The 144,179-nt window shown below is 42.8% G+C and overlaps 7 protein-coding genes across 8 annotated transcripts in view; 4 read left to right on the top strand and 3 right to left on the bottom strand.

The window, feature by feature from the left end:
• LOC308112649 (leucine-rich repeat transmembrane neuronal protein 4-like) overlaps positions 1-2,886 on the bottom strand; it is a 54,381-nt gene extending 51,495 nt beyond the window's left edge. The window contains exons 1-2 of the mRNA XM_080468332.1: positions 2,302-2,886; positions 214-1,806 (exon numbers count right to left, since the gene is read on the bottom strand). Of these exons, the coding sequence (XP_080324458.1) occupies positions 257-1,806; positions 2,302-2,353 (1,602 nt within the window). The 5' untranslated portion in view covers positions 2,354-2,886 and the 3' untranslated portion in view covers positions 214-256. The remainder of the gene's footprint in view (positions 1-213; positions 1,807-2,301) is intronic.
• Positions 2,887-13,126: 10,240 nt separating this feature from the next.
• LOC308112521 (leucine-rich repeat transmembrane neuronal protein 4-like) lies at positions 13,127-16,578 on the top strand. The gene is made up of 2 exons (XM_080468104.1): positions 13,127-13,409; positions 13,827-16,578. Exons 1-2 carry the CDS (start codon positions 13,406-13,408, stop codon positions 15,419-15,421), a joined length of 1,599 nt encoding a protein of 532 aa, XP_080324230.1. The 5' UTR covers positions 13,127-13,405; the 3' UTR covers positions 15,422-16,578.
• A 16,267-nt stretch (positions 16,579-32,845) lies between these two features.
• Positions 32,846-40,028, top strand: vsig8b (V-set and immunoglobulin domain containing 8b). Of its 2 annotated transcripts, none has more exons than XM_080466716.1 (9): positions 32,846-33,099; positions 35,584-35,730; positions 36,049-36,128; positions 37,796-37,956; positions 38,130-38,328; positions 38,549-38,701; positions 38,799-38,921; positions 39,117-39,255; positions 39,352-40,028. In XM_080466716.1, exons 3-9 carry the CDS (start codon positions 36,056-36,058, stop codon positions 39,578-39,580), a joined length of 1,077 nt encoding a protein of 358 aa, XP_080322842.1. In that variant the 5' UTR covers positions 32,846-33,099; positions 35,584-35,730; positions 36,049-36,055; the 3' UTR covers positions 39,581-40,028. The 2 variants fall into 2 exon arrangements, with proteins under 2 accessions (XP_080322842.1, XP_080322843.1); XM_080466717.1 differs by lacking the exon at positions 32,846-33,099 and adding an exon at positions 35,198-35,356.
• A 4,258-nt stretch (positions 40,029-44,286) lies between these two features.
• On the top strand, positions 44,287-45,177 carry tas2r202 (taste receptor, type 2, member 202; the record flags this gene model as incomplete). The annotated part of the gene is made up of 1 exon (XM_080466585.1): positions 44,287-45,177. One exon carries the CDS (start codon positions 44,287-44,289, stop codon positions 45,175-45,177), a length of 891 nt encoding a protein of 296 aa, XP_080322711.1.
• A 6,988-nt stretch (positions 45,178-52,165) lies between these two features.
• Positions 52,166-90,302, bottom strand: dock5 (dedicator of cytokinesis 5). Its single transcript, XM_080467155.1, has 51 exons — positions 90,119-90,302; positions 81,943-82,026; positions 81,684-81,724; positions 81,545-81,600; positions 81,191-81,287; positions 80,865-81,013; positions 80,620-80,755; positions 80,361-80,518; positions 78,542-78,623; positions 77,800-77,929; positions 77,054-77,126; positions 74,664-74,806; positions 74,376-74,501; positions 74,115-74,239; positions 73,114-73,212; positions 72,798-72,870; positions 72,578-72,681; positions 72,143-72,323; positions 71,674-71,771; positions 71,002-71,091; positions 69,051-69,151; positions 68,786-68,920; positions 68,580-68,691; positions 68,181-68,251; positions 67,837-67,943; positions 67,519-67,655; positions 66,037-66,132; positions 65,745-65,843; positions 64,603-64,773; positions 64,371-64,471; positions 64,228-64,286; positions 63,822-63,976; positions 63,585-63,670; positions 63,085-63,241; positions 62,913-62,953; positions 62,733-62,823; positions 62,479-62,598; positions 61,777-61,866; positions 61,206-61,310; positions 60,789-60,930; positions 57,830-57,911; positions 57,631-57,715; positions 57,391-57,477; positions 57,114-57,290; positions 56,386-56,469; positions 56,159-56,296; positions 55,755-55,927; positions 55,426-55,570; positions 52,849-53,017; positions 52,540-52,658; positions 52,166-52,409 (listed from the first exon to the last, which is right to left on the bottom strand). Exons 1-51 carry the CDS (start codon positions 90,159-90,161, stop codon positions 52,308-52,310), a joined length of 5,625 nt encoding a protein of 1,874 aa, XP_080323281.1. The 5' UTR covers positions 90,162-90,302; the 3' UTR covers positions 52,166-52,307.
• An 8,031-nt stretch (positions 90,303-98,333) lies between these two features.
• On the bottom strand, positions 98,334-101,058 carry neflb (neurofilament light chain b; the record flags this gene model as incomplete). Its single annotated transcript, XM_080466635.1, has 4 exons — positions 98,334-98,950; positions 99,046-99,482; positions 99,597-99,721; positions 99,922-101,058. 4 exons carry the CDS (start codon positions 101,056-101,058, stop codon positions 98,736-98,738), a joined length of 1,914 nt encoding a protein of 637 aa, XP_080322761.1. The 3' UTR covers positions 98,334-98,735.
• Positions 101,059-102,909: 1,851 nt separating this feature from the next.
• Positions 102,910-141,333, top strand: cabin1 (calcineurin binding protein 1). Its single transcript, XM_080466904.1, has 39 exons — positions 102,910-103,083; positions 103,478-103,535; positions 103,920-104,012; positions 104,127-104,240; positions 104,430-104,564; positions 104,690-104,870; positions 104,960-105,089; positions 105,805-105,954; positions 106,226-106,545; positions 106,635-106,812; positions 106,899-107,029; positions 107,111-107,328; positions 108,156-108,228; positions 108,452-108,639; positions 108,744-108,881; positions 109,090-109,278; positions 109,389-109,631; positions 109,755-109,908; positions 110,004-110,119; positions 110,233-110,394; positions 110,967-111,173; positions 111,353-111,498; positions 111,664-111,925; positions 112,165-112,335; positions 112,943-113,032; positions 113,924-114,084; positions 114,175-114,386; positions 116,909-116,974; positions 117,598-117,777; positions 118,146-118,537; positions 120,104-120,217; positions 127,617-127,780; positions 127,867-127,963; positions 128,077-128,739; positions 131,632-131,706; positions 135,974-136,232; positions 139,152-139,310; positions 139,457-139,656; positions 139,768-141,333. The coding sequence occupies exons 2-39, from the start codon at positions 103,533-103,535 to the stop codon at positions 139,912-139,914; spliced, it is 6,681 nt and encodes a 2,226-aa protein (XP_080323030.1). The 5' UTR covers positions 102,910-103,083; positions 103,478-103,532; the 3' UTR covers positions 139,915-141,333.
• Positions 141,334-144,179: the final 2,846 nt, after the last annotated feature.

Here is a 144,179-nt window from a genome sequence, read left to right as displayed (position 1 = left end):
AAAGAGGAGCTGCCACGGCAGTTTTGTCAAATACAAATCATCAGTTTGCAGCAAAATTGCGTGATTCGGAACAGCGGCCGGGTAATTGTACGGAACCGAATAAACCCAGCACATTACAAAACAAGTCACCATGCACTGACCTTTGCTTCCTTATCCCACCACGGACAAGAGGAGAAAACAAGTATTTTCCCCGCAGATTGTTAGAAAATTTACCTCTCATGCCTCGCAGTGGAAATGGATTTTTGGAGGGCAACAGTCATACCTCGCATTCCCTGGAGCCTGAGATGGTGTATGTGTAAGGTCCTGTCCCATTAACCAGCACATCCATAGTCTCTGAGTGTGAAGGCTTGTAGTCCACATAGTACTCTTGCAGTGGTGAATTAAGGGAGCGCTCAGTCTCCCGGGCTTTTTTCTGGCGCTTTTTAACAGCTGAGCGCTGCTGGAGCTGCTTGATGCTGCTGGGATAGCGCTTCCATGAGACATAGATAACCAGCAGAATTATAGCCAGTGATAAGAAGAGGGCCACACTGCCAGCTATGATCTTGTGGAAGGACACATACTCAGTGTCTGGCAGGGGGATGGTAGGGGAGGCCTCGGAAGGAGTCGGGGAGGCTGTCCTGTTCCAGGTCTGCGTTTTATCCACTGTGGGCTGCGTGGGCAGAGGGACCAGCTCAGGCTGGAGAGTGGACGTGAGGGGCGATGTGGTTGAGGGGATGGGGGCGGGCGTTGCTGTACAGATATTGTAAGTGTCCAACACATCAGTGACTTTCTCACCTTGAGCCTCCTTTGGACTGGCACAGATCATCGTCGACTCCTTGTTACCCTTGAAGGCTTTGAGCCAGGACACCAGAGGACATATATTTAGGTTACAGTACCACAAATTGCCAGCCAGACTGATGGTGGTGAGCGAGATCCAAGTCTCCACTGTCTGCTGAGAGACATTGCTGAGTTTGTTGGAGTCCAGGTTGAGAGTCTGAAGATTGGGCAGGCATTGAAATGTGTCAGGATCCAACACTTGCAGATCATTCCCTGAAAGGTCCAGCTTTTGCAAAGAAGTCCACATCCACGGCAGGCCCTGGGTTAGCGCTTTAATACGGTTCCACTGGAGATAGAGCGCCCTCAAGTTCGTCAGGCGCGGGAAATGAGCAAAATTTATCTTTGAAAACTGATTGTGCTCCAAGTGAAGCTCAATGAGCTTCAGGAGTCCGGCGAAGGCGTTACGTGTGAGGCTCCTCAGCCTGTTGTAGCCAATGTCAAGAAACTCCAGGTTGCGACAGTCGAGGAAAACTCGCATTGGGACTGTTTTCAAGGAGTTTGACCTCAGGTGTAAACTGAGTAATTTGCGTAGACCCACAAACTGATTAGGCTGGAGAACCTGTAGCTTATTGTAGGAAAGATCGAGATTGCGTAAATTTGGGACGTCGTGGAAGGTGTTGTTTTTCAGCAGTGTGATCTTATTGGAGCTGAGAATCAGTTCTTTCAGTCTTCGTATCCCGTGGAAAGCCTGTCCATCAACGGCGTTGATGTAATTATGGTCAAGGTAGAGCCAAACGAGTTGACTCAGGCCTGCAAACTGGTGAGATCTGAGGTTCGCCAGGCTGTTGTAACGCAGAGACAGGCCTTGTGTGCCCACAGAGACATTGTTTGGCACGTCACGGAAGGCATTGGATTCGCAGTATATTATTTTCCCATCACATCTACAGCTCAGGGGGCAGGGACGCTCGCGAATGCTGCTTGGAGCAGCAGCAAGCAGCCAGGCGGGCACCGCCACTGTGAATACAAGCCATGTGAAAAGCACAGAAAGTCCTGCAGACACACAGAAAAGTGACAGATTTAAAAGCATAAACAAGTCCCCACGCAAAACCAGCATGCACAGATCATATTAGAATAAAATGGTCAGAATGTGAATTTGCACCAATTGAGTTAAAAAAAAAAAAAAAATCATTAGTGGTCTGAATCATTAGTTAACTGAGGAGGTTATTTACAGTCCACTTAATTCACCTAACTGCATTCAAGGCAAATCAACACATGCACTTACTCATTAACAGAGTCAAAGTCGTGCTCTTGAGACACAGGAAAGGCGATTGATAGTCTCGTGCATCATTTGTCAAATAGTTGTTGAGAGAAAAGCCTCTTTCAGATCCCCCCAGCCTGCAGTCATCATTCACACACCCCAGGGGGCAAATACACCAACAGCAGCAGCAGCAGAAGCAGCTTTAAGTGAATTGTAATTAAGCACAAGACTAAACACTTCGCGCAGGGATTGAGGCTCTCTGTGCCTGGCGGAGGGGGTGTACGTACCCATATTTGCGCGGTGGCGGCTCTTCCTCATGTTCAGGTCTCTCGGCTGCATGAGTCCCGGGTCCACATGTTAGACGCACTCGGCGTTTTGCCCAAATAGTTGGGACACTCCAGCCGGACGCCCGTCTGCACGGGAGATCGACGCGCTTTGCGCCGGAGCCCGATCCGCTCTGCGCACAGCCGCACACCTGTCGGAGGATGAGAGTGGCTTCAGAAGGTGTGCATCCACCTCTGCCTGTAGTTTCACCGCACAGCAGCTTGATGATGCATAGTGGTCCCTGCCACCTTTTACAAAAGCCCCCCCCCCCCCCCCCTTAGATTGACACAGTCAAGCCTGCAACCACATGAGCACGGCACTGACCGGCGCGTCTTCTTCGTCTTCTTTTTTTTCTTTTTTTTTGGAGAGGGTAGAAAATACAGTCTCAACACACTCGCCAATTGTTGAATCTGGGTTAAGTGGCTGAAAAGACACTGGAAGCCGACCAAGTGAAGAAATTAGAGAGGAATAAACTGTCATCCAGCCCCGACAAGTTGGCTGTATCCTGCTCCAGGCGCGGACAGCGGAGAGAAAAGGCGCAGTCTGTCGTGGATCAGACCCGTTGACCGTGGCATCAAGAATAAATCAGTTGTATAGCAACAGGAATGATGTTGGTGTAGGATTATACTGAGCTCACTGGTGCTCGGTTTCAGGACTTAAGATGCCCTCTCCTGGTCACTCAGTGGCACTCCTCAGCCCACACCAAAGTAGACTTCATTGTTCCCATGAACACAGCCTGCATATCAATTATAGCCAGGGAATGGGAACACTGTTTGCTCTGCATTTACATATTTGTGAAGATGTTCTGCCAGTCAAACGCCTCTCCACAGCCACCCATGTAGCGTCTTTCCATGAAGCTGAAACCGCTCTCCTTTTCTAGATTCAAATGCCACAAAATTAGACATTTCAGGGAGCTCAGGAGTTATGTAAGTGGTTTGCCCCACATTTTGATAAAAGGTACATGACAAGTGTCAGAGTAGTGGCTGTCATGAATTCATATCATGAGAAATGATTTTGAATATATACATTTTGTTTAATTATTATTCCAACATATGTAATCTGTTCCTGGAGGATATCGGCTCACAAGGGAGTGTGGTGGTACTAAAACAATTCCCGGTTCAAGGTGGTCTTCCTCTCTGCTTTATGCATCTGTTTATTTCTATTTCCTCAGGTTTCCTCCCACAGTCCAAAGACATTCATTTAAGCACTTCGAGCACCATTTCATCTTTGACAGGGCTAGAAAATTACAGCTTTATCATTTCTAAGTACAATCTTTTGATCAACTCCTCTTTGTTTTTAACGCATTCAAACGTGAATGTAATACAAATACATTTAATATGATAGAATTTTACAAAAGCTCAACATATTGATATTAACCAAGTAATATCAGCATTATGCCATCGGTAACGATTTCTTCTTTTGCACAAAACAGTAAAATGTCACAGACAGCATGTCCTTGACTTTTAGCATGCACGTTTTTACCAACTCACCCTCACAGCATGTCTAATTGTACCTTTCTACCAACTGACTTTCAATGCTCCTGCAACAATCTGTCAGCTGGAGCCTCAGTGTCCACTACTCTTACTAAAACACTGAAGTCCCCAGAACCTAAACTAACATGAGTATTATATTCTATGTAATATTTCCACTTGACAAAGTCATCCATTGGACCCAGTGACGGGGTGTTTTTGGCCCCTGGGCTGCATGTTTGACACTCCTGCTCTAAAGTGACCTGAAGTTGTAAATGTGAGTGTGATCGTCTCTTTGTTTGTGATGGACTGTTGGCCAGTCCAACGTGTGCCCTGCCTCCACCCAGTCAGCACTTTGGCACTTTAAATGGAATAAAGTAGTATAGAACAAAGATGGAAGGACAGAAAAAATGTTAGCAATATTTAAGGCGATATATAAGGAATTTGTGCAGATTGAACATGTTTTGATATCTTCTCCAACGTTTGTTGTTGTGCAGCAGATGTTTATCTGACGAAGGCTACAACTGTTTCATTACATTTTAATGAGTAAACAAACATTTTTAAAAGAAAAATCTGAAATGCAGTTTAACCGAAGAATTCTTGTAAAATCATCACATTTTGTTACTTTAAAAGTATCTCTGGGTTAATTTTAGTTTTATTGGTGAAATAAATACACTCATTCTCCCTTGTTGTTTATTAGACGCAAGTATGTGGAAAATTCTACTCTGGATAGAGATAGATAGATAGATAGATAGATAGATAGATAGATAGATAGATAGATAGATAGATAGATAGATAGATAGATAGATAGATAGATAGATAGATAGATAGATAGATAGATAGATAGATAGATAGATAGATAGATAGATAGATAGATAGATAGATAGATAGATAGATAGATAGATAGAAGGCTACACAAGGATGCAAAATAGAAATGTAGAGTACAGAGGAGTGACTTGAGCTTCACGCTGAGAGTAAAATGTGCAATAAAGGAGGATTGTGAAGTATAAACATGAACGTCAGTGCGATGATGTCTGAAAAGCAAGGTAACCGAACAGCTGTGTTGCAATAAAACTAACACTGTGCTGGCTTCTACAGATGACTGCAGGAAAAGGATTTGAGTCTTTTTAATTGAAGAGGGATTTCTTGATCTAAATATGCTTTAATTACATTTCTTGATCTGTTGTAAAATGAGGATATTGAATAACATTTACCCGGTGTGATGGAGAGACTTGTGATGAGCTGTTATTGTGCATACTGTGTGTATTGTGTTTGCTTTTGAATAGACGATATAAATATGGAGGGGAAAAAACGGCTCATCAGGTGTTGGTTTATTTCTATTACTTGTTGTTGTGTATTGTAACCGATGTGCATCCAGCAAAAACAGAGGGTCCTCTCACTGCCAAATAATGGGACTTTGAGTCAGGGTCAATGTAATCCTTTCTAATGGGTCCCTCGGCTCCTGTACCTGATGAGAAGCATAATCACGGTTAATGGCATTAATAAACATTTCCACTCAAATCAGAGATAGTTTAGGACAAAGAAGCAAAAAGTAAGAATCAACCAGCACCTCAGCGACATTCACTGATTTAATTTACATTGTTTGATCAATCAGCTAACTGGAGTTGAAGGGCAGAATGAAAGTCTAGACACACACACACACACACACACACACGCACGCACGCACGCACGCACGCACGCACGCACACACACACACACACACACACCAGACACTTCAAGGTGACTGCAAGCAAGGCAAAGACAATGACACAGCTTTGACTGTAGCCTCTTCTTCAGTGAGCCTCACGTACACCAGCCCCATCCAAAGGTTCAGCACGTTGAACTGAAGTAATAAAAGTTGACAAAAATACACAACCAAACACAAGAAGTACAAAAGAATGCAATATCCATACATCAAATGATTACTTTACTTGGTTTTTGTCACTTGTGGCAGAATATGTGGAAAGTCATCGTGTTTCTTTGAATAATGAAGCAAAGTTACTGTAATTTTAATGCAATATACAGTAAATAATCAAATTGCACTTCAGTCACTGAGTTTGAATTTCCATGAACTCCCTGACAACGTTTCACGTTTTCTTTGTTATTGGTTCGGTTTCATTAATCTTCTTTCTCCAAACTTTCTAACCTAAAGCATCAGCAGCTTTACTGCAACCTTTGAATAATGCAAGTTGAGTTTTTTTTCCTTCTTCAATAAATATGGAAAACATTCATTTGTATGGGTTGCCACTCTCGCCTCACAGGGAGAAGACCACAGTCCAGTTCGACTTCTACGCTTGGAGCCTTTCTGTGTGAAGTTTGCATGGTGTCCCTGTGCATGCGTCTGACTTCCTCCAACTGAAGACATGTCGTCAGGTTAGTTCGTGAGTCAGTGTGAGTGATTGCCCACTGCTCTGCTGAGCCAATGGCCAGGATGGGACCTCATTGTTGCCCTCGGTCAGCCGACGTCAGCCGCCTGTGACCTTTGACCTCACGAAAGAAGACATGCATCTAGTTTATAAACAGTGGAGTTGGCCTTTTGTATGCTTCAAACATACAGTTGGCGCATACCAATATTTAAGGACCTCGAGTCGAAAGTTCATCCTGAAGGTCAACAGGTAACACAGATGTGATAATTAAACTTTTCAGATTAACTAAGAAGATCAATTCTGCTATGAGGAAAAAAAATAATATTAAAAAACTGTATTATGACAATGAATCCCTGTCATCTACTGAGTGCCGAATGCAAAAAGAAATTCAAAAGAGCTTTAAATCAATTTCGCATACAGTTGCAAGAATAATGTCATCACATGTAACTCTTTCTTAATCCAGCAGAGACACATAATCCCTGAAGATCCTTCTCTGGTGCTGCTGGCAGTCCGCTGGGGATGTGACAGTTTGTCTCACCAATATTGTGGCGAACTGCCGTCACAGTTGAATAGAAAATATCAATGTGTTGGAATGTAATGAAGTTGTTAATGAGTTTTGTGTCTTTAAAATCAGTATATGCAATTCCTCTCTGTCCTTTTTCTGATCACATCTTAAACGGGTCAATGCATTCTGCTCAATCTGATGTAAGCATGTATGTAAAACAAATTGTCAGGATGTCTCATGGAGGTAAAAACCTACTTCTCTTCTGTTGTATTAACACACTTTAAAAGCTCAACACGTCGCTGCAGTGCAATCATCCCAAGCTTAGTTCCTCTAAATTCCCTGTAGTCTGTGCATCAAGTCTTATTTATGTTCTTGAACAAATCTGACATGACCCAATTACACATTCAGATTTTTTCTTTCTTTTCTTTGCGATGAACGTTTAATACAAATACAAAGCAGAAACGCAATAAATTGTACACTACATAAAATACTTTTTAACTTCCGCAGGAATTTCTTTCAGCTCTGCCGACTTGAGTGCTCTTTTTTGTGATATTCCATCTTACTTAGTGTTCGAACCTGCTTTCCTTGTCAAACAAATGAAATGACTTGTGTGTTAGATTTTGTGACCCAGTGGCTCGGCGAGGCTGTGCGGCTCACTAATGTCTCCCTCAGGTGTCATCAGGAACAACCCCAGGGAGGAGCCCAGCGGCTTTCCCTTCAAGTGAAAAGGCCTGGAAACTCAGGCAATAAACAACAAAGGTATAGTACCACCGTGCACTCACCTCACTTTGCAAATAACCCAGCCACCAAATAGCTTACTATGAAACTTTAATGACTGTCTGTGACTGACTGGGTCCTGAATAATAGAGCAAGGAAAGGACCTGCTTTTTTTCGCAGCATAATGAATCCCACTGAAAGTGAGTTCAGAAATAAATAAATAGTGAAATAATTAAGTAAAGAGACAGATGCGTACTGGCTTTAAATAAGATTTAATTTACACTGACCTTCACACCTAAATCTGTAGCGTTAATTACCTTGTGAGCGTACAAAAAATCCCAGCGGCAGGTAAATATTTCTGCGAGGGATGGTCTCTTAACATCTGGCACTTTATCCCCTGCTGTTGCTTTGTCTTAAATAGTGTCTCAACTCTTCCACCCAATGAAGAGCTCTGCTTTAATCGCTGTATAAAACTGATTCTTTTAAAAACTGATAGTTCAGTGACTGAGCCAGGATGTGGCTCTTGTTGCAGTGGAAGTTCTCTCTGTGAAAAGTTGCTCATCTGACCTGGATTCATATTCTTTTTTATTATCACCCTCCTCTTAAAACGTGCAACACACATCTTGTCTCTTCGGGCCGGCCGGCACACTGAAACACCAGCAGCAGTCGAGGTGCTTCAACACTGAAGACGCTTAATCCGCCATTTTTTCCCCCCACGAATTGCACTAAAGGTTAAACTTGTATCTCGACATGTTTTTCTCAGAAACATTCGGCACTAGCAGATGATATCGCGGTATTCGAGTGTTGCTACCTTTTTAAATATTGCTGTCATGCATTAGCAAGCACGATTCTTCGGGGAAGCCTTTGAGGATCAGTTGGTAATGCATTATGGAGGTGACGATAATGGGCTTCTGCATTTCAATCCTGAGTCAGACAACCACAATATCTGATACTTTCCTCCTAATGAGGAGCAAACATAAAGGGCTTCTTTTGCAACACTTAAAAGTTCCATATTTCCTCATATATAATCCAAAAGAAATCGTAACACATTGCACATTGCTGTGCAAAAACGTATCTTCATCATCAAGAGGAAAGTTGCTAATTTGGGTCCTCCACTATCATGAAAGCAAAGCCAGTTAATTAGAAGACACCTGAGGCACAAGGCGCCACCCTGTTCAGTAAATCATCTTGTTAGTAATCAGGGAGTTGACAGACATTTTCCCATAACGCACACAGATTTTAGTACTTAAGTGCATTTATAGCCTCAGAGAAGTTTTAATCCTGCATCGTGCTATTTAAACATCCGTCTGGCTGGAAGCAAAAATGAGAAACAAAAATGACAACAGAAAGAAAAGAAAGAAAAAAGATTTTAGAGAAGGCAACATGACTCTGTACATTTCTTGTCATTAAAGGTCATCGGCGGGGTCACGACTGGACCTGCTTTAAGTTTTGAGGTCAACTTAAGTGCCGTGTTGAGAATCCTGATCAGGACAAAGTTTTTTCCAAAGAGAAGTGAAACATTTTTTCAACTTTGACCAAGTCCAGTTGTCTCGTTAGAACGTAAATTAGAGAATAAAATTTAGTTTGAAAAAAAATCTAATCAGGAGGTCAGCTTGTAGAAATATGTCATTGAGGTTAATTGGTGACCCTAAAAATCCATGAGGTGTAAATGTGAGTGTGTGTGAGATGGTCTGTCTCGCTGTGTTTGCTCTGTGATGGTGTCCAGGGGTGAATGAATGAATCCGGCCTTCGCTCCCAGTTAACTGGGATTATCTCCGTCTCCGCCTAAACCCTGAGCCGGATGAAGCAGCAAAGACCACAACTACATGCCTTTTATGTGCATCATATATATATACTTAATACATTCAGAATTTCACCCAACAGTTCCAATATAGTCAATGATATAGTAGTTTGACCTGGGTTTCAGTTTCCCATGTGGAGTTTGTACATTTTACCCGAGCATTTCTGGCTTCCTTTCACAATGCAAACGTCGGTTTGCAAGATTAGGTCTTTATAAAGTACTAATCAAAATACTTGGAAATGGATCATTTCAACCCAAGTGGGTGAGAAAAGGATATGACAAGACATATGGGCCCACTGAGCAAGCAACGTTCATAGACGTCCAAAACACGTCCGTCCGTCCAGGTCATAACCTGGACGTCTATCTGACAGCCAGAACTAGTTGACAAATGACATAAAACGATGGACATTATAAAAATTATTTACATCTAAGACACCCAGAATCAGTTGGAAGAGACAGGTCACAAGCTGTTAAGTCTAACTGCCTGTAGGATTATTGATTTGTCATTAAAATAATGAGGGAAGTAGATCATGACAGGCCAGAGGAGACAGCATGTGAAGTTTAATGACCAATGTATGAGTTATGACCATTTATTGTTTTGGTCACGAGGAATTGAACTTTTCAAGTCTCCACGGAGAAACTCGTCACTTTCATCTTGTTAATACAACTATGTACACTAGTAAATGTTTTATCAGCACTGTCAGTTGTTCTAGTGAAGTCAATTGTCAGTTGTCTCAGTGGTGCACTGGTTAGAGCTCCTACTTTGTGGTCAAAGGATTGTGGGTTCAAATCCTAATGAAGGTGTTTGTGGAATTAACTTGTGTGTTCATGTAATTCCTTCCATAATCCTGAAATATCCATGTGATGGTAAATAGTAATGTTGAATTATTCCTGTGACAATTTTCATGATGTGAAATTTGTTTAACTACATTAAACTGAGCAAAATCACACAAACTGCACCATTTACAACCGAGGAAATATCAAAGTTATTTGTAGAAAGACACATTAATGATTGACAAGTCAGTATTGAGTACCACCACTATATATATGTTCCATAATGTAATATTTTTAAATAAATAAATAAATAAATAAATAAATAAATAAATAAATAAATAAATAAATAAATAAAAATACCTTCTTAGAGTGTATATTTTAAAATAGAACAATTTTTATGTATGTTTTTAAATTAAATACATCAACTATACTCTCCAGGATGAAGAGATTCTCTTCACGTCTCAATGTTTTATTTCCAATCATCTATTTTATGATTTTTTCTAAAGTAGAAGAGAAAAAAAAAACACTCACTAATAATGAATTTATCAAATATGGGCTTAATATGTAAATTGAATGAGTGTGTTTGCATGGACTCTCTGTCTTTTTCTATCTATATAGATAAACACACAAAATATGCAGTTTTAGTGAGTCGTACTACTGAAGGTGAATTTTGAAAATCTTTATAACACCATACTGAAATATCTGTAATTCTAAGAAGAACAATATTTGGTTTGATCTGTGAAGCATGTCAGGTTTGTTTTCCCCATTCGTTACCGCTTGTCCTCTCATTTTAATGCTGATGAAAATCAAAGTGCTGTACTTTTGTTCCCACCTTGTTTGTGTTTTTTACGAGCAAATAAAATTTTAATGAAACCCCCGAGTTTAACAGACTGAGAGTCATGTGTTTGCGTGAGAGATGAGATGCACTGAAAGCCCTCCTCACCCTGCAAATCACAGGGAGGATACTTAAGGGCTCTGATTCAATTCAGTTAATCTCTTCTTATAGAAGTAAAAAGTTGTCAAACACCCAAAAAATTCCATGCAAATAAGCAAAGCTGGCAGAGCAGTGCAGCAGAGGCTCAGGGTCTCTCTGCATCAGTTGTAGATTTGCATTTGTTTCCCTCCTTTTGGTTTTCAACATCGACAACACAGTATATTTCCCCGCTTAGATTACAGGTCGTGTGGATTTAAATTGATGCATGTTCCACAAGGTATTACAAGAAAAATCGGTTTTACTGGATTAATGCTATCAATCTATCTCAAGGTAAACTCTACTGAGTATCATGAAGAGATTATCTTTCAACTTAGGTATTTCAGATATCCCAAAATACTTTTTAGGGCATGTAAACCTCAGCGGTAATCCACTGTTTGCATACAAATGTAGTATTGCTTTGTTGACCAATCTGAAGTCTACATCTCTGGTAGTTCATATACAAGGTCAAATGCATCTGATACCATGTTAAAATAGCTCTCCGATCAATGGCAGCCGGTGCAGCAAACCCCCCTTCACTGGAAACAGGTTTTTATTTCCTGTTCGAAACCTTCAAAAACAGCCGTCTCCTGCCGAAACATTTTGCAAAGCATCCTTTTTATAGAGCGTTATTGTCAAGCAGCACGTTTTCAGGTGCACATTACTTGAATGACATGGCATGTGATCTCCTCAGACACGTGTGACGCAGCTTCTGCTTTGAAGAGCAGATTTTGTTTGATATTCAATTTTAGAGTGTGCTGCCATGTGTCTGAGAGGAATTATCTTAACAGAAAGGGTCGTTTTCACACCTGATAGATCCTCCCCTGCTGAAGTGTTCATAGGGCTGACTTCATAAATACATTTTTCCCCCGCTTTAATGCAATCCATGGGTGTCAGAGGAAATCTTGTTTGACCAAGAGTATTAGCACACCCCCAGCCAAATATCGACATGAATGTATTAGCGTGTTTCCTGAGTGATGTGGAAGCTGATTCCTCTGCTGTCTTTGCACTGGAGTCATGCATTAGTGGATCAGCGTCACCAGCTCTTCAAACAAACCATTCCTCCCTGCGTGCACAAGGGGCTGCTGTTACCACATGTTAAACTTCAATGCTGTGCAGTCGAAATATCACCAGACTGTTGCCCAGTGAACACCTGTTTAAAGGAGTGCGAGGAAACTATGAAAGCATGAGCATGAAAGAAGCACTTCTGACTCTGCTTTAGTTTTGCCTTCCTTCCTCAGATGGGTGTTGCCTGCCTCTCTTCACTCAAGCCATTCAATTACTAATAATCCCACTGTCACTGTTACTTCAGCAGCACAACCGGGAGCTTTTAATTGTTTATGTACGTCTCATTTAATCTGTTATTACAGTGTGATTGCTGTGACTGAGCCAAACCTGATAAAACATCTATCTGTAGTATAGATGGGGTGCATCCCTAATAGGATAGACTACTGTATAGATTCTATACAGTAGTCTATCCAATTAGGGACATACACTCACTGGACAGGTCAACACAAAGAAGTAGATAATCTCACACACGCTCACGTTCACATCAATTTAGAATCACCAGTCTCCTTAAATGCATGTTGTTTTTTTGGACGGCAGAGAGAACATGTGAGTGCACAGGGAGAGCATGCAAACTCCAGACTCAAACCCGGGATCCGCTTGCTTTCAGGTGATGGTGCCAACCACTACACCCCCAGAGGAAACAACCTTATTTCCTTTAGTTTTCATGAAAGGATTTTGAGTCATGCTCTCTCTCTCTCTCTCTCTCTCTCTCTCTCTCTCTCTCTCTCTCTCTCTCTCTCTCTCTCTCTCTCTCCATCAGCAATACTGTGATGATCACAGGCAGCAGTACTTATGTCTAAACTGTTTAACAATGCAACTCCGACCCAGTTGAGCTATATGACATTAAAAATGACCATTTAAATCATTTACATGAGCAGTAATCAGAGTAGCAACAACATCAAATGGAATTATTTAATTAGCCACTGGCTGAACGGACATGGCTGGTTTACATATATGTAAGCTTATTTACTGTGAGCAGGCAGACGCCTCCGCTTCTGGGAGATGAGAGAGGGAGAGAGAGAGAGAGAGTGAGAGAGAGAGAGAGAGAGAGAGAGAGAGAGAGAGAGAGAGAGAGAGAGAGAGAGAGAGAGAGAGAGAGCATCAGTGTATTGGCGCTCAAATGGGTAATTGCGCACACAGCGGGCTGAACTACAGCCGCGTCTCCAACTATACGACCCAAGTGTGAGCGCGTCCTATTTCTGCGCGTCAGTCAGACATCGGGAGGTTTGGACTGCTGCGGAAAACTTGGGTTTTGATGTACAAGTGAAGCTCCCAAAAAAAAAGAAAAAAAGAAAAAAAAAATGCGGACTGACTCAGGAGCTTCGTCAACTGAAACAGTTTAAAAGGCGTTCTTTATCCATCTTCCCTCCAGAGGATTAATCTCTCTCTTCGTAAGGATGGGTAAGTCAGACGCTTATCACCTTCGTGACACAGTTGGGGCTTTTTGTACCCAAGAGGATAGATCAGATCATCTCAGATTAGCTTTTTTTGGGGGGGGGAATTCCTCAATAATTATATATTTTCTGATAAAGATAAGTACATCTGTTATTTTTTTCTGTATGTACTCATAAAAAATTACACTGACTCTTTCTGAATATAATCACTGTCATACCTTAAAAGTAGGTAACGTCAGACTGTCATCTATTCTTCATGAGGCAGGTCTGGTGTCTCAGACATGAGACCTCAAGCTGCTCCTCTCAACATGGTCTCCAGCTTAAAGAATTCATTTCTGACTTCTAATTAACCATGTTGGAGCACAAATTTTCCTCAGCCCAAGTCATCCCTTTGATTACTTGTGCCCTACTCTACCCCCAACAGGTTCTGTGATGTTGGACTGGAGGTTATCCTGTCTTCTTCTGCAGGCAGCTGTTTTGCTGCTGCTCAGCGAGGGGGAGAGGATGTGCCCCGCCAGTTGTCGCTGCGAAGGAAAGATTGTTTACTGTGAATCTGGTATCTTCCAAGACATTCCAGAAAATATCACCACGGGATGCCAGGGTCTGTCTCTGCGCTACAACAACCTGCTGGTTCTGTTGCCGTACCAGTTTGCTCACCTCAACCAGCTCATCTGGCTTTACTTGGACCACAACTCCATCAACTCTATCGATGCCCTGGCTTTCCATGGCGTGCGCCGCCTCAAGGAGCTGATACTCAGCTCCAACAAAATAGCCTTTCTGCACAATAAGACGTTCAGCGCCATCCCAAACCTGAGGAGTCTGGACCTATCCTACAATCAGCTGCAGTCGCTGCAGCCGGGTCATTTCTACGGCCTGCGCAAGTTGCAGAATCTCCACCTCCGCTCCAATGGACTGAAACAGATCCTCATTCGCACGTTTCTGGAATGCCGCAGTCTGGAGTTTCTAGATCTGGGTTATAATCGCCTGCGGAGCCTCACCCGCACAACGTTCTTAGGGCTGTTCAAGCTGAAAGAGCTTCATTTAGAGCACAATCAGTTCTCCAGGATTAATTTTTTCATTTTCCCACGTCTAACGAACCTGCAGGCTCTTTATTTGCAGTGGAACCGCATACGGTCCATCAACCAAGGTGTGCCGTGGACCTGGCAGAAACTTCAGAGACTGGACCTTTCGGGGAATGAAATCCAAATCTTGGATCCGGCTGTTTTTCAGTGTATGCCAAATTTACAAACACTGAACCTGGAATCAAACAAGCTGAGCAGTGTGCCCGTGGAAGCGGTGGCGGCGTGGACTTCCCTGACCACCATCAGCCTGGCGGGTAACGCCTGGGACTGCAGCCCCAGCATCTGCCCCCTGATGGGGTGGCTCCGAACCATCAGGGACCCCAAAGACATCAGCATGATATGCAGCAGTCCGAAGTCCGTGCAGGGCGAAAGAGTGGTGGACGTGGTCAGGAACCACTCGACATGTGCGGACATGTCAAACGCCTTCTCCACAACAGCGTTCATCATTATGACTTCAGTCCAAAGTGTGAGCGTCGCATCGTACCCGTTCCCCACGGATTTCACAGACCTGACTCCAACTGAGTGGCCTGAAGAGGAAGTGACCGCCTCAACGACAGCGGAGTCCCCACCAGCGAGCCCCACATCCCACATCCCCCCAGAAACCCCCACCTCATTTATTCCAGAGCAACAATTTCAACACATGTCTTTCCATAAAATCATTGCAGGCAGCGTAGCCCTGTTCCTGTCCGTGTCATTGATCCTGCTGGTTATTTATGTCTCGTGGAGGCGCTACCCCAACACCATGAGGCAGCTGCAGCAGCACTCCGTCAACCACAAGCGAAGGAAAAAGGCCCGCAAGCAGGAGCAGGATCTGAACTCACAGTTGCAAGAGTACTATCTGAGCTACCATTCGAACTCTGAGGCGATGGACTCCTTGGTGAACGAGACGCGGCCGTGCACATGCACGATATCAGGATCCATAGAATGTGAGGTCTGAACTGCCCACTCCACCTTAAGAGACATCAAGTGCAATTGCGAGGCAGAGGTAAAACGTTTTCCTCGAGATTAACTGGGTTTTATCTCTAATATGAGGTGATAGATTCTGCAGCACTGGAAAAAAAAAAATCCTGGGGGGCATAGTACAATGTAATTATGTGCAGAGAGACGGAGATTAAGATGGGAAGATGTATGTGGAGAGAGGTACAGTAATTATCACTCTGACTGACATGAGAACAGTGGCAGGGTCAGCCCCGCTCGCTGTGTTTGCTCGAACGTAACAACTGGACCTCTGCTACAGTAGAAGTCAGCTCTGTTTACAGACCGACCGGATTCCTGAGGCAGAGCGTATCGCCATAGAACACTTCAGCCAACAATGCCACTTTTCTTACATGCCATATTTCTATTGTTTTCTTTCTCTCTTTTGTTTTTTTTTTGTAGCTTGTGAAGCGTGTGTATGTGGCGTGTGTTTGTGCATCTTGGACTGAGTGTGTGCGTGTGAGTGTGTAATGGGGATGAGACGCTAATCCCCAGGTTTACCCACATCTGGCTGGAAGAGTTACAGTGTCGCACCTTATTCTCACAGATAATTCTTGTCCACTCCAATTACTTCGCATTTGGCATTCAAGTGCAGCTACTGGCAGGAGCACGACCACAAAAAAGAGAGGGAACAATTGCAGAGAGAGAGAAAGACAGAGAGAGAGAGAGAGAGAGAGAGAGAGAGAGAGAGAGAGAGAGAGAGAGAGAGAGAGAGAGAGAGAGAGCGTCTTTGTCCTGAGATCATTTGCATGAATACGTTCTCCTTACTCGAGCTGCTTCTCTCTCCCACAAAATCATCAGACAAAAGAAAAAAATAAATGTGCCGTTTGGTTTGTAAATGAAGAAAGACAGATTAAGAATCATTAAAAACCCATGAGCCTAATCTCAGGACTGATATCTTCCGGGGTTCACAAATCTGTCGGGGTCCACTGAAAGGCCCCGTGTGCAAATTCAAAAGTGACAAAGTTGATTTTCAGAACAAATTTTGTATTTATTATTCTTGTCAATATATTTATGCATTGTTTGTGTAAAGGCATTATGATATGGGTACTAGGCATTCTGTGTGATGAAGACAACATAATTAAAAGAAACCTTGACAGATAATAAAGAAAACGTGTGTATATGTGTGTGTGTGTGTGTGTGTTGAAAACACTGAAGCCTCCTTCAGTACATGGAGAAATCTCTTTAAATCCATGCATTGTGCTGCAGACACATTTCATTGGATTTGCTGCCGCTGCATGTGAGCAGAGCTGACATATTGTCACGTGCCTCGCTTTTTGGCTTCTTCTCTTTTTTTTTTTCCTTCCCTTGCCTGCTCCGCAGGATCAACAACAGTATTGATTGTATCTGGGTTGCACACCTCAAACTGAAAGCAGGGGTCTCGTATCAGTCCCTGGGACATAACTGAGCCTGTGCAGAAATGAGCTGCTTTATACACTTTTTCCTCCGGTAAACAGGTTTGCTTTTAGCAGATCCAAAGTAGGCGAAGGCATTCTCTGCATGTCCAAGACACAAAAACAAATTCCAGTCCCTGAAACCAAAAAACAGATTAAAATCTTGGCTTTATGTAACCAGGTCTTTTTTTTTCTTTTCTTTTCTTTTTAACCATGTCAGTGAAGGAACATTGCTCCTGTGCAGTGAAAGAGAGGAGAGAGTGGAGATAGTCCACTGAGGGACGGCCAGTGCAATACGTCAAGGCTGTTATGAAGATATTACCCACCTTAAGTCTGACCTCCTCTATTTCTTCTCTCCTATTACCTTTTTTTTTTTTTTTGGGCTTGATGACTGCGAGGAGAGGAAACGAAGTTGCGGGGAGGACACGTGCAAAGCCTCCACGTGTTAAACCATTAACAAATAGTCCGCGCTGGGGCTTGAATGTGAACGCTAAAAATAAGATATTGCGATTGGGCTGGAAACAACAATCCACCACTTACTCCAACCCTTTCTTTGCAGCTGTCAGTCACATTTTTCCTCGCCGCTGTGGACGCACGCTTCGCTCCTCTCTCCTCGTTATCAGCCATTACCGTGTTCCCACATCTTGTGTGGAGAACATATAAACTTTCTGACTGGTCGAAGGTGGTTCAGATAAAGATTTATGATCTCTCACAAGCCACTCTTTAAACATGACTCAGTGTTTCTTTTGTCCTGCAGGCAAGCATGGAGGCATGCTGCCAACTGAATTTATGTCCATATATTTAGTTCCGGGCTCTTGCATATATGATGAATTTGTTTTGTAGGCCAATGGGAAAACCTGTGAGGCCGTGTGAAGAAATGTAATAAAAGCAGGACAAATGATTTGTTGGTCTAATTTCGGCAGATATTGTAATTAGTGTTGGATTTGTCACATTGTGACTGATGAAAAGCAAGTCCCTGTGTTTTTGAAATCTTTTGGCGTTGGGTGAAAGAATGCTGATTAGAGAGCCGTGGTCTGCATCCCACAGATCATTACCAAGGATATTCGAATGAAGAATTGTGCGAGTGCACAGTATTGACTCAATACAGAAAGGCACAAACACAGCCACACTCCACAGGCAAAATGTGAAAAAGCGCACTATATGTTTTTCCAAGAATAGAGAAATGCGTCTTTGTTCAAGGCATCTTATATACGGTTACTTTCTCCCAGCGTTTCTCCAAAAACAGAACCAGAGAGATCGCATGTAAAAAATCCAGAAATACAGTATGTTTGCCTTCTGCTTCTTGTAAACATTCCCTGTGAGGGGTAGAACTCGCTCAGCCCTCATTGACAGGCGTGAAATTTTTGATCACTACATCTCTCTCCAGGGATCTTTTCCAAAGTAACGTGTGTGGCGCACGGCTTCCTTCTTCTTCAATACCAAGGACAACAATCTGAAAGCATCGGCGATGATGCTTCATCAAGTTCAAAAACATGTTTCCTTTTTAAGTGATGGCCTGATATCCATTTATGAGGTAAGTCATATAAAGTAATAGTTCAACTTAGAGCGAAGAAGCTCATTTGCATTCACCCAATAGTTAGGTGACACTGACACCAGTCTGACCTCTGCCTTGTGAGACTTCAGTCAGCAGCAGGTTGTCCTAACGTTGCATTTCAAGCCTGACTTTGCCCAAAGGTAATAAAAATGTACCTACCAGTACCCTTGAAGCTCTTCAATTAGCATGCCATATTTTATTTATTGATGCTGCATTCATGTGCTTCTTGCACGGTCCCAAGTTGTGAAGTAATTCTTCCGGCTTTCCATGTGTTGAAATGCTTCTAAGTCAAAACGTGGAAACAATATTTAGGTCGCAAACTAAGTCAGATTCAGCTAATCTGACATTTTCATGGTACACTGGAGTGTTCATGTGAGCACCGTTTCTCTCCAAGTCATGGGCCATTTACTGGAGGAGGCTGAGTTGTGTACGTATTATCATACTGTTTACTAGTTATAACAGAGTCTGGAGCAGGTTGTTTATATGAAACATGCTCTCTAAATAATCAGTGCTCGAGCACATGAGCCGTCTCTAAAACTAACACGAATAATAATTTTGCAACATTATAAAAGGTTTCTGCTCTGTCTCCCAAAGACATTTTAAGATTTGGTGTTAACAAGTAGGCTATAAATATTTTAGATGTTTCTGGGTTATTTGTCTTTGCTGGAAGTTTATATGAATTTTTACAGTCAGAAACTATTTTTCTTTTGTGGTTGATGGTGGTAAAACAAGAATGGTCAATAAATCCTTAAACAAACTGATGTGCTGCTCTTTTACAGGAGGACTTGTGACAAGTCCCAGATGGTTATCAAACAACTGCACATAGACTCTGGGTTTTGTGTGATTTTAAATCTGAGTGAAACTGTTGTTGCTTCTCGAAATCGGGGTGCAGCAACTCAAATGTCAACAGCCCCCAGCTGAGATAGTGGAATAGCAAACTGCATTAGGAACGATAATTATAACTTATGCACTGACAATAATTTGATGGCGGATGTTTGCAGGGTGAGCGGGTGAAGAATGACAAGCGCCACAGTCCCGTATAGTGGCAACAGCATGTTCCGTTTGGATTTCTGCCATTTTTACAATTACTCTGTGTAAAGTGATCGCTGCAGAGGCGAGAGCAACTAGTCATTTTCACAAAATCGGTCAATTTATTCATCTCATACTTGATTCTGATGCATAGGACTATAATAATAGAAGGAACTCTTCCTGAAAGTAACTTCTAAAGTTTGATAAAGTAGCAGTTGTGTTGATTCTGAAAGTGTTTTCGTCACTTTTTATTCTGCCACATTCACACACACGCCAGTGGTGATGGCCCTCATGCAAGTGGATTAACCTCGACTACTAGGAGTTTCGGAGTTCACACATGGATTCGGTGAGATGAGAAATAAAACCACCAACAGGACACTCGGATACGATCCTCTCCGCTGAGCCACAGCCCCCCTATAAAGTTACAGTAACAGACACTTGCTTTTCCTCACAAAGTGGCTCAGAATTGGCATGTGCATGATTATCTCTTAGTTTCAGACACACACCTGCCCTGAGGAAAAGAAATTTAAATACGTCATGAAAAAACAAACAAAACAAAACCTCCAGGAACAAAGACACGCGAGGCTGGAGGCCACACTCTTGCAGGTTTTCAATGCACTTCTGCGACAACACACTTTAATCTAAGAACTGAAGCTGAAAGCCTCATGATGAGCCACCAATGAAGTATCATATATTTATACCCTTTTAAGAGGACTCTTATTCGGATTTGTATTCCTCACTAAATGGCCGGAGCTTCATTTTCCACTCACAGACGTGAGACTGGGCCACACAGTGGGGGAGCTGTTAGCACTCTTAGCTCACAGTAAGAATATCCCCAATTTGAGTCCATGCTTGGATTTTGTTTGTTCTCCAACCCACAGGAAAAAAAACAAAAAAAACAAACAAACGTGTATGAGGTTAATTAGTGTCCAAAATTGCCCATGAATGTGACTGTTTGCCCTGAGATGGACTGTCCAGCGTCACCCAGCCTTCACGCAAAGTGAACTGGAAGTCGGATGAAGAGACACTGAGGTCATTTCTTTTCATTCAACTCTCGGCAAGAAATGTTAACCCTTAATATGAGGTGGAGATTTTATTTTTTATTTTTTTAATTCGTGCGACTTCTTCAGTCCAGCATGTTTCATTATTTAGTTTTCAATTGCATTTGTACCGGACCACCGTCCACTGGAATGGATTTTCAGGGATGATTGAGCCACAGAGATCCCAAATTGAACTGAATGAGTTCACCTGCAAGAAGAGTCTTCTTTCTCTCTCTCTCTCGCTCTCGCTCTCTCTCTCGCTCTCTCCATGACAGCCAGTAGCATCACATCTTTACTCAAATTAATTTAGGGTTCCAACACGTAGTACCTTTAAGCTCAGCAACTCAGAATAATGAGTTCCAGGCTGCTAAATTCAAATGATTAAAGGCAGCTGAAAATAGGGGCAGTGAAGTATGAAAGTATTCAAAGGTAGTTGTCACAGTGTGAGGGGGAAGAAAGTTGTCCTGTCTCTCGTGCGCCACAACAGGATCTCTTTTGTAACTCTGTCTTTTGTCCACTGTATGTCTCCTGTAAAAATTCATTTGAATACTAATCCTTCACAGCTTTTGTCACATGTCCCGGCAGGACCTGAAGGCAGCACAGAAAAACTTCATTGTGCAGATGAAGCAAGCTTCTTTTTTTTTTTTTTTTTTTGTAACATAATCGTTCCAACAAGAAGACATTGGTTAGAGCCGCGAAGAAGACAAATTTTTTTTTGAAGAATATTATTTTGTACAATAATATTCTCTCACTTTCATCTTTCAGACTCATTGCTTTCTAGAAACTTGAGCAAACTGGAAGCTTAATGAAAAAGGGAGAACTTAGATTTCCTTTGCATTTTGTCCTGAAGCAGTGCGAGGCAAAAACTTTTCTCATCAGATAAATTCATCCTCTCCCTTGCATTCCTTTGTGCTCTTAATCCTGCGACCCATCTTCTATATTTGCTTTGTCCTTTATCCAAACTTGAAGTCACGGCGGTGCTGCAGCCCGTCGCAGATGTCACGGGGGCAAAAGGCAGGGTACATCCCGGGCAAGTCGCCAGCTCATTATGGAGTTAACGCACTCACACGGAACATCACACACACTCACTCACACCTCGTCATCAATCACTCTAACGGCATATCTTTGGACTGTGTGCGGAAAGAAAAGACACCCAATAACAGGTAGAAACATGCAAACTGCCAGTCCAGAATCAAGCAGGGTCATTATCATGTGAGGAGCATTAACCTGGTTTTAAATCTTTGCTTAGTTTGAGCAGATTACCTCTAATAAAGAATGCGGATCCTCTCTGTTGCCTATAACCAAACACAGATATAGAAAAGCAGGAACCTTCCAGATGAACGAAGGGAACATTTCTCAATATTCTTTTAGTTCCATTATATTTTCCTTTGACGCATCATGAGCATACTATTTCAAAGAGGCAAATACCAGGATCCCCACTGTGATCTCTGGCACCCCTCCCCAGGGGGTCCCAAAGCCCAGGCTGGGAACAACAGCACTACCCCACCATGTGGTTCACTGGCAATTCAGCATCCAGGTGATTTTTCACAAGATAATTTCCCGTTTCAATAAAGTCCCTTCATTACGTTGCTTTATTACATTATAGGAGGCAGATTTAAAGAGGCTATTTCGAAAAGTGGAGATAATATAGAACATTTAACAAGTTACTTTAGCGTCTATAAAATGGATTCCCAGAGCAGCTTTAGTTTATTTAACGTCAGGAAATCATTTCAGGTGGAATCCCAGTTAACTGCGTGACCTTTGAAGCTACATTTTGACTTCCTTTTGGAGAAAGTGTCTGCCACCTTTACTTAGGGGGCACATTTTCAGAGCGTACATTGAATTATCTTGAATCAACCACACGCTGTACATGTAGACTGTGTGATGCAACAGTAATATAGTGTGCTTTTTTTTTTCCGGATGCGTCACCTCCTAGTTTTTCTGATTTATTTCCCCTGATTCTGTGATAGGTCGGCTTCCCACAACTGGGGAAATCTACCAAAAGCCAACAACAATTAAATGTATAAGATTTATAAGCAGTGGACCGAGTCATGTTGTTGTTTCCTGAGTAATAAAGCATCACCATGGTGCCTATAATAAAGACTCTGTGGCGGCATACACACAGGAGCCACTGTGCAGGGAGGAAAGTCATTCAGATCTGTGAAAAAACCTTTTGGTGGTGCACACACACGGACACACAATACCCACAATTCAAGCCGTCCTTTTCAAGACAGTTGTGATTTGACAGCGGCTTATGTGACTGGCAGACAAGCTGATTTGGCAGACCTAGAAAAGAGAAATGGCAGTGATAAATAAAATATATGAAATACGTACACTGCCTGTCCAGATTCTTTCACTTGTTTTGTTTTTTTCAACTTTACAGTTTGACTTGAAGAACACATTTAAAAGAGGGGAAAAGTCACTGTATACACTCGTCTAACTGCATCGATTCAGACCTTCAGCATTACAACAGCAGAAGCACAAACACTGCCGTTATAAAAGGCGGTAAAATATTGCTCTTGTTAATTCTTCTCTACATAGGGAGTCTTTTTGACAGAGGTCCCTCAGGCTCGATGCTGTGGGCTTCTCCGCTGCCGCGTGAATGATGGCAGCATTAGTGGAGCAGACGCATACGGTACCACGGCACTCTGAAACATCCTAATAAAGACAAAAAGTACCGAACTCATCTTTATTTCCACTGAGGCTCCACAGTGAAGGTTGTTAAAGGGCAAGGGAGGGGGAAAAAAGAGAAGAGAAAGCCCAGCAACAAAAGGGTGGTGTAGCACGAGGTTTGACTGGTTTTAACAAGTTCAACCTCGAAGCAGACGGGATATCTCTCGCAGGGTCAGCTCGAGTGTTGGGGAAATGACTGAATTACAGAATGTTATTTGATTACAAATATCATCCAATCGTTCATCTTTTATTGTGCTTTATTGATTTCGCGGCCGATCCGAGGTAATTATGGGTGAAGGCAGGGTCCACTATGGACACGTTGCCAGTTGATCACAGGAAAAAAAAACAAAAAAAACATGGTTGCTCACACACATCCACATTCACAGGCAGGAAATTGAAGGAAATTTTGTGTCACCAATTAACCTCCAATATGTCAGGGTTTGATTGTTTTCTGTCTCTTGTTTCCTGATGTCTTGTCTTGTTCCCTCTGTTTTTATCGTCTGATCTCCTTCACCTGTGTCTTATTAGTAACTCTGTGTGTGTGTGTGTGTGTGTGTGTGTGTGCGTGCGTGCGTGCGTGCGTGCGTGCGTGTGTGTGTGTGTATACAAGTCTAACTCCTCAGTGCTCAGTGATTGTCTTACATCCATGTGAGCTTTCTGGAGGTTTTTGTCACGTATTTACTTTGTGTTTTTCGCCTTCTTTGGATTTTCAGACCTGAGGCTTTACGCCTCGGCCTAATTTGACTTTCCTTTGTTGAACTGACCCTGCTTGAATTAAAAGCCTCTGAACTTTGGATGTTGCCTCAGTGCCTCAGTCTGCATTTGGGAGTTCATCCCTGTTCAAAAGCTTGTTTTCAGACTGTGGGAGGAAACCAGTGTGCCTGGGAGAACCTACACACATCTAGGTTGAACTGCATGACCTCCTGCACTTGAACTGCAGGAGGTCTTCCCTCAATTAGGATGTCTTAATTATGTGCTGATGAATGGAGGAGTGATTCACAGTGAGAGTATCCCAAGTTAGAGTCCAGGCTATCAGGCCTTTCTGTGCAGAGTTTGCATCTTCATGCTGTGCATGAAGCACTTTAAAAACATACATTTGCGGTTAATCTCTAAATTGTGTGTAGGTGTGAATGTGAGAGTGTGTGATTGTCTGTGTCATTGTGGGTGTGACCTGCCTTTGTCCATTGTCATCCGGGATCAGCTGGGAGTTGGATAAAGTGGTTTAAGAAGATGAGTGGATGATGATGTGTGCATTTTATCATTGCGGTACTGCTGTCAGTTTAATGACCGATTCACCCGTCAATGTCAGCGGAACATGATTTGGAGGTCGGCCGGTGGTAAACCACTTTATTTTGATCTGTTTGTGTTGTTCTGTCGTTATAAAAATCCATCCCAAAGTCTGAGCTTGGTTTAAGAGGCCGTGCTGAACTTCAGTGTTTTTGAAAGATTTGTTTTTAATTAAAGACAATGAAAGAAAGCAGGCCCATAAACAGCTAAGATGAACTACCAGCGTGCAAACAGCAGCAGGCTTAGGGTCAGAATTGTGGCGTTTCTCTCGTTTGACAGCAGTTTCATGGAAGCAATCAGTTACTTGTGCATTACTGCCAAAGCTTGTGGCGCTGTGGGGTACTTTATCAAGCTTCATTAACAACAACTTGTCTTTGATTTCACTGCAGCAGATTCTTCTCTCTTGTTCATGAATATGAAGGTCTATGGAGTAAAGCATCTCTCGGCCTTCATTGGTAACCACAAGGCGGTCAGCAGCAGTCCGTCATGGCCGACGTGGCATTAATAACCAAGCCACATGTGCAGCAGAGCTGGTGTGTTAATTGGCGAGGAGATCCTTCGGCAAAAGTGTGTATTATAATCTAAGGAGGCATCCTCATAATCCTGCTGTGTAAATGTTTTTTGTCTGACAATCAAATATCCCGGCCTCAGTTCCGTCAGTGTGAGTCCATCAACAATGTGTGGCTGATTTGTTACACCCGGCGCAGTAAAACTCCCACTTGTTGACAAATAATTCCAGCTGACAAACACTGCAATCTTGTTTTGGTATGATTGAGGTCCGAGGAGTTTCAAAGTCCAATCAAAGGCTTCCAGCCATTATTCATCACAGCGTTTGTTGTCACAGACCCGCCTCCCGACGTTAAATCACCCGCTTCCGTAGTTTTTTTTCGGGAAGCTGTGCAAATGTTTCAAATGCTGATCTGTGTCTAACCGGTGTGTATGAAGACGTGTCTTTTGTTAATGGCGTCTGTCATTAATTGGTGACAATGGAGGTGTTTTGTTCCCGACACCGAGCTGAGACACGCTGCTCACACTGTCGCGCATAGAATACAGTGACTTCCACACAATACAATGGCGTACGTGCATCCAAGTCAATAGCACACTAATCCTCTCAACTAACGATTGCTTTATATTTCCACCGTCTAATCTATAACTCATGGCATTTATGAATGGGGATGTGAATATAAGAATACATGTGAGCATCTCTCACAGACACGAAAGGGCATCCGCAAACCTCCTCATACGCAGTGATTAGTCCAGCTTCTCGCAGAGATTCAATTCATTAGTGGCCGGCTGATGAGAACTTCTTTTTGGTGGGTTCGGCGGCCTGATTGCTCACTAGATTATAACATTCATCACTGCTGGGTATCTATTGAATCATTTTATTTTCCACAATTAACATGATTTCCATTTTAATATCTTATGCAATATGTAAATAGTTTCCATTAGAATACTTCCTTGTAATATTCATGCACCCTGCTCTCAAAGTAGCCCTCTCTATAATGGTATGATAATTAGAGTAGCCATGTGCAGCGAGTGTTGTCGTTGCAAATTGCTCGGCCCGGCTAGAAAGACATGTTAATATCTTAATCAAATTCTGTTTATTTATTTTAGTCCCTGCATGCATAGCTGCATGAACAGCAAGTGAGGCGCCGTGTGAGACTCAGAAGTGAGTTTTGTTTTTTTTATTTGGTCTGTGTTAAAATGAGCCCACTTGACAGGTCTGACACTAACCCTCCAAAGGACAACTGCAGACTCTGGGAGGTGCCAGGAGTAGTGGAGACAAATGCATGTCTTCTGGAATATGCATTTGAATTGCAAAACCAGCACGTCCTTAAATAAAACATGCACGTCTAATAAATTCAACCTTTAGCAGTTCAGTAATCTGCACATTTACGGCAGTGTAAATTTGTTTTCATAAACAGTTAAAAATGAGACTGGTCGATCGTCAGTATTTTTGTACTCGCAATTAATATAAAAGTTTGATTTTGCAGGAATTTTGTCGTTAAAAAAAAAAGAAAAAAGAAAAGCATTGCAGGAAATTTAATTTGGACCAGATGATGGTGCGCAATGAAAAATTGTTATAATTCATCCTGAAGGCAACTCAACTGTGTGTGACCAATTTTACGACAGCCAGTGCTGAGACATTTCACTCAAAGCTGCATCTATTAAAGTAACCACAAATCAGTCAGTAGCACTTAGACAAACCAACCAACAGACAACGCTAACCCTGCAGCCATGCCACGAGCATGCCGGAGAACACTTTTCAATTATTTAAAAAAGAGACAATGCCGTGCACCGAACGTTTTCAAGTATCCTTTAGTATTTGCTGCGAGCTCCCTTGTGCTGCAGATATGAAGCTCTGCACCAGGTCAGAATGCAGGACTGTCTCAAAATAAACCACCGGGCCCCGTGTTTATCATAATGGAGGAACGTGTCAGCCAGCACAACAGTGTGACTCACTGATGTGTTCAGAGAATTAACCTTTATGAAAGTTTCTGCCACACGGCCGCATGCCAGAAGACTCTCCGTGTTCATTTTTAGCCATTTAATGTTTAATGCTTATTGAAATCTCGAAAATAAAAATCACCACTTTTTCCTTCGAACCTTGCTTTTAACATCCACAGATATTTCATCTACGTGAAGCTCACTTAACTTATATTTACAAAAATCGGATGAATTACGTGACTCTGACAAAGCACTCACAATTTAGTTTAATAAACCATTATCTTGTCATTGGCAGGAAAAATTATTTACATTCAGCAAGTGTCTCATTTTAATTATCGACAAAATAACTCTTTATTGAATGATATTACCTTTCCCAAGGCAGTGAATATAAGTTCTTGCCTATATTAATATCATCTCAGTCAGTCAGTGAAAGTTTGAGAATAAGGCACTGAACTGCAGGAGAGCTTGTGTGACACCAGGGAGTGAAACAGCAAGACATCTCTATACATCAAGAACCTTATCAAATCTTCTCGGTTCATTCGCCCAGTGAATCATTAAAATACTCATTAAACATCTTGATGAGGACTGACCCATGTAACAGCTCAAGCGTACACACATCCACAGAGGGAATATTGAATTTTGCGGCAACAATGATTCAACTGCAACATAACAAATGACACCGTGTGCTCTCACCAGAGTCTGACTCACTTATTCTCACTCTGGATCAAATCCAGGCCACAGAAAGAGACTTTGTGTTTCTTCTACATGTAAATTAAACTACCTGGTCTATATATCAAGTATATAAAAGAATTCATATGAATTCTAGTGAGGATAACCCCATAAATAACCTACAAAATAGAGATTTCCCCCCAAAAATTGAGCTCACTAAATTATTGTTTTGTTGTTTTCGTGCTATAAACAACATTTTAGCTGCTTTGTTGTTTGGAATTCACCTGAACAGAAGAGAAAAGCTGCTCAGACTAGTTGGTCCAGTCCACCTAATCCTTATCGAGCTGTGTGATGTTGGACAAGTGGAGTAAAGTAAAGCTGATGTCAAAACTCAGCCGGCTTAATTCAGTACAGGCAACGTGTGTTTTTGCACGAGGGACAAAGTACTACTGGAGCAATTCTTAAGATAAAACAATGTGATGAAGAGCCACATTATGCTACCATGCAACAAGCAAATCAAAGTTCATCCACACATTGTCAGTCGAAAAACACTTTATTTTAGGAAAGTTATATAGAATCATGTTGAGGTCACATTCTAACAGTTTTTTTGGAATATCAATTGCTTGATTGCTATGTACCATCAGATACCTTAAAAGCATTAAATGTAATCTTTTTAGTAAAAAAAACAAAACAAAAAAAAACACCTAAAGGAAACAAAGAAATCCACTGAAGTTAAACCAACCAGACCAAACTGTCCTGTAATACCACTTTGTACCACAAGATGGTGCAGTGAGTCGTTAGTGATGATTAATGATAATCTGATACACTCAAATGAAAACAAGGTCGAGTGTAGGTTGTGTCAGAAAAACGTGGCAAATAATGACTTCACTCCACTGAAGGAAGGCTCGGCAAGGAATTGTGTGTGTGTGTGTGTGTGTGTGTGTGTGTGTGTGTGTGTGTGTGTGTGTGTGTGTGTGTGTGTGTGTGTGTGTGTGTGTGTGTGTGTGTGTGTGTGTGTGTGTGTGTGTGTGTGTGTGTGTGCTCTCATTATTTGAGCCTGAATACATGGTGCAAGGACATAAAATGATGATAATCTCCAAAGAACAGTACAGAGCAAATTACCTTGAACTTCTGCAGTATTTCAAGGTACAGCTGGTGAAGATTGTCGCCTTCAAATAGCTCGTAATACACAATATTTTCAAGAGCAATTTTTAAAATGTTTTCCTTGACATTTTGCTGAACTTCGACTGTTTTCTGGGTGTCTTTTAGACTCATCTTAGAGATTTTCTTTTAATTGAAAAGGAAATTAATAGCCAGGAATCTCCCCACTCACTGCTGCCGCCCAGTGTAAGAAAGTGTCATTACATCACATCGCTAACCTTCAAGTGTAGTGTGAATGCTTGTTTCCCCTCCTGCCTTCCTCTTTCCTCTTAAAGTTAGAGTCAGGTTCACTTCACGTAAAGATTTAAGACCAGGGTCGACGATAAATTAAAGCTAATCAGTATTTTATAACAGCAATGGATCAAATGACCGTGTGATGTGAAAGGTCACTTTCTGTGTAACAAACTCCCACAGATTTATCACCCGACTCTGCAGCTCCTGACACATTACAGAGTGCTGTTAACATCTTTAAGCTCATTGTTTGTATTTTATGAAGTGGGGTTTCGCCGTTTTGGTTCATTCTCTTCACACTCACCAGCCAGGGTCCCATCTGTAACAGCTGCTTCCGGTGGGATGAAGTAAAAAAAAAAGCTCTGAAAACTGCTGCCTGGGCAAGTAGGAGAGGTTAGAGACATTTAGATCCACTGTGTAGCTCCAGGTGCACCCGTCACGTCTCTGTTACACCAGCATCTGTTGCTCAGTGAGGGGTTTTTTCATATTCTGAGACCAATCACACATCCCCTGCAGCAGTTGCTTTGAGAGATTTATTGTAGGTATTGGTTGGACATATGGCTCAGGTGCACACCACAGAGCTGAAACAACCATGGTTCGATTCCCAGCTGACGGTGCTTTTTTTTCATGTCAGATTTGTCTATCTCTGCTCCTGCTTCCCACCTCCGTTTGTCTTTGGTATCCGCTCTCAGGAGCTGGAGCCTATCACAGCTGACATCGGGGAAAGGCCATGATGCAACCGGGACATGTCATCAGTTCAACACAAAGAGACAGAAAATACGCTAATGCACTTAGAATAACTTTAAATGTCATCGTTACCATTCATCCATCTTCTAAATTGCTTTATTCAATCGAGCTGATTGTGGCCGAAAAAGAGCTGAGCTCACGCTTATGGGCAATTTAGATGGATCAGTTCACCTCGCATACATGTGTTTGAAGTATCTTGAGAAATTAAATCAAAACTCCAAACAAGGGTGTGGAACTAAATCATGGACTGCTACACCATCGAACGCCCATTGCCCAGCAGGCACATCTTTGCATTGCAGGACAACATGAAGAGGAAACGCACACAGGAGAAGATACAAGCATGCAAACTGTACACAAAACTACGCAGCGGCCTTGAATCACATCTTGGTACTCTTGTCACGACACAACTGAAAATGATAAATGGATTTTGCCTATATAGCATTTTTCAACTTGTTGAGCAGCCCCAAAGAGCTTTACATTGTTAATAATAAACATTCACCCATTCACACACGCCATACAGGGTCCTGTATGGTTTTTTAAACTATACAATAATAATGAATTAAATCACTTGTGCCAATGATATAAAACATTTGAGCCAATAATATACACAAATTGGTCCATTCCTAAAGCTATTACACCATATAGTTGAAGCTATAAGATTGTGTTTTCATCTGTTGGTTAACTCCCTAAAATTGAGTTCAGATATTTTTCGGCTTATTAGTTTTCAGTTTTGGAGTCAAGATAAATATCACCTCCATGTCTAAAGTCAAATTATGCCAGTAACCTTATAATAATACAGACTTTTACAGATGGAAGTGATATTGCTATACTGAAGTTGACCAACACTTATTATCCATGCAATTTGTGTAAAAAGTTAGATGACGGTGGCAGCTTCAGAGAAGTGAAGATTCATACTTAAGGTGTGGGCTTGTTTTAATGGTTTTGGGTCAGGAATAAAATTAGACATGCATGAAAGATGGCTGAGTTAAGCTGGAGAGCGGCGGTGTGCAAAAGGCAAAGCGGTCAGAGTGTCATCCCAAATTGTATAATTCAAGCCTGAGTGCTTGTGTAATTGCCGGGTGAGAGTGTCTTGTGATTTCAAGTGCAACGTGCTTTTATTGCTGCCCGACACCAAACTAAGTCAAGTTCACTCATTTGTGGTTCGGTGAGAGGACGGGGACGAACTGAATCGATGGGACACAAATTTATGTTACTTCCACGAACTGTTAGCGTGTGCGTGAAAACTGCTTTCCAGAATCGCATCGCATGTTCCGCATGCAGATCCCTTAATTCCCTCCCTGAATGAATTGTGTTGAACGAGAGGACAACAGATCATAAGGCATAGAATCACAATTCATTTCTTTACTCTTTAATTATTCCCCCCCCCCCCCCCCCCCCCCACAGCACAGCTGGTGGTGTGCAGCTTTTCCAGGAACATTTTGCCTAATTGAGATTTTCCTAAAGAGAAAAGTCAGCATTACCTTACATCATTATATCATAGCTCTTCATTGTGTGTGTGCGGAAAATATACGCGATGGTAGTGGGAGAGAGGGGGAGAGAGATCTGAAGTTCTTTATCAGAGAATACAGTTGCCATCCTTCTCCTGCAAGCGAGGCTTAGGGGACGGTAGTCTCCATGGACCCTCTGTGTGTGCCAGACTTCACTGGGTTTAGCACAAGAAGCACAACTTATTGGATTATGGAGTCCACCGTCTATGCTCATATTGCTGGAGGCTGTGTGTGTGTGTGTGTGTGTGTGTGTGTGTGTGTGTGTGTGTGTGTGTGTGTGTGTGTGTGTGTGTGTGTGTGTGTGTGTGTGTGTGTGTGTGTGTGTGTGTGTGTGTGTGCGTGTGTGTTTGTATACACTGTGGTATATGTGGGTGGGCAACTTGTGAACTGAGGGAGGGAAGAAGCAGTAAATACGATAAATTCACATTTACTTATCTACTTTATACGAGGAATTTCCTTATTGCGTCTGTTATCGGATGCACTTATACTGACGCTGATCCAACACAGTGAGGTTTCCATGCCTTCCCACCTTCACAGGGTTAGGATAGCGAGTTAGGCTTATGATAGACTCTGTCTCATCACCCATCACACCAATAGCAAATGGTTCATTTGTCACAGAAACATTCACCAAACCAATTCAATGCCAGCGAGATGATTAGAGCTTCACACACAGTTTTTATTTTCAAGACACTGTCCACATAACCTACTTGGCCAGAGTTCTCATGTTCGCACTCCCATTAGTTTTGACTTGTAAACCACCTGGTACCGCCATTGAGACTGTCGACCATTCTGACTACGCCCTACTCCACAACCCTTCTGACCTGTTTGTTGATGAATGGATGTCCACGGATTCTCCTCAGAATGGCTGTTCTCCTACAGACAGCCAGAGCAGCACTCACAAGACTGAATCCACACTTCCCAGTACATGGCACGTCTCCCGAGGAGCTGACACAGCATATGAAACCTTGTGGTCTTCTGTTCCTGCTGCACATCTGCTTGTGACGCATTTTGTGGGGTCGGAACAAATCGCCGCTCCTTGAATTCGGGTTCGATTCCATGTTCTACTTCCTGTGGCTCGCGCCATTTTGTGCCACGATGCACCGCTCGCTTCCCGTTCGGCACGAAATACGAGTCTTGCATCACAACCGCGACAACAAATCTCTCCCACCATTTGTGGCTCCTCGCATGACGATTCGTTCCAGAGCCTCCCGGATTCTCTTTGGGCATCACACAAATTCGATGTGGAAGAATTGCACGCCGATCCACATCACAACCAAAATCTGGGTTCCGACCCAAAGTCTCTCAGTGCTCGTTCAAACCTGAGGCCCTTCAAGGCATCAGGCCCTTTTTTGAATCCCCGCTAAAAGCGGGGAAGTTTTATACAACGTATTTAATGACAATAATCTTTGGTTTTTGCAGATTTTGTTCTACACTAATTATTTCAATAAAGTGGAGCAAAGGTATTGTAATAATATCAAAAACCAAAACCCTACCATGGCAAGGATGGCATGGACCGTACCATGTGCTTCTCTCGCCGTGAAGGTCGCTGGTCGACAAGTCCTGGCTTGTCAAGTTCAGAGGTGACAAGTTGCAGCAGGCCCAAGGAGCGGCGTCCTCCTCGCAGGACCATCAAGACTTTTGTTGTTTCACACAGGTTTAACAACACCTGTCTAATTTCAATCCGCAGAAAGTGTTACATCTGCATGCATGGAGCTTAGGCATAAGCTTTTGGCACACATTCTTGGTTAGATGGGCTTTCTGCTGATGATATAACACTGCATAATTGTGCACATGCAGACAGAGATTCACCATGGAAGTGATTTACTGGCACCCTCTCTGTGTCCTTGATGTCTATTCAGTGGAGTAACCCCGCTCACCTTTCAGAGATTTCAGCCGAGGTATGTGTGGGATGCCGTATTTTCAGGTTAATCTTTTCTCCCTCTATTTCTCGCTTCCTGTCTTCTCCTTTCCTATTTTCTATCCTCTTTCAGTAGTAGAGATGTAAAAAATAAAACCATAGGGGCACGGTGTCTGGCTGCGCTAGTTTCAATATCATTAATACAGGAGAATGAGAGCATAGCAACCAATGGGACTTTGTCCTGCTGTGTCCAGCATCATCCAGGCATGCTTTGATGGTCGGTGTGCCCTTTCCTTAGTGGGTTACTTACTGAGATAAAGAATCACAGAGGCTGGGAAGGATTTTTGCATTTCCTTCTTCATTATTTATTCTGCAGTCTGGCTCATGGAAAGCACGCAGGGCAGGAGCAGCTGAAAATGTGTTCAGTCGGGAGAGAGGGAGCAATCATGCCAGTCTCACACTGGAACAAGACAACAGATAGAACCGGAATATGACGAGAAACTCTAAAACCGAAGCTACATCTATAGACATTATTGCAGAGGAAGACTGCAGCCTACGTGTTCATGATGAGCAGGGCATCTGGAAATAAAGACTGATAAAGGAGTAAAGGAGACAAAGACAATAAAAAATCAATTTCCCTGTCAGGGTGGACATTTAATTGCAGAGATTCAGGGGGTCATGAATATGGTGTGTGGTCCAAAGTGTGCCGGCTTCATTCTACTCACGTAGCTCTTTGAGGGTCTGAGCGTCTGCCTCCCTCTGCCAGAAGCGCCATCCTTGTCCCAGTGGCGTTCCACCTTAAAAAGACGAATATATGTGCCTAACTGGCTCCCTGACATTGACACACCGTGAGTCACGCTGCTGTGCTATTTCAGTATGGCTGCTGGCAAGCCCGGGATTTCTCCAGCACTCTCCCTTCCCTGTTTTGGTCATTTGTTTGCCCTCCCCCTGCTACGCTGTTTACTTGTAATTTGGACATCTGTCAAGGTGCTTTGTTTGCTACCCTGTGGTGTGATTAGGCTACCTTGGCCAAATCTGGGAGGATATATTGTGTGTTGGCTATAAAGACGAAGCATGAAAGCTTGACTGCTTCTCATCTACCAACTTTAGTGGAATAATTAAGAAAGCACAGGGCAACAAAAAAAAACGGCTGCAGCGAAAGAGTTGCAACAAGTTCAGAGCATTCAGGTCAGCGGTCACCAATGTATTCATCACGCTTGTCCACACACACTCCCGCAGTGTTAATGGTGATCTTGTGCAGTGTCCCAATACTGTCCGTTTGGTCCCGCCTCGTCCTGTCACACAGTCTGTTCAGCTCAGTGCTCCAGTGCCAGAACTTCCGCTTACACCCGGAGGGGGGAGGAAGCGGGGCAATTAACCACCTGCTGGTAAAGCAGCCATACCGCATATAGCTCGCACAAACTGTCACACTCTCAGCATCGCTCACGAAGATGGATTTATTGGTGTGATGTCACTCACACGGGCTGCATGAAGCTCAGGTGTAAAGCTTGCAGACGCTCAGTGGGCCCCGAAAGAAGGAGGAGGGAGAATTTGCTTTCTAATCATGTTTCATACAGAGCGTTACTAACTTGTCCATCTCTTTAATGAACATTATTGGCAGGATGGCATTAACCCAGCACTTAACTTCCCTAATGGCCAACGTCATGCTCGGTGCTCATACTGTACACTTTCACACAATCAATACTGAATAATTTCACCAGCCCATCTAACCTCAATAAAAAGTGCCTTTCTTTTAATTTTCACGTCATCAAGCACAGTGAAGATCTGCGCATTAAAACAACCACATACGTCACAATGACCTCCAGGTCAAAACGCCTCAGCTGGTTAAATCATTCATGGCTGATAAGAAGTTGAAATTATTTGTGATTACAGGCTGAATCATCCCGACAGTAGTAGCAGCGTTTGCTTGGCAGTTTGCAGGCCTGTCACTATGTTGACAATCACGTGAAATCAACATATCATGATTTTAAACTGGCTGCCTAGGAGCAACAACAACAGTGAAACTGTTGTCTGGGGTGTGTCAGGAGGGTGTGTTGAGGAAATGCCAGTGGGGGAAAAAAAAGTCATTGAACAGGCTCAGTCAAAATTTTAAAATAAGAGAAAGTAACTCTGGGAAAACACTTGAGCAGGATACATTCAGTATGCAGGATCTCCATATACTGGGACACGACCGCACACAGAGGGTTGTGCTTACTTATGAATCCACAGAAATCAGGCAAAACCTGCACTCAAAAGCTGCACAGTAACATAGTTGTTGAACTACTCAACACCAAAAGGTAAACATTAACCTCTCACGTCAACTTCCACACATACACAGTTCTGTAATTATACAGCAAATTCTACTGGCCCAACTATAAATCACTGTTGCTATTTTTCCTGGCTTTCTTTGAGGCGCGAAGTTATTTGATTGTTTTACTAGAATAAGCACATATTTCTTTTAAAGCTAATCCGTGTGTGAAAAATAAACTGGTAAGAAGGAGGTCTGACTTGTTTCCTACTCAAGGAGTGGCCAGCAGATGCACTATGGACAGAAAGGGTGTGGCCTTGGTTACTGCTGCTGAGTTTCACCTGAGAACAAAATAACCAAGCCACACACAGCCTGTGACACTCGGACAGTCACGCTCAGTTTGGATTGTAACTTCACTTTAAGGTATGTATCTACCTTTTTATTTTGCACCCTATAACCTTTATGTTATTGCCAGTGTGTACTGACAGTTTGTCTGCCTTCTGCTAAATAAAAACTATTAAACATGCCGTCTGCTCAGTGAAAAGGGGAAATATAGCAGCAGTTCCTCTATTCTGAGGTGAGATAAACAACTCCATTAGAAAGGTGGATGATAACCTTAAAGGAAAAATGTTTCCACTTCAGAAGAAATTAAATTAGACACAAAAACAAGTGTTCAAAGACGACAGACGCTGGTTGAAGCTACACTTCTTTTCTTTACTTAATGTTTCCACCTGCTTTCAGGAATATAATGGAGCCTGCTTTCACAAGCGTGGTGCTTCAGGTGACAGTGCTGATTCTGATAACAATCCAGCTGAAGACAGGTGAGTCTGACTTCATATCTAACCGCTGTGTTTCAGGTTCTTGATAAAGCAAATGTCTCAATTGATCTGCCTTTGACTTCCTTTTTTTAAAAATTATTTTTCACCTGTGGATAGATTCTTGCATGGTTAGTCATGAATATTCAAGGGGTGGGGGGGTCCTGAATAAATCAGAGCAGGTGTTTTTTAAGAGGATTGAATGGGCTTGGTGTGTCATTGTCACAATTGTCCACTTTTACGTACTCCTGGCTGATGATGTGACCAGATGAAGTGCATTACAGACATTCAGTGAACCATGAGCATATAATTTGGTCAGGATGACAGGCACCCTGCATTCCATTCATACCTCTACTGTCATTGCTGTGGGTCAAGCTGCTGTGTGCGTTTCCAAGGCAGAACACTGACAGACTTTATTGTACCCGAGGGGGAAATTAGTCCTGGGCCGCTGTCCAAGCTGCCCATTTAATGTGAAAACATTATAAAAACAGAGGTAAAATTAAATCAAGAGTGTGCAGAGACTGAACGACGAACTCCTCACTGTTACATTCCACCACACCGGAGCCACAAAGCCTTCACATTACACCACTTCATTAGATCATCAGGTGCTGAAAGGATTGATTGATTTTTTTTTTTTTTAAGATCCTGTATTTCTGCAAGAGACATTCAAGCCTTTTGTCTGAGCCAATGACGAGGTGCACAGGAATGAAATACAGACAGCTTTCTGTACTGAAGTATGGCGTCTGAGTTCACTACCAATGTGGTTCAGCTTCACATAGAAAGCACATCTTCTATAGATCTGTGTTTTGCCTAAGGGGTCTTTCACAGTGTAAACATTTGAGCTTTTTTTCAGCCTCCCCTCATCACATCTATCATTTACATGCTTTCATAAATACAGTTGACAGACTTTTTGTTTGTCGTGGCATTGAATTGCTTTCAGAGGGCGACAGTGGCTTTAACAGCAAATGGTTTCAAAAGAGAGGCTGATTTGATTTATGCTCCATTTAGATATTTTCTGAAGGTTAAACATCTAAGTGTGGGAAAAAAAAATATATATATATAGCAAAACAATATCAAGATGAATGACCTGGATGTGTGGGAAAAATCTTCAGATGTTATGCTAATGAGCAGTGAGTATTGTTTGTTCATGTCAAGCTATCAGCAATAATTAAATTCGTGGCCGTAAACAGTGACTCAGCAGGGTGTGTATCAGCACGGGGGAAAGCTCTTAACTGCCACTCGTCAGCTGCGTTTTTCTTTTGGTTGATTTACTCCTTTTTTTTATCATTATGTGCTCAGACTCTTCTGGCAGGTTAGGAGCCTACAGAGTATTGAATTAACATGTAACTCATTTGTGCTCAAATATTACAATTGCATATTTTCTAAACCCTCAAATCTTTGCTTTGACTTGAGAGGCCAGTTATTGTCACATCAGCACTCCTGCTCCACCCCGAGACTGCTTCCAAGCACAGACGGGCCAAGAGCTGGAATGTCATTAAAGCGGGACAATATTCATACGTTTGCTAATGACATAAGTTTCTATTGTGTCCCTTGTTGGTCCTGTGTTGATTATTATTGTTATCATTGGTGGATGATTATTAAAATCATAGGTAGTAAGAAGTGTGAATTAAAGATGTCTGATTTGAATTTTTTGAATGCGTTTTCTTTGACAGAGGCGATGCAGGTCACCTCCTCGGGGCCGCAGACGATTCAAACAGCTCAGGGCTCCTCGGTGCTCCTCGGATGCACCTACACGCCTGACCCCCGGGACACAGGAGAGCTGGATATCGAGTGGTTCAACGTCATGCCAGATATGACACAAAAGGACAGACTGGTGCGTTTGTGTACTTTTTGAAAACGGCAACATGACAGAAAAAACCTGTCTGGGGGGTTTGTGAGACTCAGGCGTGCGGGAAGCACACATCAGTGGGGGTTTCACTGTTGGGGTATGGTAAAGAAAAACAAACCTGATTTTAAAATAATGACATCACTCTCTATGCATCTCAGCTCTTGTCCTATTCAGGCGGGCAGATACACAAACACGACTCGAGCTTCACCAGCAGGGCCACGTTCAAGGCGGAGCCCAGTCAGGGCGACGCGTCCATCATGATCTCCAACCTGAAGACAACAGACACAGCCACCTACATGTGCAAAGTCAAGAAGTTACCGGGTGTCGATACTCGAAAAGTTACCCTGGTGGTGATGGGTGAGGAGAGGAAATTCCTTTTTACCGGTTTTACTCGTTTCATTTCCTCAAGGTTCTCTTTCTTCTTTTCAATGCTGCTCTTTATCTAAACCTCTCGTCTCAACCCGTGGAGCTCGCGTTTTCTCCGCAGCCATTCCCAGACGATCACCTCTGTCTGCTCTACTTATGTAGTACAACATTGTGCTAATTGATCCTCCTGTTTTCTCCTTTCTTTTCTCAGTCCCCCCATCAACGCCAAACTGTTGGGTTGACGGCGGTGAGGAGAAAGGCAGCAGTGTCTCCCTCCGCTGCAAATCTACGAAAGGATCCATTCCTATCAAATATGTGTGGAAAAGAGGGGATGGAGGCTCGCTACCACCCACCGCAACCCAAGGTGAGCAATAATGAAAGTGCAGACCTGTACATTTAAGTAGCTATATTTATATATTGTATGAACCAACATGTGCTGACTGTGCGTTTCTTTCATGAAGACTCAGAGAGTGGGGAGCTGCTGATAAGAAACCACACAGAAAGCAATGCTGGGAATTACGTGTGCGAGGCCAAAAATCCTGTCGGCAACGGACACTGTGAATATTCGCTGCACGCATACAACCGTAAGTCCATGTTATCGTTGGCTGATTTAATTCTTCACCCAGAACACCTTGTTTCCTGTTTCCTTCAGTGTTTGTACTTGCCGGAGTCTGTAATGCTAAATCGCACTTCTTGTGGAGGCTTGATTTAATGACTGTATGTGGGGCTGAGGGGAATTGCACTCGTTTGATGTCAAAGCATTGGGTCGTCTCTTCCAGCCACCAATAGAGCCGGAGTCATTGCCGGCGCGGTGATAGGCGCTCTCTTGCTGCTGCTGCTGCTCCTGCTTCTCATCTGGCTTCTGATCTGCTGCTGCCACAAGCGCCGCTACGAGAAGGAGGTTGCAAATGAAATAAGGTATTGAATCAAATCCGGAGAAAATTTCATGTATCCATGAAATTGATCTCAGATCAAAGGAGCTGACGCCTGCACTGCCTCCTCATTATCATCCAGGGTGGACGCCGCGGCCCCGGAGAGCAGGCCCTCCAGCAGACACTCCAGCCTCCGCTCAGTGATGGGGTACCGCACTCACCACGGGGTGCTCTACAGCTCGGTGAGGAAACAGCTGCCCAGTGTCACCGAGTCGGATCAGAACTTCCCAGCTGGGAACAATGGCACAACTATTACAGAGGGCAGACCCACAAGCCTGAAATACGACCAACGATATGGATACCCTGTGTGATGGAGAGCCCACGACATGGCTCTTTTTAGTATAAAGCTACACCTTCTGATGAACACCGTCTACATTATATTTTATGTGAAGTATTTGCGTGACAAAAGGTGCAATATTATAATATAACAGAACAATGGGACCACTGGTATTTGTGCAACTGCTGCAGACTTGTCAATGTGACCTCAAAATGTATCCGGGATGAACTTAATTATACAACTGCTGACTTTCATGATGCACTGCGTAGCACATCACGGCTATTGTAAATAAATTTAAAAGAAAAAGGCAATGTCTCATAATATAAGTCAGGATTACAGGGATTTGCTTAAAAATTGTGTGTAAAATGTACATAGCAAAAACTATTTTTATTAAGGGTTTTATTTTCTATGATGTACATTTTAGTTTACTTTTATTGTTGTTTTTTAATGTGTGTAATAAAAACCTCCAACTCAAGCAACTGAATGTTGTCCAAGTCCTGCTTTGACCACGTTGCACATCAGATTTTATGGCTTCATTTTCTAATACTCAACGACATCGGGGCAGACAAAACATAATGGGATAATATTTGCACATTTCCTTTCCAAAGGATGCATAATTTAACAACAGTTATCTTTTAAAAATGAGAAGGAAAAGATAAAACCTAATTGAATGGCTTTTGCGTGGCGTATAACTAAGGGAAAATTGAGGCACTGTAAAAACAATCAGTATTTCTGCCTGGTTAGAGGCTGGACTGCATCTTAATTGTTTAATTGGAGACATTAGTAATTGCAGAACTCATTATGAACAAGGAGTAAAAAAAAAAGAAAAAAAAAAGATCCTGATGCATAAACATGGAGTAAACAATTTGTGCCAGGAGAGAGGCTATTCCCAGAGAATTGATGTAAATTCAAACTTTGCACCTAATGAGGCAGAATATCGAAGTGTCAGTCATGTTAGTTCTGCTTGTCTTCCTCTGTGTGCATGTCTCCAACCAAGAAAATCATTTGTAGAACAAAGAGCCACAAAATTGCCTTGTTTCTTCAGATGTGTGTTTTGTTTTTTGGGGGGTTTTTTTGGTGGGGGGGGGGGGGTTGCAATGTGTTGCGTGGCAGCCAGCAAACTAGTTATTAGTCTACTCTAAGCTGTAACAGCTGAGGCGGTAACCTGCAGCTGCCACCTCCAGTCGGCAGTGTCAGCGCTGTGCCTGCGGCCGCACCTCTCTTCAAAACACCCTGAATTGGCCTGATCCCAGCTTCAAAAAGTCCATGTTGAATTAATCAGTGCAGCTGGAAGTGGAGACGGGTTGTCATTCCCTTCCCACCAAACCACACAGCGACAAACACACAATGATTACTCCACATCTTCAGGAAACATTACATCCAATTATTTCAATTTTCTGAAGGTGTGCTTTCCGTTTAATTATGACTTCCGCTCGCGTGAACGATAACTTCACCCTATGTTTTCCTTAAATTACAATTATTTATCATCTTTTTGTGCTATGCAGTCTCACTTCATTACACGTTGGCCTTTTTGTGTTGATTTTGCTCATTATGTTTTCCCTGTGCGTGTGAGGGTTTCACATGCACGGACTGTTGCTAAAAACAGTTGAAAAGAGAAAAATACAAGAGCAGTCAGAGATTTGTGACCTCCGCCAAGGGTCGATATGGACCGATAGGGATCGATAGGGAAATGACACATATTCCACATCCAGATCAACCGCTTTTATTCATTTATTTAGTTTGGTGATCCCATAATTTTGAGAACACAAGACAAGACAATATTGTTACTTTCTTCCACGTGGCCGTTTATTCCTCTTTTAGCACACACTGGACCAACACCAGTCATTTCACACACACCTGTAGGGCACCAGAGGTCAACAGGACAAGGAACTACACTTCTCAAAACCAAAATGACTACATTTCCCACAATGCACTTGTCATTTAAGGTGACCTGTCACCTATATATTGTTAAACACGAAATGAGAATTTATACTAATTATTTTTGATCTGGAGCACCACCTAAATTTAATGGGTTCTGCCTTTAATCAAAATGCTGTGTACCAATCTTCATGAAGATCAGCGCAGACAGAAGGACAAATATATCTTTCTTCACGAGTGTTTTCAAGTTACTTTGTTCCGTAATGCAGTACATTTCAGGGAATCCTTCTACTTTTACTATAAAACATCTGGCAACGACCTCTAAGACTGAGACGTTACTGGAAAACCATGACAAACGCAACAAGAGCAATCAGAGATCTCTGACGTCCGCCAAAGATTGACCTGAACTCAGAAAGAAAAAGTTTCCGGGTCACCTCCAAACTTTAATGGAATTTTCTACCACCTAATATGTGTCTGTGGTGAAAATTTAGACAAAATCTGTGTAGTAGTTTTGACATGATCTTAGTAACAGACACACAGACAAACAGACAAATATACATCCTTGGCAGATGTGAAAAGCAGGAATTCTTTAACCCTCTTCAATAGTAATTAATTTTTTTTGATCGTCTCCATCGGCACCATGAGACTGTTTGATGAAGTGATCAAACTCTTACAAGCTTGTGTGTGAAGTTTGCATGTTTTCTCTGGGCATGCATCGGTTTTCTCTGGCTACTTCCTTCCAAAACACACGTTTGAGTTTAATTGGTAACTCTAGATTGCCTGTCGAAGTGAATGTGCGTGTAAGACGTGTGTTTGTCCCGCTGACCAGTGGATAATGTACCTGCTTTCACCTCCGGCCGGCTTGGATCAGCTGCAGCACTCCGGGATGGATAAATCATTACAAACACGGATGGATGGGAGTTTACTTTTTATCACTGTAATATGGCAGTGTAAATAGATTTAGGTGGTCTCCAGTGTCTGTCTCTCTCACACACACACACACACACACACACACACACACACACACACACACACACACACACACACACACACACACACCATCTCATGTCATAAAGAGCGCCTCTCCTGTGTTTGACTTTCACTTGTTTGTCTTACATGAGGACAAATTTAAAACTGTCACCATCCGTGGGTTCATGTTAATTTCTGTATCGTTCTGTTTACTCAAACCGCCATTTTAAACAAGTGCACATCCATCAAGGCTCCTTCATGTTCATACATGAGCCTGTCCTTTAAACCAGACATGAAGTGGAGGAAATAGACACACTAATTAATGATTACACACACTTTCCTGGCAACATCATCGGGACACCACATAATCTGTCTTTTAATATTAAGTTTCTTAGAAGGCAGAATTTCTAACTGAGATGGCGTTGTAATTAGCCCCCCCCTAAATAGGGGAAGGCTCAGTCTGCTGCAGTCTCCCTTCACATCTAGATTCAAAGAGCTCTTTCATGCAGTTCTGCAAAAAGGCTGATTCTGTCCTTTGAATCTGGATTGTCTTGTAGGAAACTATTTATTCAATAAAGTAATAAATTAGATTAAGTGAGGATGATATTCATAAAGAGCACTGGTTAGAGACCCTGGGAGACCAATGCTCGCTGCTTGTATAATTAGGACTTTGGTTGCATAAGTAAACCAAACAAACAAATAAATAGGAATCCAAATTGAGCAATGATTCAATTTGAGGCAGCATCTTGTTAAAACTGGACTCACAAACTCCCTGTCCTCTGCGGCACAAACCACAGTGATAAGGTGGCGCATGAGCATGGCTCCTGAAGGTGATTTAAAGGTGATTGACTTTTCTTATCGGCTAAATAGATGTGAAGGTGGTTCAGTGTTTGTAAATATGTGGCAGTGCTGCAGGAAAAGCGATTTGCATGCGGACTGTGGTGGATGGCGGTCTGCGGATTGGTTGAGCAGTCATGCTGCAGTGCGAGACGTACAGTAAAGTCACAGGATATCCATAATGAGCACGTATCCTGCCCTCCCTCTGTCAATGCAAATAAGACTGTCACCACAACCTGTGGTCAGAACACATGCAAATCATACCTAATGCTTACATATAAATCCCTCTGAAGGAACGCTTAAATCTGAGGGTTTCACCTTGCCGTGTGCATCCTGCAGACGCCACATGGCAAGGATTAATACTCAGATAAAGGAAACAAAACAAAGGATTCTTCAACGGCAGCCAAAGGTATTGAGTCAGACAAACGTATTGTGATGACGAGCAGGCAAACAACGCGCGAGCTGAGATCTTCAGTTGGAATCAGAGTGATAGAAAGCCTCTCCTGGCCCGAGGGAGCTTTGTTTGAGGTAAAAATGGAAGACATGTTTTTGCCATAATCAGTCTTTAATCACTCTTGATTTTTTACTTTTGGATCGCCGTACATACGCCCGTTTAAAATCTACACTTCACATATATCTTTTTTTTAAATATTCTGTGAGGTTTTTAATTGAGCCTATTTGTATCTATTTTATGTTTTTCAAAAGCTGAAAGTGTGAATGTTTTTCCCCAGGCCCCCGAACTGACAAACAGTGACTGATTCTGTTCTGTCACAGAAATGAAGAATCGTCTGGTTTGGAGTGTGTGTGCATAATTTTCTTTTTTTTTGCCTTCTTGTCATCTGACTCTTTGAACGCAGCGAAAAACAAAGCTCTTCAGAACGCCACACAGACTGCCGAGTAGGACACGGAGGCATAAAGTTATTCTCATAAAAGTTCACTCTGCATGCACTTTGGCTAAAGATTGTCATTATGTTGGGGCTGAATAAAATGGCAGTCTGGGTAATGACCGGTCTGCAGGCTGTCCTGACTGTCTTCTTTAATAGCTATATTTTTGTGATGAGTCTGTGGAACTACAAGCAGCAAAAGAAATGGAGTCCGAGTGAAACTATCATCGTGGCTCTGTCTGTCGCCGACGTGGCCCATCAGATTATCTGCTACTTCTGGATGACCATGGACGAGGTGGATGCCAACTGCAACATCGCACAGATGACCTACGCCGTCATGCTCGTGCTCATATTCAGCTCCAAGTTCACCATCATGTGGGACACCAGTTTCCTCACTTTCTACTACAGCACCAAGCTGGTCAACACACCCAATCGCTGCTACACACGCATCCAGGCTGTCATCCTCAAGCATGTGACCTTAGCGGTGATTCTCATCCCGCTGTGCGGCCTGGGAACCTGCATCCCGATGCTCGTCGTGTTTCACTCGGACAACTACACCGGGACCAACAGAGACTGCGGGGTTTTATTCCCCGACACCGTGTCAGGCAAGGCATACGAGGTTCTATACTTGCTCCTCTCCGACGTTCTGCCGGGGCTCCTCATGATGAAATGCTGCATCTCCATCTCCGTCCACCTGGCGGTCCATCTCCGCAAAATGAAGGCCAGCACCAACGGGACCCACGCCCCGAAGCTGGGCTCTCAGATGAGGGTGATCCAGATGGCGCTGTGCCTCGTGGCCATCTTCGTCATCTTCCTGGTGGTTGACCTGTACGTGAACTATGAGATAGTGGTGAACCACGAGAACGCCATCGTGCTCACGTTCTTCTTCACGTCAGTCTACACGACCGTCGCCGCCACGGTGCTCATCTATGGTAAAAAGACTCTTTGGAAGCGCCTGACTCATGAATTTAATGTCTTTCTCGATGGATATCCGTGTTTGTCTTGTCTGAAAGTGCCCGAACAAAAGACCAGACCCAGCAGTCCTGCGAAAGTTAAAAACTGAAAAGCCAATTTGTTCTGCGCTGGAGCTTTTTTGTGTGCCGAAATCAATTGGTCATTGTTTGAACTTATTAAAAACTTATTCTTTTATCTTTTGTGCTCGCAATTTCAGTAATGACTACTGTCCTGCTGTGGTGCCATTAATTGCAATTTCTCCCGTCAATACGGTGTTCTGACTGTAGAAAAGGTGGAACTGTTCAAGTGTTGCAGGTAAATCACAACCTCATCAGATTGCACCATTGAATATTAATATTTTAGTAGAACAAATTATATTCAGGCCTGTTGGATGGATCCCCGAGCATGGCTGCCTGGACATGATGTAACTCTGTGCCCATCTAGAAATGCTAAAAAATACATGTGACTGTTGTGAGAGTACAGAGCATATTAATAAAACAAGAAAGCATGCTCAACCTGTTTTCTTTTCTTCTTCTTCTTCTTCTTCTTCACCATCACAAAGGCTTTAAGTGTCTTCCCAGTAAGGTTGCAGATAGTTTGAGCTGCTCGTGGGGACTACAGAAGCTGCTTGTAGCTGGAAGGCGGCCAGACCAGCTCCTGCACCGTTCGAGGGAGAAAACATAAACTTGATGAGGAAAAGCACTTATAATCTCTTCTTCTCTGGTGTATCTGTTTGCAAGTCCACAAAAAGGAGGGTGTGTGCGTGCTTTTGACAGCTCCCAGGTGTGCCTGAGCGTAGCGGTGACTGTGCGTGCATGAGAATGTGATGCTGGGCGTTCCTGAAAAGTGAACTCATGCCCAGCAAACCAACTCAGAGTAAATAGAGCCCTTCAAAAAAAGAAATAAAAGATAATAATAAAAATGCAGCAGACCTCTTTGCAATGCTACATTAGTTCACACCCTCTGGCACCACCTAGTGAGGTTCAAAGCAGAGATACAATGGTGCAGCTAATCCCACTCCACTCAGACTTGGGATCCCTCCAGCAGCCAAACGGACAAAGTAAAGAAAGGGGCATATTTTCCTTTGATGCAGGGAGTTAAGTCCTACCAAGGCCTCGGCTTCCGTCTCAACGGTCTTCCTGTCTCTATGGATGGGTGGGATTCATCATGACAGGATCGGCTTAAAAAACAAAAACACTAAATACAAGGCAAATATGGTTTAAATCACTACATAGCAACTGTAATTTGATTATGTACACTTCATTGTTTAGGAAACACCCCCTGAATGACATTTAAAGCTAATTGTAAAAGCACATTTGCATCAACCTCAAACTGTGCATCGTGTGTAATTAAAAACTGGTGTTCAATCAACGGCGACTGATGCTTTACTACGTACAACCTTGTTCTATGTTAGCCGTGAGGCATCTCATCCTTGGATATAATGTGAGTTTACACTTAGTTGGATCTGTTGTTTAACCATTCTGACGCATATCCTTTCACCCTGATAAATGACTGCATCAATGGCATTTGAAACTGTATGGCCCAGAACTTTCTGCTGATCAACTTAATGGTCTTTAGTCCCGACTCATTGAACGCTGCCATTACGCAGCGCCGAGGCTCATCATCATATAATGTCAGTTAAACTGGCACAAATGTAGCCGTTCTTCTTTGAAGTACATATGTTTTCAAGTTATAGGTATGATTTTTTAAATCAGTTCAATACTGACCCATAAAAACTTAAGACCGTCATTCATGCTTTGATCACTGTTGAATAATCTTTTGCTGGAATCATCAAAACGTTCAGTTATTACAGCTCGTTTAAAATGCGACACTACAAAGAAACAAGATGATCCCATCAATATATTAGCAATATTAATGCTCCTCTTCAATTGCCACCAGTGAATTATGAGATTAACTGTTGGGATCTTATTAGTTACTTTCAAAGTCCTTTGCGGTGCATCAAGGTCGTCACCTCAACCAAGGATCGCCTCACAATCCAGCCTGAAGAACAAACTAACTGAGTAGATCAGACTCTAAAGTTCTCTGTCACAGAGTCACCATAACATTGATTGTATTTATTAAATTTTTTTTAAAGAAAACAGGAAAGACTTAGGAGCTCAAGTGGACGGTTCAATAAGATGACAGATGAATGTATAGTTAGGCAAAGTACACAGTGGAAAGGTCAGCAGTCCATCACGGGGCAAACACACAGAGACAGACAGTCACACATTCACGTCTACAGGACTGTCTCAGAAAATTAGAATATTGTGATAAAGGTCTTTATTTTCTGTAATGCAATTAAAAAAACAAAAATGTCATACATTCTGGATTCATTACACATCAAATGAAATATTGCAAGCCTTTTATTATTTTAATATTGCTGATTATGGCATACAGCTTAAGAAAACTCAAATATCCTATCTCAAAAAATTTGAATATTTCCTCAGACCAAGTAAAAAAAAAAGATTTATAACAGCAAAACAAAATCAAACATTTGAAAATGTCAATTAATGCACTCAGTACTTGGTTGGGAACCCTTTTGCACAGATTACTGCATCAATGCGGCGTGGCATGGAAGCAATCGACCTGTGGCATTGCTGAGGTGTTATGGAGGCCCAGGATGCTTCAATAGCGGCCTTTAGCTCATTTGCATTATTGGGTCTGGTGTCTTTCAGCTTCTTCTTCACAATACCCCACAAATTCTCTGTGGGGTTCAGGTCAGGGGAGTTGGCAGGCCAATCGAGGACAGTAATGCCATGGTCAGTACACCAGTTACTGGTGGTTTTGGCACTGTGGGCAGGTGCCAGATCATGCTGGAAAATGAAATCATCATCTCCATAGAGCTTTTCAACAGATGGAAGCATGTAGTGCTCTAAAATCTCTTGGTACACAGCTGCATTGACTCTGGACTTGATGAAACACAGTGGACCAACACCAGCAGCTGACATGGCTCCCCAAACCATTGCTGACTGTGGGAACTTCACACTGGATTTCAAGCAACTTGGATTGTGCTCCTCTCCAGCCTTCCTCCAGACTCTAGCGCCTTGACTTCCAAATGAAATACAAAACTTGCTTTCATCTGAAAACAGGACTCTGGACCACTCTGCAACTGTCCAGTGCTTCTTTTCCAGAGCCCAAGTCAGACGCTTCTTCCGTTGTCTTGAGTTCAGGAGTGGCTTGACCATGGGAATACGGCTATTGTAGCCCATTTCCCGGACACGTCTGTGAACGGTGGCTTTTGATACCTGGACTCCAGCTTCAGTCCACTGTCTTTGAAGCTCCCCCAAATTCTGGAAGCGGCTCTTCTTCACAATGCTGTTAAGGCTGCGGTCCTCTCTCTTGGTTGTGCAGCGTTTCCTGCCACATTTCCTCCTTCCAACAGACTTTTTGTGAATGTGCTTTGAAACTGCACTCTGTGAACAGCCTGCTCTTTTAGAAATGTCTTTTTGTGTCTTACCCTCCTGATGGAGGGTGTCAATGATGGTCCTCTGGACAGCAGTCAGGTCAGCAGTCTTCCCCATACTTGTGATTTAGTTTACTGAACCAAGCTGAGTGTTTTTAAAGGCTCAGGGAAACCCTTGCAGGTGTTTCGAGTTAATTAGACGATTCAAGTGATTAGTTAAATAGCCTGCTAGTATACTTTTTCATGATATTCTAATATTTTGAGATAGGATATTTGAGTTTTCTTAAGCTGTATGCCATAATCAGCAATATTAAAACGACAAAAGGCTTGCAATATTTCAGTTGATGTGTAATGAATCCAGAATGTATGACATTTTCATGTTTTTAGTTGCATTACAGAAAATAAAGGACTTTAACACAATATTCTAATTTTCTGAGACAGTCCTGTATGTGTCATTCAGAGTCAACAACATGTATGTTTCTGGACTCCGGGAGAAAACTGGGTTCCAAGACAAAAACCCACACATACTCCCTGGGAACATGCAAACTAAACAGAAAACTGATGTTTTAAAGAGGTTGTGTCTCCCTGCAGAGGAGATTTACAGGTTCTACATCTCATAGCCGGCCTGTCAGTGTAAATATCTCTGAGGGGAGGGAGTTGTTGTGTTGATATTGTCCTGGAGAGCCGCACAGTGCAACAGTGAGAGAAATTGAAGTGATTCTGTGAAACAAATCTTTGTTAGTTTGTCTTTTCAGTCCAGAAAAATGAATAGCAGATAAAGGCAGAGTACATGCTGGACAGGACAGGGTGTACACTGGTACAGCTTGGCAGTCCAACACAGATCAAACCGTGACACACACACAACCTCACAACTACGGGCAACTTATTGTCCACAGTTACCTTCATCCGCATGTTTTCAGCCTTTGGGAGGAAGCTGGAGAAAAACCCAAGCACACACCGAGAAAATATAAACACAAGCCCAGAACTGAGCTGTTGATTCTTCACTGTGAGGCTGAAGTGCTGACCATTACTCCATAGTACATGTTAACTAATACCAATGAATACCAGTGAACTAACCTGTCTCATGATGTTCTCATGCACCCTGTTGACTTTTGTTAATGTTTAAATTTCTTGGTCTGTTATCATTTATTGACTTCGTTTTCTTGTAATATTCCAGTTTCAGAAGAAGCTGCCAGCTGCTAAAATGATAGAGAATAAAGCATCTTCAACATAGTCCCATGAAAAACATATCAAAAGCAAACGTACACTAAATGATTGAATGTACTGCACTTCAGACCAGCCAAAATAGAAATACAAGGAACTCCACTGTTGATGCAAACTGACCTCAGACTGGAGATCAGCTCAGAGGTAAACACAGATGTGTCTCCGGCCTACGGGAGCTGGGAGAGACGTTTGCCATGTAAATAAGGCTTTGGTGAATCTGTACAGTATGAAGACGTAAACACAGTTACCATGGCGATGTCGGGGCGCATCCAGCTGAAGCTGGCACTTACGACGCGCCTCTCATCGCATGAGTGAACATCACTCCAAACGCTCACTGCTCCCGAGACGTGGGGCGAGAGAGCGATATCCTGTACGTCACCATCTGACAGGAAGGAACAGGCCATTAACAATCCAGATAAGCAAGAGCAGCAGCCATCAACCCAACTCCTACAAACATCTCCTGAAGTCCTCCCAGTCGACGGCCTCTCCGGATAATGTCGCCGCAGCTCATCCGTCTGCGTGAGCGAATGCAGCATCATTTACCTGCACCAATTCTGATTGTATTTGAAACGCACAAATCACCACTTTCGTACCAGTTTGTTGGATGTTTCGAGCACAAATGGGCAATTTCTTCACACCATGGTGAGCTTCCAAAGAAGTGTCAGTGTGTGTGCGTGAGTGCTGCGCTGCCACCGAGAGTCATCATGTATTCTCCATGATGACAGCGCTGCAGTGACGAAATGGAGACGATGCCTTTCTCAAATAATCAATGTCGTCAGAAAATGATGAGTTTTGATGGTCTTTATTCTCGTTCAGTCAACAGAAAGTAGTTCATAAAAAAGATCACCAAATATCTCTCGAAGCACGCGTTCGTATAAAATGTCTTTGATGCTTATTGGAAACTGTATACTGTACAAAGAAGTTGATCCCTTGAGAAACAAATCAAAAACACAATACTGACAACTTGATTATCGATTTGATCTCTTTCTAATAAAAACAGCTTACATGCAGAGATTTAACATTTGTGTTGCATATTTTCAAGAACAAAAAAAATTAAAATTACAGCATTAAAAATCAACCATGTCTGTGAGCAACAATGGAAATGTGTTTTTAAAATCCATGCCGTAAAAGCAATAATTTAAACTTCAGTAAGATACGGATAAAATTAAAGTAAATCTAGCAAAACCTGAAATTTCTGAGGCCTTTATTGCTTGTACCATACAGCGGTTTGGGGTTCTTCTAAGGAGCAGTTTGACATTTTGGAAAATACTTATTTACTTTAATCTGAATATGTATAACAACACTGGCAAAGCTCCGTACTTAAAAGTCACATCGTATTTGTTTACCTAAATGAAAAAGAAAAACAATTTGTGGTTTTACAGGAGGTGATGTGATGGACTATTTGTTTCCTTAGAAGCGCTCGTCTTTTGAAGCCTTCGAAGGCTGCCTGGCAAACACACATAACCTTTTATGGAACCACAAATTGTTGTTTGTAAAATGAGGCATTTTGCTAAGATTAACTTGTAGCTTTAACTGTGCTCGGAGGCGGATTTTACCACCTTCACCTTTCGCTGTTGGCTCCAGCTAAACAGCGCAGTTTGACAGCAATGATCTCATTTCTCAACGGGGATGCAAATAAGCTCATTTCCCAAAATGTTGAACTAATTCCTTAAAGGAAAACAAAAACAAAACCAAAAAAAAAAAAAAGTGCTTCCTCTACACACCACCATCAACATGATGAATGACAGCCCGGAAGCATCAGTTACAGTATTCAGCTCATGATATACATCAAAATAACATAACAACAATCTGCACCACATTCAATAACGCCATCCAGTGTCTAAAAAAAATCTTGTTGTTTAGGACAAATTGATCATTACACTACTAAACCCCATCAATGGACAGGAAAGTACACATCAGACTAAGGCAGTTACATTCTGTACAGTGTTTTCCCTGCTATTCATCAAGCTCAGCACTTATCTAATGCAGCTTTATCCTGTTTAAATGCCGGTAAACAGCTCAAGGGGGGAGAATGAGTCATCCAGTGTCACTCCAAACACATAAAAATAAAACATTACAACATTGGTCATTTACTTTTTTCCTGTGAGCGTGGTTAAAAAAAAACAAACCCAAAAAACACTGCAGTAAGTTCTTTTCAAGAAAAACTGGTTCGTTACCTTTTTAAATCTGTGCCCAAAAGCTTGCGTCCAGTATTACAGTAGTACCATCTTCTTATAGTCACTGCACGCACGCACGCACGCACGCACGCACGCACGCACGCACGCACGCACGCACGCACGCACGCACGCACGCACGCACGCACGCACGCACGCACGCACGCACACACACACACACATCCTTCCTCACGGCTTAATAACAAAACAACAGTTGAACTCGGGAACAAAGGACTGCTTGGAATTATAAGAGACTTGCATCAGAAAGACTTTTTTTTTTTTTTTTTTTTGTTCTCTTGCAGACTTCCCACATAGACGGTCCTGCAGCCTGTAGCCTACCTGTGGCGTTTCCGCAATGCCACAAATGAAACTGCGATTTCATCACAGCCAAAATCTGAGAATTGGTGAAACTTTGAAGGCCTGTGCGTAGGTGTAGCCTTACTGGGGGGGGTGCTCGTACGAGGGGAACATAGACTTCCGAGCCTTGGGAGGGGGTGGAGGAGGTTTGCTCTCAATTTTCATTGGTAGTGGAGGACTGAACTGTGGGGAAGGAGAGACGAGAGTTCGTGTTAGGACTTCAAATAAAAATAAAAACAGAATATTTTAGCGTTTACACGTCATTAAATATGCATTAGTGAGAGAGGGCGCTATTTTCTCGGAGCAGATGTACCTCTGAAGAGAACCCTGGGTTGTCAATCTCGTGTGGGTGTTTCTTCGGAGGCATGGGTGGGGGAGTCCCTGGGGTGTCAATGGTATTGGCATCATTGTCACTGAGAAGCGATGAATAACCTACCGCAGGAGGGAGGAAATAAAAAGCTTTTCAGACCACATGTGTGAATCTCTGCGCAAACGTCAGTGCTGGTGTGTGTGACCTGATTATTCTTCTATTTTCTGAGCGCGAGGCATATTTTTAAGAGAAAAATACAGGGATGACATGTGGTGCGGTCTTTTCTTGGAGTGGCAGCCTTTTGTTACGTACTGGAGCTGCGCGGCGTGTGCGGCGTGCGCGGCGTGTGCTGAGTAGCAGGCAGCGGGCTGAGGGGGTTCGACAGGCTCAGTTGGGATGAAACGCCCGGGAACAGCGAGAGGGTGAGCCGTCGATCTCCTAACTGTAAACTCTTGGGCCTCTGCTGCTTCTCTGGAGGATTCTGGAGTAAGAAAAACAAAAGGACCAGAAAACAGAAATATGATGACGATTCTAACTGAAATACACAATTACAATCATTTTCTGAACAAGAACATTTCAAACAATCAAACAGTTCTTGAGAGACAAAACACTTGTAAAACAACTGTGAAATATTACAGGTACCAAAAGGATCTCAGACACAAGTATGGGCGATTACCAGAACCCTCTAAAAGTTTCTTGTATCTGTAAAAACACAGCACGAGATATAAAGAAATGCTTTTTGATGCTGTAACAAGCTTCTTTTCTGTTTGTTTTGCAATTAAATGCCATTGGAAAGCCTGTTTGTTAAATTGAGCAAAGGTGCATTTTAGTGATGAGCAGCAGAGCTGAGTCAGTGGGTTCTGTACTCTACTATTCTAAGACCTGGTCTTTCTGTGTTGAGATGGCAAAACTTTTATTTTGATATTGAATCATAATGTCTTCCCTGTGATATACTGGTGACCTGTCCAGGATGGACGTTTTGAGGATGGCCTGGTGGTTTAGTGTTTAGCACTGTTTCCTCATTGTGGCTACCCGTTTGGCCTTTCTATGTTTATTTCATGTTCCCCTGTGCATGTGAGGATTGAATTTCCTGTAAATAGCTCCGTCTCTCTGTTCTTGCCGATTGTCCGCTTGGATCCGCTCCAGTCCAACTTATAACCCGTCACTTGGATAAAGCAGGAAACAAAATAGATGGATGGACACCTGTTGACGGTACAAATTTCAATCTTCCGATCCACTTGATATAGTGGGAATTTAATAATCATTTAACAAACAGGAGCCTCAGTCGAATTCGCAGCCACAACAGCCTGCCCGCCCTCCAACACCCATGCTGCTCATCAGCCTGCTCACACGCTGCTCTAGGACTGATCTAAATTCAGTACCAGCATTTGTCCAGAGTCAGCCAACATGGCCATGCTGATCACTCGAGTACCAACATGGCAACCGAGTGGGATCTAAGCTGTTCGGCAGCACCTGGGGGCGAAATGAAGATTCAAGACCAGAAAAAAGAAAATTTGGGAAATTTCTCATCTGAGCAACAATTGTTCCCAGAGCTGCTGCTTATTTTTAAATGTGTATTCCTTATAAATTCATTTCAATTACCAAGGTAAAAACAAACAAACAAACAAAGAGGGCAAGTTGTTAAGATGCAATACCAAGAAGAGTTGTTCCAACAAAATCTACTGCACATTAATTTCCTTCTTGCACCTGTTTGTTGTTGCGTCCTGCCACCTTTCCACCGCACTGGGCTCACACTCTTTAAAGTTTGCAGCCACCCTTCATGAAGTTGGAGATTTAAGTTGTTGTTTTCTGAAGGTTCAGATGAATTCGCACTCCTGGTCAACGCTCAATCTTTTCCCTTTCACCCACTGGATGTGTGCTTTAGGCCTCACACCTAGCTTTATGACACCGGGCAACACATTTCTCTCCCAAATGTCTCGTTAATCTTCATATTTCTTCATTCCTTTAATACATTCGGTATCTCTGATACCAAAGGCAGCGAAGCAGCCACACGGCATGAAAGACCCTCCACCCGGTTCTTACTGTAAGTGGGATGCTCTCGCCTTTGTGGTCTTCATTTCATCATCGGTGAGCTGCGTTCCTGCGGAGCTCCACTTTGATTTCATAGGTTCATACAGCATCATACCAGATGGACTGTGGCTTTCTGTGCAAGCTTTTGCAAAACACCAGAATTCCCTCTCTAGTCTTCTTTTCAAATAATGATGTCCTCCATGGTCTTGTGAAGCGCTACATAGTTATGTGTGCGGTGCATGGTATATAGGCTGATAACATCGCTCTAGATCAGCCTGAAGGTCTTCAGATGTCTTGTGCTGCAAAATTCTCCTCATTGAGTTTCAGTGAAGCAGCAGGTACGTGAAACGTCTTAATAAAGAAATTTTTATAGGATGTAAAAACGTGGATTTTAAATTTTTTGGTGGGTATAACTCACCCACACTAACTCTTCATATAAGTAGTAACAGTTTAATTTGTTTATGTTTTTAATTCATTCTATGCACAAAAATACTTCATTTGCATATCTTCATAGATTTTTCAACATCATGTACTTTAGTACCAGCCATTCTCTGACGGTTATTTTGGGAGTTCACCAGATGTTTTTGTTATTTTTTTTATTATGATTCACAAAAGATTGAGTTTGAATGAGTTGAATTCTTTCTCCATGAGAGTCTGTCTAGACACAGAGATTCAACAGCACTGCACCCATCCACCCTGGGGTGAGTGAGGTAAGGGAGCACCATGGCGCTGGAGCACGGAGGTCAACACCACCAAAGAAAGCTATCTGGGTTGAGAACCGCTGCCTTATCGAAAGCGTATTACAGTTTATAGAAAGAGAAAGAACACAAATAACAGAAGACGCACATGAGGCCATACCTCATCCGCATCGGACGGCCTTTCCAGCAGAACCTGGGATTTGCTCACACTCCACTCCTTCCTGTTCTTTCGAGCAATCCTGTTGTCCTCCTCCGAGCGGGACAGGACCGAGGCCCGGCGATCGGCGGGACGGGACAACAAGGAGCTGTTCACAAGTGAAACGAAGCAGACAAGAAAGACATGCTGGGATCGGGCAGACAAAGAGTGTTCTCTTTTGGAGCGGAGAAAACAAATCAATGTTCAAAATAAGCAGCGACTGCAGAGAGCTGAGACTCAGACAGGGTGAGAAGGCAGACAAAAGAAGCGGGGAGCGGGATACAGGAACTGACTCATGGGAGGAGATGCAGGAGGGTCCATCTGAGGATGCAGAGCCACTGGAGAGGCCCGAGGAGGCGTTGGAGAGGGTTGAGACGGTGGACATGCGGCGGAGGGTGGAGGACATGATGTAGGGCATCACCACCGAGCCCACGCGGCTCTTCTTCCTCTCGGTGAGCGAGCAGGGCTGGGATACACAAATGGGATTAAGCATCACTGGGGACTGTTGGCAGGGGAGGGACACAATGACAGGCAGAACGCAGGTCGCAATAGATGGGCTCAAGGAAGATTTATAGTCTGGCGCTAATATATCCCGCACTCCGCTTTGAATGAGAAGTGTTTGATTAGATGGCAACGTGGCCAACAGCTTCAGTTGGCACCGTGTTACATTAAATTGAGTTTCCGACTGGCAACGCACCAAGGTTATGACGCCATAATGCTTTTCCACTTTCTCCCGAAGGTCTTGGAAGCAAGTAACCAGACGATTGTGTAAGGGCTTCAGCTGCTCCGTCGTCTTCTCCCCGTGGATGCGAATTCCATCTGCCAAGAGAGGGATCTTTGGGGGCGGGGGGGGGGGGGGCACTTGAGTGTTACAGAGTCCTGCTCGAGGCCGACGTCAATGACAATGATGGTGGAAGGATTTACCTGCAGGGCGATGAGGTGTTTAAGGACCTCGATGCGTTCGTGATCACCCGGGTGCTCCTGAATGTATGTGTCTGTGAAGAAGGCCTATAGAGAGACGACAGCGAGATTAATGGTTTGTGAGCTTTTTAAGCGTGCTCACTTAAAATATAGCTACAAGCAAAGAGGAAAAGTTTCTGCATCGTGCCAAACGGGCCACAGTGGCTCCCTAATGAATAAAGCTTTGTAGCACATCACAGGCTAGAGGCCAGCCAGAAGTCATGTCAGCAAACAAAGAGGGGTTTTTTTTTTCTTTTCATTTTTCAAAAAGTATTAATTATCATTTGCACTTGTGCAATTTCTAGTTCATTAGCAGAGTTTGATCGCATTATGTTTATTTCACAAACAGCGACTGTAAAGCTACCTGTGCATGCAACCAAAGCTGTTTGAGTAAACATTCACAAGCACAGAGCTGTGTGCGAGGAGAGGCAACCTGAGACTTGAGTGAGGTTCTGTACTCTCACATAATATATTCACTCGTTTGTACAATACAAATGTAATGAATTATTTAACGAAAAAGCACTTTTTTTTTCTTTTCATTTCACTGTTTTAGTTTCAAGGCTAATTTAGCAATTGCTTCCGAATAAAATGACCCGATTTTAATGATGACATTTACTTCTTTGCCGGTTTAGAAACGAGCACTCTGGAGATTAAATATACGTCATAAGTTATTCCAAATTAAAAAGACAGACCTTCTCGTAGTTGGAGAAGCCACCCATGACGGCGGGGTCAACGATACCACTGAGCATCATGGACAGGGGGTTGATGGACAGCGAGCGATCGCAGGCTTGCTGCTGCACAAGGTTGCTCAGCTTTTCATTGGCCATCTCCATGGTTTCTACGGCGTTTTCTAAAGGGCTGATCTCCTCCTGCACACCAGACGAGGATAACATGAGGATAATGCACATCTGAGGGTGCGGGAAAAAGCCATCTGTAAACAGTTGCAGCTGGAGGTTCAGTGGTTCTTACCACTGAACCTGATTTGACTTCAAACCATTTGAGAATCCCTGGGAAGTGATAGGCAGTAATGTAGGTTGTTCTCTCGATCCACATGGTCTGTGGGGCAGAATAGATAATAAGAAAACACTAGAATGTGGCATTTTTATGAATCTCTTGCATGAGGTACACACAGTCGGGTTTTCTTTTCTTTTTTTTTGTCAGTATGCTTACGCATATGGGTGCTTTAAAAAGTATTTAAAAAGTGCTCACTGCAAATTCATTGTCTGGGTCCTTTTCACCTTTCCTAAAGGGCCTGGAATACTGGAACTGGTCCACTTCATTGGTTCTGTAATAGCTGCAGCAGAAGAACCAGAAAGGACAGCGTTGACTTAGCAGTTTGCCCAGAGAACTATAAATCCCCAGATATTCACGAGAGCATAAATCAGCCTTTAAGTGTTCTGTTACCCACTTTAATATCTGCTCTGGAACCCCCTTGTCTTTAAACTGCTGCGGCACACTGAGAACAGGCTTGACAGTAAAGCACTGGATGTCTGTGAGGTTCAGTTGAGGACACGACCAGGAAGAAAGTGGAATTAAAGAAAAAAACAAACAAACAAACGTAGCGGATTAAACGGTTTAAAATCTGTATGTGGCTAAAACAGGTAATTATAGGCTTCCAACTTTGTGAGGTTGTACTTATGCACAGCGGCGTTTTGAGCTAAATGCTCACAATGACAAGCTCATAATGGCAGTGCTGGCATGCTAATGTTGAGCACGTTTGCCATCTTGTGCCGTGTCTCGAATCATGTACTTCCACACTTTACTCTTTGAGTAGATAAGTGCATTACACTGTCAAGCAAGCTGCCGGGCAGTGAACTGTGAGCACACAGATGCTGAGCTAAAAAAAAAATACAACACTCAAAACGTTGGACGCTTCTCCATTCCTGGGTATGAGGCGGGCGGAGAGTCAAACGTTGGCAAGCACAAATTAATTTCCAGGTCAGATGAGAAATCCAAGAACTAATCTAGTTATTAAACTGAGCAACCAAAAGCCGGCCATTATTTTAGCAGGTGATGAGGTTGTCGTTTGTGGTGAGTGCTGAACGGCAATGAGCAGTTTGAGACAGGACTAATGTGTGCACTCTGCAAGCAGGTGCATTAATATGTCATGCACCATATGTGAATCAGAAGAAGTAAGCGATTTAACTAACAAGAACCATTTTTTTTCTATCGATGTGGCGTGCTAACAGGTTAATTCAGGGTTGCCAGGTTTATCTATTCATTAACATCCGGATTACAGGCAGATTTAACTTCAACCTTTTGTAGTGAACTCGTTGAAATTCTTGGAAATTTTAAAGTTGTTTTGGTCGATTATTTTTAAATCATTATTACTTTGATGGATTTTTATGAACATGAAAAACCAAGACAATCATATGCCTTTTGAATCTAGTCAAAAATGTTAAAAGAATGGACCAAAGTTACAAATATTTCATGTGTTCTATCTTAAAAATGTCTTTAAATTGGACATAAAAATCTGTGTAATGATGTGTAAAAGGATATACATTCATTCATATATATATATATATATATAGATAGATAGATAGATAGATAGATAGATAGATATAGATGGATATAAATATAGATATAGATATAGATATAGATAGCCAGAAAACATCTGGTCAATTATGGTTGAAAGAAATGTTTTACGATTTTTCACACTATGGGCAAGCCATTACATTATTGACTTTATTACACTTAAAATGGCCAACATCATTACGGTACTGGCCATGATTACATGGTGGTTGTTACAGGTCCTGCTCTCACACTCAGTGCACAACAGTTGGCAGCATTGGTTAATTACACACATCACAGCACCGAGGGAATGAGACTAACACTAAAATATTGATATCAAATAAAAATTAAGCAGATTCTGGTGATCAATTCTGAATTAAGCAGGAACCCACCACAGTCTGTTTTTTAAAATTCTTTATAGCAGAGCGTGCCAACATGGCCTTAACTAAATCGGTTTAAAGTGTATTCACATTGCTGCCAACTCTCACACGTTGAGCTTGAGACTCAAGAATTTGGCCTGAAGCCAGGCTCTCCCATCATGCATGACTTTTCTAACAATAAGCTGTAGTTATTATCTGAATACTGAGGAACTTCCTGTCTCTCTCAATAACCATTATAGCTACGAATACAATACCGAGGCCAAAGCGGCAGTGTGTCATGAAAGCTCATATGAAAGTGACTTATTATCACGTACAACTGACCTCCCAATCTCATTCATGGTTTTATATCAAAGGCCATTTTATGCCTTTTAATTTTTAATCTGTCCTGGTTTCATTTATTTTATTACTTTTTCCTAATAATGTTTGGATCCTCAGCGGATCTTTGTCAGGTCAACATTTCTTGGCGAAGATCCGCCGAGGATTGAAATGTTAATAATTCATTTCTGTGGGTTACACTTGTGTGCAGGCATATCTCCCTCTTTTTTTTTTGATACGATTGTTCAAACAGCCGTGCTCCTACATGTGATGTGTGCATCATTCTGCATCGCTTTCCCTGTAACATTGCTCTTGCTGAAGACATTCAGTTCCAAATCATGGCATTTTATTGAAGAAATATTAGTTCTACCACCTATCAATTATTCACCATAATATCTACTCAAAGATTTCAAGGAGGAAGGCCTGCTGGAGAATATTAGTCTTCTTTTATCCTGAAGTGAGTCTGACACGCACCTTAAAATGAAAGTTTCCTCTTTTTTTTTTTAGTTTGTCAAGACTAAACCAACGTTCCTCCTTATTATATTGATGTATTGTATGTGCTGGCATGTGTTTGCATCCGTGCACCATGTGGTATGAAAATACGTGGAAAACACACACACACATACATCTACATAAGCCATCCATCCATCCGTCAAAAACACACAGAGACAGACAACCACACACAATTTAAGGTCACCATTTAACCTCACATGCATGTTTTTGGACTGTGGGAGGAAATCAAAGTACATCCAGGCACAAACAGGGTGGAACATCCAAACAAAAAGGCCCGACTGCTATTTGATCCCAGACCTTCTCATCGTGAGGTGAGAGAGAAAACCACTACACCACTTTGCAGACCACAAAAGCCATTAAAACAAAATGACTCGCTACACGAGCTTCACAGTTAACACAGTTGCTTCACAATGTGGATGGAAGTTGGTGATTCAAATAATATTGAAAAAAATTCATTCATAATATTGTGTTAATAAATTGTATTGTATTATATTATACATTATCCAACTTAATGTCTGAATATATTGTGTCATATTCAGTAGTGACTTCATTTAGAAATACATGAACACAAGAAAGCTGGAAGAGTAAGTTGTAAAATGGCACCATAAAATAATCCCATGAATGCAGCACTATGATCTTTAAGGATACGCTGTCCGGCGGAGTTACTGATGTTGTCTCCAGGTGGCGCTGTGCTGGTCATACGGACAGCGTTGGGGAACTGTGAGAGAAGCTTTAAGCTGAAGTCTTCCAGCCACTCGTACTCTTTGCCGCGGAAGATGAACATCTTGTTCTGCGGCGGAAAAATTGTGGAGAGTCAGTGATTGGTCTGAATTGTGATCGAGCCCATTTACCATTATATAAGAGAAGAGTACTTAAGCAATGCTTTGACGAGACCGCATTCATTCTGACATTACCTGGTGTCATCATCAAAATGCCAGCAAGCTTTATCTGCCTTATTGCACATTGCCTCCAGAAATGTCCTGAACACCCGCTCATAGCATAAGTTCAGGCACATGAGGGCTTCACTAACTCTCAATTTGCTCAAATAGGTAATAATTTTCTTACCCTCAGGAACGAAGGAAATCCAAGGCCATAATATCCAACAGCAAAGTACTCCGGCTGTGGTCGCATCGCATGCATAATATTTTCATAGAACTTGGCTTGTTTTTTCTGTAGCAGAGGACAAAGCAGACGATAAGACAGCGGAAGAAAACACAATATGTTGTAATTAGTCTGTTGGAGGTTAAAAAAAATGAAATCATTCATAACACTAAACAAAGAGAAAAATCCTTTAAGTGATTCTGAGAAAGCTGTTTGGAGCACAATTGTATTAAATACCTAACGCTGACAGACTTTATAAATGGATTCTTCACAGTATCAGCGGACACGATCAGGGTGGAAATGAGTTGGGTAAATACGAAAATAATCTCTTCTCCAGTTCTTTGAGTTGCTCTGAGACGCTCAACATGCCGGCGCAGAACTTTTGTCATCCGACTCATTAAAATTAGCAGTGATGAGGCGGCAACAATGAAATCATTTGCATTTTATTTCATATCAGCAAATGAAGCGGACTGTTTTTGAGGTTGTGGCAATGTTTGGTTTGTGCTGCAGGACTGTGATGCATGTGTTCTCTCACCAGCAGCTGGCTCAGCTCCATAAAGTCGAACATGTGGCTCTCATGCATCTTGGCCAGCTGCTTGCCCAACTCTATGGCTTTCTCCCACATCTAAGAGGACATGTGCATCGCTCAGTTAAAAGGGGAACATAAAACATGGAAACAGGGAAACAGGAGCTAGAGTTTGCCATCTGCTTTCTGCTGCTGTTCTGGGAGGAACTCGTACTTCACCGCTTCACTGTCGGTACGTAGTAACAAGGGAGTGATCTAAACACAGAGGAAAGACTTTTATATAACTCCCTGATGAGTTTCCTAATGCTACGTTGGTGAGCTGTGGTCAGATTATTCCTTGAGTAAAGGGCTGCATGGTGGTGTCGTGGTTACTCCTGCAGTCCAAATACAAGCATGTGAGGTTGATTGGTGGCTTCAAACAGCCCTGATGAGTGAATGTAAGACTGAGTGTGTGTGACAGTTTGCCTCCATGACTGGTCAGGGGGATATAATGCTTTCACCCATTATTAGTTTGGACCTTGAGTTGAATAACGTTACGTAGAATGTGGAGGAATGAAAGCCTAATGTTAGGACAACAGCTCACATCATAGATAATAATAATAATAATAATAATAATAATAATAATAATAATAATAATAATAATAATAATAATAATAATAATAATAATTTACAGTTTTACAGACCACATTTTAAAACAAGAAAGAAAGTCACCTTGCCCTTGTCCAGGTAGCATATGATCTCCTGGAAGAGCCGCTCCTTCAGCTCCTGTTGGGTCCACACATGATCCCCATCGCGAGGTATCAGATGAGGCGCGCACTGTTTGTCAGACCACTGTGGAAGCACAGAAAAATGTATAAATCAATTTTAGAGGAAGCTTTAGAAGTCTCATTTTATATTAGCCAAGAGGTTAAACAGCTTAAACCCCCTCTCTCCTTCTGACTATTGCAAGAATAAAAGTCAGACACCTCCAGTAATTCAGCGTGGAGCAGCAGCGTGTAGGCTGCCTCTGTGTAGTTTTCACAGTCCAGGTGCAAATCGCGCAGTTTGTAGAGGTACCTGCGGTTACAAGAGCACAGCAGTGACACACCGCTGGGTCAATAGTCTCCCCCTAAAAAATGATATAACAATGTCTTCCTCTCACTGACCGGATGTAAATGTCCTCCCGCTTTTTCTCTTTGTAGAAATTCTGTGGATAAAATTGTCCTAATTTTAGCATACAGAGAAGATTTTCCCTCCAATAGTTTGCACAAGTAATTGCTTTATGTGGGTGTACAAACAGTGTTGAATCTTGGGTAAATACAGAGACTGGGCATATACCAGCACATTGACGGTGCAGCTCATGCGATGCTCGGGACTTTCGTCATGTGTGATGGTTCGATACGCCAGCAGATTCTCCAGCAGGCTGCTCAGCAGCAGGGCCAGCTCCTCTCCCGACTGCGACAGGTATCTGTGGCGCCTGCAGTGCTCCAGTAATCTGCACATATAAACAAACATTCTTCTTAACTGTAAAGAACAGTGTCTAGTTTATCTGTTTGCCAAACCTGCCACTCCTCCTGACAAGACATTTGCCTTGCCGATTGTTTGGTGCTGAACGCAGTGCGGCAATAGTTCCTATTGATTTAAGGTTGCTTACAATTTTACAGACTGCCGTGTCCTTCTGGCTTCTGAAGGATTTCATCGAAACACAATCAGAAATGTTTTTGTTGCACGTCTGAAGCAATGCAGAGTGAACTCCACTTTAAACAGAATGAGCTCTTTGATCGGTGTGTTATAACTTTAACAACTTTTTCTCCGTTTGATCTGTTAGCAAGCCTTACGTTTTCTCCAGCAGGACTTTGTACTGCTCGTCCCCTTGGCCTCCTTCCACCTCTTGATCCAATTTTGTGATCAATTCGTTTTCAAACTGCAAAGATGAGAAGGGAATTCAAGAGGCAGATCACCACATACACATCACAAATATTGTAATAGCATGTTAGCTGTGAGCATCTTTAGTGGAAGATGCTCTGAAGTGGAGTTGGCCGTTCGGGATGGGGGGGTCTGAGATAGCTTTTCACCGTTTCAAACGTGCGTCCAGGGCTGAAGTTGTGCTCACACTGCATCATATCAAAGAAGATGGGGATTGTGGCTTTTCGGAGTTCAGGCTCGGGTACCAGTGTGACCTCCAGAATGGGTCCAACCATGGCAGGGATGAACTTCATTTTGTGGGGGCCTGCGGGACGGCAAACATTATCAGGCAAGAATATCACGGTACGATTCGAGAAGGCAATAAGCTGCATCTTCATTTCTCAACAAACAAAGGACAAATCCAATAACGTGGTAAACAAAACAAGACAGTGTGAAACCGGACAATAAAGAAATATTGTCTTGTAATTCCCCATGCATGACTGGCAGGCACTTGAATAAACAATTCTACAAACTCTATGGTAATAGCAACATTATCAAGAGGCTCAAAATACTCACCAAGATTGTACCACATGTCCCTCATCTTAAAGCCGATATTCTTCCTCATGTCTCCGTATCTGTAGCAGATTTAAATCAAAGAAGTGCTACATTAGGTTTTCCTCCCATTAAAATTCTTTTTGATGAATTGTGAATAACCTCACTTGTTCAGGATCTTATTCCGCTTCTCCAGAGAGAAGGTCTCCAGCTGTAGTGTCTTGTGAGTGAGGAACGCCACGGTCAAATGAAAGTAGTTATTCCACAGCTGCGAGCGAAGCAGGGGTTTTCAAATATTAATACAGTAATTACCTTTTCATAACACTTAATTTTGATTTCATGTTTAATATTTTTTTTAAAAAGCGACCTCTACCGAGGCGGCGGAGGACGAGACCACACCTGTAGTTCAAAATGTGTTTGGTCCAGAAAGTACATGTTGAGTACGTCCGAATATTGGTTGATGGCCCTCAGGAAGACCTGCATCTGCACCAGGTTCATGATCATCCAGTCAGCCGGGAAGACGTTTCCCATGAGGTCTTTAAACATGATGAATGTCTCCATGAGGAAATCCTTAAATCAGAATTAATGATTTAATCTTTAAAGGGGTACTCTGTAAAATCGAAGGCATGCTTCACATTTGGTGGTGATGTTGAGTGTCAGTCTGTTATCTTCATCCGGATTTGGTCCACTGGGTAAATTGTGTAAAAGACACCACTGTGAAGTAATCTTTCAACCATGGTTATATCATCCGTTACTCTCGTTGCTTCTTTGAGGGAATCAATGCACCATCTTGTGGGACAATCCTATACTGCAGTACTTAAAGGGCCAGGACAAGAGTTTCTCACAGTGTAGGAGGATGAGCCTCCATCACAGACATTAGATTACATTTTACCTGCCAACTCTCAACAGCTGTTAAGACCAATAAGCAGTAAAAGATCATAACTATCTTGGTGCTAGTTAAATCTGGTTGGTCTTTATATGTTGTCTGCGGCTGTTGTTATACTCATGGTTTGACAGTAATACTTTAATTTCTAATCTGCTTACATAAACTTAGTCCTCAGTGTATGCTTTTAAGTTAGAATAATTGCTAATTGCTTTAACGCTCCACTTATCAGTTCTTATAGCAAAAAACAAAACAAAAAGAAGAACAATATCTTGGGAAAAGGTTTCCCCTTGAACCCCCCTGCCTTTAATGAACCACATGGCTGAGACAGTCAGGACGGGTGTTTTTATCTAATTCGGCTGCTTCTTACAATATTGACTCCTATAAAAATAAAATTAAAATCAATAGAAAAGGATCCTTTAAAAAAATCTATAATATCTAAAACATTAAAAACCAAACGACCTACAGCGTGTCAGTCATACAGAATGTTCCCACAGCTTAATGGAGGGCCATCATGTCAGTCCCATCCATCGCATAAAATGTCTATAATCAATATTCCCATAAGGAGCAATAAGTGGCTGCGGTGGTTTAATGTCCGTGATTGATGAGATGTTTCAGGACAAGATGTAGCCACCAGGGGAGGAACCGCGACACTTACAATGATATCCTGTCTCGTCTTGAAGGTGCCGATGTAGTGGGCGTAATGCATGTCATCCATTTGCTTCAGGATGGCCGTCATGCAGGCAAGATAGTGGCCCTACCACAAAGAGGACCACCATTATTCACACTAACATTTTCCTCAACAACAAAAACTGCATTCACAGCCCATAATTCAAACACTTAACCAAATTTAGCTTCTGTGGATGTCAGTCAAAATTAATAATAAAACAAATTCTGAGGACGGAGTTATCAAGGGCGCATTAGAGCTGTAACATTACTGTGTCTCTTACAATGAGAGGAGAGGATCTCTCCATGCTGATGACAGTGCGATTAACCCTGCGAAGAAGCCGCTCCATTATCAGCTGAACGTGCCCTCTGGTTGGTCCCTGCACAGACAGAAGCCTGAGACTCAGCGACCAGCGTAATGCACTTACACACACATCGTACAGAGTGATGTATGCATTAAAGTACTCATTCACCCAAATTAAATCACCTCTGGATTTATTTACCCATAGTTGAGACACTTTCAAGATTTTAATCTCCACCATAAAATCATCAATCCCTTCAGCAATGCCCAGAGTATTAATGAAATTGATCATGAAAATAAGAAACTGATTAGAAAATAATGTAAATATTCATCAACTTCAAGGTGTGTACTCAAGTACTGAGCCTTTCCATACTTTCAGCTGAGATCTGCTCCAGACCCCATGACCCTGAGTGGGATAAAGTGGTAATGATGGATAGGTGGATGGAAATAATCTCTATATAAGCTATATCTCCCAGCAGCGGCGTGTCTCCCTGTTCCAGTTGATATGAATAGACCATGATTTCATTGTGAGAGTGCTTTTCATGGAAAATAATACCAGATGGACCATTAATCACTCACTTCACGGTAAATTTAAGTCTCATCTTGACAAATTATCTATTGAGTCATTTTTTAACCAGAAATGCCAAACAGGATTGTAAGGATTCTGTGCTTTCCTTTGCCTTAAATCATCATATCTGTGCACGTTGGTCTTTTTATTCCCACAAAGGTGAGGATGAACCTCAAACAGGAACAGAAGTGATCATTTTTTAATGTTTGACAAAGGAAACCCATGAGGTCTGTAAATTATTATGGCTGTTACAGCCATCCTGACATCCTTTGTTAGAATAGTAGTTTCGCAGCACTGATAATCAAAAGAAAAACTTTTATAAGCATTTATCTGCTCTGTATCAGGGTGGCGGAGAAAAAAACCTCCAGAGAGAAAAACTTGTAAAGCTGGGTGAATAAAGCCCAAACAGACTGGATGACTAGATGTTCCAGCGACCCATCCGTCCATTTTAAACCGCTTATCTGTGCGTGGGTCAGTGTGGCAGTGGGCTAAGCACAGCATATGAGACGGTCTTCGATTTAATAACATCGCCCAGCTGTTCCAGGGGGGACCCCAAAGGTTCAACCAGGCCAGATGAGCTTTGTAATCCCTCCAGCTTGCCCCCAAAGCTCACCGGGGGGTGGGGGTTGCTCCCAGCTGGGCAGGCCTGGAAATCCCTTAAAAAAGAGGTTCAAATCATGTGTAAAAAAAAGAAAAAAAAAGAAAAAAGGGACAGCACTCACAGTGTTTGAGCTCCTTTACTCCGTGTCTAAGGTTAAGCTCAGCCACCCTGAGGTTAAAACTCATTTCAGCTGCTTATGCCCACCACCTCATTCTCACCAGACAACTCTGTGTGTAATTTGGTTGTGTTGAACATATAGACTTCTAATCTCCATGTTTGACCCCTTTCCCCCTCACCACGTCTTTTCGGTCCAGGTTATCCAACACTGTGCTGAGAAGTTGAACGCAGGCCTCATAGTCTGGCTTACTGGAGTGGTCGTCGAGCTGCCCGCTCAGCTGGTCCGTGACGAGTGGCAGGAGCACATCTCTACAATCTGTGACAACAGAGAAAGAAAAAGAAAAACCAGCCTCAGTGAATCACACAGCACATTAACGAAGCCGGCCTGACAGCCTTGCATGCAAGTGTAATGCAGATTTTTTTTCTTTTCTTTTTACATTTTAAATTTTTTCCCCCAGAAATGTCATTATGTGGTTTTGAGCCTTAAGGATTTCTACCTGGCTGACGGAAAAGGTCACTCTCCACCATTTTACACATGCAGCTCAGCTTCTGACGCACAAGCTGAGAGTCGGGAATGCTCTCAATGAACTTGGCGAGGAGAACGCTGAAATGAGAATCAAAGGGAAGAGTCAAAGGAGCAGCTGTGACAATTTTAATGCCATTCAAAGTTCACATCTAGTAATTATAGTCACAGAGGCCTAATGAGCAACACACATGGCGGACTGATTTTACAGAAGAAAGAATTGAGTGCGACGCCTCCGTCGCACAGAAGTAAATATGATAATTTGCACTGAGAAAGGCAATTATCATTTCCCGCTGTGCAAACTCTCTGGAGAGTTACCTGAGCTCCACAGGATCAAAGACAGTCTGGATGTCATTAATGATGCTGGGGAGGTACTTCAATATTGCCCCCTGAAAAAGCAAAGGATCGGGTCTCATCAGGCCGAAGCACCGGGATATTTTCTTTTATTTTCTAGTAAGACAAGTTGTTCTTCACCTCGCTGAGTCTGCCAACAGGAAACTCACTCTTATTAACAGTCAATTTGGACAACTTTTCAATCTCTAGTCAATAACAGTGTGACACATTTTCACATCTGGTTCCCTGCAGCTATCATACACACACGAAACATCGTCACAGAGACTGACTCACTGGATTTCACTCTTTACTGTGAAGACCCGCGCTGAAGGATTGAGGGGTAAAGAACTTGAAGCAAACTACAGAAGCAAAAGTCCAGGTTACCTTGATCTTCACTCCCTCGTCCAGCGGTCTGTCCATGAGAGTGTTGAAAGAGAGGAAAAGGGTGCGAATGGAATTGAAGAAAGCATCTCCATCTTCACTGTTCCCATAGAATCTAATAATGAAAACCATGGAGTGCATTTACAAGAAGCCGTCCCCAGAATACCAGAGTGTGAGCGGGGTGCTTGTGTGGACGTGTCTCCGGGTACCTGAGATAGAGAACTCGAGACTGCACGATAAACCTGAACAGGTACTTGAGCGCCTTGAGTGCCGCGTAGAGCCTCTCCGTCAGGACGGGCTCCTCGGCGTGGCCCACATAGTAGTTCAGCACCCTGGTTAGCTTCCTGACAAAGTGAATGAGTCAGACATCAAGGTCTGCTGGTAATTTGCGTGTGGGAGGAGAGGAACAGCGAAAAGACCTAAAAATAAACAGCATAAGCCTTGGAAGGTGGGAACGACAGAGATGGGACTCACATGTAAGCCAAAGTGGCACTGAAGTGCTTGGTGATGTACGTTTCCAGGACTGGATTGAAGTGCTGGAATTTGATGTCGCCGATTAGCGTGATTATAAATACCTAATGCAAAAAAAAAACACGAAGGAAAGTAATTAGAGCCCTGTGGTTGTTGAATTAATTTCCCCTTGCACTCTTTGAGAGTGGCACTCAGTGTGTTTACATTCTAGTTATATTTCATATCATGATTATATTTGGAATGAGATGTTCAAATGCAGCAAAGAGTAACCTGAATAGTTGTACACATAAATTATGTAAAAGTATCCCAGGCACTGAACAGCGATGGCAATTTTAAAATCAGTATAATTGTGATGCTTTTTGTGTTTATTACAAGGATAACACTCATGTTCTGGGTTATCTTGACCTTGAGTGTGGGAGACCCGAGTTTCAATCCCAGACGCAACAGAAAAGGCACCGAGAGTAAAACCAAGTAAAGCCTACGCTGCGGGCTATAACAACCTGTAAGAGGAGGCAGCTGAATGAACACCACTGCTACTATTACTACTACATTCACAGTACTATTCAATATAACAATGTTACAGATTGTTTTTCATTTTTATGTTTTCAGCTATTCAAAAATAAAGTGGCAGGAAATATAACCTATGTGCATCACTGTGACTGATGGCCGACTGTGGCTGCTCCCACAGCGTGAGAGCAAAGGATGAAGACGGCCAGCCAAGTGGATAAAGCAGCCACAGCGTTGTACAAACTGGGCAGTGGCGGGGAGAGTAACTTGGTCGAAAACCTCCCGCAGAAGAGGCTTTTATTGCTGCCGCGGCATGCCTTCTGGTTTTGCCCAAATACCCGGCTGTGCAGGTAAGCTTCAAAAACAAGGTCAACAGTATCGCAAATCTTGCTATAATGATCACATACACAAGACACAAAATGTTATCACAAACAGGATACATAATACGCTCGTTGCAGTTACTGTTAATGGAGTCAAAACATGGCTGCATATTAAAGGGCAAGTTCTAATAAGTGCCATTACCAATCCATTGTGTAGGAGCAGCAAGAAGCAAATGTGCTGATGGTAGTTTTCAATTATCCCATTTGGAGGCAGAATGAGAAGCCGACCACTACCGAGAAGGAGGACCGCATCCATCCGTCTTCTATACTGCTTTATCGAACTCAGGGGGGTTAAAGCAGACTCAAGCTGACTATGAGTGACGACAGGGTTGCCAGTGCATCAGAGGGCAAACGCAGAGAGACGCATGCACTCATATTCTATCCCACAGTCATTTTGGCTTCAAACACATTTTGTGGGCTTTTCAGAGAAAACCTGCACACATGGGGATAACGTTCAAAACTCCACAAAGAAAGGCCCCCTATCAGGAAAAAACTCACTTTGAGCCTCCAACGAACTGCCAGAAGGAGACAAAGCAATAGCGAGATGTGGGGACGCTTTGTCAGGAAAACTCGGAAAACTATTTACAGCGGTGCGATTGGTGGTCCACATGAAAACCATTGAAATGGAGCAGAGAGAGAAGTTTAAATACTGATAAAAGTTTTGCAGCCGAACACCTGGGCTTGAATGTTCGATCTCTCACATCATAAGTCAAAAAAAGTGGCAGCGACCATCTCCAAATCTCACCACTGTAAAGGTACGGAAGCTGGTCAGTCACCTGATGTTCAACAGGCAAAACACAGAGGTGCTTTTCAAAAGCAGTCACAGGAAATGCAACACGTTTATCACCAAGGCTCGCACCGACAGCATCATTTCCCCAAAATGTGTTTACAAAACCAGTGCTGGTAATTTTTTGGGGACATTTTAAAAGAATCCGGTGAGAAAGTCGAAAAAGTTGAAATTGTTTTATGAAGTATGTTTGGTTTTTATCTCATTTCCAGCCCTTGGCTAAGGTGATACCATGCTTTCATTGACATGAAAAACCCATCATTAATCATTCAAAACTAACCAAGGCGTTGAACACCAGCGTGTCATAGGTGTCCTTTTCTGAGGTCTCCATCATGATGCTGAACAGAGCGTCGAGAGTGTCCTGGAGGAACTGCAAATGAAACGGAGACCCGTCACCGACGTTTCACTCGAGAAAACCATCACACAGCATCTACATCTGAGGCTGAACACAGCATTTTAAAAGGACGCATACAGTTTATTTGAACCTGATGCATCATTAATGTGTATATTGTGGCTCAAAGGGCTGTAAAGGTCACGCTATCTCTGCATTTCAATGTTGACTGAGAGAAACAAAGTTACACAACAACACGTGCATGGCATGTGTCAGATTCTAATTGTCCTCGTTGAAATTCCCTTTACGCATTTAGCTTTTGCACCTTTCCAGACAGCTAATCTCCATGTTTAACTTTGAAACTCATAAACAAGTATTTGTACTAATTCAAGGAGAAACGAGAGTTGTTTGGAAAGCCACTTGAGCTTTGTGATCGTGACCTCGATATACGCTTTGCACGTTGTTGTTGCTGTGCAACTCTGAATATTTTTCAAAAAAAGGAGGGGAAGAGTGCATAACCTTGAGAGTCATAATACATCTATTATTGAGAAATAGGTGAGGCTGATTAAAAAAAAAATTATAAAAAAAAACGGCCTCATCTATGAGTGTGCGCGGCCTTACTTTGACAATCTCGCCTCCTTCCACCTCCATGAGCCTCTGCAAAATCTGGTCCAGGTCTTCAGGGTTTGACCTCCAGTTTAACAAGCCAAGAAGATCCACTGAGGGAAAAAACAAGATCAACACATCGTGATGGAAATGAGGAGGAACAATGCCTGCTCCGTTCCGCCATCAGTTAACATAACTGCATTAAAAGCCTGAAATTTCAATATAAACTGCATTAGATGTGCACCAGGCCACATCAACACATCAGCAAAAAATATTAGCAACACAGATCAGCCTAATTAATTTCAAAGTAATGAGTGGGGGAGGCGGCGATGATGGCACTGCTCTGCTATCAATCACAGAATCGGTTTTAATTCTTAAAGATGACTTGTGACGGGACTTCTTCTTCTTTTTTTTTAAATTATCAGACAGTCGCAGCCTGAAACAGCGAGAAGAGGAAAAGAGAAGGAAATGAGCTCCCGGGTACCATTCTGGGTGAGTTTGGTGGAGCAGGTGAGCGTGCCGATTTGGAAGCTGTCTTTAGTCACTGGAATCACTCCGGAATGATGGAACTGCTTCCCAGTTTGCTTCTCCTTCTCCTCCACTTCAAACCAGGTTGCTGGCAAGGTGAGATAAACCTTTGCGTCCTCAGCTTTTTTCACATCAACCTATGAAAATCATAAAATGGAGAATGAATCCTGAAGCATATTGATCGATAGAGATCTAATTTCATTTTTATTGATTCAGGCAAGATTCATGCATAATCCATCCGCCCACTGTCAGCTATTCAGGGGAGATTTCTTTTTTTTGCCTAATTAGATTATGGCAATAAACATTCTCCTGTTGATTTTAAAGCTCAGTAAATTGAAGTCAACACAGGACAAAAATATGAAAACATCACTACCACATCAAGCATCACTACCTTGTAGACGATGAGCTCATGTCTGCCATCTCTTAGTGTGGTGCCATCTCCTCTCATGAGCCGGACGAAGGCCATGCCGAAGGGTTTCTCTGATTTGTCCCTGGCTGAGAGATGCACAGGAGCATAAGTCAGGAACAAATTCACTCACTCTAACTGTACTGAGCGTGGCGGCAGGATTACATGTGGGTGTTTGTCACAGAAATACGGCGCGGGCACTCACAGTCCTGCGAGGATCTGTGTCGAAACATCACCCTCAGGTGGCAGCGGCACACGTCCTCAATGGGAATCGTTACCTTGGAGGGACCAGATGAAAGTTGGGGGAATTAAGGAGTGTGTTAATACAGGATTAGACATCTGAGAAAAGAAAAAAAAAAAATGTGCTGGGAGATTTGTATGTAAGACACATACTGCTTTTACACTCCCTGAAAGATTACTTCATTGTATTATGTGGAGGCAGATCCATGTAAAAAAAAGTAATTAGAGACAACGAGATACGATGTTTGCTGCACTAAGATCAATCCTTGATATGAGCTTACCTTCACTGTTTCATTCCAACAAGGCTGCTTCACCTGGTAGTAAATAACAGACTTGTACTCTGTTATGCCATCATAGCCGGCCCCGGGAAATATGGCTTTCTGCAGAAGTTGAGGGAAGAAGATTAGTTTGCATGACAGGAACAATATCAATTTTCTCTTCACTATGTTTTTTTTTTTTTCCAACAAATTTTGACAGCAAAGTATAATATTTACAACAGCAATATGAGACAGCGCCAACACAGTCAGTCACATTTACCTGTCAAAAATAATTAGCAATACAAAAAGAAGGCTGGGAGTCGATCCTTTGAGGAGGTCCCGGACTAAATGCAATACAAACGCTGCTGTGCCAACATGCGCACAAATAAATGATAACATGCCGATGTTTCACCACATTTACAAGGACAGTTGGTAAAAAAAAAAGGTTGGGATAATGTGCAAAGTGTGAACGATACAAACAGGATGCAATTACGTGAAAACCACATAGGTTGCTGAAATCTTATATGCAGCAACCAAGCAAAGGTAAATAAATCAATCCCCTTCAGTTCAGGTGACCCATCGCAGTAATAATGAACATGCTTCTGTTCTGACATCAAATGTATTGCTTGATTCAAATTCAAACTGGCTGTGTATTCACCAGATACAATGAAATTACTCATTTACCAGATTTGATATGTTGACTTTGAGCTTTTTTCCAATTAAATCAGGGGTTCAAAATGAATTGCACATCAATCCATTTTTTCTGTTTTCATCTACATTTTGCACAACATCCCGACTCTCTCTGGATTTTGTTGTTGCAATATTTACCTTACTGCGTCGCAGAGTAGCATGAAAATATTTTCAAAAGAACAGTAAGGTATGTGTGATGAAAATGTTTGATTAGAAAATCGGTTAAAGAGCTAACATGAAATGTTAATATTGCTTTCCATAAAAGTTCAGCGCGTGAATCTTCATTATAAAAGCAGATACAAGGACATTTGCTGTAATCACTGGGTCTATTTTACCTCCATGGGATTGCCTTCATCGTCGTGCACACTCAGTATGACCTCCACATTTTTGGGGGTCTTCTTTTTACCACGATCAAACTCTCCCTGTAGCAAGGTTACATAAATATCATTCCTCACGTTTCCTGGAAGAAGGACAGCAGATGATCAGGTGGATGTGCAGAGAATTTATCAGCCCTTCACACGGCTCTCTGAGCAATTAAAATGGGCATGGCCGTGGCATATGTGGAGCAGTGCCCAACAACAAAGACCTTAATCCACCTGGGAGGATGATTTCTGGAAAGCCCATTTTCCTCACGATTGCCGTGCTGCGGTCCACAAAGTGGGGGTAGTCCTTCCTGACTTGGGTGAGATCCCCGTGGAGGAGCTTCAGGGTCACAAACAGCCCTGCCAGCAAGCATGTAAAGAAATTCAATGAGGCAGACACCAAAGGGATACACTGCGCAGGCCTCTCACACGTCGTTTCTTTTTCTCAAAACAAAGAGGCCAATTTCGAGCGACCCCCCGGCGTCACAGGGGAAGACACCATCTGCGAGCACTTCATTTTACCCTGGCCTTTGTGGTTGACCTCCCGCGTGGCGATGACTTTGTTGAAGACAGCCGTGAGTGGCTCGTTCTCTCCGATGACTCGGGAAGGGATGAGCGGTGACATGATGAGCTGCCTCTGACGGATGTAGGTTTCCATAGCTATCCTAGGAGGCGAATATTTGGGAGAGAGTACAAAAGCATCAGCTGCCAGTATCTCTGACAGGTGACAAACAAATGGACAAAAGGAGCTGCAAAGGCAACGTGAAGCTCTCTGGATTTTGTTTTTTTTTGTTGACGGGATGCACCATTATTCCTCCCGACATGCCACTTACCTCAAGTGACTGCAACGCGGCACAGTAAAACTCGTACTGAGCTGTTGAGTTTCACCTAAACTAGTTTTGTGTCTACTTTAACCTGTACTTCTGTTTTTTGGCCTTTTTTTTTCTCCCAACAATAGAAATTCTACAGTCCTGTGAATGTTGTTGATGAATAGCAAAAAGATCTCACAGAAGTATTCTTTGTTTGCAAAATGCAAATGCAAATGTTGAACACAAATGCTGCATTTATTTTCATCTTGGTGACCAACTTGCACAGCGACGTGCCAAACGCAGTATAACTTCTGGGAATGCTGTGAGGCAGACTTACTTTGTGATCCATATGCAAAACATTTTTCAGCTCACCGCGACGATCAGACTGAATGTTTTATGTGTTGACAGAAGAAAAACAGTCGACGATCATACTAATGGATGTGTACGATGGTTCTGTCTCACGTGTATGTTAAAAATGCACAACTCAAGTTGCCTGTGCTGAGGGGGAAAGTCACTACTTTTAGATTTATTTGGTCGTCTCTATAGATAGAAGGTTGATTAAATATGAATGCTTATATTTATTACACCGGAGTAAAAAAAAAAAAAAAAAAAAAAAAAAAAAAAACTCCACCATCAAATATATATAGCCTGAAACTTTCTATTTAGTCTCAGGTTATTTGAATTCAGTCTAATTCAAACCAGATGAGATGGGGTTAATCCTGCACTCTTTGGACCATTGTTACTGAATGTGAATCACACAAACATCCCAGTGGAACAAATCACTCACACAGAGCGGAATACGCCAAAGTAAACAGAGGAGGGTTGGTCAAAGGCGGAGAGGACGGCAGAAACATTTTGGAGAAAGGTTTCATCTTGTCTGCATAAGTCAGAGTGGCAGAAAAAATGCACTAGTTTTATTGATTTGCCCTGTTATTGGTATATATGTTATTAGTTATTAGTTGCCCTGTTAATTATAAGTTTTGTGAGATTTGACTTCATGTTTTATGTTACTCCACACACACGTGGAGATAATTGGCTTTCTATCAGGACTCTTGTTCTGATTCTACTGCTGATTTAGCTGCAGCAAATGTCAGCCTTAATGACTGGCTTCCTCGTCAGAAATCAAAAAGATCGTCGGTGGACTGCTATGACACATTCCCTCACACATCTGACAGGCTGGTTAAGCTATATTAAAGGGCTGGTTAAATGTTTGCCTTTTTCGTTTTTCACTGTTGTGGAAGCTACAGCAACATTTCAGATGCACTTAAGCAGCTGAGAGAAAAAAGTCTTATCAGAAGCTCTGTTGTTCTTTTAATCTTTTGTTGGTTTGGAAATTCATCATGTGGCCTTATCCCTTAATAGTTTGTAATTAGTTGATTCATGAGTACTTAAGTCAAAGTTACTCAGTGCTTATGAAATAAAAATCTATTTGTCATGGTTAGAAAACTTAATCTTTACTTCTTCAGGACTACATTTTTGTATTCAGAAACGAGAATTACGCTTCAGGACAGATTTGCAAACATGCTGTCAGATAAAAAAGTCCAAATGGCTTCAGTATTTCAAGGTAAGGGAAATGCATTCAATCATCTTTTAATATTTGACCAGCAATGATAAATATTGGATCCTATTAAACTATTATTTTTAAATCTAACACTGTTCAATAAGTCACAGTCAATTGTTCCACAGCGAGAAGAAAGAAAGAGGCTGGATGTTGGAAATTTGGGTTTAGATGTCAAGAATCAATCAAGATATTTTGGGGTTCTTCCATCGAGGATCCGTGTGAACGCATCATCATCATCATCATCGCCCCCCCCGACTGTGCCGGTGCCATGAGAACGCGGCCTTGAAGCCAGGCTTTGAGAAGAGCTAACAGTCAGGACTGCAAAAAGTTTTTTTTTATATTTGTCCTTGAAATACATCGTAGGAGAGAGCCGATTTTCATCTTTGAAAGAGATGAGCGAAAAAAAAAAAAAAAACGTAAACCGCATGCATAACTCGAGTCCTGCTCCATTACTCATCCATTTTTCGAGCTCAGTTGTGCGCCGTTACAAAACAAGGTTGAGCCGGTTAACGGTGGAAGTGTGACAGCATCAAAAGACTCACTGCTGAAAAGGGATGAAATGCTGTTTGTCCTCATCGTCGGTTTTGCCATGGGCGATATCTGTTATGTCCATCACTGCAATGACAAACACACTGGCAGTAGACTCAGAAATAAACTTCCTTACTTGGTGCAATGTAGTTATAAGTTTGTCCCACAATAACAGCAAACTAGTGCATATTTAAATAGCTGTAAAACTTGTGTTTCCAATTATAGCTATAAAACTGTGCTACCTGCTTCTACGGCTGAAGCCGAGCCAGGTGTTGGAGCTCACTCACCTGTTGCCTGACACAGCAGACAGCCAGCACGCTAAGCGGATTGAGGAAAATACCTCCGACTCGTTCCACTCGGCTCTCTTACCTCAAGTGTTTCCCTGACTGAAAATAATGCGACTTCTGAGTTCAGTGTTCTCTCTCCGACTCTGGTCTCAGTCCATTTGCTGGAAACCATTTCTCATCAAATCCACTAATCATCTGGCCAAAAACAAAAAGACGGTTGCTAAACCAATTTCCACCGGCTCTCTCGCCAAGGTAGAGTGAAGGCATTTTCTAGGTCAGGAAGCAGGTGTTCCCATTTCGCTCGACACATGGATCCCTCATTTCTATACCTCAGTAAACCCATTCATGCAGCTGTACCTTCAGAGGAGGAATGGCTTTTTTCTTTCTCGTCAAATTGACTTTTTTATTGTTTAAACAAATATCAGTAGATTTGTAAAGAGAAAAAAAAGAAAAGAAAAAAAAAAGCTGCGTACCAGCCACACCGAAAGGTCTCCTCAGTCCACCAGTTTGTTTCTTGCCCTCTTTGAGCTCCATGCTGCCCACTCTGATGATTTGGCACACCAGGAAGAGCCGCTGCCTCATCAAGTCACTGCTGCTCAGGTCCTGAGCAAAACACAAACATGATTTTTCAAAGCATTTCTCGCAGACGGCAAAAAGCAGGTCGCAGTCCCTCTCCCTCCCCTGTCATTACGTGCATTCACATGGATAAAGCTGCACATCAGATGCTAAGCATTACAAGATAAAAGCAGGTAGTCAAAGCTTCAACAAAATATCCCTTTTTCAAAAAACTTCTCACGTCCATGATTCTCTGTATTTATAATTTTTTTTTAAGTCAACAGAGTTTTGACTTGTGTACTTGAGGAAAGAAGATATGATTCACAAACCACAATTGTATTTATTTATTTTTTTGGGTGTGTGTTGCTCAGTGCAGTGTCATTACACTCCCAATCACTAATTCCTGGTGGCACACACATGCAGGCTTGACACAGACGTGTTTGCACAGAACTGCTGACTGCATCGTTAACGTAAACAGCGGCAACATAATAGCGATGCAAATTTTCAATGATGTGCCGTGAATGTGAGCCATTCAACTCTCAGAAAATTAGGAGCGATCCACACGCAAATTGTCGTCTTTGTCGCACAGTTCAGGCGGTGTCTCGGATTGTCGGAATCCGTGGCAGAGGGAATACGATCGGCGGGTTGGGATTCGGTTACCGTGAACAGTGCTGGCAGGTTGTTGAGTTTTTCAATTTCTTTAGGCATCCCCATACTGTCCCAGCGCACCAGGAAGTTCTCACTGCATGGATTTAAATAGGAGTTACAGTTAGATAGCATATCATCTCAGGCATCAGGAAGAATTGACAAATAAATGCAACAGATAAAAAAAAAAAAAAAAAAAAGACATTTCTTGTCTCAATCCATAAATTGAAATGTTATATATATGAAATTATACATTTTTCACATATTTTGTCAGACATGTAGAGTAACACAATACTTTTCACTTTGTTGATGTATTAAATAGATTTTTCATGGAGCTGTACTTTCCTTGAGTATTCTTCTAATACATCCATTGTTAAAACTGGAGGATTCAGAGTTACAGTGAAAGGATGAAAGCAGCTGAAAAATCATTTGTGGGAAAAGGCATCCCCATGACCCCACCATTTGGAAGGTTTTTGTATCACCTCCCACTGAAACTCTCTCTGGCCCATCGCACACTGGTGAAAGCTGAACGATGATTTGTGTCATTACTAAGCTGCTGTAATACAGAGGAAAGCACTAAAAATAGTCACGTGGACATGAGCATACAAGTGTGAATACAACACTTAAAAAAAAATGCATTGTGTTCTTCACTTCTACTTTTGTAGTTGATAATTCAGAACCTTTATTTTTAACTCTTTTCAAACAAGTATCTGTACTTCTGCTCCTGTAAATAATGCAAGTACTTTATCCAACTCTGTATTTTGGACACTCATAATACAGGAGTCAACAGATCCGACCACTGCCCCCCCCTAAGCAGGAGTGGGATCTGTTGTCTCGTGGTTAAAGAAGCAGGCTTGTGTTCAGAGGTTCACCGGTACGAATCCCCCTGCCCACAAGTTACTACTGTGGCTAACTGAGATATTCCCTTAACCACTAAATGCTCCCCAGGCACCGCACTGAGGCTGCCAATTGCTCAAAATGCAGATTTCTTTCTGTACATTCCCTGTATGTGTGAAAAATAAATCATTTTCCTTCAACAGATTTGTGTCACTGAATACATTTGGACCTTGCAAAAACAGGTAGTGGCTATATATCTGGCCTAACTGGTAAAAGCAGGACAAGCCATCATTAATGGATTTAGTTACACCAGAAATGTTCCTGCTATGAAGTCTCACTGTGTGCTGGGGGGAGAAAAAAAAAGAAAAAAAAAAGGTCTGTTGTTTTTAACTCCTGCTGCATCTGGGGGGGTCAGATAACTGGTTCAGCAGCAGAACAGCTCTTTGAGAGCCGGAGCTTATTGACTGTTTTCAGTTTTTGTACCTTCAACACACATAAAAATGTAGTCGGCTCACCATTTCGATTTTAAAGGTTGTTTTAATCACTTCTATTATTTAGGCCGGTACATTTTGTTTTGGGCTTTTTTTTTTGCCAGAGAATAGAGATGTTGGTTTTCTAGACCAGCAAGCAGAGGAAGCAGCAGCTTAGCGGCGCCTGAAACGAGTAGCCTTCCAGCATTAAGAATTAATTCAAAACAGAGTTGAAGCTGCTGCATCAGAGCTGTGCAGAGTTATGTGAGAGTAACACTCAACCCCCAGCCATTATTATCATTAATATTATTATTACTATTCTTCAGGGCCAATTGTGATTTCAAATTTTTCACTTCGTAACTTCTGCCAAGGAAATATTTGACAAGCGGCAGCTATAAGTGTAAACACAACAGCAAACAAAGAATCAGTGATACAGACTAACAAACCAATGCATCAAAGTCTACACAGACTGAGATTTAAATCCCTTAGATTTTCTTGTTTAATTATCAGGAATAAGATGAACTGACCTGATGAATTCGGACTGGTCGGGGTCGTAGAGGGACATGAGCAGCTCAGCATCTTCTCCGATGTTACACACAAAGTTCTTCAGGTTCATCAGGAGACTGTAGGTGTGCACTGTGCTACAGAGGGTCTGACGTCTCATTTCCAGGTTTTGTTGCCGCGTCTGCAGGAAAATGAAGAAAATTTAAAAAAACGAAGTTCATTTTAAAATAGACAACTGCTATGATGACAAAGTGTGTGTTTGTGTCGGTCATTCAGCCATGCCTTCTCTTCTTGTATCCTGTCGTCGACGCTGCGGGAGGCGGTTTCGTGAGCCCGGAACAGACTGACCGTACTGGTCTGGTCTGGGTTGAGAGTGTTTCCAGCTTCATCTCGCACCACCAAGTCCAATCCCAGAATCCTGCACAGCACATGAGTTCACATACCCAGATAAAAACTTTACAACGGCGCTTGTCACAGACGGAAAGTCATTGCAGTGCAATGAAGAAGAAAAAAAAAAGGATGCATACCGGTTTCCGTAGTCGACCTTTGCTGTGACTTTCTTTTTGAGCTCCACAAGGTCATCCTTGGGCAGCGTTCCCGACACTATCTGAGATCGATATTCGATGAGGCTGTAGGCCATTTGCTGCACACTCCTGAACAGCGTTGGTTTGTTCGCCTGTCAGAGAAACACATTCAGGCCTTGTTATAAATAATACTTCTGTCAGAGGAATGAACAGTGGCGCAGCTTTTCAACAACAAAGTGTCAAAGCAGTGACAAACGAGAGAGAAACACACAAAGTTGACTGTACTCCAAACAGAGTGACAGATCAAGTGAGAGGAAATCGACACGTACCACGTAGAGCTTCTGCCATATCTGTGCCCATTCTCTCAGAGTTGCCCCGAGCTCTTGTACCAGGGGTAAATCTGCAGGAATAATTATTTCCTGCTGGCTACCAGCCGCAAGAAGAGAACAATAAAGACAATGAAACGGTGTCTCATCACTCACACATCATGTCATATCGCTTGGTCATTTCAATACATGATAAACAGCGTGAGGCCTCTCCTTCTCAGCCAAGAAGAGCATTACCCAATCTTCACTTATGATAATTGCACCGATATGTTATTGGCAAATGACAAGGCGGGGTAAAAAAGTAAAAGCAAAGCAGTTTATCATCAAAATTATATGTTTACTGATATATAATCTCACCCTATTCCCTCTACGGCAGCCTCCTTCAGGTGGATGTAGGAAGCTGGGAAAATGCCCTAAAAAAACATTTCGATAACATCAGTATGTATACAAAATAGGATTAGTTACAGGATGATAAAGCACACCAATTTCCCCTTACCTTCTGTGATTTCTTGCGTAGCGTGTAGCCCCTATACCAGCCTGGGGAGATATAAATTACCCGGGAAAAATGTTATGCCGCGGGAGAGGTGGTAGACAAGATAGGGGTGGTGTTGGGAGGACAATGTCATTTACATTATTACGCACAGCACATTAAGCACAAGTGAGTTCAACAACTCATTTAAGCTCCTGCGTCAGCTTGCTTCAGAGAAGGGAGAGAGGGATCTGTCGGGGCCTGTTGTGCGCTCAGACTCACTCACCTTCCAATTTCTCAAGTATGTGCACCGTGTCGCCCACCTGAAGACACAGCTCCTGCTCACCACTGGGATCATAGTTGTAGATGGCTGGAGAACAAAACGGAGGTGTCTCATTACACACAGGCAACGTTTAGAAAATACAGTTAATGCTCGAAGAGGAAAAGAGGAAAAAAAGAAAAGTTTCAGCTGACAGTTTGACTGACGAGTTTTGTTCCTTCTCAAGGTCCAGTGGATTAAGAAAAACCCCAAATCCCTTTTCAATCACTCATTGCACAGAGGAGCAAGTCTGTTTAAAAAAAAGTTATGGATCACGGCTTCACAATTTCCCCCTGAAAAAGGAAACCAATTCACCCTCCTGGTTACAGGAAGCGGGGACTCGCAGGCAAAGAGAATTTTGATCTTTTTCATTTATTCCTCATCTGACTGCCATTTATAAAAAGCAAACTGTGTGACTCAAGCCACGTAAGCATTTTGACTACTTCTAATTGAATCGGACGCCTTGAGGCCGTGTTGATCGTTCCAGTAAATGGACTTTCCTGGAGACGGTGGTGTTGGTGTCAAAAATGATGAGAGAGAAACAGAGAAGTTTCAGGTTCTCCTTTACAGGGTCACCACATGTTTGACTTGGTATGTATTCTAACCTGGAAGCCCTTTTTGAGCAGGTGTGGATTGAGGGTCTTGCTTGGTGATACACAGTGTTGTTGATTCAAACCATTCAATGTCTGGTTACGAGCTTGCTGTCCTAACCTCCAAACTGAGAGGCAAAGCGAAAATGCAATGTCATCAAATCCTCTGAGATCATCGTACAATTTCTGACCTTTACAACCTCTTTTCAGTTGACGCTCAACTGCAGATACTGTCCTGACACCAGTGCTATTTTAACAACTTTCCTGGAAGTGAACCCTTTTCTTCTGTAAGCTCTCTGCCGAGGATGTAGAAAAGCACGCCCCTGCAGACAAACATACATCAACACGCCCCTTTACCGGAGAGCGATTGCAAAAGAGAAACCTTGGCAAACAACGCCGTAGCAAAGGACTTTGTCATGACTTGAGGGAGCTGCAATAGTGCGCAGCCGCTCATTCTCGCAGTCAGATAGAGGAGCTATGAGCAGAGCTCTGCCCTGACTTGCATGGTGATAATGCTTGTTGCTGGAGGCCAGATTTCACAGCACGCTTCAACTGGCTCGGCTTATCGCACCTCAGTCTGAATACCAAAACTTGACAAATCGCTGAATGTGACTACCGTTCCTTGTCCATGGCTTCTTCCTTCAGCGACAGATCTTTCCCAGCTTTCTATAAGATGCACTTGTGCAGACAAACACGTCCACGGGGAAGCAGTTTCCTGTCAAGAGATGGGTTTTTTTGCAAAACCTATGAGCTGACATAGTATCAGGTAAGATCCTTGCCAGCTGAGTAATTCGGGGGCACCGACACAGGTTAATGTGAATGACGCCTTAGTGTGAGATCCATCAACAATTCATCAAAAGAAAAACAAATACCGGAGTCTATCAGGGATTTATAGAAACACTGCAGTGTTATTGATGTTTGCTTTCTGTCTCATTCCCTGAAAACACATCAAAATGTAAAAACACGCAAATCTCAGGCTTTTTTTTATTTGAATTTTTTTATTTAAAAGGGAGTTACACACGGACTGCAAATCACCGCAGATTACTTATGTAGTCAGAACAATACCTAAAGAAATAAAAACTCCCTCTAGACATGCTGAGAGTGACAATAGTCCATTCAACAGCTTGACACAGCGTTCGGGCCTGGCAACAGCGTGGCACCGAGCCAGTGGTCGCAACTCATTTGAGCGTGTTGCGATACCAGACTGTCTAAACTGAAAGCATCAGTCTGGGCTGTGGCAGCGCAGCTCATGAATGCAACCAAGACTCACTAGATTCCTGTTAAACTCCAAATACTGAGCCTGCAGCGACTCTGGTAAAGTCCAATAAGGCTTCATTGATAGGAGTTCAAGCTCATGTGCATAATAATGTTAAATCAGAGCAAGCCCGATTCCCTTTAAATGATTTACCGTGGAAGTGGATTAGCCGACAATTAAGAGGAGACTACGGCTGAACAGTCTGAGCAACGGCTGGCAGCTCATCAAAGTTAACACAATACAACAAGAATCTATTGTCCGCATCGCTGACTGGGCGTGAAAGCAAGACATTAAAGAAAGTATTCTATGTTATCGCCATGAGAAAACACAAACAAACCGGGTAAGTGTGCGAGAGGGAAAAAGTAAAACCATAAAGTTATGCGAGACACAAATTCTTCAGTATTCAATGGACGAAGATACAATGGACCGGAGAAACAGCTCCAGCACATTTTAATCTGGCAAACAGCGTGAGAGATCTTCAATCTAACACATGAAAGAAAATAAAACGATAAAGCATGTAGTGCTACAAAGTGCGATGCGTCAAAGATAACAACCATAATTTGCACTTGAGCTAAGCAAATCCATTTTCAGATGTAACCACGCAAAAACAAAATTAATCAGACTGAGAAAGGGTGGTATTTCACTTCAAAGTGAAAGGACAACAACTATTATATGAAGCATTGTTTTGCTCAGGAAGCAACAATTCAGTGATGTATGACACATAGACCAGGGACAGGTAAACTCAGTGTCTCTCCATAAAATCATTTGGTAAAAGTGAGTGTATCAAAGTTTGTTCTGGAGCCAATTCTCCGCAGGCAGCAGGCTTCAAAACCCCCAAGGCCTCAAAGGAAAAACCCTCCTGCCTCCCGTCTACTGTCTAGACAGCCTGAAATGATCTGTACCTCTTAAAACCGGGCTCCAGTTAATGCGTCCTTATAGGTTATCCATAAATCAGGAAGCTAATTCTCAAGTTCAAAGCTCATCATCTAAAATAAAAAAAATTAGACCCACGTGGTTTGATCTTTTAATTCTGGTTAAAAACCTCGCTGCAACATTTAGCAGCGAGCAAATTACATTTATCTTATCAAACGCAGGAAGAAAAAAAAAAAAAGCCCATATGCTTCTCCCCAGGTTGTTAAAGAACTGAAGTAATTAATCCTATATGAAGCTTTAAAAGCCAAAACTGACCAACCATCTGGTCAGTTCATCAAAACTGGGAACAAGGTCGACACTTATGTCCAAGTCTGCAGCTGCAGACAGATTTGATATTGCAAGATGAGCAAACAGGGAAGTAATAATAATGATTGATGTGTCGTGCAAAGTCCCCAAATGTCTGCTCTATTCTGGTTATAACGGTAAGTAACACCAGCAGTGAAAATAGCTATATATAGTTCATCACTGAACTTCCTATTTATTTTATAATATCAACAATTCGCAGAAGTGGCCGCAGCACTTGAAACCTTTCCCATCTGGCCGCAGCGGGCACGGCCATAAGTCAATCTTTATGACTTGAAGGCAGCTCCCTGAAGAAAACTCAAGGTAATAGCAGGAGGAGGTATTGTCGCTCGTGAGCAACTGTGAGGTAATACCACCGTTAAGTAGTGAGGGTACAACGTGTAAGCTTTAAAAGGTTTATTGTGATGGAACAAATGCTCTAATAATAACTACCTTAATGAAAATTATTACATTCGAGTTATTGTTGAACCTTCGAATGATCATGATTACACTTTAGCTCAGTTGGAGACCTCATTAAGATGTATAATTTCCTAAATAAAGACTACTTTAATTGAAAAATACGGCAAGTGAATACACATTCACAGAGCTGTATGTAGTATATCTTTTAAATAGGAGTGAAATGCAGTGGAATAACAGTGTTTGTTTTCATCCCTAAAAGGTTTCGAGTGGCTTTTTTGAAATCGTCCCACCACTGATTTAGCTCTGTTTTCACAGGCCACCATCAGATTAATACAGAAAGCCTCTGAAAAATACTTTAACCAATACAGCACAGTCTAAAGATTTTATTTTCTGTCTTCACACACCGACACCGCTTTTGAAAACACAACACACTTTCTTTCATATGAAGTCCCTGCAAGACCCCTAAGAGTACTGACATTCATGTGTGCAGAAATCTCACTTTTTCCCCCCATGAGTCAAAAAGAGCAGCGCATCACACCAGAGAACACTTGGGAACATTTTCCTGGTTGGACGCCAGTGAGCAGCTTCCATTCAGATGAATAAAGTGTCATCTTGTAGTCCAGGGTAGTTACCAGATGTGCTTACTGGTGATATCGTAATGATTTCAATTAACAAGACTAACATCAAACTTCAGAAATCAGAAAGTACCACTAAAGAAACTGAGTGTGGCAACGGCATAAAAAAAAAAATTCCATTTAGTTGTGTTTGGGGCAGGGTTATTGACCTTCAAGGGTATAGAATCCCTATTAGAACGTTCCTGAATCGTTACAGTTTTACATCGTATTGTTTGTACTGATCACCATTTTGCCGCCAGGTGTCCACGGGCATGGCGTTTGACGTTTGTTTGTTTTTTTTTCTTTTCCAAACAAAAGACATTTGCAATATTTGCAATACATTTTTTTGTCTGTTACTCGTGTTAAGCGACACACTGCTGTTAGAAAATGGCAACTTTTTGGATTCCCAGCAACACTGAATCAGTGAGTAAATGAATTGACGTCCAGGTTCGGCTCGTTAAATGTTTTATGATTCGTCGGTGTGTTAGCCGGCTGGAGCAACACTTCAGAATACGCACAAAGCCGTTCATCTGCATTAAATTCTTCTTGTACGTCAATACGTCTCGTGGCAGCTTACGGATGGGGACCGATGGAGAAGTACTACCGGTCACCCTGGGGGCGATGTTGAGATTAGAAATTAATAACCGTGGAAGTGTTTATACATTTTTCCCTGTGACGCCTCAAGACGTTTCCCACGGACCACCGCCAAACACAACGCAGCCTCTGATTGTGTCTCCTTCTACCTTCTGTCACCGCAGTTATCGTTGGCTTCTTTCTTCTCTCTGAGAAAGTACTGTAGTCCTCCTCTTGGTATTTGGCCAGTATATCCATTTAGGAGACTGAGGCCCCGTTTACACGACAACGTTTTTAAGTGAAAACGAAAAACTCTTGTTGCTTTTTACACGACAACGTTGCTCGGAGCCGCTGAAAAGACAACTTTTTGAAAACGGCTCCCAAAGGTGGAGCTTTTTTAAAAATACTCCGACTCTATCTCCGTGGAAATGTGTGTGTGTGTGTGTGTGTGTGTGTGTGTGTGTGTGTGTGTGTGTGTGTGTGTGTGTGTGTGTGTGTGTGTGTGTGTGTGTGTGTGTGTGTGTGTGTGTGTGTGTGTGTGTGTGTGTGTGTGTGTGTGTGTGTGTGTGAAATGCTTTGGTGAAATGCTGCTATTGTGTATGGGAATCACGGCCATAGTGAAAAGTTCTTAAGCACATACACAAGTAGATGGACAGTAAGAACGATGGCGGCCTCCAGAGTCATGACCCCCAGTCCATATTCTCCTGGGACTTGGTAGGTTTACAGTGTAGCCCGGAATAAGAAACCAACTTGGTCGTCTGCCCATACAAATGTCCGTGTCCTTGCCATTATTAATGCTTATAGCATATTGTTCTCTGCACGTGTGTGTGTGTGTGTGTGTGTGTGTGTGTGGTTTCATTAGAAAAACAAACAACAGAACCAACCGGTGGCCTGGCATGCTAACTACATTTTTTTCAGCGTTTCTGCCGTTGCATAACTTTTCTGAAACAAAAACACAGAAATGATGCACTTTCACTTGAAAATGGGGCCTGAAATATTAATTAATTATTAATTACACTCATTCTAAGGCAGTGACATTTACACTATTTGAAGCACACAAATCTCTTTAGTGCGTACGAAGAGCATTAAATGAACCGCCAGAGCCCAGGATAGGCTGACTTCTTCTCTAGAAGAAATAGTAATGGATAGATTTAATACTGCCAGACAGAGGAATGAAGTTAGTGCTTACATTTCTTTGGTAAAGCTGGATTCTGAGGTTTGAGTGGCACGAAGCATGACATGATGCGAATGGAATATGGTTGAGAGAGAATCTCAAAAGAAAACATAAAAACAAGATGGTATTTTTCTTTAAATAAGTGGATTTGAAAAAATATCACAAGAGGTTGCCCAGCTTTCAGTATCACAACAAATTGAAACTCCATCCTGTCATATACCAAGCATCATCAGACTCCTTCAGATATGCAGCCATGACATGCATTTGAAGTTGCTTCCGAAATAAAGAAAAGCTGAGAGTGTGTCACAAGCAGTTAAGCCTCATGACAGCCAATCACACTGCGTTTACAGCACACAGCCAATTACGTCGCGCGGCATTCACGGTAGATTTGCTTAGATTGGGTGTGTTATGTTAGCTGCAGCTAATGTAGCCTCAAGCAACATGTCTCAAGCAGAGTTGAAGAGCAGCTTCATACTTTTATCTTCCAAACTTCACTCCCAAGATTTGTTTATTTTTTATTTTGCAGACTTGAGCTCCCAGTCTACTCCGACTTGTGACCTCACCTGAGGTTATCTGTAAGACCTGCAGAGCAGCACACGCCTTATCTCTCCCCAATTCAATGCTTCAGTGGAGCCTCTAGTACAGTACTTCGCTTAAAGATGCTAAATGAAAAGCTGTTATATCACTTCATTGCCATGGTTTCACTCGTTCACCATTGAAGTGTGTGGCATCCCAAACTGCATATCATTTACATGCTCTTCTTAGCTTACATAATGAGACTGATATTATCACAAAAAAAACAACCTTCAATCTCTTCTTTCATCCGAAAATGTAGATGCCGGTATTGCAGCGCAGTCAGGGTTAACTAATCGGATTAAAAATGTAAGCCCGTGTACAAGGTCCGATGGCATTTTAAGGATTAAGTATAGTGTTAGTGACTCCTGCTCTGTTTTTGAGGCAAACGCCAGGAGAATGGCTGTCTACACAATCAGGCAGAGCAACAGTTTTGAGAGCCACACTGGGATCTAAAAGGATTAACATAGAGAATGTGTCAAGATCAGCAGAAAGAACAAGGTCAGAATATATATATATATATAATAAAGCAAAGAGAGGGCAGGATTGTGTTGCTGAGGCCTCCCCTCTCACCTGAAATCAAGGATTTAACAATGTTTTCAGGCACAACAGCAGCCAAACACAGCAGTTTATTTAAAACCTCAAGATAAAGTCAATGAAAGAATCCAGGTTAGAGCTGAGGTATTTCAGTCCTGTGCTCGGATTCAGGAAAACTGTAGGCGAGATGTATTTATGATCCCCACATGCAGGGTTTTCCACAGGCGCTACTCATCTCTGCTGTAAACCAGGAAACAATGTAAGGAAAAGTGCCTGCAAGCAATCAGATCAGCAAGCAATGACCAGTCAAACTGTGCTGGTTATAAAGTAATTACTGTGAACCTGACCGGGATTCTTTCCGTGTGTGTGTGTGTGTGTGTGTGTGTGTGTGTGTGTGTGTGTGTGTGTGTGTGTGTGTGTGTGTGTGTGTGTGTGTGTGTGTGTGTGTGTGTGTGTGTGTGTGTGTGTGTGTGCTGATTTACCTTGAGGGTGTGGAGGGTTATCTGATAGTATAAGCATAAAAGATTGTATTGCGTGCACACACACACACACACAGGTTGAAGAGCCACACCTTATTGCAGTTGGCATATAGACTTGTGAGGAATCTAGGTTTATCCTACACAACATGGTCATTCGTGGTTAATTGGAGTGATAGTGAACAGCTCTTAGTATAAATAGTCTCTCCAGCCTTTCCTGTGTTTATCCCAGTCTCATTCTCTTATCTCACTGACAGTCCAGTCACACTGAGGTGACTCCCATGTGTGGCTGCAGGAGTCCTTGAGGGGGGGAACTGCAGACTACCTTTCAGCCGAATGAGAATTCATTTAACTTCACTGTAACTTCCACAAGTCCGCTCAGAGAGATTAAGCACAGGAATGACTGGTATGTCCATTCAACTTTCTTTTTTTTCTTTTTTTTCCCTCCTCAAGTCATTTCTTATCAAAACCAAATGAGGAAAACTAAAAGAGTTTAAATGTAGAAGTATGAGGATGAGGAAAGGAAAGCAAATGGACTTGAAACTAAACTGGGGAGCAATATTAAAACCAGGCATTGAGCAACAACAACAACAATAAAATGCGTGGTGCCAAACTTGAGGGAGTTTCTGTTAGTTGTTGCTGGGAGTTCACTCCGCCACTTTTCCACCAGAAAAAAAAAAAAAACACAACACGCGTAGTTAAAAGTGAGCACTTACCAACTCCGTACTTCTCTTTCTTAGTGGGAATCCAGCGGGTCATAGTGGGAGGGGAGGGGGGGAGGGAGGGGGGGTGAAAGTGGTCCGGATAAATAAATAATAATAATATATACACTTGCTAAAAGGCGGACGGACGGCGCAACTCCTGCTCGTCCCAAAGTCTACAGTTCCGCCATCATGCCTTGTAAACGGGGAGGGGAGAGGAGAGGAGGGGAAAGAAACACGCCTGGGAGAGAGAGGGGGGGTGAGAGGGTGAGAGAGAGAGAGAGAGAGAGAGAGAGAGAGAGAGAGAGAGAGAGAGAGAGAGAGAGAGAGAGAGAGAGAGAGAGAGAGGGGCGTGTGACACACGGACTTTCCAAACCAGTCCCTGAACGCACCACAGACGCCGCCGCCGCTTCATCAAAAGTTTTTGTCTTCAGCAAAGGTCCGAGAGCATTTCCTGTTCCCGGCCAGTCGATAACTGCAACACTTTCTCATAAATCCTCAAATGAGCTGAGAATTGAATTGAGGGTAAATTATAGCGGGACTGAACAATCTCTCATTTTGCTTCAAGGACTCCCAGACAGTGTCTCGGGTTCAGGAGACGCACAGTTTGACAACCCAGAGGAGAATAATTAATTGAAGCCAGAGTTTTAAATCACTGATGAGTCATAAATAAATTATTACCAGATTGTTGTTTTTAATTCAGAATGAGATTGGATTGCAAGCTGCCGTGCTGCTGCACATGCTGACCGAGTTAACCCTTAACAGGGCCAACATTGAAATACTCTCCACCCATTTACTCTTTTATGTTTTTGAGTTAATAGTGTCATCCGTCTTCTATAAACGTTTTATTCATAAGGTTTCTGGAGCTGGACTCAGGTGAGTGTGGTCAAAGGCAGGTTACACTCTGGACTGGTCACCAGTCCATCACAGGGCAAACACACTAATGAAAATTTTTTTACTAAACAAGTGTAATAATCCCCAACCTGGATTTGAACCTGGATTATTTTACTGAGAGGCAAAACTATACTAATTTACACTGTCATGTAATCACAAATAATTGGTTCAGAATGTCTTTAAGTTGTTTGTATATTAGACTGGTGGAGTGATGAGCTCTAGAGCAGGAATGTCACCGGTCTGGATTTTGAGGTCGTTTCTGTGTGGAGTTTACATGCCCTCAGTCTCACTGTGTTTGCATGGATTTTATTTAGTCTCCGGTTACTTTCCACAGTCCAAAACAACATGCACTTAGGGTTCACTGGGGACTCTAATTGCCCATAAATGTGAATGTGAGTGTATGTGTTTGTATGTGTGTTTGGCCTGTGATGGACTGGCGACCTGACCAGGATGCACTCTGCCATTGCCAACAGTCAGCTGGGATTGGCTCCAGCACCCTAAGGCTTGAATTTGGCACTATAGAAGATGGTATTTCTCACTGGCTTTCCATGAAAACGTGAAAATTCTTTCTGCCACATCCTATACTTGATTGTGTAATAATATACTGTGCTATTTGCAAAAATAGTTATTGAAAATTAACACATTGAGCATATTTTGACATATTGTCACCTGTACAAAACAGCAACACACATCAGTCTTTGTTAATATGAGAAGGTTAATACCCATCGGTTGATGACATTATATTACAAATTCTAGAAATCATGCGCAAGTATCATACAATAACTGCCAATAATTTATCTTTGTTAGTGTTGATGTCACAAGAAATGCAGAAGTTGCCCCCCAAAAAAGGGAACCGCCACATTACAGTAAAGGGTTTTAAAATAAGTTGTGTTATTTTTAGTCGAGGCAGACAATTGTGAAATGCAATATTTGTCTGCTATGCAATACTAATTCAACAATCTACCCCTTAATGACAACAGACGTTAAAAAGTTAGGGATCCATGTTATAATATGTGAAAACAGCTTTGTCTTTGCAAAAACATTAATGTTTAGTTTTGTTTTACATCAACAGAATAATTGTTTGTTTGTTAAGCTTTATGCTCATACTTGCGAGAGCAGTTACTCATGGTGTGGACTATAGACAGCAGTATTTTGAGAAGAGTTTGTAATATTTCGGAGAACCCTTTAAAATGCAATCAGCACTCATGAGAGGGAATAGCAAAATGCCAGAAACTACTTGGATTATAAATGTAGACGTAGCTTTCAGTCCACCTCCTGAGCACTCCAAATTCAAACATGAAAAATTAACCTGCAGCTAGATTGAAACGATCCTTTCTACCTTTATAAGGGCTAAAAGAAAGGGTAGGATTATGTCACTGGATCATATAGGAACGTAAAAGTTTGCCTATTGAAGTGAATATGCCTATGAATTATTCATATACCAAGACAAAACTGAGAGCAACATAAATAAAATGTAATAAAGTCTATTTAGAAGTAAAGCGGTGTCTTGTAAGCAATACCTTAATGCAGTCGACTAAATATTGAATGGATGTACACAGAGGAGATTATTTACAGTACAAACATACACACAAATGTCTGTACAGGATTTAGTTTAGATGAAGCTCACAGATGCTCTCGTTCCCTCCCTGGCCTCCCCTGCCCAGTGAAGTAATTTACAGCTGTTGGCTCTCAGATCTGGTGGCCCACTTAGCCTTTTGTTCTTTTGACCATCATGTGTGTTTGTTTTTCTTTCTCTCTCTCTCTCTCTCTCTCTCTCTCTCTCTCTCTCTCTCTCTCTCTCTCTCTCTCTCTCTCTCTCTGCCAGCCATCAGCCAAATGGTGCTGTCAATAACATTCCGCAGTCCAATGCTTTTGGGTGTCCTCTCTGAGACCCCCCCCCCCCCCCCCCCGCCTCTTCCTATTCTGATGCAGATGCCTTTAAACACAGCTTGTGGTGGATTTGTACGAACACCGCCCAGTCTGATTGGATGTTGTTATTGAAATTGTATTATTTTTGCAAAGCACAGGGCTATTGAACAAATTACAATTTAATAACTAATGATTATTGAATGCTTATAAATTATTGTTGTTTGACGCTGGCATGAAAGAGTAATCACTTACACCAGAAAGAATTCCTGCTTTAGTTTCAAGGGTTATATTTTGATTTGTCACATACTACTGCAGCAGTCACATAGAAGCACAAACCTGTATTTTTTTTTTTTCATTGGCAGAAATGCATTTGCTTTTGGCTGAATGTTTGACAAATCTAAAGACCTTAGATACACTGACTGAGCCATCCTGGATGTCGAGTAGTAGAGGCCCATTTTTGCAGCTATATGTGGGATTTCAAAGGTTGTGGCTTGAGCTGTTACACATGATTATTTTGACCTATTTGTGGCTGCGCTGTAGGTGTTTGCCAAGTCTTTTAATTCATTGTAAGAGTCCTTTTTATGTGTACATGCCCTTTTCACTTCACATTTACCTCTGCATCTGTGGAAAAAGAGAAGGAAAAAAAATCTGTTATTCAAGGTAAAGAGTTCTTTTGGTCTTTCTACAGTTAAAAAAGAAAACAATTAAACTTGCAAAAAGGAATGCAATATTGCCATCACCTGACTGATTTGTGCTATTGCATACAATAGGCAGACAGCTCCTGACAAAATCTCAACGCTGAGTCACATTCTATTGTGCTCTGGTTTCCTAAACATCTTCTTATATGTCACTTTTATGGAACTGTGTCTTAATGTTTGGAGCGAAAATCGTTTAATGTGGAGAGCGGTGTGTGTGTGTGTGTGTGTGTGTGTGTGTGTGTGTGTGTGTGTGTGTGTGTGTGTGTGTGTGTGTGTGTGTGTGTGTGTGTGTGTGTGTGTGTGTGTGTGTGTGCGCGCGCCTTTACGTTAATGTGTGTGACAGCTTGACAGGTGGAGTTGAACTTGGGAGTTCACCTGGAGGTGAATAGCTCTATAAGCAATCGCACTAGACAGACTGAGTCTTCACAAGGAATCCCCTCAGCTCTTTGCTGCTAATTTAGATCAGGTTGTTTTAGGTCTCGGAAACCTCAGAGTAAAAGTCCCTGACTATGTGTAACATTTTAATAACGAGGGTCCGTAAAAGGAAAAGAAAAAGAAAAAGCATCTATTATTCCAACGGTGTGCAGATGTGTGGGGTAAATAGAAACAGGTGCACATATGGACACACAGCTACGACAGCTGGGGCGTTAAAGAGGGTTTTGCTCTCACTTTCTGCATGAAAGTGACAATGTAGTCCTGGCGAGAGTGGGCTGCAGCTACTGTGTTTTGTTTTTTTTTCTCTTTTCAAAAAGCAGACATGGAGGTACTGTTTTCCTCCTAATACAGGGATATACTGTCTGTTTACTTTGCCTCAGGCCTGCTCAGTGTGTCGCCAAACAGATGAATGAACATCGAGAATGGCAGACAGTTGAAAAAAATCATAAATATGCTCCCTATCTGCTGTCCACCTTCGACTGAATTTGATTAGTTCTTGTAGGCATACATGCTTGAATGAATGCCCTTGAGTGTGTGTGTGTGTGTGTGTGTGTGTGTGTGTGTGTGTGTGTGTGTGTGTGTGTGTGTGTGTGTGTGTGTGTGTGTGTGTGTGTGTGTGTGTGTGTGTGTGTGTGTGTGTGTGTGTGTGTGTGTGTGTGTGTGTGTGTGTGTGTGTGTGTGTGTGTGTGTGTGTGTGTTTGCGCGCATGTTTTATTATTATGGGACGCACAAAGATGAAGCACATTGAGCATCCATATGTATGAATTGTACCATATAAATAAAGCTTGACCTGACTTGACTCCCACTCAGCGGCTGGCATTACGAAACTCAGTGAACTGTGAGGACGCTATGAGGGATGACAATGCTTGAGAGACTTCTGAGTTGTCGGGCGTTGCAGAGATCTAAACACATATTTGTGTAGTTCCTATTGAGGGTCTCCGTGCCTGAGACATGAGCAGGCCAAAGGCCTAATGGATTTATAGATCCGGTGCCAGAACTGCATCATGCTCGAGGTGAACTGGGCCTGAGCAGCCACCTGGCTGCCTGGCTGCAGCATCAGCAGCAGCACTTTCAGGGGAGGTCAACTCACTGTATGTGCACAAGGTCTCCACGTCGTGCAACAGAGGTGATTTGCCATTGACTTCAGTTGTGGGAAGACATGTTCAAACCTCTACACTTTTGTAGCATATGAGCTTCTTTGTTTCCTGCCTTTGCTGCATTGTGCTATTACTTTGTTAATAAGCAGGCTTATGAACAATATCGAAGGATCTTAACTGCAGGCTAATCAAGAGAAACACAGACGTCACTGAAATCAATGAATAGTGTTAATAGATGTGATCGCAGAATCTGAGTTTGCAGGTAAAGCCGGCTTGAGTACATTTTTATCCACACTTCTAATATCTCATTTCCAGGTTGTGTGCCTTGAGGCTCCCCCATTTGTCTCCATCTGACTCAGTGAAGCAGCCTTTGTATCACCATAGTGGGTACACGAGGCCATCTAAAAACTGAGCCCAGGCTGTATGCACTCCAGGAGAAGCGAGTGTCTATTTTAAGAACACGACTCTAACTTCTTAAAATGAAATAGTCCCTGTCTGGTGCCTTCCAGACCAGTGTGAAGGCTTTTTCGACAGAGGCTTTTAATTAGGCAGTTCGCTCGGATCAGCAGAGGGAGCTACAGCTCTTATCAAGATCTCCTTTTCTTTTTGGGAGACAAAGCGTAGCTGTGCGACTTCCAAAAAGGTGGACTGCAGTGTGACCACAGCCACTGTCTGGCCGTGAGCCCGGGAGGACTGCATACACCCGCCCACCATTTAAAAACTATAATCAGACTCACAAGTGCTCCACTCAAGGTGAAATAATATTCTTTCAAAAGACATGAAAAGCAGAAACTTCTTTTTGATCCCATTCGTGGACTATTTCTTAAAAGAACCATATTTTCCTTTTGCATGTGTTTGAAGCTTGAAACGTTAAAGTGTCACATTTTACTGGTAAAAGGTAAAATAGTAAACTTTAACTATAACATCTGTGCTTTAGGCTGCACTAATAAACCAGTCTTGTTTAATAGACATGCACAGAACAGTCCAGATTACTGTATTACTTGTAATTTAATATGCATTTGTTGTAATGGAGAGCTCATGTTCTTTTACTGTAGAGAGTGTTTCATTGCTTTTGGAAACAATCTCAAACGTCTCACAGTATGTTTTAAAGTACTGAATTTGGTATGATCATGAAAAATGTAAAAGTTAAACACATTTCTGTAATGTCTATTCAGCAGTAGATTCACAACACCAAACCATTTATCATTTTAGAATACCGGTTGTCTTCTGTGTTTCTATAACTGTACATTCACGCCTTTATTTTTCATGCAGGAATTTCAGGTCTGGGAGTTCTCAGTAAGTCCTATTGATGGACCTCCCTCTGCTCTGATATATGCCCAGAAGAAAGAGGGTGTCATAAGATTTATATACCGGTCAGTTCATAGCCGAAATGTGAAACGGCCTCGAACTCAATATCTGGAAGATGAAATGCTATAAAATAGCACAGTCAATATTTGATAAGCTGCTGGGATTCTGAGATACACAAATACTCAGACGCAGGGCCATGCAGATCTCCCTCGTTGTGCAGCAGACAAGTGGGAAAGCACCTGAACGGCCCACTGGTGGTTTTACTGTCTGGTGAGGTGCTTTATAACAGCTTCAGCACTCTGTCTGCAGAATGTGGTCTGTTTAAAAAATCCTGCCAGCAGTGCTCTTTTTATCCAAAATGAGAATGTTAAATGCGTCGCTATCTCTTTGCATGTTGAAAGGTGTGGGTACGGCAAAGCCAATTTCTTTGCAAAGTAGAATTTCTGACAATTAAATTGAGTGCTCCTTTGGACTGGGTCTACTGTAGCAGCTGAGCGAAATAGGAGGAGATAATGTGGTCTCACTCAGGGTGGGGTGAGCCGAGGACAAAAAGGATGGAGAGGGAGCAGAGGAGAAGAAGAGTGCATAGAGTTTGGGGCATCGCCTTACCTTTATACATGCAAGACTGAGTAGAAGATTTGCCATGTGCTGTAAAAGTACAATTATGTGTTCATGTTAAAATTATAAGATGATTCAGCATTTCAAAGCATTCTTCAGGTGCATCAAACACAAGCTTTCCCCTTTCTCTCTCTCTCTCTCTTTCTTTCTCTCTCGCTCTCTCTCTCTCTCTCTCTCTCTCTCTCTCTCTCTTTCTTTCTCTCTCGCTCTGCTTTTAAATCAGAGGGGAAATGGTGTGTGTGTGTGTGTGTGTGTGTGTGTTGTGTTGTGTTTGAGGAGCACTTAAGTGATAGGAATTGCATCTCTGCAGATGCCTAAAGGAAGCCCCTGGTTCCTCCACCTCTTTGCTGGATAAAAACAGTCTGTCCTCTGTCAAGGTTTAGTGCGGTGAGATATTTCTCCGCTTCTCATCTCTTCTCCATTCCTCCAGTCCCACCCCCATCTCTCTCTCTCTCTCTCTCTCTCTCTCTCTTTCTCCTTCTCCCTTTCTCTCCTTCCCCCTAATGAAATAATGAAATTGCGCTCTCATCTCTTCTCCCCCTTGTTCTGCGGTAGTTGACACTTGGCCAGATTCTTTGGTGCAGCAGTGGAGCTGAGTCATAAAGGTTTCAGTCTGCCCAGATTTATGGACAGTGATGTGGATGAGGGTGAGGCTGCAGGAAAAACACCGGTGTCAGCTCGCTGATCACACAAAGACATATCAGGATAGAAGTGACCTGCTGACTTTAAAAAAAAATGAAATAAAGTAACGCAACTGTGAAGCAACTTATGCACTACACTTTGGTTTTTATCTAGTCAGTAAAATTCTGGTGATGCCTTATAAGTCTTGTCCAGTTGAATATGTAAAGTCTGTGAAGCTCAGAAGAACTGGGATTTGTCTTGTAACGAGTTGTTTTTCCTTATTTTTAATTGACGTAGTTTCGGTTGCTGAAAAAGACCCAAGACAGCAGAGAATCGCTGAGTCTGCTGTTTGACTGCCCCGTCTCCCTGTCTGATGTGGACTGATTTATCAGAGTGGAATGGACCGAGGGCCATTTGGCTCCTGTTTATGTAGTCTTTCCATTAACCTCCATTAACATTCCAGTCAGAAATTAGCATTCTCCTTTAAACCCCTGATTTAAAAAGAAGCTCCCGGGTAATTAGCAAGTATAAAAAATCTCTTATCTTGTTTGTGAGAGTGAGTCACAGCACTTGGACATTGAATAGGATTTTGTTTCCCTGTGTCCCTTTGTGCTGAATGATATTTTATTTGGCATTTCATTGCAGCTGCTTGTTTTTATGAGACGAAATGAAAAGCCTGGAGCGAGCTCTAGGTTGACAAGGCTTCAAGGCTTTATTGGAGTTCTATGCAGCACATCATGGACTTAAAGCACTCAGTGAGATCTTGAAGTAAGGCATTTCAATCTGGGTGTTGCACACATAGTTGTATAAGCAGATATTTGTGACAGTAAAGCACCGGAATACGAAGTCTTCACGAAGCAGAAATTCTACTCCTGACACGTTCTGTCTTCATCTTTACATTTTGATTTCTTTGCTGTTACAGTGTGTATTCATGCTTTGAGACACTCAAGGTGATCATACAGAGGCTAGGTTCAAAAACACTTTGGAATTCAACAATTCTCCCTTTGGTTTGAATGAGACGTCTCAGCTTAGAGCACCAGAGGGTTTCCAACAGTATCTTGGCTCGCAGGTATATTTCAAAACGTCGACATTTTACACTTTTTTATCTGTAGTTTTCCCATTTTTCTCTTCGGGTTGCACCTCCTTCTCTTTCTCAGTGTCGTCCTCCTTCTTCTCATCATCTTCATCATCATTATCATCATGTTCTCCTTCCTCTTTCTGCTCCCCAGCATCTTCCTCATCTTGAGTTTGGCTCTCCTCGCCTTCCTTCCCCTCATCTTCTTTTTCTCCATCTTGTGCCTCACCTTCTTCATCATCAACATCATGGGAGGAGGGATAAAAGTTAGAATTAGTTGTGGATCAACATTTTCACTCAATAGTTATACAAACGTAATGCACCAACCTTCTTCGTCAGCTTCTTCTTCTTCTTCCTCTTTGTCTTCCTCCTTTCCTAGCTCACCCTCTCCCTCTCCCTCTCCCTCTCCCTCTTCCTCCCCATCTTCTCCCTGCTCTTCCTCTCCCTCCTCATCCTCCTTCCCATCTCCCTCTGCTTCCTCTTCTTCTGCCTTCTCTTCCTCTTCCTCCTCCTCTGCCTCCTCTTCCTCTTCAGGGCAGGCCTCTGCGTGCTGTGCTTGGCTTGCGGATATGGGCTCCTCTGTGGAGAGCGATGAGGTGTACAGACGGGAGCTCAGCAGATACGGAACGGCAGAGCTCAGCAGAGACTGTGTGGACGCCTGAGTTCTTCCGTACGATGGAGCAGCGTACATGGATTGGGAGAACACAGAGACGGAGCCCGGTCCTGTAGCACTCAAACGATTCTCTTCTCCTTCAAGAAGCTTCCTAAAACCACAAGAAGTAAACAACATGGTGAACGGGCAACCAATTAAAACTTACAACTCCGATAAGCTTGTATGAAAAACACTGACCAGACAGTCATTTTTATTTATTTTTTACCTGTATGCTGCAATTTCAATGTCCAGAGCCATCTTCACATTCAAGAGGTCTTGATAGTCTTTCAAGTATCTGGCCATATCGTTTTTGTTCGCCCTCAACTCATCCTCCAGTTGGTTTATCGTATCCTGTGTGAAGAGCAATGTTAGTTATACATTATGAACGAGATAAACAAAATATTTCACTTCTATTGTTTCTGTATTAAAAGCGCAATACAAATTCTCTTCTCTGCCAGACAATTCTCAATCACCAACAATTGCAGAAAGTCACTTCAAACCATTATTTCATTGAAAGGACATATAAATAATTGTATCGTTCTGTTTCTCACCTGTAGTGCATTTATCTCTGCACTCTGCTTCTCCTCCACGTCCTGCAGCTGGTTTTCCAGAGCTTGGTTCATCTCACGGCAGGAATCAATCTCCAGTGTTCTAGCTTTGAGCAGCCGACGATATTCTCCAGCTTCATCTTTGGCATTGCGTGCGCTCTCAGTGTTGCGAGCGCTGGCCACTGTCACCACATTCATCTTGTCGCAGAACCATTCTTCAGCCGACTGAAGATTGCGATGTGCCAGTTTCTCATACTGAGCTCGGATGTCACGAAGGGCAGCGGAGAGGTCCGGCTTGGTGACCTCCATTCCCACTGACACCTCTGTACTGTATTGTATTTGGGCTTGAAGCTCAGCAATTTCACTCTCGCAGAGGCGCTTCAGGAAGGCCAGCTCATCTAGCAGGGTCCCGACTCTCTTCTCAAGCTCAGCCTGCCCCAGTGCAGCGTCATCTGCTCCCTTTCTGGCATCCATGAGCCTGCCCTCTGCTTCCTCCCTGCCAAGTATTTCATCTTCATAGCGCTTTTGCAGATTCTTCAGCACATCTTCCATCTCATTGTGGTGGTCCTGGGCTGCTTGTTTTTCATGGCGGGCCTCGTCGACAGCAGCTTGGAGCTGGCGGATCTCATGCTCATACAAGGCCCGGAGGTTGGACGGCTGCGTCTGCCTCTGTCTGAGGAGCAGGAGTTCGGTCTCCAGCAACTTGTTCTGCTGCTCCAGCTCATGGACCCTCTCAATAAAGTTCACGAAGCGGTCGTTCAGGTCCTGCAGCTCAGCCTTCTCCTGGGTCCTGATTGCTTTAAACTCAGAACTCACTTGAGCTGCTTGGTCAAGGCGAAGCTCAGTGGCCACTGCAGACACTGGGGATGAGAAGACGGTGGAGTAGCTGGAGGAAGCTCGGGTGTAGGTTGGGTAGTTTCTGCGTGATGATGCATAAGAAGTTAATGGAGCAGACTGGGTGGAGTAAGCGGACCGCGATCCTATTCCTCCACCTGCTCCATATCCTGTGCTGCGCACAACCACCCTCCTCTTGTAAGTAGAAGGAAAGTAAGTGTCAAAGCCGGAGGAAGTCATGGCTTGAGAGACAGGGTGCTCGATATCGGGAAATGTTGCTGGGTTCACTGCACAGTGAATCTGCATTACTCTGGCTTTTATAGAGCCAGTAATGACAGTGACGTCAGCTTTTTTTTTTTTTTCTTTTTTTTTGCAGGGATGCTGACAGAAAGAATTGATAATGGTGCCAGCCAGCCAGTCTCAGCCAGGGGAAGGGTGGGGTGAGGATGATATGGGTGGGTGGAGGAGGCGGGGATAAGCAACGATGAAGCAACAAGGGACTGCAACACACAGGGTCACTGAGGACAAAAGCAGTATCCTGTTACTCCTAAAAACTGCATAAGTTGCTCCAGTATTCCTTCCAATAACCTGTACAAACTGCAAAGAGTGTAGAAAGAAAACAAGCTATTTATAGAAAATATTTACACTGCTAAGTACTTACTAACATTTGTCGTAGTTTCATCTACAAAAGTATAACTCTGATCAAATCATCACAATTATTCATCGCTGAAGAGCAAGAGGGTTATCCGGAGATGAAACAATCAGGAAATTGGCTGAAGATTAAACAATTGAAGTGATAAGAAAAAATGGTCTCCATCTCTGAGAATATGTTGGACACGATTATAGATAAAAGTTTGCCCTCTAGTGGCTGTCTGTCCATTATGCTGAAGAGAAATTATTACGTGCTGATTTTAATCAGAGATGAAGATCTAAACTGAATCCAGCATGTTTGCTCATACTTCATTCTGCAACTTAATCGTAATACCTTGAAAGCTAAGACAGAAAAACTTTAATTTATTGTTTCATGGTTGAATCTGGAGGGGAAAAGGCTGAGCAAAGCCGGAGGGTAAAATGAGCCCATTATGTTTCGGCTATCAAGAAAAACTAATCAAGACACCCTAGTTGACATTACAAGATACATAAAGGTCTAAAAAACTTTGTGAGATTGTTTATAAATTATTACACTACAAACCAAGACTATATCACACCGAAGTTGTAGAGGCTTAATCATCCATCCATCTTCTCTACCAATTTAGGGTTAGAAAGCAGGGTACACCTGGACAGGTCGCCGGTCCATCACACTACAAACACAGAGCGACAGAGAACCACATACATGCACATTCACACCTACAGACAATTTAGGGTCACCTATTGACCTCACAGATACATTTTTGGACCCCAGGAGGAATCCCATACACACAGGGCGAACATGCAAACTTCACACACAAAGGCCCAGGGAGTATTTGAACACATGACTTCTCATTCACTGAGGCGAGAGTGCTAACCACTTACATACTTTAATATATAGACAATTCTTCAAAAATGATAGCGTATGAGCAGTTCAAGCTATATTAGGAAATTATGACTGAGTGTAATTCTCTATCACCGATTTCATGAATGGATATTACCCTGAACTTTTTTTTATTACATTCAAATCCCCTGCACATGTGATTTATAACAGTGTTCTCGTTGAATAGGATTGATAAGGTTCAATATTTTTTGATTCTATATCAGCATAATACAAACTGACTGTTTACACTATGTTTTAATTCAGGTTGACTTTAAGTCCTCACTATTTAAAATTCTACTCCCACAGTTGGGCAAGTTGAGTCTAAACATGACCTATTTTGTGAGTAAAATTGTGGTTTTTGACAACTTGTCAGAATTACCAACACACACACACACACACACACACACACACACACACACACACACACACACACACACACACACACACACACACACACACACACACACAAAATAATCAAATACATTTTATTATCTCTTCTCGACATATTTGAAATAGCGTTCATGCACGTAAAGGCATCAGCGTGTCAAACGTGTGCGGCTCCATCCAACATCCTCGCCTGTGATTGGCTGCATGGCTACACCCACGGTGGCTCCACCAATGAGCGACGAACTTACTATTTGGCGGGTACCAAACGCTGAAACAGTGACGCAAACACTCGTCCATGTTCAACAACAACAAAGGATGATGGATACCCGAACTTTGTGAGTTGCTTTGTGCTTCGTGGACCCGGTGTCCTCGGAGTTTGCGCTCCTGCTCGGGCGTCTCGACCCTAACCGGAGCGACTGGAGCGGGAATGAGCGGTGAGTCGTTGACTTTGAGAGGCGGCGGGTCGCCCCGGTGTCCCGCGAGCTAGTAGCGTTAGCTCATAATAATATGACTTGCTAATTTTCATTTCTCCGGGGCAATGAAGTGTTAATCGAAATCACCGGCCCGTTCGGTGAAAACATGTCTGTGTGTCGTGTCCCCCGTGTGTTTGTGTCTTTCGTCCTCTGCTGATGTTGCACACTCCGTCCCAGCAGCCGACCAGGCTAAGTTTAAAGTGCGATTCGGACCCAGTGAGAGCGTTCTGGTTTTCGCCGCCGCGCCATGTCTTGTTATCCTGTTCATTTAATGACGTGTTTATCCAGAGGAAACTCGTACCTCATCATCAGCTCCTACATTGAATAACAGGCAGTCTTCAATATGTGTCCTCAGATCCGATGAAAGACCGTAAACTGTGAGGCAGAAACTCTGCAGTCCATCCATTATAATGGTAAGCCTTTTATTGAGTGTCTCCAATATTCTCTTTTTGTTTTGATTATGTCAAAACCAATGCTGAATGAGATAATAATTTCAGGTCTGAATGGTAAAGCCTTTGTATACATCTTAAGGTGGATTATCAGTCCAAAGGTCCTACGAGTCACACCATCTGTGGATACTTTAAAACGTCTCAATCTATCTCTGACATTGTCTTTTCAAAATATTACCTTAGTGATTGTTTAGTTTTACACCTGTTAATGACTTTGTCTTCTATTGTTAAGTGATAAACATCCTATTCTTCACTGTCTTTTTAAAAACAACCTAATTTTTGAATGTGTCATTGCATGCTATGTAGTTTCTGTCTGCCATCTTTTTTTAAATCCTTGTTTCTCTACAGATTCGCATTGCGGCACTAAATGCTGCTTCTACAGCTGCAGATGAATCTCAAGACCCCTTGAGAAGCCACAAGAGCCAGACAAAAGAGGCTCAAGTACTGACTACATTCAGATGAATCATCAGTCTGCCTATTAATGCAGCTATTTTCCTCTGTGGATCAAAATGCAACTGATTTATTTTTTTTCATCCCCTTTGCTTTTCTCTGCAGGAAGCTGAGGCATTTGCTTTATATCACAAGGCTTTGGATCTGCAAAAACATGACAAGTTTGAAGAATCTGCCAAGGCATATCATGAGCTTCTCAAAACTCCACTGCTCAAAGAGGTACAAATAAGACATTATGTACTGAAGTCCTGCGAGGGCTGCCTAAAAATAGTTTTTAGTATAGTTGCATAAAACACCTAAAATCATCTGCTTGCCCAAATTTAGTCTCCGGACAGACTGTACATATTATAATTTGAATGATGGGTCTAAGACGGCGCTGCACTGGGATGTGTTCTGTTAATATTTCAGGCCATGCCCTCGGATGATCAGAGAGTGGGACTCAAGCATCCTGGGCTGATGCTGAAATATTCAACTTTTAAAAACCTGGCGAGTATGTCTGCATCACGAGATGACCTGGAGACTGCTATGGAGTTTTATTTAGAGGTAATAAAAAAAAAAAAAAAGACTACTTGTTAAAAGAAAATTGTACCAAAATGTCTTTCAAATGTGTATGAAAGATGCTTTGTGGTATTTGTTCTGAATATTCTATTTTGGTTTGTTTTTTCTAGGCTGTTATGTTAGACTCCACTGATGTGAACATGTGGTACAAAATCGGTTTGGTCGCTGTGCGACTGGTTCGTATTCCTTTAGCTCGTCATGCATTTGAAGAGGGATTACACTGTAACTCGGACCACTGGCCCTGTCTGGACAACCTCATCACTATTCTCTACACGCTCAGCGACTACACCTGTATGTGACGTATCATTATCAGCTTTGTGCTCATCAATATTAATATAGACGGTAAAGAAAAGTAACTGTCATCGATATGTTTTTTTTAGGTTGTTTGTACTTCATTGCAAAAGCTTTGGAAAAGGATCATTGTTACACTAAAGGCTTGGTGTTGAAGGAGAAAATCTTCGAGGAGCAGCCATGTCTAAAGAGGGATACCATGCAGATGTTCACGAAATGGTAAAAATAACTTCTTTTTTTTTTTTTTTACTGTTTTATGAGTTTAGTTCAGAGTTGTCATAGTGGGGAACACACATGGCCCAATTTGATTTCCAGTGTATCACAACAGTGCATTGGTATCATAATGACCTCTAAGGACAACTGCAAATTTCACTTTTGTTTTAGTGTAACGTAGTATAAATGCAATTTTAATAATGTATGTTTGGTTTATTATTGCTATACAAAACAGTAACAAGTTACAAATTTAAGGAAATGACAGTGCAACTTATACAGTCTGTCTTTTCTAATGATGCCTTCCAGCACAAAATTCAATAAAATGGCCAATAAAACTTTTATTTGTCTATTTAAGTCTGATGAAATGTCTAAACACGGGTCTCCCACTGTGTTGCTCTTTGGACTAAGGGTCACAAAAGCCTGGCACTTCTCAGGGCATATGTTATGTTTTCAGAAATTTAACCTCATAGTACAGCTTTGATGCAAATGCTACTTTCTCTACATACCACTGTAGTGTTGTCTGTTATTACTACTTTCGTTATGAATATTACAATGACTGTTTTCTTTAGTTTTACACAAGTCACAAGGCCATCCCATATTGCTGAACTGAAGCCGGCTTTGGCCACATGTCTGACACCCCTGGTTGCGGTTGTGCTATTGTTGCATCCTTGTGCGTTCACTTCACTCGTAAGCAACGTTCGGTGGTGTGGTTGTTTTTCAGTGATATGTCTATCCACTATGTGGAAGTGGAGGATGAAGAGCGCAAATCGATTGTCGAAGAGGCACTGGAGATACGAAGGCGCAGGCAGGCTCTTTCCAAGTGTGAACCACAACCTGATCTTGTCCTGATTCAGCCCATCCGCTGCCTCTCGTGAGTCTAGCACTGCAGTTTTGATCCTTCTGTCTGAGTGGTTTAAATGAAAGTCTTTTTTTTTTTTTTTTTTTCTTCAGTAAAAAAAATATTTCTCCATATAGTCCTCACATTCAGCTTTATTGCAAAGGCAGCAATGTCGATTCATAAAAAGTTGAAATTTTTGTTCAAGCCCATCCGAGCCAAAAGTAATTTGAACCTTTTGTTAACATGTACCTCCAAGAAAAAGAATTCTGTGTAACCCAAAGCTGTTTCCTCTGTTTTATCTCAGATGGAAACATGTGGGCGAGAGCCTACTTGCAATGTACAAACATCAGACCACGTGTGAGCCGCCACGTCCGAGTCTTGGCCGAAGAATCGACTTGTCGGAGTACAGAGACCGGAACTTCCTTCAGAACCTCCCCCAGCCGACCAGTCCTGTCGGCGTGGTCCAGAGCACAGTGCTGAGCAGCAGCCCCAGTTCCTCTCTGCCACCGGTGACCTTCACTGAGACGGTGGTGCTGCCTCAGTCCGGTGCTCAGCTTCAAATTACCACCAGCACGGCCACTGTGGAGGTCACCACTTCTGCGCCGCTGGCTCCCCCTGCTGTTGGTTAGTTGTTTAGAACAAGAAAAATATCTCTTTTCTTGCCTCGTTTTACCCACTGTAGAGTCAGCATTGGTCTTGCACTGTTGTTACAGCCACGGCAATGGAAGTGTCCCTGACGGATAAAGTAAAGAAAGCTCCAAAAAGGAAACGTCCGATTGAGGATAATGGGGAAACGGCTAAAAGACGCTCGGCACGAGTTCGAAACACAAAATGCAAGAAAGAAGAGAAGATTGACTTTCAGGAACTACTTTTTAAATACCTACCCTCCAGGTACTTTGCTATAAACTTTGTTTGTTGCATAAACACACAGTCAATAATCAATAACGCTACGATGAACCGTTTCTGTTTTGCTTCAGGCTAAGAAAGTTTGATCCTGACGATGATGAGAGCTTGAGCAACCTTGAGGCGCCGTGCGAAGGAAAGGAGGCCTTACAGCCTTTACACGGGAGCTGCATTCCTGTTGAATCGGTAGAATACATGGAATCTGGTATGTATTTCATCCTAGATATTCTTTTTTTTTTAATTATTGTTTATGTCATATTAACTAAATGGGTGCTGTCTTTGGTAGAACAACAAGATATCCACAACTTCCTGCTCAATAACATGAGCAATGGCGGCATACTGGATTTAATGTTGACATACCTGAAAGCGGTGGGTCAGAAGTTCAAGGAGGAGTGGCCCAGAGGGCTGACCGCCGTGGTGCTGGACGTCCATCAGACCTGGAGGAAGCATAGCAGCGGGCTTCCTAACCCTCTTCTGCGGGACTGCAGCAACCAGCATATTCGAGCAAGTGACAAATATAGTTTTTACTTCAACTTAGATAAGCTCTTCATGATTTTAGATGCACTTATACTAACTTAAGCCGCACAGATGGATGAAATCACTCATCCAGAGACGTTTATCAAGCAGGAGACTATATTTAGAATCTTGCACGTTTCTTCAAAACCAAATCATGTTAAGTTAATAAAAGTGACAGTCACAGCCCATGGTTTAAGATAAACATTAACAAAGTTGCTGCTTGTGACAGTATATTGATATTTAAATGTACACAGGGTAATCTGATTTTGTATTGAAGCACTTTATATTGGGGGGGGGCATTACCAGTCATGTCTATATAGGATGTTGTGAGAAGATTGTAAGACCTTCTGACAGAAATCCAGAAAAGATTAATCATAAATCAATACATTTTAAGTCATAAATGAAATTTTTTTTTTATGTTAGTTCAGTTTTACACTTTTAAATGTTCTTTTTCTAAATTACTAAATATAGTAAAAATTTTACTGCGTTTATAATGTTTGAGAAAAAGAAGACAAATTAAATCTTGAAATAGCATCAGATGACTCGCAATGTTATATTTCATGTTTTCCAAACGATCTAATGATGGTTTTCCTCTCATCATTTCAACCTCTTAACTTAGATTTGGTGTCAAAGGGTCAAATCTTAGTTGGAGTTCCGGATTTAAGATTATTTCTTTGTTTCCAAACTCCAACATCCATGCAGAACTTCATGCATTACTTTTCTCTTTAAGTAGAATGAAGGACAGAGGAGAGTTCGTCTGAAATTGGTTTCTCATTTACACTCGCACAGACCTTTGATGAAACCGTTTTCCACAGGAAATGTTGGCTATGAGCTTGGCGTGTATGGAGTTGCAGTTGGAGCAGTGGTTACACAGCAAAGGGAAGACTGGTGAGTCTGACCGTACGATTTTTGACAAACCCATTTGAATGCTGTACAAAATATTTTAAGGAAATAAAGCCTCAGTCTGTAACTTTGTCTTCTTAGGCAATGTAGACCAATGTAAACGTGTGTTGAGGATAATTTGATCTGAAGGTCACTGCCGTTATTGTCAATGCTGAACGTCATGCCGTGTTGAATATTCTGAAGTCACGGCCTGTCATACTTTGTGTAGTTACTCCACGAAGAGGCGGCGGGGGTTCCAGCAGTGATGAAAATGACTCAGAATTCCCTGGGCAGCACTTTCAGGGTGATTTATTACTGTTAGCTTTGGGGTCATCGCAAAGAGACCTGTTTGAGGACGACTGGTTGGACATCATGGTGCGTGTCTACTGGCTTAAGGCACGATCCCTGGCTTTGCAGGTAAAGTCCCTAGTTCTTTGTTTTCTTTTCGTTTGATATCTGTCCCTTTGACTCGCCTCAGCCAGGTTTGACCTCTTCATCATTATTTTGTTGTCTTTTGACAGGGGGACATGGAATTGGCCTTAGAGAGCTACGATGTCTGTATAGGCCTTTTGCAGAGTAAACCAAAGACCCAAGACGGAAAACATTACACAATAAACTTGCCTAACCTGCGCGTGGATGCAGCGATCTCAGTTGAAGAAGTTAGTGTGGTGACCGACTACAAGTCTATTTTTATTTTATTTTTCTCACTGTTTGAAGTATACCATGCCATACACATTTCTATGGGCAATGTTAAGTATTGATTAAAATCTGCCCATGTTACCAAAAGTATATATATATATATATATATATATATATATATATATATGTGTTTGACGTTTGGGGGTTTTCTTTTGTTCCCTTGGACAGATTGACAAGAGGCTGAAGTCCCTGGAGCGCTGTCAGTCTTTGGAGGAGATCCAGCGTCTCTTTGAATCTGCAGACTTTGAGTCTGTTGTGCGCCTGCTGCAGCCCACTCTTAATTATGGAAGCAGGAGCAAACCCCTGGAGTTTGTGAGCTCGGCACCGGAGCGCCCAGCACAGCTGATGCTCCTGCAGGTCCGACAGGCCACACCATTGTCAATCGAATATCTAGGTCACTTGAAATGTGTGATGTTTGACACTTCTTCTTTTTTTTTGTTGTTGTTTCTTTTTAAACTCTGCTGAAGAATTCACTGCTGAAGCTGCAGGACTACCAGCAGTGTTTGGAGTGCAGCGAGCTGGCATTGAATGAAGCCCTGCAGCAGCTCAACTCTGCTACAGACAACTCTCCCCCCAGCAAGGAGGAGTGGGTCAGCACCATTGGAAAGTTGCTGGATGGTATTGAAGTCTGCTTCACCAAAGAGTCTGAGCTTCTAAAGAATGTTCCCCACCTCTCAAGTATGGCTCGACTGGCTAACAACTTAATTCAGGTCAGAGCAAATTTCACTAAAATGCTGATTTTTGATGTTTTTTTACTTTTTTTTTCTTTTCTTTTTTTTTTTAACAAGAAAATCTAAAATATGGAATATTTGATCATGTTGTTGTGTTTTCAGCTCATTGACCTGAGCATGGCCATTTCTGATGATCCCAAGGAGCCTTTCTTCTTCTCGGTTCTGCCCTGGATAATTTTGTATCGCATCATCAAACACGAGGAAACTGCTTTTGACTGCATGCTTCGGCAGCACATGTCTGTAGGGGACGACGAAGGTTTGTTGACTTGATGTTTTGATGACTTCAGGTTTTCCGTGGTGTTTATGTCGTACCAGTCGTTGCAAAGTGAGTGACCCCCGTCTCATCATCAGATGACTCAAACAATCCCATGCTGCCCTCCTCCCTGATGCTCCTGAACACGGCACACGAGTATCTTGGCCGCCGCTCTTTGTGCTGCTACTCCGATGGTGCACTCCTCAAGTTCTTTGTGAGTTTATGAATGCATCACAAAAATGGATCCTGAGGGAATCCTTCAGTGTGCCGCTTTAATAAATGTCTTTGATTATTGATTTCTTTAATTATCCTGTCTGTTGAGCATAGGTTCACATTTTAGAAAAAGAGTTTGCTGCTTCCACCAACAATGAATCCCATCCTTACAAAGAAGAGCTGGAGATGGCCTTGGAGCAGTGCTTTTTCTGTCTGTACGCCTATCCCAGTAAGAAGAGCAAAGCCCGGTACCTTGAGGACCACTCATCTCCACAGGTTACTCATTCTCATGGTTATCAAAATGCACCTTTTGTTTTCGAAAATGTTCAAATGTTGCATGACTCACAAGCGGCTTTGCTATTCAGAAGTGCAGAAGTTTAACTGAATTATATGATTCATGATACATGAATGCATGTTTAAAAATCTGACTTTTTTTCCTTGTGCACTTGCTTTAACTTAACTGTATATTGAGCTCCAGAACATATTAATAAGTTAACTTAATCATGCATGTAAAAATAGTGACCACTTCCCCAAAAAGGACTCTTTGTGAATAGCTCGGATTGAGCTAAATTTGACACTGAAAAATCTGAAAGAATTACATAATTGTAAGAACTGGAGTGACTCATAGCAGCGTGATCTCTTGTGTTTTTGTAATGCCACTGTCCGGCCACCAGGTGGCTCTCAGTCCTACCATTTCATTTTGATGAGCGGGATTCAGGGTACAATTATGGAATACCACTGTGCTGGAGAAGAGTCCTCTTGAGACCTTGATACTGCTAATTTGCCGTGGCTCTGCATGTGACACACTAATGCCATTGTTTCTCGTGGAATTATTTGGTGATTTGCAGGTTGAGCTTCTGTGGAGTGACGCTCTGTTCATGTTCAAGTACTTCAAGCCAAAGTCACTTCCAGAATTTGACAGCTATAAGACGAGCACGGTGTCTGCCGAACTGGCCAATTTGCTGAGAAGGTTTTCAGGCATCGCCCCCACAAGTGACACTCCCATCCTCACAATGGATGAAGTGGCAGCCTACATTGAGGACATGACTGAAAAGGTCAGTCTGTGCTGCCACACTGGCTGTTGGGAACATGAATAAGTTATAGTACATGAATATTATCTTGATGTTTACAGTGATGACTCTACATTTTTCTGCTAGTCTCATTTTAATTAATTTGCAGAGTTTTTCTTGAGAACCTCTGACATAAAAGGAATAATTTTTAACTCTTTTTAAAGACACCGAGCCTTCCAGTGGGCTGTGCTCCTGCACCTCCAATCATCAATGAGATGTATTACCTGCTGGCTGATTATCATTTTAAGAACAAGGAGCAGTCCAAAGCCATCAAGTTCTACATGCACGACATATGCGTGTGTCCTGACAGGTACATCATTTTGATTTCATGTGTTCAAATATATATTTTCTTATTATAAACTTACTGTATTTGCATATTAGCTTTGTGGAAATTTTGTTTCTCATCAGTGCCACATTTAGAGAGTCCGGTATTTTCATTTTAGCTGCACAGTTAAAGAAACCGTCTTTTTCTCAGGTTTGATTCTTGGGCTGGAATGGCTTTAGCGAGAGCCAGCCGTATTCAGGACAAGCTGAACTCCAATGAGCTGAAAAGCGATGTACCCATATGGAAGCATTCCCAGGCTGTGCTTAATTGCTTCAAGAGAGCCCTGGAGATAGACAGCTCCAACCTGTCTCTGTGGATTGAGTATGGCACCATATCGTACGCGCTGCATTCGTTCGCTTCGCGGCAGCTCAAGCAGTGGCGAAATGAGCTTCCCCCAGAGGTGGTTAAACAGGTGAGACACGTGTTAATGTTGCCCTTCAAGTTGTATCCCTCGTCACATTCACGTCGTGTCCACTTTCATTTCAGATGCGCTAACTACAGGGTCACATTCTGTCATCTTCGCTTGTTCCACATTGGAAGTCTTTGCAGAGTTAATTGATTTGTCACCTGCAGCTAATTTCCTCACGCAGTCTTCATTGTGCCTTTGAATGTGCTCGTGTGTGTGATCATTTGTGTGTGTGTGTGTTTCAGATGGAGGAGCGGAGAGACTCCATGTTGGAGACGGCGTTTCAGTGTTTCCAGGGAGCTTCCAGGTGCGAGGGTGACAGTGATGAAGAAGAGTGGCTCATTCATTACATGCTGGGGAAGATAGCTGAGAAACGTAAACAACCTCCAGTGGAATATCTGCAACTTTACAAAAAGGTAAAGTCACTAATATTGAACAAGACGTTGGGATCAGCATAGAAAATGTTTTGGTTGAAGCCCTTCTAGGATTTTCTAAATAATCAATATGTTTGGAAAGCTCTAGACATATATATACACGTTTTGCATTTTGTACTCTTTAGATTAAGATGTCCACGAGAACAAATGAGGGGGGGGAAAAGTAGGAATGGAAAATATTAAACTGGTCAATATATTTGATAACAAATAATGAACCATACTGTATGAAAGCAACTGCAAAAACTCGTTGACACCAGATACATTTTCTCGCTGGAATCCTTTCATAATCCACCTACAGGAATAAAGTTCACTGCCCTTTCTCTCCTGTTAGATGTTTTTCTTTTCCTTAGAACAATGTATAGCGTTAGTCATAGCTGGGTGGTTCTGATTAGATCTGTTAAGGTAGTTGAACCTCTATAAAAGCCAGAGTAACAGAGGTCAGTGGTGTCATGAAGGACGGTGTGAATGTAGTGAGACTTGATGTTGGAACACATAGTTCCACTTCCCCTTCTGCACTCTTTTGCTTTAATGGCTTAAGTCTCTTGCCACATCATTGTGTGTCGTTAACCTTTCTCTTTTGTGCTCATAGGCAGCACACTTTCTGCATGAGGAAGCTGCCAGGTATCCAAGAAAAATCCATTACCATAATCCTCCTGACCTGGCCATGGAGGCCCTGGAGGTAAGGGATCTGTCAAGGTACATTTACACTATGTCCACGGCAGCCCCGTTTGCCCAAAACGTAGTGTGCCGTGGGATTTGGGGGAATTCTGAGGAAGGCGTGGCACGTATTTCACGTTCTGTCAAGGCTTTCTACGGATGAAGTGTGCACGCCGGACCATTTTGAAAGCACGTTTATACCTCAAAGGGCCACCAAAAGTGAAGGCAATCATTGTATCCTGAGACTTTTGCTGGGTGCATACATACCTCTTGATTTCTTTTTCTATGGCGGAGCTTGTAGAAGGTGTTCTGTCGTTGATTCCTCAGACTCCAATAAAACTCTCCTCCAGGCTCGGAGTCGGCTTCCTCCCAGATAGTGCGCGCCGTGGCAAGCCACAATAGAACGTGATGGAACAGTGCCGTGAGAACCGTGACAAGGCGCGGCGCGACGTGACATGATAAAACACAAAGCAACCATGAAACAACCGCTATGGAACGCCCACTACATCACTTCCTGTAAGCCTCCCGTCCCACTACGGACCGCCTCCAAGTTCTATTACGGCCAGTTACGTGCTGCCAATGACATTCATCCCGTTTTGCTACGGGCTACTAAGTTTGTCATCCGCACCGTGGCTGCCGTGGCAAATTTTTGGACAATTTCAAAGTCTGGCACGGCAATCACGACCTGTTTACGTTTGCCCTACCCGTCCCCCTGCGTTGTCTCATGTCCATCCCGTTTTGTCCACGGTGGCCTGAAACGGGGCTGCCATGGCTGCCGTGAACATAGTGGAAACGCACCATAGCTAGTAGTTCAAATGGGTGTGTGTGGCATCAGTGTGGTATTATTTAAGGTAATAGTCTCAAGGTATTCAAGACGTTGTCCACAAACCTGTCAACTTTTCCGTCTATCTAGTTACATTTCCGCTTGAGTGCCACCATCTTAAAACTACTCGAGGCTGACGAGCCTAACCTGGAGCACGAGCTCTTGTTTACTTTGCTGGTTGAAGCCGCTACTGGGCCGTTTGCAAGGGGGGAAGAAAAGAGTATGCCAAGCATGCCAAGGACACATGAAAAGTAAGCTATATAAATCTAAACCATAACTATGGGAAACGATTAAACCCATGGCAGAACATTAATTCTCCTATTTGACTTTTTTATTCCCAGGGAAAAAACCCCCTCTATGATGGATGAAGACTTTAATTGCTCCTCAGTCTGCAGAAGGAATGTCCTCAACTCCTCCCTGCCGTCAGTTGCCACCCCAGGTCTGACATCACCTCCTTACGTGGCCACGCCGTTTGACCACGATTACGCCAAACGCAAAACACTCCGAAGGCAGCAGTGGCAGCAGCAGCGGCATGAGGAGCAGCAGGCTGATGGTACAGTCCCAGTCCTAGACACTGTCTCTGGGGTTGGGCTCTTTGCCCTTTCTGCACTGGGACAGGAAGCCCACTGGGGAGTGCTCAGATTGCTAATCACCATGCTTAATGGCTTTGGTTTCAGTTACAATGATCCTCATGCACTGGGTGATTGGGATGTGGTGAAATGGGCAATATGGCTACTGATTATTTGACTAACGCGCTCCGCTTGGCAGAGCAGCAGCACGGCGATAGCTTCCAAAATCGAGTTTTGCAGAGGGCATTAAGGCCTTCTTGTTTGCATATGTGTTGCATATGTGGCTGTGTGCTGGTGTATGACACCCATCTTGTGGCCATTGCTCCGCTGGTCTTTTCTCTTATCAGTCATCTCGCTGATTTTGACATTTTATAATTGTTTTTGTTGTAACTTTCTCAACGTTATCATGCGCATGTTTATGTTGTTGCTGACATGGGGTTGATTGGTACAACACCAAAAGATAAGCTATGAATTGTCAATAATTGATGAATTGACAATTTACAATGTTGTGCGTTTTGACTGATTCCCCATTTGTATCAAAAATGCTTTGCCACAAAAAAAGCATCATTTACACTGATTAGCAGTTCTCCGATGCAAAAACTGGCATGTAAATGAGTAATTTGATGGTTTTAATTTCCTGTATTACCAAACAAGAAGTCATCTTTTGAAAAGTAAATGTTTTAAGCACTTGTATTTCACTCCGTACACATTATATTAAGATAAAGTAGCCTGATGAAACTTGAGTATTTTACTGCAGGGATTCACTTCGTATGAGCTCCAGAGATCATATGAAGCGGTTTGCAAACACTTTACACCAGTGATCTTTCAATTCAGTTCAACTTTATTTATAGAGCACTACATACGACAGTCATTTCTAGGTGCTTTTAACCGAGAGAAACCCAACAATCTAGTTCACATATCAAATTATTTTTAAGCTAAAGCTCTATTATCTTGAGCTCTGTTGGAGTATTCGGCAAAAGAAAGCAATTTTTTTCCCTATTATACAAACTTTGCAAAAATACAATTTTCCTCTCTTTATGAAACCGAATCTAAAAATAGGGAACATAAGTACTTGGAAAAACAGACCTGCTACTTGTGAGCAATAATATGTTGGATGGACAGTATTGCTTTTTACTAATGTACATCTCGTACATTAAGTGCACTGAACATTTATGAAATACAATACACACATTACCTTTCTTATATGTTAGCTGTTCCACTTACAGTCACACTCGTTTTTAATTTTGATAAAAGCTTTTCAAATTTAATGGACTTGTTTTTTTTTTTTTTTATCTGTTTTCCCAGATATCAGGTTTACTGTAAAATACTCGCACTAACTAGACATTTCTTGAGCTATGGTGTGTTTGAACAACACAATGTTGTTGTTGTTGTTGTTTTTTATTGGACAAAAGCTGTGACGTCCTTCCTCCCACCCTCCCCCCCGTCATGTATCCTGTTTAGCTTGAATGTGCAAATAATGCAGCCATATTGCCCATGTTGCCAGTTTTGTCACCCTTTCCAGATTCCTACCTACCTTCCTTCCTACCTACCTACCTACCTACCTGCCTGCTACCTCTTTGCCTGCTTGCTTTTACCACCTGCTTTGCCATTTATGTGCATGTAGTTCTAATGGGCTGAATGTCTTCACAACTGGACAAAGTCAGTCACGATCGTCTGGTCTGTCACATGGTCACATCCTATTTGATTGTGGTGTTGGGGTGGGGGGGGGGGACCTCACGGTTTGTCAATCTCCTGAGAAGTTTTTTACGTAATTCACTTTTGCCATTTCCCACTAATTGGATCTAATTTCTAATTATGGCCAATTAGTGTGAAAATGCCAAGTCAGAAAGAATGTGGCATCTCTGGTATTGGCACACGACTCGGGAGTGGAGAAAATAACCCATCATGCACAATTCTGATTGTACTTGTCCAGTCTCTCTGGCTTGAGTCCTGCTTAAGGTGCATCAAGGTGATCAGCCTGCAGGGCCGGATTCAGACATGCATTTCTTGGTCTACAAGAATAAGAGCGAAAGACTGAGCTTCGCTTTCGTCATGGTGCTCTTCAGTAATGGGAACCATTCACTGTAGTCTGTGTGTTTCCCTCGGAGGTATACAACCCTAAGTGCCTTTGCTACATTGCTGAAAAGGCAGCTTTTAGATTTATTTACATCACAGACTCTGGCCCTAATTTTGAGGTTTCAGAGAGAGGTATTGATCTCCAGAAATGCTAAAGTGTGACACTAATACCAAAACACTTGCTCTGCAGATTTTCTTTGGTCTCATAGAAAGTTATGCGTGTCTGAATCGGGTTCTACATTGACAAAGGGGAGTGGTGCTAAATCTGTACTTGATTCTAAACCAACTTAAATGACTTGATTTTTTTATTTTTATTTTTTTTCTTAAGGCTTTCGCATATGACTATATATTTTCTTTTATTTTCCTATAAATTGAGAGGTGCAATTTTGTTTGATAATATTTTAAAACCAACTCCCCGTATCTTCAACAGCCTCATCAGAGTTTGACCATGATTACTGCCTGCCCAGGTCTTCAATATGGCTGGCTTCCCTGAATGGTACTGCTCTACGAACCCACCCAAACCTTTTTAAGAGGCTCTGCTTTCATTCTGAGATGAAGTGCTGTCTTGTAGTGAGCACCGAGTACACAGCTGCCAGTTTATTAAATTTAACAGTACCATAGCAACTTTGCTGTTGACTCAGACTGTAAATCCTTTGAAAAGCCCCTTGTGTGCATTATTTTCTGAAATAGCAAAGGCTTGTTGCCCCTCTGACTCTTAATTACGATTCCCTGCCAGTTTTTGTTGAGTTTGCAGAACTTTGTAATTAAGAGGATCGCTGGCATCTCTCCTTTTTTATAACAATGTGTCAGTAACGATGCACTAGAAAGGATTTGTGGCATATGTTTGTTTCATACTTATATGCATTTTCTTCATTGCAACAGGACAGTCTTCACACCAAAAGATTAAAAAAAGGCCCACACTGTTTGCAGTTTAATATATAATATTGTAATTTGAAATGTATATAATGAAGTCAACTTTTCTACCTGGTCATGTCTTTACTGAAAAAAGGGAATTAATGAGTATTTGTTCATGATATCGTAACGTTTGCAGTTATTTGTCTGCGCATCCTGGCTGACACTTAAACCAATGTTTTTCTTTTTCACCTTTTGTTTTGGCAGAGCGCAGTCAGGACAGTGAGGTGGTGCTGCTTTCTGACTCCAACTCCACCCAGGATGCCTTCACTGATCTGGCCAGCTCACAAGACAGCAGCCACAAACCTGTCTGTGTGAAAGCCAGTTCCTCCTCATCGGAAAGCACAACACCCGTGAAGGATGGGCAGACGGCATTGGAGGATGCAGGTATTTACGATTAACATGACGTACGTTTCTTTTTAAATGTGTCTTTTACTGTGGACAGAGTTACGATTGGTTTTTTGGGCTATTTGATTTAATGCAATCATTGAAAGACCACATGTTACAGAGACTTCAACAGCAAATATGATCTGTTTTATTAAATCAAGATAAGCTATTTCCCTGAAACAAAATAACTGTTTTTATTCAGCAGTGGCGCAGCAGTTTGAAGATCTGGTGATGTGTTTTTAATCTGAATTGTGAAAAGATGTTTTCCAGACACTTTCACTTAAGTCTAAATATAAATCACTATGTGACTTTGTCTTGAAAGTTTGTTGTCAAGAAATGTGTTTATTTATGTTTAAATCTCTCTTTAGCTTCTCATGGAGATCACACTGGGATTCAGGCAGATGAGAAAATAATCCAGGAGGTGGTGGAAACAGTGGTGGTGATCGCCTCTGAGGTTTTAATCCCCAAGGTTTCTGCGGACCCCGGTCCTCATCCTCTGCCTGTCCTGGTCACCCCTCCGAAGCCAGCCCCTCCTCAGCAGGCTGCTCCTCAGACCCCGGCCTCTGAGAACAAGAGGAAGCCTGAGCCTCCCGCTGAGATCGAAGTGCCCAAAGCTCTGCCTACAGAACATGTTGATCAGAGGTGGATGCTGCTGGAAATGTGCGTCCGAGCTCTCTTCCTCTGCCTGGGCCGCTTCCCTCAGCACTACAAGAGTCTTTACCGCCTGGCTTTCTTCTACACGAACAGCAAGACGCATCAGGTCAGTCCAACCCTGTTAACTGATGGCACTAGTCCATTCGCATTGAATTTCAAAGGCCAAGCCATCCATTAAACCCAACCCATATACCAGTAATCAGTATCCTACGCCACTGAGGGTGACATTTACAAAGAATGGTTCTTATTAAGAGTTTCTGCAATTTACTCTAAAGACGCATGGACCTTTTTGTATTGATTGTTCAGTGATGAGTATATGAATGTAGGGATGAGCATTTCCTCATTATTCCCCTTGGACCTGATAGCTCTGCAGTGATACACGAGTTGCTGAAACAGCCTGTGTTAGCTCCAAGGCTCTGTGGACAGAGGTGTGTGTGGGCGGTAGAGCACTGCTCTCAGCCAGTTTGGCACAAGGAGGTTGCGTTAAGCTTTACTGTGATTGCAACCTTCTGTCTCCTCTTGTTTTGTTAAAATTTTCAGTACAGCCTTTAGACATATTCACACATGGGTAAACTTGGCATATAAAGTTCCTCGGCCTTTTATGTTTTGAACTCTGTACTGTAAATCTGGCACCATAGCTTTTATTGCTGGGCAAAGGCATCACCGTGACCCATAGAGTTTCCCTGCTCCTGGACCCCGTCAGGGGAGAGCGGACCCTGAGCCAGTGCCACAGCAAATAGGCTCTAATGAAGGGCCTCCTACTCTGAAACCACTGGAGTTTGAATAAATGAGTTAAGAGAGAAAAGAAGAGTTGTGCTTTTTATCCCCCGTGGTCTTTAGCGGTTGTTCACAATAGTACCTTATGTGTGAAACAACAGGCATTCAACAAAGGAAACTATTGTTGGCATGACAAAGTCAGTACAGTGTGAGAGTTGGAGGAGCTCAGTGAGGGGCTCAATGTGATTCAAGCTCAGTGAAGTTAAGTTTTCACTTTAAAAACCTGTGTTTTAAAGAAATCAAATTTAATGCGACAATACGCCGATAATGTTTATATAAAGAATTAACATGTTTCTCTTTGGCTATAGATGAAAATAATATGGCCTCGCAGGCTTAATTAAATGTAGGATAATTGAATTTGTATATTTAATGTAATTGTTAAAGCTGGTACGGTTTGGTCAGCTTAATTCTCCCCTCCAGGTTTCACTCGGTACTGTGGCACTGCCTCGATGTGATGCTGTCGACGCAGGTTGCTAAGCAGCCTTGACAACCCAACACATCCAGAGTTAAAAGCCTCCATGCCCCTTCAGATTCAGGAAAACTTCTCCGCTCGGACTGACTGGCCATTTTTATTCTCACTTGCAAAGAGAATGGAGCTTGTCATTTCATGCTGCAAGTTAGCAGGATTGAGAAAGATAACGTGATGTGGCATTAACTCTCTATCATCTAACAAGGCGTTCACATAGATGCTGATTTGTGACTCATCGAGCTGTGAAGAGGTCGCCACGTACTCCTGATCCCAAATGAGCGTTTTTCTTTTGTCTTCAGGAAGCCTGTTGTGTGTCTTTGTCTTTGTCTCTGTGTGTGTGAGTGTGTGTGTATACGTGTGTCTAAATAAATGCACTTTAGATATGTATGTGGGTTTCCTCATTTATTTATTTATTTCCCCACACAGAACCTACAGTGGGCCAGAGATGTGTTGCTAGGAAGCAGTGTCCCATGGCAACAGCTGAAGCACATGCCAGCACAAGGACTTTTCTGTGAAAGAAACAAGACGAATCTGTTCAACGTAAGTCAGAGTTCACAGTGCACCTATAGATGTCACGTCATGTTACATAACAGAAAGCAGATATCACCTTTGGCTTTATCAAGCTTATTTTAGACCAACAATTAAAAACTGTTGAAATATTAGTTTTAAATAAAGTCAGTTGGCTGAACTGAAAAATTCCAGATTGTTAGGATTTCTAAAAATGGTTTCAAGGGCAGCAGTTCTTGATTTATTTAACATTCCAGAGCTTAATTTACTTCATCTTGCCATTGCGTGCTCTATTCTGAACCGTACTCTAAACATTGAAGAAATGTCTTGCCGAGTGTAGGCAAATGCAGGGGAAAAAAGAATCTACTGTCATAATTGCATAATAATTGAGTCACTTTTATCTCGGAACATCAGAAGGCAGATGTTTCAGGCACCCACCTGTGTGCCTCAGAACTGAATATGAATTTAAAAGAGCAGAACAATGCAGGGGTGGGTCTGACGGTATTTACAGCAGCAATCACACCGAGAAGACATTCTTAACACGTGTTAACGAATATAGATAGTTGTTTAAAAGGGGAGGAAAAACGTCTTTCAGGGAATTGTACTCGTCCACAACCCGCTTTTCTGCTTTGGTGGTGTAGACGTCCTAATGGTGCCTTATTGAATTGAGACACAAAAGCAGTCCAACCTACAAAAACAGAGTGTTCATATCAGGATACACCGAGCCGTGTAGTACTCCATGTTTCTGGTCTTCTCACCAGAGTTTAGCCTGAACTCACCTGCCTGGTAACAGCCCAGCCAGCCTCCCAGAGGAAGATTATGTGAGGCACTTGGGTGTATCCTGACATTTGTGACTAATGATCTGGGCATTTGCAGTGAGTGATTGGCATACCTGGGTCGGGTTTACCATTCTCACACGCAGATTTCGCATGAATCACTGAAATACACAAAAATCTGCCCCATATCTGGATCATCAGATCCATATGCTGCTATAATTAGAATCGCTCAGTGGGGGCTTGTTGAATTGTCTGCCTCAGAATTACTAGACCTCAGTTGGAGTTCCAGTGGAGGTGATTACTGTCTGAAAAGACTTAATATCTGCTTCAAGTGGAGAGAATTAAATAAACTGACACGCTGAACAGATGATGGATTCAAAGTGTGAAGGAATCGGCTTACTTTATGACTCCTCCTTTGTGTGATTTGTCAAAGCTGTAACACTCTTGCTGTTGTCACAGAAGAGATGATAAATGGAGAACGTCAACTCAAGTCAGCGCTTCATATCAGTCACTTGTCAGGCTCACTATACAGCACATATTTTATGAATGTAGCTGATTGTGTGGTCTTATGGAATGATATGCTGACTTCAGAAGGCTTCTGGCAGCAGATTGTGGAAGTGATGGGGGCCAGGTCTGAGCTGGAGGAGAGCTCCACTTCGCTCGGGTTCCCACTGAGTTCTCATTGAGCCCCTTCTGGAGGCAAACCTGGCACACCAACTGTTAGAGCTTTACTGTTCACTTTGAACCAGGCTATAGGAAAATGTAAACCTCCCTAAATTTCGATCCAACAGATCAGTTTGCTTGAGTCTTAAGAGTGAGGATTGCAGACCAGGACTGGAACCGGGGACATTCTCACTATGAGCTGAGAATGTCAATCACAGATATGACAATCATAAAAACATGTTTCATCACACCTTCTGAACAGGTTGGACTGAACTTCACCGAGGATCCTTCAAATGAGCTTCTTTAACCTTTGAACCAGGCAGATGAGATTTCCTAGTGTAATGCCCCACTGCCACTACTTCATTCAAATATTGAGTTCAAATCATCTGCAGTGACGGACTGATGGCACAAGGCTGTGACAGCAGTTAGAACCCGACAGTGTTGATCACGTCATGTCTGGAGCGTGGCACCTCGATGACTCGTCTCCCGGCTGAATGCGCACCTCACGGAGCCTGTTGGTGAATACTAAGTTCTCTAATGTAGGTTATGATGCTCCACTTTTCTACCCTGCTTTGGCTGGGCTATATTAACTGGGGGCCAGTATCAAATAACCTACATACTGCTGTAAAGAAGTGATCCAGATGAAGTAGTGTTGCATAATTCATTGGCTCGGGTAATTTCAGGGAGCGCCTACTCGTTTTTATGTCGATGCTAAAGTGATTTCAGGTTTGTAATTGTTATCAAATCAAAATGACGATGATGTTTTAGGGGTTATTTTTAGAGTCAAAGATTGTTGAACAAATAATTAATATTGCACTACGCTGGATTGTTGTACAGTTACATTATCGATACACTGACATCTGTATTCTGTTACTCACACTACTAATCTGTTCCTACTTGTATCGTTTACAGTCACTGGCAACTTCCTTGTTTTGTTGTTTAAATATGCACAATAGTGTTAACAATACCTGTTAATGTGTTGAACCGAATCACCAGGAAACTAAAGCTCTTTTCAATCATTCATCCAACTAAAACATCAATAGAGAAAATGATTGTAGATAAGAGTAAGGAAACCTTTGGTCTCTACAGGTGATGTTGCTCGCTTTAGGTGAATTAAGTTGTTATATAATACTGAATGGCGGTTTGTGCCCTTGCCTCAGAATAACAGTTTCAGGTCTAGTAGTTGGGTGCCTTTTTGTGTGGGTTTGCATTGTTCTCTCTGCTTGTGCATGGGTTTTCTCTACGGACTCCACTTTTCTCTCACAGTCCAAAACCATGTCTTGTAGATTTGTCTCTGTATTGCTAAATGGATTGAATGTGATTAAGTTTAATTCATCAGTTTCCATGCACTATTTACCAGAGTTACTATTTTGAAGGCACGGCCACTCTGCTTCTCTTATTCTTATTCTTCTGCGTCACTTCTGTGCTGGAAAAAAAAGTCAATGGAATCAATCTTCCATCTGGCACCTTTTGAAAGATGTCTTCATTTGAGGATTTCTGTTTTTCTCATTCTTACATGGTTTGTCATCGCAGATTATTAGAAATCACCATTGAGTTACTGTAACATTGATTTTCATCACAGCTATTCAAAGCCATCATAACAGAGCAAAAAGGCTGAATCTAATGACACTATTGCTGCTTGTGTCGGGCCCTCACGCTGCTCCGTGTTTCTGTCTAGTAGTCGTGAGGAGTCTCTGTGTTCGCTCAGTGTTGCCTCCTCCTGATCCCACCCCGCCCGGCACAGGCAGATATCTTGCTTACATATTCTTCCTCCCACCCACACGATCGCTCTGCACGAGTCTCCACAGAAAACATACTTTCCTTGTTGCTGCCTTTCAGACAAACGTCAATCCATTCCCGTCTTGTGCCCCTCCGCAGAGCTTTTGTTTGAACCAATACTGTCTGTTTGTGAGCGAGCATTCATTTCCAGTTGAACTGCCTAAAATGTGACTTTGCTCTCAGGTAGATCTCGGCGTCTTGTTCTATTAGGTTACCACAGTCTTCTGGGGAAGGGTTACACTTGCATTACTTTCCTGGGTTTGATGTATGACTCAAACATTTGTGTGTTCAGCTGGGCAATGTGCCGTAGGTGGAGCCTCACCAAGGAGAACCTTGTTTTTTTCTTTCTTAGAGGAGCAGTACTGCTCCAATGAATTCAGGTTTTCTTTTTTTCTTTTTTTTAGAGGTTGATATTTGGATTTGTGTGTGGGAGGGTTTACTCAGTGTGTGTGTGTGTGTGTGTGTGTGTGTGTGTGTGTGTGTGTGTGTGTGTGTGTGTGTGTGTGTGTGTGTGTGTGTGTGTGTGTGTGTGTGTGTGTGTGTGTGTGTGTGTGTGTGTGTGTGTGTGTGTGTGTGTGTGTGTGTGTGTGTGTGTGTGTGTGTGTGTGTGTGTGTTTTCCATTGCCTACCTCTGCTCTGTAATTGGTTGAGCTTGATATTTTGAACAGGGTTTTTCTCTCTCTCACACACACACACACACACACACCACAACAAGAAACAGGAAAAACAAGGTGTGTGTGTGTGTGCTTAGTATGTTTCTGTTGGCCAGCTGGTGAGACACAACAAGAGTTGAAGAGAAGAAGGTGAGGGCTGTTGACAGACTGAGGAAACGTTTATAGGATGTGGCACCATGTTTTCTGTTTCTAGTAGGGCTTTTACTCGCATACCCCTTAAATGTCTTCCCTTTAGTTATGTGGCTCGTTTTATTGTTGGTCTGCCATCTCAGTACAGTGACGAGGTAACAGTGAATTCATTTTTCAGCCAGTTCATTCTCTCTCGTGCTTTTCCTGTTGCTCTGTCGATAGGGTAATCACGCTCTCCCCCTCCCCCTGGCTGTTTTTTTGCTCATCTCATCTCCTCTCTCTGTTGCACTCGTTCTTTTTCCTCATTACTCTCTCGCTCTCTCTCTCGCTCTCTCTCTCTCTCTCTCGCTCTCTCTCTCTCTCTCTCTCTCCCTCTCTCGCACTCTCTCTCTCTCGCGCTCTCCCTCTCTCTCACTCCACTGTTTGTGTGTGTATTGTGTGAGCGTTCACTAATGGGCGGGAGTTTCTCCAGGAGCCTCCGATTGGCTGGTAAAGGCCGGCAAGGATTGGCTGGAAACTGTGTATAGTGTGAGGGAGGAGGAGGAGGAGGAGGAGGAGGACTCCAGCAGGCTGGGGTCAGGGGAGAGCAGAGAGAGAGAGTGCGTGGGTGTTTTTGTTTTGAGATGGCAGGGTTTGAAATCAGGAGAGGACCGAGTCAGCTTGTCTGTCAGTGGCACGCTGAGTTTGTACGCCTTGACTCCAGCGCTGTTTCCCCTCCTGCGAAGGCAGCTGCCATTCTCTTCTACTGTTCCTCTTCTGCCATGTGCAGCTGTGCTTCCCTCTTCTCCGCTCCTGCGGCTCTCGCTGCCCTCGTACCCAAATGCAGCCCACCCTGTGCTCTCCGAGCGTGAGCCTCTTTCAGGGTGGAGGCGCTGTCCGGGCTGCTGCTGCTGCCGCCACCAGCAGGAAACTGTCCAAAAGAATACTAGCACAGGCAGCGTGGTGATGGTGAGTCGTTTTCTCTGCTTCCTTCTGGCTTCATCGTTGTTCCAGCTGTACCGAGAGCGTTGATGTTCTCCATGTGTGGTACTTGTGTAGAGGTAAACAGGACTGCTCCAGAAGGTGTCTCCAACTGCTTTCCAGCAACTTGAATTCTTTGCCTCTGTTTTATGAACATCATAAAGTAAAGAATCAAAACAGAAACTGTTATAATGAAGGAAGCTGTAAAATTAGTCCAAAAAACAGCTGCCAGAAGCTGGTAGAATAAGCAGTTCACCAGCCACGTTGGGGTTTTCCCTTCAATTTTACCCTCCAAAAGTTCAAATACAGGGAGATTGTAACTACGGGTGTGATGTGAAAGTGACTGCTGGTTGCTGCAAGACACACCAACACTGGTTTGTGCAACTTTCCTGTTGTTGCTATTTTGGGCCTGTGCTTTTCCTGTTGTCATTGGCATGTTTAGTCATGTATTGATCGTATCAAAGATATTTCTGAAAAATGTTGGGCAGCTGGCTTTTTGTTATGGCATTCATATAAAGATCGCACTGTTGTTCTTCTTCATTTCCCCTTTTTCATGCAAAACAATTGTAGCTGTTCGTAACACAATTAGTTGATTTTCTTTTTTTCTCCCCCCCCCCCCCCCCACAGCTTTCACGTGATACCATTTTAAACATAAAAACAAACTAAAGACGGTTTTATTTATTGTTTGTTCCCTTTAGGCAAATGATTCTCATCATATTTTCCCATGTTTATCCCTTTTATTCCGAATGCATCTTAATCCCTGATTCTTGCGCGTTGTATTGGCCACAGCTGTGCCAAAACTGTTGCTCCAGATATAGTCATATTTCCTGTCACAAAAAAAGGGGGGGGAAAAAGATGCTTAAAATTATTGCAGTTAAAGTCTTACAAATCTGCTTTAGCTGTTGTGCTGAATGATAATCTGTGCAAAGCCATGGCTCTGCTTCCCCTAAACAGATTTGCCGTGGTCGGATGGTTCTCTGAAGAACAACTCTCCTCCATTCGAGATCATTTTTTTTCTAAGAGAGCAGAGCCCACCCCAATGGCATCGCAGCGCACTTGCTTTCAAGCTTCCTTGTAATCTGTGCATTAAAAGGTTGAAACCTTCCCAAGCCCCTGGCCGATTACATCATATGATAATATTGATGCATTTATATTAAATACATGCATCTTATTTTCACGCTGCCGTTGGGTTCATTTAATGGATTCAGAAATAAACCCCTCATGATGTAATGACGATCGAAGTAACAAAAAATATCAAATGAGTTTGAAAAGATTGGATTTTCCGGGTCGACTTTGTTTTTCACTTTTGAGTAAAAGAGTTTGACACTTTCTTCACTTCATCCTGAGGAATGTGTTTTGTTTTCATGTATTTATTTTTTTAAAGCTTTGTTCTTTGGTTCCATTGGCTTTAAAAAAAAAAAAAAAAAAAAAGAGCCATCTGAGCGTCTGAAGCGAGCTGTTCGGAGGAGCCCCAGCGCTCCTCATGCCTCCAGCAGCCGATAGAGCCGTCTCATTTGTTTTGCTCCCATCCTGATATGGTCATCTTTGTTTTGCCTCACACACGTTTCCTCGAGTCTGTCCCCGCGCACCGTGCCACGTGCTTTGTGATTGTAGCCCGTGTGCTGCTCAGGCCACCATCTGCACTCGCATCGTTGGCTTCAGTGAGCAGATCCTCCACTCGGTTTACCTGCAGAGAGGACATGTGCTCACTTAAAAAAAAAAAAGGTGGACTCCTCCATCAAAAACACACCTCCTCATGCTTTCTGCAAAGGAGCGCTGTGTTTGTTGGCAGCTCGCGGGTTGTTTTGTTGCATGACTTGGACAGAAGTGAACACTAATGAGGCTGCCTATCATCTGTGCCCAGAAAGAGAGCCCCCTTCCTTCCCACCTTTTACATGGCCAGCTTGTCCGCAAAGATCTGCTCCTGCAGCCTTTCCATCGCCTCATTAGAGTTTATTCTTTAAATGCCATGTGTTTCACTCACATGTATTTCTCTTGCCATTCTTTCAGTCTTTTTTTCCCCCTCCTTATATTTGTTAGTTGTTTCCATGTGTTATACACTTTACAGGCTCTTGGGGGAAAATAATCGAATAGCAGCAGAACACAGTCGTAAATACACAAACTTTTAATAAATTAGCAAAAAGGACCGTTCAGGTGTTCTGGCAGTTACATCTTGGCTCCCACTCCTAGAAACCACTTGGCCTCCTTAATCAATATTGAATCAAGGGCTGTAATTTTACCACATCAGCTACTTCTATTATTTCTGAGTTGTAAAATAATATTATCTATAATTATTTCATCAGTAATGCATTTGTGTGGTGGTGGTGATACCTTGCTCGCCCTGTGCTATGCATCAGGAAATCTAGAAGACTGTTATTGGTCGATGATTTTGTTGAAACGGTAGAATTGAAGGTCTGATTCTTGTCTCTTTTTTTTCCCCTCCACTTTCAGGGCATCTGGCGTATTCCAGTAGATGAGATTGATCGCCCAGGAAGTTTTGCATCTCATATGAACCGATCCATTGTCCTCTTGCTTGAGGTGTTGTCTCAGCTTAAGGATCACGATACTCTGCTGAAAGTCTCATTCATGCTGCAGAGAACCCCTGATCAGGGAAAGTAAGGAGCCCTCTTGTATGCCACTGTTGTTTTTATTAGATATTATGTATGTGTTCCCTGATTTCTCACTTTCTTCTTCCATGAAGGAAGTATTTACGGGATGTTGATCGTCAAGTTTTGGCCAAGAGAGCATTTTTCCTAACTGTTAAAGTCTTGGAGGACAATCTGAATAGTCTCACTGGGGTAAGCAAGCACCGCCCACTGTACACACACTCGTAGGGCAGAGAACCACTCAGTGTTTTCAGATGCCTGGCATGCACCTACTTCATGTTTTGACAGGTTCTGTTCTCTTTCAGGTGTCTGAGCAGCTTCACAAAGCGCCTGCACCCTCCATGGGGGAAATGACCACAACCGACACATCCAACAGGCCCAGTTCAGAGGACGGCAAACATGCTCTTCCCAAGAAGCCCGGGCTCACAGAGGGAGCATGTGCTGCTGACACCGGGCCGAGGGAAGCTTCTCAAGCACAACTCGCCTCACCACCACCATCAGTGGACAAAGGGAGCAAGGTTCAGGAGACCGTTGGTAGCGAGGGCCTCAAAGCAGGGCCAGAGGAGCCCATGGAGATGGACACTGGCCACTGGAGGAAGCCCTCCACTGCGACAGATTCTCAAGCCAACCAAGCAGAGGCTGAGACCTCCCTGAGTGTCATCGAGCCCCAGCACAAAGTGGCCGAGAGCAGCCGGACACCAGAGCTGTCTCTGGAGGAACTAAGTATCAGTTCCAGACAACAGCAGCTTCAAGCCTCGGCACCCAAGGTCACCGTGGCAGCCGGCGGGGTGGATCAGGCGCTACTACGAAAACCAAACAGGAAACGGAAACTTCTAGAGGACGTAGAGTCTGGAAAAACCCTGCTACTTGATGCCTACAGAGTGTGGCAGCAAGGCCAGAAGGTCATGACTTACGACCTGGGACGCATTGAGAAGATCATGTCTGAGACGTACATGCTCATAAAGCAGGTAACTATCATTCCAGATGTGCGCTACCCGAAACCTTTGCATACACACACATGCAGTTTTCTCAATTTTGCTCAGTCATGCACAGAGTTCTCTGAAAATGATTTGAGCGTGAGAAAACCCTTTTTTGATCTCGAATTAGCACACACATTCAGAAAAGGGACTTTCCCTCCTTTCGTTTTTAAAGCACTACGACAAATCTGTTGTGACTTAGTGTTGGGGTACGCTGGTGTTTCGCTCTCGGTGACCTAAATTCAACCTCTGACTTTGGTCTCTCGGTTGTTGCTTCAGAAACTCTGTGATTGCTGTAAACTTGCTGGGTAGTTTTATAAGTATTGAATATTTTTTTTTAATGCAATGAATCTATAAATCTTGATTACATTTACCGAATGTTTTCTAATTCTGCACACAAGTGCCACGTATAAGCAATGGATAGTTTCCTGGTGTCTAATTTACAGTTTTTGCTCCAAAACAGGCCAATAATAAAAAGATCTAATAGAATAGTGCCATTAGAGACGCAGATCAAAATAAATGGGACTTGTGCAGTATAAGAGCGGGATAATAGCTTCTCGATTAGATCTCTTGAGTTAGAGAAGACAAACTAAGAATTTAGAAGTGAGAGGCAATTTGTTTTTTTATTTTTTTGGATTCTTGAGCTGCTGCAGTCTTTTCCGGTGTTATTTGAGAAAACATTTTGTCAGCACCACCCATACCAGAGTTGCCAGAACAAGCCGCAACATGTTTTCCGCCACCAAACACATTATGCAGTTAATATATGGGGAGGTTTCGCAAAAGCACCACATGATTCAGTACTAGGTATTCTGTGGTTTTATAGTCGGCTGCATTTGCACGGTCGTACTTTCGATTTGTACGTTGCCTTCTTTCCATTCCTATTAGATTTGATATTTGCTTATCACAGTCAGATACAATCTTTTCTTTTGCTTCACTACAAAGGTGTTGCAACAAAAAAACCACTAAATTATGCGTTGTTGACAGACATAGCAGTACCTGCCATCAACGCGACAAGTCAAAAATTAAGGCAGCTTAATTTTCCCCCCATTAGGAGACTCAACTACACATCATGTGTGGCTGTTTTTTCCACACCTGGCTGCCCAGATTATTGCTTCGGAATGTCTTCAAATGACATTTCTCTGATGTTATCAAGCCCTGTGTTAATGTCAGTGTAGCAGTTCCTCCGTGTCACTGGAAAGCCATGTTTTATCTCCAGACCTTCATAAAGCACCAATCTGAGACGGACAGAATAATGACCGAAGTCCAGAATGTTCTTTTTTTTTTTATTGTGTTTTTTTTCTCTCTCTCTCTCTCTCTCTCTCTCTCTCTCTCTCTCTCTCTAAATTGCCTCTTTCTGATCGTGTACCTGGCACGAGTTTTAAGAAGTCTGCAGGGACTTAGACATGGAAGCAGAGGGCGGTCCTCTGTAATGCACTGAAGCTTGACTCAGTCTGTATAACAATTGGCACAATTTAAAAACTCTGCCGAGGATGCTGTAAAATCCAACCCTTTAGGGGTCCCTGAAGCGCTGTTAAGACGCTGCTGGAGGGAACGGAGCAGTAATCCTGCTCATACAGCTGTTAAGAGTGCAGTGTTGTGCCGGTGCGAAGCTCGCCAATTCCCACACATGCAGGTTGAACCGGGCCTTAATTTGAACCGAGCTTGTGCATCGGAGGCCAAAGCTCAGATGAAATCCCATGTGCTCGGCAAGAGAATCACATCTCTTAATGTATATGACAACTAAAAGTTAATTAACATGGTGAAACACTTCCCATTTCATGATAAACCGTAGTTCAAATCAGCATTTCAATATGAAAACCGTTTGAGAGCCGCGTTGTAAAATAACTCAACAATGAGTGCTGCTCGGCATCGACCAGAGTCGGCAACAGTTGCCCAGATGGAGGCACAGTGTGCAACATGGCCTTGTTTTGGGTCATTGGATACATAGCAGAAGGCAGAGCTTTTGGACATTTATTTTGTGTGGACCAAGTCTGATGTGTGGTGATATTTGTATTTTTTAATGAGTGCCGAGGCATTGTAGTAGGTTACCTGTCTGCAGATCCAGATGACACATGGCAAGAATAGAAGCCCCATGCCTGTGGTGAAATGTCCCAATTACACGAGGCGAGCGACATGCCAGTACAAGACTCAAGCTGAAGTCTGTCCATAAGTAAAACAATCAATCTATATTTTTATTGCTCCTGCTAAACGGTGACATTTTAATGTTTTGTCAGACATACACATCTGCTCCTGTCTTGTCTGTGCATGTAGACGGTGCTTTTAAAAATAAGAAAACTATTTGCATTCGAGTTGAAATCTGCGGTAGCACGGAAGCAAACCTGTAGCTGCAAGTTTGCTGGTTGAAATCCCACTGCCGACGGGTCGCGACCGAGGGTCAGGAAGGGCATCGGGTGTAGGAGCCTTTGCCAAATTCATCTTGCGGATCACGTGATCTGCTGTAGCAACTCTGAAAGATAGCAGTCTCAAACAGAAAGTATTCTCTGGGTTTTAATTTTAGACGATACAGAATGTGTGCTGATAATAACGTTCATTTCTGTTGGATATTGTGCAACAAGTGCTTCTTATTCTTTTTCTGGTCATTTTTCATTTAAAAAAAAAAAACCAAAGGAGCATTTTACTATATGAAAATATAATTAGCTGTGATAATTAAAGTTACAATATTTATGATCTAGATTTTATTTTTTACCTTTAAACCAGTCACATCACACGTGGGATGAACTCTTCAGCAGTAAATGTGCTGCTGTGATAGTCGGCCACGCGATTCCTCTGCCGGTAAAGCTGGAACAGACCGTGTGGATTATCAAGCTCCAGCATGTTTTTCTGCCCTGACGCCGCCTCCTTCTGCCTTTTCTCCTGCCTCAGGTTGATGAGGACGTTGCTCTGGACCAAGCGGTGAAGTTCTGCCAGATCCAGTTGGCTACGTCCGCCCAAAGACAGGTAAAGATGTGGACGTCGGCGTGTTCGCCTCAATCTCTTTGATAGTATCTCCCTTCTGCTGCAGCAGCTCACAGTGAAGTCAGTATTTATATCGACACTACACTACTTGTCTATTCCATCCGAGTCCAACTCGATTCCAAACACCCTGTTCTTGTATAATCAGACTGGACTTGCAAAGTGAAATACTGATCATTACAGGCTTTATTCTCCAGTTTATGACAACAGGATGTGGGCGGGATTTTAGTGACTTAAATTAGACCGTTTTCAAGACTAAAGGAAAAATGCTGCCATGAAATTAGCATTATGCTTTTGATTATAGTAAGAAAACATTCAACCAGGCATGTAATTTCTGATAAACCACAAGCATTTTGACACAAAAAAACCCCGACACAGTCTGGATTAATTACAGGGCTTTAACAGCTAAAATCATCCCGACTTGTCCCGATTCTGTTCGGCTCAAAAGAACCAAAGCACATCATGTAAGCTCTGTTGTAAATTATGATAAACATTCAGCATCTGTAGTAAAGTGTTGTTTATCGGATGATGACTAACTTGGTGATTCCTCGACTTGAAGTGGAACCTGCTCCAGTCTGCCAGCTCTAAATATAGCACAGAGCGTGGTGTGGATGTTCCCCGTTGTCCGTCCAGCCTCAAATCTGCAGCTGCCAAACTTCTCGTCATATTGAGCTCTGCCTATCGTTTGTGTGCATGAGCAAACTGCACGCGATGAAGTGACGAGAACTTCTGAATTCATGAATTGAGTACATTATCAAAACTTGTAACCCTCTCTCACACACACACACACACACACACACACACACACACACACACACACACACACACACACACACACTCGCACACACACTCGCTTCCCTCCTCCTGCCCACACAGTCATCAAGGGTCTTTCTTCCCACATCCCGTTGTCACGGTGACGTTCTCTGTGCCTCGGGATCATGACGAGAAGTTGTGAAGCAAACTGGGTGTATTGTGATCGTCGTGTGTCGTTTGTAAACTAAAACAAATTAATGCAGTGACGAAACATGGCTGCAAACCACATTTCTCACATTTGTAAAAAAAAACAACTACAATCTCAATAATCTCATTGAGCTGAAACAGTAGCCGTGTTAAATAGTCACCTTTTTTTCTCATTCTGATTGAATTCTCCGATTAAGTGATCAGATTTTCACATTTACATGAACACTGAATAAAGTGAGGAGATTGCTGTGTGATTTGATATGCGTCACAAAAATCATCTGAATCGATCGGTGGACAATCCCACAATGCTTTGCACTATGATGCTGGCCTTGTTGCTTGCACCCATGATCCCTCATCCGGCTCCACCCGGAAGCCCACCGCCATTGAAGACGGATTTGTAAAGGTCGACTAATCGTTCTTGTAGTTCCCGTTTGCTTCTCTTTTATAAAGGCAACAGCAGCAAAGAGACTGGCTCCTTGTTTGGAGTCTGATCAGGAAGAGAAAGCTCCCAACAGTGGGAAGCAATCCAACGTACAGGTTATATTACTCTGGTTGGATCTTAAAGAAACTCCATCACCTTCTCTGATCATAAGTTCAATCGCCAGTCCAATCACTTCAAATAGTTCAAATGATATTAATCTGATCCAAATTGACTTGGATCGTTTATATTTCATGTAACTACAGCTGCTGTTGTTGTATTAGTCTGGTAAGAAGACCCCTGCAGACTGGGAACGCCCCTTAAAAGCTGCAGTTGTTATGAGTTATATCTTTACATGCTGCTTCTGATACGTCAGCTTTGACAACAAAATGTTTACTTGCTGAGGAATATTTCCCAACATGCAAACAGGTGCCAGGATAAATAGATCTGCTGGTAATATTCACTTCACTTCTCAGTGGCCATAAGGGTTTGGCTGATTACATGTCAAAATACAAATGATTTCAATTTTAATATTTCCTGTTATTTTTTTATTTCATTTTCTCTATCATCACAAGTATAAAGTCTTAACTCAACCCATTTGATCCTTTCGACAAGTAAGAATTGTTGCATTTGTATTTGTCAGCTATATATATATATATATATCATTGATTTGTTTGTTCTTGTGATAATTGGCCTGCATGTGGTACTTAGTGCTCTTATATGTTCACAATCTATAAGCGATGTGGGGCGAATACACAGAAGCTGGTGTTGTGGTGCTTTCAAACTGCAGCTAATGTGTAATTAATGTGTCCGCGGCTCATGGGATGTTTTTTGTTGCTCTTGTATGTGGCGGTAAAGTGAGAACTCAGCTCAAGCCCTCGGCTCAAGCCCCCACAAGAGTGGAGGGAGACGTGCTCTTATAGTGCTGAGCTGGAAAATCAGCCCCGTTGTGCTGCTTGCTTTGTTTTCTTTCCTGTTTGTTGCCACATTATGAGAAAAATGCACCGTCAATGAGAATATCAGGAATGTTCCTACTTTACAATTTAGAATCTCCACTTTAATCGCTGGTTTTTCAGTGGACTTTGAGGATTATTTAAGCTTTAATTATCAAGCAATTTGAGCCCAAGCAGCTCCAGTATCGGTGTCTTTTGTGCAGGCGTTTTAATTAAATTTAGTCATCCTGTTTTTCAGCCGCGCTTGAAAGATGACCAAACCTCTACACCCACCTCTGCCTCTGCAAGCCTCTAGATGACATTAAGGGCTGCTCTAATCTGCTTCCAAGCTCAATCTGGATAACTGCAAACAATCATTTGTTTCGTATTGTTGGACTTCTGTTCAGTCGACACCTAAAATGCACCGCAACCCTCATACACACACACACACGCACACACACCGGCGCAGTACTGTGTGCTGTAATCTTCTCAGGTACAGTGTTGTACGTGCGTACAGTCCAGCTGACTTGTTGGCGTCTTTGCTGGCGACGTTTAATTCATGAGATGTGACTCACCAGAGCTCGGCGCGGCCGTGCGCCCCTGCGTTAGGCTTGGAGATCCTTCGCTGTCTAAGGTTTTTTTGGAAGGCTACTCTGTTTGTTTGATTTGCTCGTGCTCTGCTGCATGAATCCCGTGGGGAGCCTCATCACACGCAGCTGTGATTCCGAGCACAATTTGACTTTGACTGCCGGCAGACAGCCTGAGAAAAACGGTACTATTGCCAAATTATCTTGTACTTACACGCTGCATCTGTTAGAGCGGGCTTCGCGATGATGGAGTGTATTGTGGACTCTTTATGTTGTCCTGGGCTTATTAAAATCGTACATTTGAAAAGTATATTGCATTAGGTCGACGCACCAGAACCAAAAGTCACATATCTTCTACCAGGCCTGCATAATTATGTCAGTGTAGCACAGTTTAGCCTCGTATGCAATAACTCAATTAAAGTTTGTGGAGCACTTCTAATGAACGGAAATCACAACGGTGATGAGCAAAATAATGAAAAGACAACAGTTTGGCCTTGACTTTTAGTGTAGGCTGACCTGGGTTGTAGCAGATGGAGTGTCTGCTGTGAAGAAAAGAAAAAAAACTTGTCTGCAGTGCAAGTTGATGGAGTGAATCCAAAAAATGCATTAAAACATCTTTTATTTGATTAATATTGACATTAATATAGTAAAATTGACAAAACAAAAAAAAGAATAAAATTCAATATAATTAAGGATGAAAGAGCAGGAAAGGTAATCTGATATTTTAAGGCTAAAATGAAAATATATGGAGACTAAAAATAAATATTAAACTTTTTATTTGATTTGAGTTGGAAAAAACCCCAAAAAACGACAAGTCGTCCTTCTCTAACTTATGTTTCATTTCATCCACAAGACGGGAGTGCCTCCATCTAATTTTTTTAGTTTTTTTACAAAGAGTAGTTTTCATCCTACTTTTCATCCAAATGAAAGTGAAAACTAGAGACGGTGTATTCATTTCTTTAACTGGGCTCCTCCGTGTTGCCATGGCAGCGGCTGTGGGAGCAGGGCGGCTGTTGTCACAGGTTGTTTGTGCAGCTCTTGTGTTTCTAAGTGGTCCTCAAAAGGACACCCAGGAAGAGTGGCTCAGAGGGATGTAGTGTGTTGGAGAGCCAGGTCTGCCTCACCGGCGCCCAGCACTCGGTCCAGCAGGCGGGTATTGTGAGTCTCCGGACCCCCCCGGAGGGACGCCACCGCAGCTCTCTGAAGGATATCATTACTGCTTACGTGACTGGCTGGTAATCTTGATGTGGGCTGTTAGAAAAGTGCAGTGCTGCCGACTGTTGCTCCGGCGTTGAGTCTCGGCCCGGTCGCCCCTCCTCGTGACGGCCGCTCTTCTCCTTCTGTCTCCCAAACAGTCCGCAGGCGATGCCCCGACCACCCCGAAGTACACCAAGGAGCACCGAGACATCTTCTTCCCCGCCTCCCTGCCGACGCCGGTGCTGCTCAGCCACTCCGCCTGCCACCCGCTGCCCGCTCAGGACGGCCAAGCCAAAGCGCTGTACGAGCCGCTGAGCAAACTGCCCCGACCTCCGACCTCAGGCTTCCAGGATCAGCCGCCACAGCGGAGAGCGGCCGGCCACTCGGCTGCGGCCATGGCCTTCCTGCCACACACAGGTACACACAGCTCCCCGTCACACCTTGACTCAGCACACAGTTCTGATCACACAGTTTCCGGTGCTGAAAGCTGCGTTACAAAGTCCCCGCTGCTGAGGTGGAGTTTTTACAGTCGCCAGTGGAGTTCCTGAAGCTCCTCGTGTGCTTCGGTGCCTGTGCCCAGCAGGGGGCGCCTGTGGCCTTCCACAGATCTGTTACATAACAGCTGATGCTGGCCTGGTTCTGTTTTGCCTTTTGGGTTTTGTCAGTCCCTTAACAAGAGTTTTAGAAAACGGTGTTCTCCAGATTGTGACTGCTTTTCTGCTGACATGGGCTTCTGGTTTGTTTTGTTGTTTTTGGCATAACCATTGCTGATGATAACATATTCAGTTTATGTCATGTTTAATTCCTAAATATGCGGCTGAGTGTTTTCATCTATGATCGCCCTGGTGATTTAAATCTAATCAAGTAGGAATAAGAAATGACGCCTCAGACCGCGACTGTAAATGTCCAATCTACATATATGTCTTGTTGCATTTTCCTCAAATTATAAATTGGATTAATTAAATTGAATTAACTTCTTCTCATTAGTTGTACTCATTTTCATTAAGCACCCAAGGCCATTTAGTAAAACATCCTCTTGTTGTGGGTGAAGTCACTTTCTCTTCTGTCTGATAATGACTCGTTAAGAGGGGCTATTTAATTCACATGGCTTGAGTGTTTCTCGAAAACTTCACCTCAGTTTAACTGTTTTAATCTCTTGTTATGTCTTTGCTGGAAACGGTTGTAACTTTTAAAGTGTAAAAGGAAAAAAACTATCTAACTGCAGCTTTGTAAACAAGTAAAAGTCAGCATTTCCTACCGGGAGCGGTGACATGTTCATTTCTTTAAAAGCTGAAACATGAAGTATTATCAGCAAACACTGCTGTTAACAGCCGCGCTCAGGCAGGACAGTTAATCTCCTTACAGGACTCATGAACGCAAGAAGCGACTCTATTTTAAACTTTAGGTTCTCTTCATGTTTCCGTTAGGATTTGAACCCGATCAAACCCAAAACCCATCGGGAATTATCACCATGCCATCAGTTGAGTTTCCAGCATCTGTGATTTAAATAAATATTTATGGAAGAATAGGTTGAATAACATTGTCAAGTAATTTATCATGAACCCAAACATTAAAAGGAAAAGAGACATAATTTATTTATTATTTTAAATCCTTAATTCAAAACCATCAATATTCACCAAGCTGGATTCCAGTATAGAATTCTATTTCATCGCCTGTAACAATTTCATTTGAACTATGACCAACGTCATATGGACAGCAAGAGACACCGCCTGGCCTCCGTCACATCGCTGCCTCCATCACACCGCTGCCTCCATCATCTCGCTGCCTCCATCACACCGCTGCCTCCATCACCTCGCTGCCTCCATCACACTGCTGCCTCCATCACATTGCTGCCTCCATCACATCGCTGCCTCCATCACACCGCTGCCTCCATCACATCGCTGCCTCCATCACATCGCTGCCTCCATCACACCGCTGCCTCCATCACATCGCTGCCTCCATCACATCGCTGCCTCCATCACACCGCTGCCTCCATCACCTCACTGCCTCCATCACACTGCTGCCTCATCACATTGCTGCCTCCATCACCTCGCTGCCTCCATCACACTGCTGCCTCCATCACCTCGCTGCCTCCATCACACTGCTGCCTCATCACATTGCTGCCTCCATCACCTCGCTGCCTCCATCACCTCGCTGCCTCCATCACATTGCTGCCTCCATCACATCGCTGCCTCCATCACACCGCTGCCTCCATCACCTCGCTGCCTCATCACATTGCTGCCTCCATCACCTCGCTGCCTCCATCACCTCGCTGCCTCCATCACACTGCTGCCTCCATCACACTGCTGCCTCCATCACATTGCTGCCTCCATCACCTCGCTGCCTCCATCACCTCGCTGCCTCCATCACCTCGCTGCCTCCATCACACCGCTGCCTCCATCACATTGCTGCCTCCATCACCTCGCTGCCTCCATCACCTCGCTGCCTCCATCACACCGCTGCCTCCATCACATTGCTGCCTCCATCACCTCGCTGCCTCCATCACATTGCTGCCTCCATCACATTGCTGCCTCCATCACCTCGCTGCCTCCATCACCTCGCTGCCTCCATCACCTCGCTGCCTCCATCACCTCGCTGCCTCCAGTCGTACTGAAGCTGTTTCCATCCAGCTGCTGCTTGTTATCAGATTGTACGGATCTCTTACAGATTCCTGGAGTTGGACCACCTTTTAGTGTGGAAACATGCAAAACTATGTTCTCACACACACACACACACACACACACACACACACACACACACACACACACACACACACACACACACACACACACACACACACACACACACACACACACACACACACACACTCACACAGAGACACACACAGGCAGCCCTGCACATCTATTATGTAACGGTTTCCTAGGCAACGCTATGAGAGAAGTCTGAAAGCATATTGGATCATTTTGTGTTTATATTTGTGCCTGTGGAAGCTGCTGGGGGGATTTTCTCCGCTCATACACTTACTGCAAATACCTCTAATGAACAACGCTCCAATAAAGTCACATTTCCAAGAGCTTTATATTTGTTTTAACTTTTTGTTTCTTTACTTGAACAGGCACCTGATGATTTAGATAAAATTCTATGAGGACATCTTGATTATAGGAAGGGGGGGAAAAACAGAATTGGTTTCAGCAGAGATGTAGAATATCTCAGTTTGATGATTGTGGATTTATTTGAGCTGGCAATGATGGAAGTCCATCCCTCGGTCTCTGCTCAGCTATTCTTGGATATATTAGGTTATCATGAACACACAAAGCATCACGAACATTCAGTTTGTGGGATAATCAACCAAAATGTGTTTTTCTGGGCCCACAGAGGAGCGGGAGGAGCCTTCTGAGGGGCTGTTGTACCGACAGCAGGAGTCACACCTTTGTCAACAGATGAAACTTGCCACGGTTTCCCAGGGGCAAGAATCAGCAGCTTCCTGGTTCCAGGAAGAAACGGCCACATGTAGCGGCACTCAGCCTTGTCCAGGTCAGAGCCGCCAATTAAAAGGGTCAAAACTGGAACGAGTGAAACTGAAGTTGGGATGGACGCGTGCTAAAGCATCTTTAAGTGTGTTTGTGTGCCTTCAGTAGCTGCGGATATTTGATAATCTGCGTTTTCCTCCCGTCCTTCAGACCAGCAACACGCCAGCAACGAGCAGTCCAAGTTTTCCGACCCCAGCCGGATCCGTTCCCGAGTCCCGCCCAACATGCCAAAGCTTTTCATCCCTTCCACAGTCACCAAGTTCCCACCAGAAATCACAGTGACGCCCCCGACGCCCACTCTCCTCTCCCCCAAAGGCAGCATCTCAGAGGAAACCAAACAAAGACTTAAGGTATGCTCCCTGCAACTGAATGTAAAAGCCACAACTGTGCATACAGCCCTGTACCAGCAGCCCTTCCAGTCTAACGTTCAACAGTGCCCCCTGCTGTCTGCTCCCGTACAGAACGTCATCCTGTCCTCCCAGTCTGCAGCCACAGTCAAGAAGGACACCCTGAGCCAGCCGGCGCTGGAGGTGCAGGAGACGTCCAGTCAGGAGTCGTCGCTGGAGAGCGAGGAGTCGGACGAGGAGGACGACTACATGGACATCTGAGCCTCTGAGACCGAACCCCAGTGTCCCCCCCCCCCCCCCCCCCCCCCTTGTGTCTTAAAAGAAACAAACAAACGGGAATGGTTCACACCACTACAGCCGTCTCTGTTGATGCCATCGCTTCCTCACGTGCATTAGAAAACAAGCACCCCCCCCCAGCTGATGGGACGCAGTATTTTCATTGGCTGTGCTACGGTTTGACAGACCGTCCTGTGGCTTCAGTCTCACCGCATGTCCGCTATGTGCCATTCATGCATATCACTCATCAGCTCGCCGTGCCCCCCTGCATCCAGCTGGACCCTGGACCCGGCATCCGGAGGGACTCTCCAGCCTTCAAAGCCGGCCAGTCCCACGTTTATGCATCTTTTCTATGTTGTGTGCTAACCGTCTGTCAGCGCCGCGGCCAAATGCTGGAGAAGCCGCTGATCTGAGGTGCCTCCGCCTGGACCCACCGCGCAGCAGCATGTCCTCCTCTTTAATAGTTTACTTTTGGCATGAGACTTTCCTCTCTATTCCAGCGCACACAAAGGAGACTCACAAGGACAATCGGCTGCGTCCGAGGTTGGTGGGTTTCATGGGCCACACAGCCTCTAAACCTGTAGCAGATTGGAAATGTTTACACTTAACGTTCCGGGTGTTTTTTTGGGTTTTTTCTCCAGTTTGCACTTAACTTTGTGCTATTTTTGTACGTGTGGTAATTCTTGTAAAAAAAAAAAAATCAATCAATCTTTCATGTGCATTTGTAGCTAAAGAAGAACCAGGAGAGACGTTCTGTCACCAGCACTGATCCGAATGATGTGGAGGGGAGGGGAAAAAAGGTTTCAGTTATTGGGAATTAGTTTTTGTACATATCACAATCCAAATATCTTTGTGATGGTTCCAGACGCGAGCTGGAGAGGTTGTGTGCATGACGGTTTAAAGTATTAAGTTGACGGTCACTTTAAATGTGTGCTGATGAAGACTCTCATACGGATGCCTTTTCATTAAAGTCATTATGGGGGAAATTGTCACAAATTTAGCTCAACTCAGAGGAAGACGACCGAATGTTTTTTACAGATTGTTTTCTATAAATAGAAAGATTGTTGCTGTCTAAAAATGATTTTTCTTTTTTTTTTTTTAAAACACAATAATTGTAAACGATCACCCTTGATGAAAGATACTGTTTTGTATTTTCTTTTTTGCTTTTTGTTCCAGTGTAAGATACTTTTCTATTGTTCTGCTGAGCTTCTGGGAATGTACCGCAGCTGACAAGGTGACCTGGTTCAAGGCTTTAGCGCGGCCGGCGGCGTCCCCCCCGGCGGCGTCCCCCCCGGCGGCGTCCCCCCCGGCGGCGTCCCCCCGGCGCAGGCTGCTGGAGTGAAACTTCTCTATGTCTGGACTGAACGCATTATAGATGTCAAACCAAAAATATATTTGAGAAACAAGTTGCTGCTTCTCTTTTCATTGCTTTCTCATTACTAAAATTGTCTTGTACACATCTCTTGCCTCAACTCCGCATTGTGCCTCCAGCATCATTCAAACGGACCGGTAAAGTTATTTATACAAAATCAGACCTCGCCGTGAACACGTGAACAACCCGGATGTTCCACTTGACCGTATTTCTCTTTATTGTTTAAATATTAGAGGTCAGGGGTGTCGCACATTTCTGTTCAGGGGCCACATACAGCCCAGGTTACATTCTGAAATAGTGCCATAATAACTTTTCAATTTAAACTTTAAGAGTTTTTTCTTGGTTGTGGCGCAGAGCATACGTGAGGAAAATGTCAAGATTTAAAAAAAACAATTACTACTCAAAATTACCATAATCTCAACATAAAGCCAATTTTAATAAAAAATACAGTGACGTGTCCAAAAAAAACACCTTCTCTTAGAGCTGTTGCATTATGCATGTTTTGATTACCTCCATCACTGATATCTCAGTGTGGTGCTGTGTCTGCTACTCTTAAACAGTATTTACCATTTGCTTGGTGGTTAGATCGGATTACATTTGTTAGACTGCCTCCTCTATCGTATTCATACCTTAATAGTTTGTCAATAGCAGACAGGAACTCCTCTTCTATTCATTTATTTCAGCATCTACAGATGTGGAATGCTTCATGTTAAACAGCCAACGCTTTTCACTGAGTAGTGTTCAGATGTTTAAGTTAGAAAACTGGAAATCATTTGGAGAAACGCCTGGAGGCTCGTGTTGTAGCACCACCTGGTTTTCCTGCGTTCAAGTGATTCAATTTAAGCTCGAAATACATAAGGCTGATATTCTACACTATACAAGTAAATGCTATTGTAGTTTAAAATACAAGATCAATCAGTTTGATTCAGTCACTGAACCTCAGCTGAAGTTAAATCAGTTATTTATGAATAATTGTGAATTTCACTGCAAAACATTCAGGCAGCAGGAGACAACTTCCATCAAGGGAAACTTTTTTTATTTAGAGCCTGTGAAGACGTTTCAGTGTGGAGGCTAAAATTTGGATTAACAAAAAAATCAGTTATATAATGAAAGAGATCTTCCAAATAATCAAATAAACAAAATCAGACGAGCTTCCCTGACCACTCAACAGTATGTCTGAAATTATTTCTATTTGACTTTCAATGATAAACATATATTAATGACGTATAGGAAATCAAAATACAAGAAAAACTGTTGTTTTCATGTCTTACTGGATGAATAATACTTTAAAGAAAATTAAACGGTGTTCTGAACTGTTTTTATTCAGTTTGTGTTTTTGTAATAATTCAAACTGAACAGACAGTGAATACACTCCGACACCAGCTGTCAGCGCCGGGATGGATTCACTCACTAACTTCACCTGGAGTCACATTAGATGTTTGGAGCAAAGCTGCTGTATGATCCAGGTGCCGGTGCTGCTTGAAATAAATGGATTGGTGAACAATTTGGCAACAAGAAGAAGCGACACAAACCAACTATTCAAACAGCTGTGGACACGTGATGACATATCAGGCTGAGGCTCCGTCCACACCAACCAAATACCAAATCTTTGTCTCCCCATCGTTTTTCAAAAGTTTCCCGTCCACACGGCACCATGAGAACTACTTCAAATGATGTAGTGCAGATGCCAGGCTTATAGATGGCGCTGTAACTCTGTTAGAGAGATACACCAAAAACAGAGAAGAAGACGGAGCGTTCACAAATCCTCACGTTCGAGAAATCCAACATATCGCCTTATCAAACCAAAGAGCATCGGGATCGTCGGCAGCTCCGTCTGGAGCATGTCGTCCGCCATTGTTGTTGTTAAGTGACGTCGCGGAGAGGGTCGCTAGGTTTTTGGGTGGAGAGGTGGGGGCGAGGACATCATCGATTTCAGCAAATGTGCGTCTTGTCCATCCACACTAATTTTCTCCACTCTGGAACTCGTTTTTTTTTTCTCCATTTCAGGCCCTAAAGACGCCGCACCGTGTGGATGATCATTACATGACACAGCGTTGTCGTGGAGACGAGGCCGAAAGTTCATGTCACATTCTGTGTTTCGCCAGGTTCGGCATGGAAGCAAATTCCTCCGGTGTGAAGTGGACAAGTCATATTACAAGGCGTCATCGCCACACACTGTTAAGGAATATAAACTATATATATATACGTATACATAGACTGTAGAATATAGACTATGTATATATATATATATATATATACACACACACACACACACGTATATATAGACTATAGAATATAGACTATGTCCACAACCCTACACAGATTTTTAACATAAATCAGAAGCCCACATCCTGCGGTCATGAGGCCTGTAACCCAGCAGTGGTGGGTCACTGTCACCTCACCCCGGGTCCATTTGGACTTTGCTTGTCCCCTCTGTGTTTGTGTGGCTTTTCTCCGGGTACCCCGTCTTCCTGTCGCCGTCTCGAGACCTGCTTGTCTTTTAACCGGTGACCCCGGATCGGCAGTGGGTGTGACTGTGTGTTACTGTCCACGGTGAGCTTCTGCCTCGCTGCCGGCCGTGATGAGCGGCGTCTCGGCGCAGCCGCAGTTTTGGCTGACGTGGGGATAGAAGATGGGAAACGGCACGTTATGATTGTATTCATGTCGCAACCCTGCGACCCTTAATTTGGTAAATCGCTTTAGAAAATTTGTTTTGTGCAGAAAATCACAGGAAAAGTGTTCCCAGGTGAAAGCATTTGGCCGCCAAGACTCTTTAGTTTTATTTCCAGTGAAAATATGGCATTCATACAGAATACAGCCAGACAGTGAGCTTGTAACTTGTCTTCCTATTTATGTGCATTGTTTATAAAAAGAGACA

This window comes from Lipophrys pholis (genome assembly GCF_963383615.2).
Source record: "Lipophrys pholis genome assembly, chromosome: 7".
NCBI classification, from domain to species: domain Eukaryota; kingdom Metazoa; phylum Chordata; class Actinopteri; order Blenniiformes; family Blenniidae; genus Lipophrys; species Lipophrys pholis.
This window is presented reverse-complemented; position numbering and strand designations above follow the sequence as displayed.

Coding starts and splice junctions, on each gene's coding strand:
- vsig8b (XM_080466716.1), top strand. CDS start 36,056: ATGGAGCCTGCTTTCACAAGCGTGGTGCTTCAGGTGACAGTGCTGATT. Junction 38,329..38,548: donor AGTTACCCTGGTGGTGATGG/GTGAGGAGAGGA, acceptor TTCTTTTCTCAG/TCCCCCCATCAACGCCAAAC. Junction 38,702..38,798: donor ACCACCCACCGCAACCCAAG/GTGAGCAATAAT, acceptor TCTTTCATGAAG/ACTCAGAGAGTGGGGAGCTG.
- dock5 (XM_080467155.1), bottom strand. CDS start 90,161: ATGACCCGCTGGATTCCCACTAAGAAAGAGAAGTACGGAGTTG. Junction 68,921..69,050: donor AGTGCCACTTTGGCTTACAT/GTGAGTCCCATC, acceptor TCACTTTGTCAG/GAAGCTAACCAGGGTGCTGA. Junction 68,252..68,579: donor ACGAGGGAGTGAAGATCAAG/GTAACCTGGACT, acceptor TTGCTTTTTCAG/GGGGCAATATTGAAGTACCT.
- cabin1 (XM_080466904.1), top strand. Junction 104,565..104,689: donor CTATGGAGTTTTATTTAGAG/GTAATAAAAAAA, acceptor TGTTTTTTCTAG/GCTGTTATGTTAGACTCCAC. Junction 108,640..108,743: donor CACGATCCCTGGCTTTGCAG/GTAAAGTCCCTA, acceptor GTCTTTTGACAG/GGGGACATGGAATTGGCCTT.